At 32.8% G+C, this 144,179-nt stretch overlaps 5 protein-coding genes across 6 annotated transcripts; 3 read left to right on the forward strand and 2 right to left on the reverse strand.

Moving 5' to 3' along the window:
- Nucleotides 1–10,922: 10,922 nt before the first annotated feature.
- LOC139488403 (uncharacterized) lies at nt 10,923–30,816 on the reverse strand. Of its 2 annotated transcripts, none has more exons than XM_071273960.1 (5): nt 30,685–30,816; nt 21,369–21,442; nt 19,443–19,592; nt 18,688–18,948; nt 10,923–15,064 (listed from the first exon to the last, which is right to left on the reverse strand). In XM_071273960.1, the coding sequence occupies exons 1-5, from the start codon at nt 30,693–30,695 to the stop codon at nt 14,928–14,930; spliced, it is 633 nt and encodes a 210-aa protein (XP_071130061.1). In that variant the 5' UTR covers nt 30,696–30,816; the 3' UTR covers nt 10,923–14,927. The 2 variants fall into 2 exon arrangements, with proteins under 2 accessions (XP_071130061.1, XP_071130062.1); XM_071273961.1 differs by lacking the exon at nt 30,685–30,816 and adding an exon at nt 30,272–30,380.
- A 2,694-nt stretch (nt 30,817–33,510) lies between these two features.
- On the reverse strand, nt 33,511–66,267 carry LOC139489975 (tyrosinase-like protein). The gene is made up of 9 exons (XM_071276827.1): nt 66,148–66,267; nt 64,350–64,532; nt 60,685–60,744; nt 57,364–57,588; nt 56,505–56,671; nt 42,198–42,263; nt 38,703–39,068; nt 35,428–35,540; nt 33,511–35,026 (listed from the first exon to the last, which is right to left on the reverse strand). Exons 5-9 carry the CDS (start codon nt 56,511–56,513, stop codon nt 33,511–33,513), a joined length of 2,070 nt encoding a protein of 689 aa, XP_071132928.1. The 5' UTR covers nt 56,514–56,671; nt 57,364–57,588; nt 60,685–60,744; nt 64,350–64,532; nt 66,148–66,267.
- On the forward strand, nt 57,471–82,029 carry LOC139489976 (mucin-3A-like). Its single transcript, XM_071276828.1, has 6 exons — nt 57,471–57,477; nt 70,762–71,022; nt 72,417–72,656; nt 76,053–76,313; nt 79,231–81,938; nt 82,018–82,029. Exons 1-6 carry the CDS (start codon nt 57,471–57,473, stop codon nt 82,027–82,029), a joined length of 3,489 nt encoding a protein of 1,162 aa, XP_071132929.1.
- A 48-nt stretch (nt 82,030–82,077) lies between these two features.
- Nucleotides 82,078–87,741, forward strand: LOC139490328 (uncharacterized). The gene is made up of 4 exons (XM_071277152.1): nt 82,078–83,025; nt 84,509–84,598; nt 85,456–85,528; nt 86,476–87,741. The coding sequence occupies exons 1-4, from the start codon at nt 82,089–82,091 to the stop codon at nt 86,753–86,755; spliced, it is 1,380 nt and encodes a 459-aa protein (XP_071133253.1). The 5' UTR covers nt 82,078–82,088; the 3' UTR covers nt 86,756–87,741.
- Nucleotides 87,742–120,869: 33,128 nt separating this feature from the next.
- On the forward strand, nt 120,870–131,965 carry LOC139488414 (uncharacterized). Its single transcript, XM_071273981.1, has 5 exons — nt 120,870–120,947; nt 124,399–124,521; nt 126,928–127,197; nt 128,891–128,951; nt 131,321–131,965. The coding sequence occupies exons 1-5, from the start codon at nt 120,875–120,877 to the stop codon at nt 131,775–131,777; spliced, it is 984 nt and encodes a 327-aa protein (XP_071130082.1). The 5' UTR covers nt 120,870–120,874; the 3' UTR covers nt 131,778–131,965.
- Nucleotides 131,966–144,179: the final 12,214 nt, after the last annotated feature.

Raw genomic sequence — 144,179 nt, forward strand, 5'->3', positions numbered from 1 at the left:
TTGAACTGATACATTAATGTGTGTACCTCCGACGCATTAACAATTCGTATCATTTCTAATTAGCTGTGAAAAATGATGTGGGAATGCATAACGTCACATGACCTCTCAAAATTTGAGTATAACATATATTATACTCTTGATATATCACTACCCGCAGAAACCATTATTTATCATCATGGATATATGATTATTTTACTTTTACCTCAAAGTTATTTCGCAAAATTCAATCGTTTGGATGCCCTTAAATTGACTGTTATTCCTTCATAATTTGTCTAACTTTGTTAACTACTTGTTAAAATTCATACAACTTCAATCAAGGCAATTTTTGAAACTTACTGGAAAACTACTTCTCTTCTAGCAGGTATTTACCGACCTTAACTACCAATGAGGGTCTCAAACACTAGAAAAACACACATACTCTTGATTGTCTTTTCGAAACTTATCCCATTAAATTCATGATTGTACAATTTATTCTAATATTCTATCGTTTTACCTGCTTAAAAAGTTTGATGTCAGGTACAGCAAAAAACCAACAAATTGCTTGAGATCGAAAATGCCTAAAACAAATAACTAAAAGGTAAACATTTAAGATTTAGCACATGATTTTCACTGATCAACTAATACATATTGATTTTTATTATGTCAAATTCATAGACCTTTAAGGCGTATCTTCATCAAATGGTTTTTTTACCTTTCAGTGTATAACGTTTACCTGACCCTATAAAAGAGGGGCGAAAGATACCAGAGGAACAGTCAAACTCATAAATCGAAAATAAACTGACAACGCCATCGCTAAAAATGAAAAAGACAAACAGACAAACAAAAGTACACAAGAAACAACATAGAAAACTAAAGACTGAGCAACACGAACCCCACCAAAAAATGGGGGTGATCTCAGGTGCTCCGAAAGGGTTTCTAGATCCTCCTCCACATGTGGCATCCGTCGTGTTACACATGTTATTACAAACCCAGTAAATAGTCTGATTCGGTAGGTTATATTCATGAAAAGGTCAGGGGATTGTAGTTACGACGTAAGAAACATATCCAATATCATTTGTGAAACGGTCATTCCTTAACGGCCATCCAACTCGTGATGACGTCCGTAAAATTTAAGAAGGAATGATTTCAACTTCAACACCTGGAACTCTTGGTTAAATAGCTTCATTGTTAGCAGCATCCTTTTATCAAGGTAATCATGATTGGAAATACAGGGGCGGGAATATCGAATCATTTGGGATATATATACTCCGTATGCAGGCGCTACTGGATTGTTTCTTCTTAGAAATGGAAACTTCACAATTGGGAAAATGAAATCATCTCGTTTGTCGGAAAGTTTTGTTTTCAACCGACCCTCATTGTCAATTTCTAGATTAAGTCCAGATATGAGGCAGACTTAACTGTATCTGTTGTATCCTTTAACTCTAGTTCGATGAGATAGATGTGTTCAACATAGTCACCAAATTTTAAATTATTGAATGAGAGAACATCATCTATATAGCGAAAACTAAAGTTAAGGATATTGCTAACTTCTTTTTTTTCATCCTGAGAAGTTCCTGTATATGTCAGCCTAATAAAAGAAAAGGAACAAAGCAGCAAGAAAAGGACACAATTGGTTCCCATTGGAATGCCGACAGTCTGTTAAAAAACACGTCCTCCAAACGTAACAAATATGTTGACAATCAAGAAATCAAGCATCTTGATAATGTCAGTTTCAGAGAATTTTTTGTTTAAATCAGCGTGATCCTTTACAAAGTAGGACTTATTCCTGCCTAGGACAAGATACTGGTATCTACGTGGACCATTATTTTTATGAACCATAGCAATACCAACTCTTTGAATTGTTCTTTTAGATTGGAATGGGGAATACATGTGTAAAGTGTAGAAAGTCAGATGTTTTAATACTATTGCAAGATAAAAGAGTCTTAGATTGTATGTACTCTTAAAGATCATTGGATTTTTTTAGTAACCACATTTGATTCACGCAACTTTTAGAATAGGCAGTTTCACAATAACTTTAAAGTCCGGCTTTGGTTGCTGATGTTAATAATTTAGATAGAGGTTACGTTGAGCACTTGGAAGACCCAGCAATACACAGTTGTTTGTAAGGGCACTTGTGTAGTTACGATTATAAAAAGTACCCAAATAAAAACGATTTTTAGCTTGTAAATGACTCATATTCATTCTTGTCCATTTTAAAGCATTTACTTTCCTTTTTTATCTCGAATTTGTTAAATGAGGGAAAGTTTCGACAAACATTAGTTCTTGTTCCAAATTTAAACTGTTTGTTTTAAGCAAACAAAGAGCCGAAACGCGTACTTCATTTTCCGACAAGAGTCAAAGTATTAATTGGTGTTCATTTTATGGAAAGCCAATCGACGGCAGGATATTTACACACAATGTTCTTCTGATTGACGCAAATCATCTTTAAATGCTGTAACTGATCTACCTATTGTTTTCTAATGATTATTCTCTTTTACAAAAACATTTTAGGAAAAAAATGTACTAAAATATATCCAACTTCAGCGACTTAAACATTTGAAACTTCTGACTTTTGAAAAATTGTCTTCACCAATTGGAACAAACTTAAACCATGTCGCGCTAGGCTAAAACTCTGAATTCAATGCCCATTTACCTAAAACACCAGGCACCTCCAAAAATGTATTCTAAAAGCATACATTAGCAAATTACAACACACACACAAGCATAGCCTAACTGGCCTCAATTAATAAAGCTACAAAAAATGAGGTATTATAAACCTTGCGTGTATCTTGGAAGATTATGCAGCGTTCGGAAATTAAAATACAGAGTGTCTGTAATGCAAAATGTTTTTGTACAACTTTTAATATTTGACTCGGAGCATTGCCGTCGAACACTGTCGGTTTGATTTTTTTTTTTTTTATGATTTATGGGATGGTCATAGTCGTAGTGGGAAAATGTCTTTAAGAAATGTTATGAAAGAAATATAGAAATATGATATTTCGTTTACATATTTCAGTTTGGTTCTGTTTTTCTTTTATATATTTTTTGCATTATTTCTATTCAATTTTGTTTTATACACCATATAATAAGGCATTGCTTTGTTAAAGACCATTTGACATTTGACGTTTAAATTATTTCCTGCTAGTAGTTATTCTCAATTAAGCATGAATTTCGTTAAGAATTACGGTGGCATTGTTATTATAAAAAAAAACTCGATGTGTATTCAATTACATCAGTTTCTAGAGTAGTTTAAAAAAAAAACAGTCATTTGTTTGGATGTCTATAGTTTCAGGAGAAGACTTCTACTTTTTGCACGTCAAATACAATCACATACCTTCAGTCTCGATCAGCATTCTACGTAACCAATCTGGGAAAGCATCAAAGCGACCCCTTTTGAAATTATCTATCAAAGTACAGATTGTTGATTTTAAGGATATTAGTCTGAAGTGTACTGCAGTCATAGTCGTTGTTAACTTCTCGTGGAGGAAACGTTATAATTCTATCATTTTGGTAGGGTTGAATACTGAAAGACCATTCACAAATGCCTTCCCCAGCTGGTCCATAAAAATATTCAATAACTCATTATCATATTCAGGATATAATTCTTTAATACTTACCATATGGTAGAAGGTTTCCCTTTTGTGCATACTGGTATATTCCAATCGTATTCTTCCTTTTTAGGTCCAAAATATGGCTTTCGCGTTTTGTATCGGTTTCGTCTTACGTCGTCAACAAGGGTGTCATATGCTTTAGTTAAGGTGGATCCCTACAGATATAGCAAATTTTTTTTCACCATTGATAAACTTCTCAGCAGCAAACTCGTCGCACTGAAACAAAATTAATATATTTATATATCTTATTGTTTTATAATGAATTACTTATTTTGTTTTGATCGTATTAATAAGAGGGAATAAAGATAAACTAAGGTGGGATAGGAGTATAAACTAAAAATGATAGAATTTGTTCATTCTTTGCAAACGAAGTATATTATTCAAAAATATAGAAAAAAAATTCACCGAAACTTTTTCTCAAGCTACAGGTTGTGACAAAATGTCACATTTTGTATAGATTATACTGGAAAAACACATCATTGTGTGATTAAAAGTTAGATTAAATGTAAAATAAAATACGAGAAGATCGGTTTCAGAAAATGCTTTGAGAGCATCAAAAGAAAACATAGGGTCACCGTACGTCTTTTCCGTTTATAATGCAAATAGAAAAATTTCCAGTAGATTCCTTCAAAAAATACATTATTTTTAGAGTTACCTCCCTTTAAATGCCAATTAAAAAAAATAAAAATAAGCAAAATGATCTTGTAAAAATATTGATATTTATAATTTTAAATCTTATTAACTTATTCTTTTAAAGTGAAAATTTACATTAGTTATCTAAATTCTCCATTTAATTTTGCTAATTTGATTGAAAATCTGGATGTCAGGAGTCGATTTCACAAACAAACGGACGTATATTTATTCAACTAAACCAATAATCAACATATTAAGAGCTATGGCTGCAAGGTTATCTTTGTGTTTGTGCAAATAGAAACCCAAGGGACACGCGTCTGAGAAAACAGTCTCTTTTAATACCCTTCCTTGTTTTGTTGTACAGCAGACATTGGACGTTTTAAGAACAGCATAAGACCACAATAAATTTACTCATAACAAGGAGAGCGTATGGGAACTTACTGCTCATTTTAAGATCCTTGTAGAAACGTTTTTCTAACTTACCCAGAACTTGGTTTACTTTTCTTTAGTATTAAACCAGAATGAAGACGCATTAAATGACGTAATAGGATTGGGTTTGGTATGTGTTTGCACGTTACGAACGTGCTATAAACAGACATGAATTGTGTCTACGGGTACATTCAATTGACACCCGTACTACGCAATAGCACGTCCCTAGTATATGCCAAGTACGGTAAATATGTTCATATTACCTCCATCATGTTATAGTACAATAGTGCAGACCGTTAAAAAAATGCTACTAAGTTTACTCGGTTTACACACAGTTAACATTGTACATTTTTGAGAACGTAACGAAAACGAATTTAGGGAGTTAGGATATAAAGTTAAACATAAAGATCGGTTTCGTTGACTTTTCGACTCGTTAAATATCGATTTTATACAGGTTGCATGTAAAATGTAAAACGATGACGTCCAATATATTTCTTTGGTTTATCTCTGATATATATGAAGTCAAATCGGAAAATCTTCTTTATAATATTGTATGTGCTATTAATATTTGTCTGTTTACATTGACACCGAGGTTACAAACTAATCTGCAATCTTCGAAGGTCAATTACTTGTAGAAGATGCCCTGTCCAAAAGTGTTCATACTTTTAAAATTCCAATACATTTTTTATTTATTCTTGTGTAACTGCTGTCATTCTCCTCTACGTTTGAATCAATATTATGGATATAAATTTTTGTAGAAAATGTCTTATTAAAACATCAAAGCTGATACACAAAGTTGACAAAAGAAGATATATACCTTATTTTTGTCTGGATGTATTCTTTTCGAGATGGATCTATACGCTGACTTAATTTCACGTTTGCTAGCTATTCTTGTTATCCCCAATGCTTTGAAATAATTTTCTTCTCCGTGACATTTTATCACAAGAAAAAAAAGAATAGATTTGAACATAAACATTTTGTCTGTCGATCATTGAGGCAATATATTCTTCCAAATTGTCAAGTGTGTGTTCATTATTGTCACGAAGGTAACGTGAGTGAAACGAAAGTGAAACTAAAATATCTATATAAAACTAAGATCCAAATATATATATATATATATATATAAGTACGTCTGAGTTAGTGACAACTCTACAACAGATGTATCCATCGGATCGCCATCAATGATGGTGATACATGGCTGTGTACATAATGTATATACAACTCGTCTAAACATCAACCCAACAATGTTAGATCTGTAAATTTGCTTTCGCAAATTTTTGGTTCTTCCCTCGCCGGGATTCGAACCCATGCTGCTGTGATATCGTGACACCAAATCGCCTGCACTGCAGCCGTCCCGCTAGACCACACGACCACCTGGGCTCTCAAAAAAAGAGCTTTCGCTGGCCGTGTGTTACCTTTCTTCGTCAGTTTTAATCTAGCGGCGTACTACAGTACATGATATATAAGGCATGAAGATGTTATTGTTACAGATCAGCTAAATTATCTATAGTAAAGGATCCTACAAATTAATGTAATATACAGTCACAGAAAATAATTATATTTATAAGTACGTCTGAGTCAGTGACAACTCTACAACAGATGTATCCATCGGATCGCTATCAATGATGGTGATACATGGCTGTGTACATAATGTATATACAACTCGTCTAAACATCAACCCAACAATGTTAGATCTGTAAATTTGCTTTCGCAAATTTTTGGTTCTTCCCTCGCCGGGATTCGAACCCATGCTACTGTGATATCGTGACACCAAATCGCCTGCACTGCAGCCGTCCCGCTAGACCACACGACCACCTGGGCTCTCAAAAAAAGAGCTTTCGCTGGCCGTGTGTTACCTTTCTTCGTCAGTTTTAATCTAGCGGCGTACTACAGTACATGATATATAAGGCATGAAGATGTTATTGTTACAGATCAGCTAAATTATCTATAGTAAAGGATCCTACAAATTAATGTAATATACAGTCACAGAAAATAATTATATTTATAAGTATGTCTGAGTCAGTGACAACTCTACAACAGATGTATCCATCGGATCGCCATCAATGATGGTGATACATGGCTGTGTACATAATGTATATACAACTCGTCTAAACATCAACCCAACAATGTTAGATCTGTAAATTTGCTTTCGCAAATTTTTGGTTCTTCCCTCGCCGGGATTCGAACCCATGCTACTGTGATATCGTGACACCAAATCGCCTGCACTGCAGCCGTCCCGCTAGACCACACGACCACCTGGGCTCTCAAAAAAAGAGCTTTCGCTGGCCGTGTGTTACCTTTCTTCGTCAGTTTTAATCTAGCGGCGTACTACAGTACATGATATATAAGGCATGAAGATGTTATTGTTACAGATCAGCTAAATTATCTATAGTAAAGGATCCTACAAATTAATGTAATATACAGTCACAGAAAATAATTATATTTATAAGTATGTCTGAGTCAGTGACAACTCTACAACAGATGTATCCATCGGATCGCCATCAATGATGGTGATACATGGCTGTGTACATAATGTATATACAACTCGTCTAAACATCAACCCAACAATGTTAGATCTGTAAATTTGCTTTCGCAAATTTTTGGTTCTTCCCTCGCCGGGATTCGAACCCATGCTACTGTGATATCGTGACACCAAATCGCCTGCACTGCAGCCGTCCCGCTAGACCACACGACCACCTGGGCTCTCAAAAAAAGAGCTTTCGCTGGCCGTGTGTTACCTTTCTTCGTCAGTTTTAATCTAGCGGCGTACTACAGTACATGATATATAGGGCATGAAGATGTTATTGTTACAGATCAGCTAAATTATCTATAGTAAAGGATCCTACAAATTAATGTAATATACAGTCACAGAAAATAATTATATTTATAAGTACGTCTGAGTCAGTGACAACTCTACAACAGATGTATCCATGGGTTCGAATCCCGGCGAGGGAAGAACCAAATATTTGCGAAAGCAAATTTACAGATCTAACATTGTTGGGTTGATGTTTAGACGAGTTGTATATATATAGTCTGTTTAATCATTTTTTTTATGAATGATGACAACCTAAATCTTATATTCTTGAACATTTTAGAAAAAAAGAGAGTTTAAATAAAACCGGTGAATGCCTTCCAGTAAATCTGTCGTCATTGGATTTTACCTCAAAGAGAGAACATATACATGATATAAAATTCATCACAGAAATAAAGGAGTAGAGCCAGGAACCCAAATCAACTGTAATCTTGATTTTAACATGACTTTTTGTATTTATGCATTACAAAAAAGAGAAGGTTTTTTTAAAGACCCTTCTCTAGCAAGGTCTGTTTGTAAAACTTTTTTTATTGTGACATTTTGATTACTCACTGCTAACAATATAACAACCCAATCTAAATTTAAAGTTGAAAACCCGTATAACTATCAGTGTATAACGGTGTTTTTCCTATGTCTTATTTATAAGTTCGACGACATTCAATAACCTGACCTATTTTTTAAACCACGATATCTTGTTTAAAAATCAACAAAAAGACCAATCAAAACTGTCATGATAATGCCTTGTCATACAAGCTAAGTGAGAGGAAAAGCATATAAGTTTGAGGTTTAACGAGCTATAAAACCAGGTTTATTCCACTATTTTCTATATAAGAAAATGCGTTTACCAAGTCAGGAATACGGTTTCAAATTTTCAAATTTGTCACTTTTGAATACTATTTTCATTTTTTTTAGACACGTGCTATTATTTCGAAATTTGAGAGTCTTTTGATTTTAAAGCCAAAGATGAGAAATGTCTATATGTTACCCTCGGAGAACGTATCTGATTTTTTATATGTAGCTTTGAGTTTTTAACTTGCTTTCGGTAACTGTAACTAAGTATTTTGAGACCGATATTCTCTGTCTTCTGTCGTTTGTTGATTATTTTTTGTACTTGTTGCTTACCTCAAAGTTCAAGCTTTTTAAATCTGATCTCTGCTATGTAATGTTACACATCTATTTATGGTGAGTGTTCGCAAACATATTAACATTCTTGTTACACTTCTGTACAAAGCTAGGAGTCTGTAATCAACTCGTTGTCGTTGGTTGTTGTTTTTTTTTACATACGTATTATCATTGTTTTTAACATTGTGGGAATATATCAGCCTGTTGTTTTTCCGACGTATTCGGTATAGTTTCGGTTTGTGCCCTTTGACCTAAAGGACGCTTAACTATGGCAACAGAATACGCATGCTCGAAAATCCTTTCTGTGATTGGACAAAATGCTGTCATGGTGGGTGATTTGGTTGTGTTTGAAAAAACGTCTCGTTAATTATATCGTGATGGAAAGCAAGTGAAAAACTATAAATATTTGAACTAGATCTTACAAAGATTTATATTTTTATTAAAATAATTGTTTCTCCATTAGCTCTTTGCATCCGTGACAGCTGTTTATTCGGGACAATTATATAATGTTTAATGTAAACTTTGTTTTACGAACGAACATGACTTTTAGAACGCACCTACGCATGTGAGATTTCCGCGGGGTTTTGGTGAATGTAAACAGAAAGATACGAGGACCGAGAATACTGAACACAAACAGAGAAAACGTTATTTAAATGGTATCTTGTTCTCTTATATTTAATGCGTTTCCCTCAGTTTTAGTTTGTTACCCCGATTTTGTTTTTTGTCCATGGATTTATGAGTTTGAACAGCGGTATACTACTGTTACCTTTATGTGTGCTTCTGAAGGTTATCGAAATGATAGTTTTAAACATATACTCAAATTTAAATACGTCGGATATCTTTTTTAAAGATAGTTCTTGTTAACATTGTGGTAATATATCAGCCTGTTATTTTTTACATTGTGGTAATATATCAGCCTGTTGTTTTTAACATTGTGGTAATATATCAGCCTGTTTTTTTTATACGACCGCAAAAAACAATTTGGATCATATAATGGTATCATGTCGTCGTATTTGACGTCTGTGTTGTCGTCCGAAGACACATTGGTTTCCGGACAATAACTTTAGTTTAAATGAATTGATCTCTATGAAATTTTTCAATAAGGTTCAATACCACAAAGGGAAGGTTGGGATTGAAATTAGGGATGATGGTACAAACCGTTTAGGAATTAGGGGCCCAAAACAAGCATTTTTTCTAGTTTCAGGATATGTTAATTCCTAAACAGTTGTGACAAAAACACCCAAAATCAATCCCAACCTTCCTTTTATAGTGATAAACCTTGTGTTTAAATTTTATAGATTTCTATTTACTATTACTCAAGTTAGAGTGCGAAACCCAAATGTCTTCGGATGACGACGACGACGACGACTGACGACGACGACGCCAACGTGATACCAATATGCGACCAAAAAAATTTCAATTTTTGCGGTCGTATAAAAAGGAAGGCTGGGATTGAGTTTCGGGTTAATTGCCCCAAACATGTAGGAATTAGGGGACAAAAAAAGGGACAAAAACCAGCATTTTTCTAGTTTCCAGACAATAACTTGTGTTTTAGTATATGGATCTCTCTGAAATTGTACTACCAGATTCCATACTACAAAGGAAATGCTTGGATTGAGTTTTGGGGTTTTTGCTCCAAGGGGGTTTCAAAAATGGGTGAGGGATTCCTATTTTTTTTTCAACTTTTTTAAATTTCGAATTTTTTAAAAATTTTTAAGATTTTCAAGAAGAAATCTTCAATTACATAGTATTGCACAATAGATTTGAAAGGTCTTTGATCACATTTATTTTGTGTCAGAAACCTATATTATGTGCTTGTAGCGTATGCATTACGTGTGTGTAGCGTACAGGTATACGCTAGACAAGCGCTTGAGCTGGATGAAATTTTTTTTCTGCATAAAAATTTCGTGGAGTTATAGCGTTCACCAAGCGTATACCTCTGCATGTCGACGTAAATAAAATGTACTTCAAACTTATACAACGCCTTTAAAGATTGCTTAAGCGTTCCTCTCGCGAGCATGTAACGTATACCGACTTTGTCAATTTTCTCTGTACGTCTGGTGCACGCCGGTCTATACGCCAATGTGTGACGCCGGCATTATCCTTTGGTTTAACTTGGTAATTGTCCCACTGGCAATCGAACCAAATATCTATTTTTGCAACGTGCGTCTGGCGTACACAATTAAATTCCTGTAATCTTTGACGGGTTGTTTACTATCATAAAAATAATTCAACTCGTAATATTGATTATAATGTTTACTTGTTTGTCCTAGTTTGATACTTTGATGCAGGCAGATATGGACGAATTAATCAAACATTCCGAGAAAGGCTAAAGCTCAGATGATAATAAAGTTTTAATGAACATTGAATTATATACACTTAATAGGACAATCATTCAAATTATGCACAATTAAACACATTGAATATAATTATTATATACACATAACTTCAATCATCTTGTGTTTTTCTTTATTCATAAATCTGCCTCATTTAAATAAAAATACATTGAAACATGTGCAGTTTCTCAATTTTCTCTAGTTCAAAAACAGAGGTATATCAACAAATCCATGTCGAATATAAAGCTTAAGTGTTGGTTAGAGAAAGAAACCTAGCAAGGTATTCTTAATTTACAACGCTTTTTTTTCAGTGGTATTAGTCAAAAGTTTTAATTTGGACTGAAGAAGTTGTCGACATTTATTAGAGGAAATTAAATTTAATTGATGAAACTTTTGCAAACCGAATTTTCTTGTGAAGGAATATATATAATAAATGATAAACTAAAACTATATTTTCCTTGCCAGAGTTTTGTTTCACCTGGAAGGATTTTGAAATTTTTAAAAAAAATCATTTATTTATCACAATTACAAAGAACTATTTCAATAGTTATTACAAATTGCATGGCTTTTGAATTTTGTCATTACAAATTGACAGGGCAAAGTTGGAAAAAGAAACTGTGTGAAGTAAAATAGTTGATTTTTTCAATGTTTCTTTTTATCTTTATAATATATCTTTGGAATGTATGTAATAGCGGAATGTCGTATTTATATCTATCATCAATCGTTCTTTAAACGTTGTTTATTCTACATGTATGGAAATTGACAGCACAGCCACCCTGTGTTTAAAATATATATTTACAATGTATGTATATTAAGCACGAAGTTAAAAACAAACAATGTAATTGATATAATGATATTTATAAAATAAATAAATCTTTTTAGTAAACATTTATGTTAATCATGAAATAAATTCTTTAAATGACATCACTTGTACGTTACAATTGATATTTTTCAACTGAGTACCAGTGCTACATTTTTTCATTCAGTGATTTTGATATTTCATTAATTGTAGAGACCAAACAAGACCTTTAGTACTCCTCATATCTCCTTCTTTTCAAATTCATATTCGAGAATCTAATAGATTTTCTATGATTGAAACGTGATTTTTCAAAAAGCGTCATTGTTGGTTAACACCATAATGTCAAACAGTTATAATATTAGAATCAAGGATTTTAATCTAAAATTCTAGACACTAATACCTCAAATATAAGTTGTGTAAATATTCATGTTTTCCATAATATACAAATTTGCATGAAAAGCAATACTTATGAAACAATTACAATAGATTTTAGCAAACATGCTTATATAAACTCATATGCATAACATTTGTACAAAAATAAATAACTGAAAGGCATGTTCGCACAGTTTTTTAAAACTGTGGCAATACCTTTAGATCTGATGTCCTTAAAAACGTAACAATTTAAATGTGTTCATTGTCATGCCATTTAAGAGATTTACGGTTATCTATGTAAATAAAGTTCCCTGTTATTTGTAGGTTAAACGTAACACGTAAGCTCTTCTTAATCATTTATTTGAAAACGTCGGTTTAAAAAAAATATAAATCCAAACAGAAAAATAACAATGGATTCAATTGGACTTGAGAATTCAAAGTTTTTGTGAAAATGAAAACTCATATCTGTCATTTTATACGTCGACAGAACAGGACATAAAGTTGTTAATCACAAATACAAAATACACAAAAAAAAATAACAGCTCGTCATACAACCTTATTTATAAATGTCGGAAAGCTTTAGTCCACAAACTTTGATTTGAAAATTAATTTTTCTATTTGTTTTTGGACGTTTATTTATGTGTTTCTGTTTGAAATGTATTCAAAATCATGGGGAATACTAACAAGAATATCAGGGAGGGATGGAATGGGATAAATGGACATGTATATCAGAGATTGGGACGACAGAGTCAGGGGCAGGAACCGGGGAAAGAGTGGGAAAAAAGGAGATACACTGGGAATTTTTTTTTATCGATTTTCGTCTTGGAATTAGGGGGATTGGGATTAGCGAGAGGGAAAGAATCGAGAATCGGGGAACCCTGTGCATCCCTCATCAGCTAAAAGGGAAAAGCACTCAATTGTATAAACCATCGAACAAAGTATTTATCTAGTTTGTACCTACATCAAAGTACAAGGCGACATTAATGGTCGAATATCAATTTTCACCCTATAATGTGAGAAATTTTATTTTTTCAGCTTTTACCATGCAGGGATATCCATATTTAAAATACTGCTCCCTCCCACACGCAGAAAATCAAACCATGTTCCCTTAAATCAAAACTGTGTGCTAATGCCATGATTTACATACATTTAGATTATTACGTTTAGATGACATCAATACATTTATACATATCTATATTTATGTATATGAGTGCACTACTTTGAATTTTGTGAAGTCATATTTTAATTACATTAGGAAAAATCTAAGATTTGTAGACAACATTAATAACTTAACAAATAAAGTAATCAAGCAATTTAATATCTCCCATAATTAGAATTCTCAATAACCTGTCAAAACTTCAAGCATACAATTAGATTGTTTCAAATGGAAAAGATACCAAATGGAAAGCACTTTTGTGGTCTGTACCTCAAAATTCTGAACATTAAATGTCTATTGCATACATTTGAAGAAAATGGTGAGTACTAAAAATAGAGGCTCTTAAGAGCCTGTGTCGCCCACCTTGGTCTATGTGCATGTTAAACAAAGGAAACAGATGGATTCGTGACAAAATTGAGTTTTGGTGATGGGGATGTGTTTGTAGATCTTACTTTACTGAAAATTTCTTTAAAAATTACCACTTGGGGGCAGCAACCCAACAACCAGTTGTCCAAGTCATCTGAAAATTTCAGGGTAGATAAATATTGACTTGATAACCAAATTAAATCCTCGTCCGATTTGCTCTAAATGCTTTAGTTTCAGAGATAAAAGCCAAAATCTACATTTTACCCCTATGTTCTATTTTTAGCCAGGGTGGCCATCTTGATTGGTTGGCCGGGTCACCGAACACATTTTTTAAACTAGATACCCCAATGATGATTGTGGGCAAAATTGGTTAAATTTGGCCCTGTAGTTTCAGAGGAGAAGATTTTTGTAAAATTTAACGACGATGGACGCCAAGTGATGATAAAAATGAATGGGTGTTTTTTTTATTTCCTTCATAAATATCTCAATTTATGGGACAACAGTGCTTTGAAGAAAAATAGTTTAATGTATTGGATGCAGTTGATTTGTGAATACCCCCTCCCCCAAATGATCTATTTTTAAAAACAGGTTAAAAAAAATACATGTGTTTTATGAGACAAATGGTCAATGTCTTGGATGTTTTTGTTTTATTGATTAATTAAAAAATCATCACTACGGTAACCATTGTTTCAAAACCACATAAATTTGAATTCATTCAAATTCAATTTCATATAAATGGTATTTCGCAAACATGTAAAAACTTTCCTTTGAAAGCACTAGCTTACATAGAAACAAATATCTGATAAAAGTCAGATTTTCTATCCATGCTTTGCTTCAAAATGCTTACTAACAGTACATGTATCAGATTGCAACTTTTACCAACAAAAATAAAAACCTTCTTGCTAAAATTAAAAACAAACGACACAAATATATACATAGAAAAACTAAATATTTACAACTGCGTGTGAATATACAATTAAAATTTACCTTATGGTTTTACAATGCAAACCATTTATCTATAAGGGAGCAATCATTTAACTTCAAGCAGGGTATGAAGTCCTTTAATTTATTTTTTCGACACTGTCAATCAAATTATTTTTTCCAAATATCAACACTATAAGGTATGGGGAAAATCTGGATTCAGAATATATATGTTTTGTCATCTGCTTGACCAGATTTTTTTCTTCATCAAATTGGGGATCAGAATTTTTGTTTAGGAAAATACCATATCCCCCCTTTCCCCCTTGAAGCTAAATAGAGGTTCCCTAAATAGATATTGTCTATCTGATTTTTATCACATGCAATGATGAAGTTATCTGCCACTGATTGCCATATTTCCGGTTTCTTGATAATTGGCTGTTGCCGCTTGAATAATTGGCGGAACAAAGCCATTCGGATCTGCTCGTGGATGAAGTTTCATATCATTGTCTACGTGAATCTCAGGTACACCTGTAAATAAAATTTATATCTATTAATGACGAAATCGGTATGGACTTTGTATGGATAAACATACGACATATACACTTGCATTGCACATGATATTTTAAAGTATATTTCTTATAGCACATTTGAAAAAGAAACTAATATCCAAAATCTAAATACATGGTACATTCAGCATATCAAATAACCCCAAGAATTCAAATTTTGATGAATTCAAATAAAGTTCAATTTTGGACCCTTTAGAACTCAATGTTGACCAATTTGATAAAGGGGGCCAAACATCAAAACCTTAATACATGGTTACCTTCAGCATATCAAAAACCCCTTACATTCAATTTTTGTTGAAATCAAACAAAGTTTAATTTTGGACCCCAATTTGGACCAACTTGAAAACTAGGCCAATAATCAAAAATCTAAGTACATGTTTAGCTTCGGCATATCAAAAAACCTCAAGAAATCAATTTTTGTTGAAATCAAACTAAGTTTAATTTTGGACCCTTTGGACCTTAATGAAGACCAATTTGAAAACAGGACCAACCAAATGCTCCGCAGGGTGCAGCTTTATACGACCGCAGAGGTTGAACCCTGAACGGTTGGGGAAAGTATGGACACAATATTCAAGCTGGATTCAGCTCTAAATTTGGATTGTGATTAAATAGTTGCAACAGCATAAGTTTCTGACACGGAATGAATGTGGTCTAATGAACTTAAAACTTTTGTTTTGCCTTAGAGCAATTCCCTATGCTATTGAATATTGAATATTAATCCTCTCAAAAAAATGTTTGAAGAAATATTCTTTTTATTTATGAAATCTGAAATGAGAAAAATTGTACCTCCCCCCCCCCCCCCAATTTTTTTTTTCACATCCCCCTTTCCCTTATTCCAAAACTGATCTCAATTCAAATTTCTAATGGCCCCTAACAATAACTACTCATTTAAATACATCATAAAATATTAAAATGTAAAAAAGTGCTTGTTATCACTGAATGGTAAAGATTGTTTTAATTTATCAGTTGGTAGTAAAAGTGAATATACATATTGTATATTGTATAAAACAATGATTTAAGTTGATTCAACTACTATTCTGGACAAAGAAAGATAACTCCAATTGAAAATTTCTTGCTATTTCGCAATATTGTGCAATTAGATATTTCTTGCTATTGCGCAAAACTGTGCAATTGAAAATACTTGCCATTGCACAATACTGTGCAATTGAAGATTTCTTGCTATTGCGCAATACTGTGCAATTGAAAAATTCTTGCTACTGCACAATACTGTGCAATTGAAAATTTCTTGCTATTGCTGAATACTGTGCAATTGAAAATTTCTTGCTATTGCATTATACTTGATATGATAATTTTGGATCCTGATTTGGACCAACTTGAAAACTGGGTCCATAATAAAAAATCTAAGTACATGTTTAGATTCAGCATATCAAAGAAGCCCAAGAATTAAATTTTTGTGAAAATCAAACTTAGTTTAATTTTGGACCCTTTGGACTTTAGTGTAGACCAACTTGAAAACGGGACCAAAAATTAAGAATCTACATACACAGTTAGATTTGGCATATCAAAGAACCCCAATTATTCAATTTTTGATGAAATCAAAGAAAGTTTAATTTTGGACCCCGATTTAGACCAACTTGAAAACTGGGCCAATAATAAAAAATCAAAGTACATATTTAGATTCAGCATATCAAAGAACCCCAAGGATACAATTTTTGTAAAAATCAAGCTAAGTTTAATTTTGGACCCTTAGGGCCCCTTATTCCTAAACTGTTGGGATCAAAACTCCCAAAATCAATTCCAACCTTCCTTTTATGGTCATAAACCTTGTGTCAAAATTTTATAGATTAATATTTACTTAGACTAAAGTTATGGTGCGAAAACCATGAAAAATGCTTATTTGGGCCCCTTTTTGGCCCCCAATTCCTAAACTGTTCGGACCTCAATTCTCAAAAGCAATCCCAACCTTCCTTTTGTGGTCATAAACCTTGTGTTTAAATTTCATAGATTTCTATTTGCTTATACTAAAGTTATTGTGCGAAAACCAAGAATAATGCTTATTTGGGCCCTTTTTTTTGGCCCCTAATTCCTAAACTGTAGGAACCAAAACTCCCAAAGTCAATCCCAACCTTCCTTTTGTGGTCATAAACCTTGTGTCAAAATTTCATAGATTTTATTTACTTACACTAAAGTTATAGTGCGAAAACCAAGAAAATGCTTATTTGGGCCCTTTTTGACCCTTAATTCCTAAAATGTTGAAACCAAAACTCCCAAAACCAATCCCAACCTTCCTTATGTGGTCATAAACCTTGTGTTAACATTTCATAGATTTCTATTCACTTTTACTAAAGTTAGAGTGCGAAAACTAAAAGTAGTCGGACGACGACGACGACGACGACGACGACGCAAGACGCAAGACGACGCAGGACGACGACGCCAACGTGATAGCAATATACGACGAAAAATTTAAATTTTTGCGGTCGTATAATAATATTCAAGATAATAACCAAAAACAGCAAAATTTCCTTCAAATTACCAATTCAGGGGCAGCAACCCAACAAAGGGTTGTCCGATTCATCTGAAAATTTCAGGGCAGATAGATCTTGACCTGATAAACAATTTTACTCATGTGAGATTGCTCTAAATGCTTTGGTTTTTTAGTTATAAGCCAAAAACTGCATTTTACCCCTATGTTCTATTTTTAGCCATGGCGGCCATTTTTGTTGGTTGTCCGGGTCACCGGACACATTTTCTAAACTAGATATCCCAATGATGATTGTGGCCAAGTTTGGTTTAATTTGGCCCAGTAGTTTCAGGGGAGAAGATTTCTGATAAAGTTAACGACAACGGACGACGGACGACAGACGACTGACGCAAAGTAATGGGAAAAGCTCATTTGGCCCTTCGGGCCAGGTGAGATAAAAATGGACTATCTTGGATAAAACGATAATTATTTCATATCAGTTGAGAATAAGATTCTCCTATTGGATAAAAAGGGGTCACATGGCATTCATTATTCTTCAGTAATAAATTCCATCGGTCATTAACTTTCTTTTATGCGTTATATTACGTTTTATGATCATGTTAATTTATAACAGAACTGTGTTTTAACAAAGTTTTAACATAACTCGTATGACTATAATTATAAAGGGTTTTTTTTTTTTTTAAGGATTTTTTCATACTAAATACCTGTATTATTGGCGCAAATTAAATGTTTCAATTTTGGCGTAAATGAAATATGGTTTGTGGTGCAAATGAAAGATTTTTTTGGCGCAAATGAAACGCCAATTGGCGCATAAGCAAAGCACCTATTTTGTGTAATTATTTCAAAATATCTAATAATGAACAGTAAATATCAAACTTTATTTATACCTCCTAAAGAGCTTATTATTAAACCACTTACTGTCATGTAATAATGCCCAGGGGTCCAGAACAAAATAATAACGATAATGGTAATAGCGCTTTTATATTCCCGAAACTATAACTATTGTAAAATCAGTTTGACTGACCTTGGAATGACCGACTGCTTTTAATAATTTATATTTCTATTATTTCATGTAATCAACGCATGTTCATAGAATAACCATATCAACAACATGCTTTGTGGTAATATACAACTACACATACCTTCCTTAAAATCCTTTAGACAAGGTGTGTCTTCCCCAGATGTGTTGGTTTCCGTTGTAGACCTAGAACCGTGCATTTGATCATTTTTATCAATTAGTTGATTCTGTTTCATGACCACATACTTGAATGTGAGGACCGCACATGCTACCGCCAGTACAACCGAAAGCGGTAATGTAACATATGCAATATACAACCATACCAATGGATAATGTCCTTCGTTCTGTTCTATTTTGGGAGGCAGTGTCACTGGACAAGCTTTCACTGAAAAAGTTTTCACTGTAAAATTATTGTGTACTTATTAAATATATGTAAATAAACGTCCGACTTTAAAATAGGCAAAGATGGGTGTAACTGGGTTCTTTTTATAAAAACTCTATCGACAATAAATTATTGATCCCAAAAATTATTATCAATACATCTATAGTTGAAATGAGAGCGATATTTTGATAAAAGATATACACTCAGTAGTTTAAATTCTTATGAAGTAGCAATTAAGTATATTTAATAAGTGTATCTGTCAGTCAAAACTATAGTTACATGTAGGAGTTTGAGTTTTAAATTTCAATTTTGTTGAATGACTAATCCCAAATCTGTTAACAATTTATTCATCTCATGTACAAAGTTTTATGCATTCCATAATATAATTGAATGTACTCCAATTTTTCATTAATATTTTTTGTTAAATTATATTTCTTATCTATTGAGATATTATTATATGAATAATTTATAACCCAAAAAACTTCCACATAGATTACCTTGGCAGTATGCGGTACAGTTGTTTATATGTTTGCCTACCAACCAGCAGTCTTCTTCAAAATCGGCACATTGTCTACATATACCTTTCTGTGTTTCGCAAAACTCATGTTGTTTGCATATCTGGTTTTTGCAAGGAACTGCTAAGCTGACTATAAAGAGAGGGGAAAATGACTGTTAGGCCACACCAATTTAATTCCTTGTTCGACGGACCCGCCCGCACCTGTTTTTTTCAAAGCAGAATTTTTTTATTTTTTTTATATTCCCGCTTCCCGCATCCGGAAATGTAATCGTGTCCATTTCCTTAACTTAAATAGTAACTTCTTAAATTACATTGACAGCTAACCACCTCAAGAACATACAATATTTCTTTATACATACATGTAAATTTAAAGCAGTGTAAGGGAGGTAAATTGTCTTAATTGTCCACTAACCAAGAAACATTAACCTGTTGTCCCCCTTTTTTGCCCTTAATTCCTAAAGGGTTTGAGTCATACACTTCCAAAGCCATTCCTAACAATCCCTTTGTGGTATGGAAACTTGTGGTATTATTTCAGATAGATCCGTACACTTAAACACAAGTAATTGACTGAAAACTAGAAAAATGCCTTTTTGGACCTCTTTTTGACCAATCATTCCTACACTGTTAAATAGGACCATAACCCCAAAAAATCAATCATATTAACCTTCCTCAAGTGGTTATGAGCCTTGTGTTAAAATTTTATTGATTTCTTTTGACTTATACTAAAGTTATTATTCGGAAACCATCTGTTTTTCAAAGGACGCTGACAACGACGCCAACGACGACTTGATACGTACCAATATACGACCCCAAAAAAAATATTTTTGCGGTCGTATAAAAATGTCATTATTTTAATATATTTCAACTGCGATTGCAATTTCCGTGCATGTCTAGTTTGGGATGGTTTCTTATAAACATATCAAATATCTAAAACTATTTAAAACAGATTGATACATTTTGATAAACTTTTAAATATATATGTTCCCTGCTGTCAATTTTAACTAATATATTCAATTCATAAATGGATTTATTAATATAGCTGTAGTTGTAATATTAAACATGTTAAACCGTAATAATCTGACGTAATTATTGTGTTGTTTCTTTTTTGGAAAAGAAAAGTTTCATATATGTTAACATAAACTGCATTTGTTCGTGCATGCAAATCAAGTGTACATGTATGTATGGCTTTATTCTTTCTAAACAAGTTTTTTTTAGTTGGGTCGTATAACTGTCTTTAGTTTTCAAAGTAGTGTTTTGGCGCTATCGTTTTTTTTTTTTTTGTGTTTTTTTTTTTTATCATCGTCGTTTTTCTATTTTGCATAATGGTGTTCAGGCTGTTTCTCTTCGATCTATGAATTTTATGTCATACACAAGCATTCATTTTTTTAAATATTTTGTTTGTACAACTCTCCTCTCCCTATGCAGTAGTAAAAACTATGTTTAGCCGCTATTCATTAATCTACATGTATAACGTTAGATTATTTTGTTCTTTGACATATGCATCAACCACTAACAAACAAGATATTATGTGATTGCATTGACATTGCACAGCGAATTCGTTGACCCCTAATTAACAATAACATATTTTTGTTCATTTATTTACTTCTAGTATTTAATGTTTATATCACCAAGATGAAATGACCAGAGTATATTAAATAAAAGAAGAAGATGTGGTATAATTGTAAACGAGACAACTCTCCACAAGAGCCGGAATGACACAGAAATTAACAACTATAGGGCTCGTGACAGACACATACATACAGGTCAGAATGTTGCGGTTTAAACAATTTAGCGGGATCCTAACCCTCCCCTAGCCTAGGACAGTGGTATAACGCTACAACATAAGAACGAACTTTATAGTTTGGTCTAAATTATTAACAAACTACAATAACATATTTACACTTACCAGAGCATTGCTTTAAGCCTATCAACATTAAAACCGTCCAGATTTCGAATTTCATTTTATGTTGGTCGAAAAGGCTAAAAAGATAATTATATCATACATTATATTTTTCATAATAAAACAAATTTCAAAAAGTAAAGTTCTACTAATGAATCAAAAATTTTCCTGACATGTACCTATACTCGAGATGCAACGAAAGGCTCCGAAAGAAAAACTTTATTCGTATGATAATTTGTCCAACATCCGCTTTCAAGTCACCTTATTCTTGTCTCACTATAGTAATACATCAATTAAAAGGTAACCTCTCCTATATGGTCATCTTCGCTGGCTAAGGATGGCGAAGATAGTTTATTACTATATGGTCAAATGTGTGATACCAAAGGCTCCTTATATACTTTGACTATATATAATAACATTAAACAATGAAATGTGTATTTTAAAAGTGTCATGTTGATATGACCTTAAAGTACCTTAAATCAACCAAATAAACTGATACATTTTCCATGCACATTAACATGATTTAAGTGAAGTGAAATCATCTGTGCCGAAACCTTTATTTGGAATATAAATGTTGAACAGTGACCATAATAATGGCATGTGGACTGTTTCATGATACTAGTAATGTGACAAAAAACTACTTGATGACAAAGCTTCAACCAAAAAAGGGATGGACTGCCACACTTATTGCATAAAATTATTTGGTATCGAAAATAATCCGACATTGTGCTATAAGTCTAGGATAAACTGTTATCACAGAGATATGTCTCGCCTTTTTGTAATTTTGATTACGCAAATGTTGAAATCAAAATAGCAATACCATGAATACTTTAACATCTTACACAAGTTAAGAAAATATTCAAAGTAAATGAACCATAACTGAGTTACATGGCTAAACATTCTCCATGTAAATGACATGTGCCAATGCTTATACAACTAGTACTGCACTACTTACCACTTGTTGCTCCCCATAAACTGACCTAATCACAAACTACTACATGTAAAATAAGCAAAAGTTTCAAAGTCAATAGACAATGACTAAGAGGGCGGATCTAAATTATCTCCATGGAAATGAGATATGCCGATGCTTACACAACTGCATACCATATATCATTGACCTACCACTTGTGGTTCCCAAGACACTCAGTCTGACCTAATCACAAACTAATACATGTAAAATAAGCAAACGTTTCGAAGTCAATAGACCATGACTAAGGGGGCGGAGCTAAATTATCTCCATGAAAATGAGATATGCCGATGCTTATGCCCGCGTCACACTGTCCCGATTTTTACGCCGATGGCAACACGATTATGGAAATTTTCAAAACCGGGACTGATCGTATCCAGATCGGGCTATTCGTAGTGCCATCTTTAACCATCGTAGAACCATCGGCCACTTTTTCTAGCCTTCGGGGACAACTTTGGGAAGGGTTCTAAATTTTTTAACATGTTTAAAAATCCCCGAAGGTGCGTCCGATGTTGAGGGTTCGTATTGAGTTCGTATCACCATCCTCACCATCGTAATGTCACCGGGAATGCATCTTTGAACATCGTATTGCATTCGTGTTTCCATCGTTTCCATCGGGCAGTTTTGACATTACGATGTCTACACGAATGAATCACGAAGCTACCCGAAGGTCTTACGATGGCAACACGACTTCGTGAAGACCTCGTAATCCCGTCGTGTTGCCATCGAATAAAAGTACGAAGGCGACAAGATGGAACTACGACGGCAATAAATCCAGCTAAATGTAAGTTAATTTTCGCGTTAAAATACATTTAAAGTGTCATGCGCGATATGCACTGGTCAGTCTAATACGACAGTTAAGAAAGACGTTCACAAAACATGGAGCTCATATCATATGATTGTATGAGAACAAGAAAGGCGACAGCGTTGTTTCTATTAATTCAAATGTAACAAGAAGAGCAGCTATTACAGGCTCAGGATTTACTTTTATAAGTAAAATATTATTTTTTGTCAATTTTTCATATCAAGTAACATAATGAAAATCATAAACGCGCCTCGTACACCAACACTGCAGGTACACGTATATAGGGAAACCAACTTTTTCTTCATTATTCTGATATTTTATGTATCGTCTGAGTTGTTGTCACACGAATGTTTACTCCATAACCATTTTGTTTTCTATATGTCATATTTTGCCGCATTTGTTGCTTTCCCCACATCCTTCCTTTTGTCTATATTATTATGATATTCTCCTGAAAAGAGCTATTATTCAGACTAGTGCACACATTTTACAGTTCAAACAAGGCAATGCCGAGCGTGGCATCCCCTCGTATGTAACATATTGGGGACAAATATGAACACTATATTTGTATATGACACATGCAGAAAATGGTAAATTGAATATGCATATTTGATACATAAACTATTTTTTTAGAAATCAACCAAAACATTCAGTAACTGGAAATACCTTTAATATTGTCTTTAGAACCAGCAGGTAAAAAAATGAGCAACCAATTTCCTGTGTATTATGCTATTTCAAGGAGAAAAAACAAGTCCATCTGCATGACCTTGACCTTTGGCCTTGAACGTAAAAAAATGTCAGATCATTACAAGGAGGAACAATATACCAAATGTGGTTAAAATCTTTTGAAGCATATTGGTTTTAGAGTGTCCACAAGGGTGATATTGCCTTGTATTACAACTGCCACTGTGACCTTGACCTTTGAACTTTAAAGTCAAATATAATATATATTCAATATTGGTCAAACAATTTAAAACGCGTGATGCCTTCGGCATATTATTTAAATGCATCGTAAGCTGTCTTTTAGACATCGTATGGCCATTGCGCCATCATCGTAATCCATCGGGTAGCCTTCGTGATCCATCGTGAAGGCTTCGGTTGAGATATGAAGCTTAAATACCCGTCTTCGATTAACCTTCGTATGTCTATCTTTTGCTATCGTATATAATTTCGGCACCATCGAATAGACTTTGTTATTCATCGTACTTGCTTCGGTCACTTTTTGGTATTTTAACGAGATCGGGACCAACTTCGTACGAACTTAAAATTTTCGCATTCGGGTGTCCATCGTATATAAAAATCGGGACAGTGTGACGCGGGCATTACACAACTACATACCAAATATCATTGACCTACCACTTGTGGTTCCCCATAAACTGACCTAATCACAAACTAATACATGTAAAATAAGAAAAAGTCAATAGACCATGACTAAATACTAATACATTGTTGACGCCGCCGTCGCCGCCGGAAACAGCATACCTATGTCTCGCTTTTTGACTCCATCAAGGCGAGACAAAAATGGAACTGCTTCTGATAAATGTGTTTCCTGGATCCACCGGACGTACCGTGACTGTAACTATGAACAGTTAAAGTAATTCCATATTAGCAAGCACATTTATACTTCACACCCAATTGTGTGCCGTTTTTATTTTCTGCTCCGAGTAAATGGTCGTCTTTTAGGTAGCAGCATTATGCAGGTTATATTTTGTTTAAACTTGTAGTCTAGACATTTACCCTTAATAGTCTAGGGAAGATTTTTGCATATTTTAAACTCTTTAACCTCACCATGGTGGACATGTTGGTTGATCAGTTACGATCAGTAATCTGTTGATCGAACTGGATGAAAATCACAGACCTTATAGTTGACATCTGATAGATCAAGTAGACAAACTTTGCTTTCGATCCATTTAACAGTTACAGAGAAGAAGATTTTTTTTAAGAAAAACATTACAAATGAAGGACAACAGACGAAGGACGGACAGGCGCAAGTTGTTGGCTAAAGCTCACGTTGTTTATACATCTTATCGCGATAAACAATTTTGCAATTCACATTTTTAACTGAATTCCTATATTTTCCACTATAATAGAAAAAGACTGCAAAAAATTGCAATTTCAAGGGAAATAATTCCAAAACAGATTATTAAGAGATGATTTTCTATTTTTTCTGGGCATATATAATATCTTGTTCTGAACCTTTTTTCTGCAGTTTGAACTTTTAACCTCGAATCTTTAGTTCCAGAAACAGATCAAGAGAACGCCAAAAATTTTCATAACGAACAGTTCAGGGGCAATAAAGCCAAAACAGGTTGACAGATGTTTTCAAATTTGGGTAGAATTTATGGTGCTGACCATTTTTACTTATTCGTTTTTTTCTTTAATTGCTATAGGTTATGAGATATTATCGAAAACTGTAGTTTGAACGCTTTGTTCTAGTTCAAAGCATAGGGGCCTTGTGGAATGGTCAACCTGGACAAAAATCACAAACTTTAGAGTTGACATCTTATATATAATAGATGAAACAACAAAATTGAGTGAATTGAGGAGGTTTCAAAGAAGATTTTTTAAGAAAATTTTAGACAACAAACGAATGACGGACAGACAATTGAAGACGGACCGACAGGACAGACAGACGATTGAAGACGAACGGACAGCCGACGGACGGAAAATTGACATTCCTCTTCCGCCTAGTAGGTGAGCAAAAAATTAGTTATGTCGTTTGCACAATCGTTTAACCTACATCATGTACATTGTATCCCCAATAACTTTAAAAATAATATGTGCTTGGACTTTGTATGTAGCATAAACGCTGTCCAACGCTGGGTTTTTCAATCGATACCCTAATACTAAACATTAACACTCTTTCAGTATGATCAGCTTCATAAGTCAATGGTATATCTTTTAAAGGCTTTTCAGCCGGTCTTGATTAAAATACATGAAAACAGGTTAGTGATACCAATATTGGAAATTGACGATTTTGGTTGCAAATAATAATCCTATATTAAGTAAATTGACAGTAAAGTGAATACACAATATGACACTTTTAAAATTGAATAAAACATAAATCAAACGACATTTGGAAGCCAAGATACTTTCTTTTTTGCCTATTGAAAAGTGACAATTATATTTCTTGTTTGAATTGTTTCCCATTCGTTCATGATGTTTACAATGGTTTATGGCTTATTATATGGTTTGGAATTTGCTCATTATTGAAGGTTGAAAAGTGAGATGTGGTTGCAATTACATGTGGATGCACTTGTTTCTATAATATAGTCTCATTTGCAATCATAGTCATACCACAACTCCTATCTTTATATCTATACAATTTACAAGCTATAAATTAACCCAGGCCTGTAAAATCAAGAGTCGAGCAACGACTATGAAAGGTCTAGAATTTCATTCCCTAAATATAGATTTTGATATAGAAGAAGACAAAATAGTAACAAATTATATATCCATGACAACTTTCGAGTAAGTTTATATATATATCAAGAATTGTGGTAGTTCTGGCGAATATTATATATCAAGATGTCTTTGCACCAAATATATTTTGTATGAATAAGAACGAGACAACTATTCAACAAAGACTTAAGGACGTACATGTAGATGTAAGCAAATAACGAGAAAACCAATACTGCAATTCAAACTGTCAAAGGCCCCGACAGAACAAAATTTAAATTGTGTACAAAACAAATAACAATGAACAAATATGCTTAATAACAAAACACAACCAGTGAAAAACAGGCTTCGGATTCTGAGACCAAGATAGAATATGAAAATTTACCCATTCTTAATTGACACACCCGGAGTTTAGTAAAACACATTTTAAAGAATGTCAAATGCATATTAGGTGTTCAATTTTCCATGGAAAAAAGAGGCGAAAGATACCAAAATCACATTCAAATTCATAAGTAGAAGGTATTCAAAATACCATGGCCTAGTATTAAAATTGTTAAACATCTTTTCAAACATGTTTTATTTACTACAAAAACTACCCCTGGGGTAAATAGTCAGTGGCGGATCCAGAGGGGGGCGAAGAGGGCGTACGCCCCCCTTTGCTTGGACTTTTTTTTGTTTTTGTAAAATTATTAATCAGACTAGACGACGTGAACTTTGCCATTTGCCGTGTATTTAATTTTTATGTGACAATTCTTTACTTATAAAGATATTTTTCGCAGGTATATACTAATCGAAAGTCATGTGATTCACTATGGTGGAGGTGACCATCCAGTGCGTCGAAGAAACGTCACTCAGTCATTTTGAAATTCAAATTACTGTCACAAATTGCTTAGGCTGAGCATGACAATCTTAGCTTCTAGAAGGCGACACAGGATGGAGCATTGACTTCTACTTCATTATTCCACCAAACAGTAATTCTCTATATTAGTACACTCTAATGAAAAAAGGTTCCTCAGCAAGATTTTTTATCTACGAAAACGTGTTTTATTTATGTATTATTGTCATTTTGTTTATTTTCTTTGGTTACATCTTCTGATATCAGACTCGGACTTCTCTCGAACTGAATTTGTTAATGTGCGTATTGTTATGCGTTTACTTTTCTGCATTGGCTAGAGGTATAGGGGGAGGGTTGAGATCTCATAAACATGTTTAACCCCGTCGCATTTTTGCGCCTGTCCCAAGTCAGGAGCCTCTGGCCTTTGTTAGTCTTGTATTATTTTAACTTTTAGTTTCTTGTGTACAATTTGGAGTTTAGTATGGCGTTCATTATCCCTGAACTATTATATATATTTGTTTAGGGGCCAGCTGAAGGACGCCTCTGGGTGCGGGAATGTCTCGCTGCATTGAAGACCTGTTGGTGACCTTCTGCTGTTGTCTGCTCTATAGTCGGGTTGTTGTCTCTTTGACACATTCCCCATTTCCATTCTCAATTTTATTAACTCGTAACGCCTCATGATCGGCATCCTATTTTAAAATAACAGCTGAATAATGATCAGCACTCAGTATAAGCTCTAGATAGATTTAAAGTCTCTACGAACCAGTTGATTTGAGGAGGCAATCTGAGATATTTGAGAGATGAAACATTGACTCTGATTTTTGCATTAAACAAAAATTCTGGCCGTATCTGGATTGAAAACAATAATCTTGTCCATTTTTTTGCTATAAGAAACGAAAATCCAACAGAATTATTTAGCCATAAATGAACATGATGAATAAAAACGGGCCTATTTTTGGGGGGGCCGGGGTTTGCATGTCTGGCCAGAATGACTGTTTCGCCGAACTGATATATTGAAAACTTTTTTCAAGACCAGACTGCAACTTGCCTGCTGGAAGTAGCCTTTATGTCTACATTTTCTAACCTCATTCATAAATTCGTTATCATTTCAGATTCATTCGTAGCCTTTGGTTGATTTGGAACCCCTCACTTCCCTTAATTTTGTTGGCTGAAACATATCAACCAAACCTTTGGATAAAAATTGCTTGTTTGTATTTTTTAGCTCGTGTCCGTCGTATTGTAAATTTCATCGAATAGCCCGACTTATATTGTGTTTACAATAAGAAATCTGAGAGGTTATGATAACTTAACTTACAACAAACCAGCGAGAATTTTCCATGTCTTTTTTTACTGAAAAATCCCACATCAAATTTATCAGTAAATAGCTTTAAATCCGTACTATCATTTTATGATAGACAATTAATAGGGAGAATACAGAATCGAAAATGTCCAACCCTTACACTTTTCATGAACTACAAAATATACATGCCCCACGCCAGGAATCGTTTTGAAAGTTCATATTACACTTATTTCATGTTTGTTAGTCAAAAAAAGGTCCCAAAAAAATTTAGCCTCGCTCCGCTCGCCGTTCTTTAAAAACTTCGCCCCCCCCTTTCCAAAATCCTGGATCCGCCCCTGATAGTAGTAAATAAAACATGTTTGAAAAGATGTTTAACAATTTTAATACTAGACCATGGTATTTTGAATACCTTCTACTTTGGAGCATGCATGATAACCATTTTGACTTGTTAGAATAGCTAAGATCTTAAAAATATAACGTCTGTTAGGGATGTGAGTTTTACATAGAAGGGGGTTAATATAACACTGCATGTTTTTCATGCCAGGTATTTAACATGTTTAATACAAGCACCATCACTAAATACATATTAGCTGAATATCTTAGGTTATCTGAAGATGTGAGGGAGTTCAATTCTCCATGGGGGAAAAAAGGGGGGGGGCAAAATATCATAGCTAAACATCTTTCCATACCCTGTACTTATTGAAGCATTTTCAAATATGTTTTATTCAAACGGCTTGAGCTTGACCTATGTTCTTCTGCTGCTATCTTGTTAATTTTTAGAGTACTTACTAAATTCTGTATTTCATTACAAACAGATAAATAATTTTATTATTATTATATATAAATGAATATGAATTATTTGATAATTTCTAAAGTCTCACACACTGTTTAACAGATCTTACATTGTAATCAATTGGATCTGTATGTATAATTGATTAGTACAGATATAATTAAACAGACAGACAGACGGACGGACGGACGGACGGACAGACAGACAGACAGACAGACAGACAGACAGACAGACAGACAGACAGACAGACAGACAGACAGACAGACAGACAGACAGACAGACAGACAGACAGACAGACAGACAGACAGACAGACAGACAGACAGACAGACAGACAGACAGACAGACAGACAGACAGACAGACAGACAGACAGACAGACAGACAGACAGACAGACATGAAAAATAAGAAGATGTGGTATGATTGCCAATGAGACAACTCTCCACAAGAGACCAAATGACACACAAATTTACAACTATAATAAGTCACCGTAGCATTAACAATGAATCAAACAACACCGCTTAGTCAGCTATAAAGGAACCGAACAAAATTTAACAATTTTAAACAATTCAACGAGAAAACTATAACGGCCTCAATGATGTACAAAATAATGATCGAAAAATTAATAATTTTGTGTAACACAGCAACAAACGAAACCCATCGACAGGCACCTGGCATGGGATAGGCAGGCATTGTCAGAATGTGGCCGGGTAAAAATATTTTGAAGGCGCACCAACACTCCCCAAACCTGGAACAGTGGTGTACTATTTGTTTACCCAAATTGTTGTTTTTTAAAGAAATAATGTTATGCGGTTTTACCTATATATACAGTCTACGTCTAGTCTCGACAAAGTCTTCAGCGAAAAGAATGTCTACTGTAGAAAGTTCCAGTAATGTTGTTGTATATAAATAGACATTTTCTTTCCCATTACATTTATTTTTAGCCATTACGTTATCATAATAGGGTGTGCGTAAAAAGATTTGATCAATGACCTTCATAATATACATAAGTATATATAGTCTTATCAGTTTCTTTTATTCTGTTTCAAGTTTTCGGTTTAATCCCAATGGAATGTTATTAGTGCAAATATAATTTTTTATGATGATTTAAAGAATTTAACTAAGGTTAATATTTCTGCACTATAATAATATAGATCAATATACAGATAAATAAAAATGTCGGCATATTAAAAATAAATTGGCCTACAAAGGTAATTTAAAACATTTCTTACTTTGCACGCATTGCTACTTGCAGGAAAGCTAATAAACAATGCTGTTGCTTTCCTCATCTGCAAAATTTTATGCTTCAACATTTGTTTAACACAATATTCCATAACTTGTTCAGCAGAATAATACAACATTATGTAGACAGGGAGGGAAAATGTATGCAAATGACCTTCCGGGTTGGTATGGCAATCTATTTAGGTCACACAGGTAAAACTTTACAGAACTGTTGCATATTACTGTTTATATCTGACATTTAGATTTTCTCTTTTGTACACAATGACACCGTGCCGTACCATGACACACCTCGATGATTATACCCGGTGATTATTATATAGTGATGTTGAATATGTATTGCAGACAGTCTTTGAATTAAAACATACTTTGTAAATTGTAGACTGACTGAGGTTTATTTTTGTGTGGGTTTATTTCTATACGACTGCGAAATATTTTTGGGTTCGTACAATGCTATGATGTCGTCGTCTGCATAGGCGGATCCATGGGGCCTGGTGACCCGCCCCTTTCCCCTTTCGTGGAAAAAAATTGGTTGATTTAATAGTGAGTCACTATTGAAGCATGACTGGAACGCCCCAACACTCTTTATGAAAAGTTCTGGATCCGCCACTGGTTTGCGTCGTCTGCGTCGTCGTCCGAACTGGACACATTTGGTTTCCAGACAATAACTTTAGTATAAGTAAAGTTGAGAATGGAAATAAGGAATGTGTCAAATGGATCTCTTTGATTTTTTTTAAACGGTTTAATACCACAAAATGAAGGTTGGGAATATTTTTAGGGATAGTGGTCCTAGCCGTTTAAAAATGAGTGGCCCACAAGGGGCCAAAACAAGCATTTTTCTAGTTTCAGGATAATTACTTGTGTATATGTATTTCGATTGCTCTGAAATTGTACCACAATGTTTAATACAAGAAGTAGAAGATTGGGATTCATTTTTGGGGGTTATGGCGCCAAAAGTATAGGAATTAAGGGCCAAAAAGGGGCCAAAAAGAACCATTTTTAGAGTTTCCAGACAATAATATATAACTTATTTGTTAGTGCATGAATCTCTCCGACATTGTACCACAAGGTTCCATATCACAAAGGGAAAGCTGAAATTGAGTTTTGGGGTATTGCCACAAACATTTAGGAGTTGAGGGCTAAAAAAGGGCAACAAAACAAGCCTTGTTTCTAGTTTCCAGACAATAACCATTGAAACCATGCTTTTGTCTTCCACTTTAACTTTGACCTCAGTTCAAAGTGTTGCCTAAAGACTGCAAATGCAAGATCTTTAGGGCTTAAGGTATGTTCACTTTCAGTCAGTAGCTGCTCACAATATCGATTCTTAAGGTCTTAGTTGTACATGTACATTTGTACCAAAGGCGTTTGGGGAAAGGACCATATTCTTATTTTCCAAGAAGAAATATTAATGTTTATTTATAAATTATAAAGTAACAAAAATACGTTAGAAAGGGAGGACAACTTCTAAATTTTAAGGAAATTATAATAAGAAGTTTTACTTGTAATGAACATGAAAAGAAAAGAAAAACGGAACGAGCAGAACATCGATCAAATGATACTGTTTACAATTGTTAAATATTCGAGAACAATGACTAAAATTGTATTGTTTTGTTGTTCAAACTGATGTTTATATATCATCTCCTTTTGTGCATATTGTTAATATCAATAAAACGAACTTTGTCGTATACACATTGTCCTGTTTGCTTATGTCATGTTCGCTAATGTTAAAATTATTAGGTTGTATTATCTAAACTGGTAATAAAATAAATGCAGGCGGATCCAGCCATTTTAAAAAGGGGAGGGGGGTCCAACTATATGCTCTCATTCAAATCCATTGATCGTCCCAAAAAATAATGGAATTACTGAAAAACAAAATCAATATCAAAACAGAAACGATTGATGATATTTTGAGGTCAACATACGCTCTTCAAAATCAGAAAATTGTTTGACAATAATTATTTCCCGCACAGCAGAATCTGTCATTTTTTTTAAATAAATTAAACAATGAGAAAACAAGACTTTTCATTAACACCAATTTGCTCAAAGGACAATTAATTACCAACAATCGAAGTGAAGATCCTAAAGAGACATGCAAACTCGAAAAAGTCAAAATCAAACTGACAATGTCATGATAATAAAACGAAAATGTGACAAAGCGACAACAACAAATAAAACATTACATACATATATACATGAAGACTAAGCAAAAGACTCTTTAAAATGTAGTTTAACACCATACTCGACAAGAGACTAAATTAATGTGCGTGTGACTTTGAAGTCAGGAACCCTGTCGAAGAACCATAGATAATAACCGGGTTTATTTTTTTGGAAAGAGGGGGGGGGTCCTTAAAAACCAGTAGTTATCTCAGGTGTATCGACAGGGTTCCTGACTTCCAAGAGACATGGACATTTAGTCTTTGAACAAATATTGTTATAAACTACATTTTGTAGAGACTACATTGATTTTTTTGTAAGATTATACCTTTTCATTCAACATTACATTGTTGAGGCTCATAACTAACACTATGTTCAATAGATAACACACTCAGATAAATTGACAAACTATTTTACTGTTTGAACAACCATATACTAAATAGTATATATACCTTTCGAAAACATGGTTTTATTTTCAAAGTTTGAAGGCAAGAAGAGATGAAACTTACTAGTCTTATATCATTGTTTAATGTCACTTGATAGAAAACATGAGCTCTAAAATGGTATTATATAAATAGTAAAACAAAACCATCAATTAAGGAGAAAAGGAAATGTTGGTAAATATTTCGTTTGAAACCGAATTTCGGTGAAACGACATGTTAGTTTTAAAGCATGCATTTAAAGCTTAAAAATGAGCTATCTGTTAACAAAGTGTTCATTAAATCAGTTTCAGTCAGTAATCTTAATTCCTTGTAGTACATTCTTGGAGACGACCTGTTGACTTTTATAACCCCGGAGCAGTGATGGTAGATCGGCGGGTAAGATCCGGTAATAAGGCATTGGGGCTGGCACAACTTCCCTCTAGAATCAAATACTCTAACATATGCCTTTGTTTCTTTTAGCATAGGCGATTGAAAGGCTATATAGAAAGGTGTCAAGGACATAATCGATCTTTCATCTAATACAATAGTGTCCACGTAATAACCATTGTACGAGAAACCAGTTGTTTCAACAGTAACCGGAAAGGGGGATGGTTCAAATACTTTTCCGATTCCGTTGTGTGCAAAGTCTGTTGGGATCAGATTAGCGTTTGAAATATCATTCATTCCGGACGTTTGGGTTTTTTCAAAAATAATAGTGATCGGGGCAATAGCCCACTTGAAAAGGTTTGAATCTTCTGAGACACCTTTTGAATCATACATAAATGACCGTCCTGTTAATACGTTTACTTGTCCATCATTACCACTTTTATAAAACGAGCTTGCTCTTTTCTTACGCCGACCACCTCCCCCGCCTCCACCACCACCTCCTCCTCCTCCTCCGCCGCCGCCACCACCACCAGCTCCGCCACCACCACCGCCACCATTTCCGCCCCCGCCGCCGCCACCACCTCCTCCGCCAGATCTGGAATCAAATATTGTAGCTTCAAATCGTTCCGCTGGTGGTATGACTAGTGGTGTTTCTTTATAAATCGTTGTTTCAAGCATCATTTCGAAAAATTCACTTCTTGTTCTAGATTGACAACGATTGGTCGTTTTGTTGCATCTCAAATATTCTCTGTTGTTACAGTATGGACAAGACGGTGGTTCGGCATACTCAATTATTTTCGCAAAATAACTGCTATATCCTTCAATATTGCGTTTTGGTGGCCGTAAGTTGTCCATTATTCTATTTGGTTGGTGAAATCGATTTGTTGTTTGGGGATAATCTGTATATGGGTTTATTCCCAAACGTGACTGTCGTTTCCTAAAGACTTCCCACAAGTAATCGATATAACAATGATGCAAGAAAAAGATTGGATCTTGGGGACTAGTAGATGTTCCACTCATTTGACCACCTATCCATACATGTACGCTGTCATGATGTCTCTCCAGATTTTCTATGTTCCTAGTTGCAGTAGGACTTAAGATTTCTCTATTGTAACGCTTTTGGAATACGCTACGCAGCGCGGTGGCATTAATGAGTGAACTTCGTATGGCTCCAATATTTCGCTGCAAAAATCCTCCTCCTGGTGTTGTCCAGTTTGCGAATGGTCCATAAATAACGCGTCCAACCCCATTTCCAACAAACATGCTTGTAAAAAATACTGAATCTGTCGGGTCGTCCATTTCATGTTCTAAATTTGAAGCCCAGTAAGGCATGGTCACTCTTCTATTTTTCTCTTTTAACGCATTCTCAAACCTGTAAATGTAAAATATGTTTAAAGTGAACAAAAATAAGTATTATTACGTTGAATGCTTGCAGTATTGTAAATTATCGTCAATGTCCGTTTGAATAAATACATATTAAATATTAATTGACTATTCTTTTTTTAAATCTTCTTCTCATTTACATTAATTTTTTTTGTAATCAATGAATGTGTATTGCTGTGTATGAATAGAGAATGAATTTCATTTTATTTAGTAAGATTTAAAAAATGTTCATTCAACTAAAACAAAAATCATCAATTATTATTCATAAAACACCAGACTGAATTCTTTTTTTTTTTCTTCTTCTTGTTGAAACTTATGTATAAGTTAATTGTCAATTTCTGCGTAATTGAAATGTTCTTAGCCAGTGAGGCTTGATAATTCAGTACTTACAGTTCGAGATAGTATCTATGCCAACTTACAAAGTTTGGACCTCGGTGAGCTGATGGCAGTGCTAGTGTTTGGTGCATTAAGGCGAATACATCATACTTGTTTGGTGAGACAGACTGTAAATAAATAATTAGTACATGATTGATATCTGATATCATAAAAGTAACACCCCCCTCCCCCCCCCCAAAAAAAAAAAACACACAATATGATCACTTAGTCTTCTTCCGACCAGCAGTAAAATGTTTGCCAAAGTGAGGCGTCCGTTTGACTGTGCGGGATGTATCAAGTTTGCAGCCACGTTCGGTCAGAATTGGACGTTAAAATCGGTGCCTCGTGCCACGCTCTGTACACGTTAATAACCCTTGCAATAACTCTTCTTGGGTCCGTAGATGACCTGTTGCAAGGCAATATACCTGTCCCTATCTAATATAGTACCCTCATTTTCCAGTGGCAGTCCACATTTCCCCGACCATCATCCCGGATGACGTCTATTACAAGACCTACCTATTGTATTTATTAGTATTATTAACTTGTTCTCGTCCTGAACATGCATGAAATATTTGCCACTGGATGTTAAGCAACCAACAATCAAGCATAATAGCACTGCAAGCTAAGGTCTTCAAAATATTTGGAAATCCAAAGTTAGATAATTTGAAATAGACATGCTACGAAAAGGTATATTCACGACGCTGAGGTTGACAAATTACACTTTAAATTGGAGGACTGTGTCGAAACACAAAAGAGATTACCTGTGTATACATTGAATATTCTTTAAAAACTGCATTGATACTTTTAGAGGCAATTCCGCCGTATGGAACGAATATTCAGAAACATTTTTACCATAAGAAATATAAGAAATAGATATTAATAAATTCCATAATATTTTTAAGAAACTCTAATGCAAAAGATTGGGGGGGGGGGGGGGGGAGCGGTCATGTAAATGCAAAGGAGACACGGGGTACATGCGTGTGTAAATATTTCGGGCGAGCCCTTGCAAAATTGATAGAAGTTGCAAATAATCTTAAGTATTATTATCTGCTTTACAAATACCTGCTCGTGAATATATGTAACGGTCATTTTTATATAGGTATGATGTTGCATTCTAGTTTAGAAAATTTATACTCCCGGTCACATAGCTTCGAGGGCATGACTTTTCTTCCTTTATTTCCTTCCAACTTTGTCTTAATCTAAACAGTTTCAGCTCAATTTGTATTTTCTTTATAAGGTGTTTGTGATTGATTGATTATTGGTTGCATAAAGTTCAGAGGCAAATATTTAATAGATAAAGGAAGATGTGGTGTGAGTACCAATGAGACAACTCTCAATGCCTGTTTAGAACGATAAGAGGTTTGTGTAAAATATGACTCACTACTCATCAGTTGAACATTCCCGAGTTTCAAAAGCATTACACAATGACTTTACATTTACACCTTAACACCACCTTATGCAGATATTTTGTATTTTACAAATGCCTGGTAAGTTTGGTTGAAATTCGCCAACCGTTTCATAAGAAAATGACAATAGGAAAATTAACACCGATGGCCGATGGGTCTTTCCTCTATATAAGCTAAAAATGCTAGGGGTTTCCTAAAATAATAATTATGGCGTTTTTATATAGATGTGTACTAACCAGTTGGGGTTTTTTTTAGGGAGAGGGAGGGGGATAGGATTAGATTTGAAAAAGGCATCAACTAAGAGCTAAACAACGAGCAGAAAGAAGAAAATGTAAAAAAAAAATGAATTTGCGTATATCAGAGTGGCGGGTATATGTCGAACACGATATAAGGCGCTTCAAAACTTTCAGAGTCAATGGAAGCTTAAGCTGGGGTCACACATTCACGATTTTTACTGCCGTCCTTGACAGGACCATTCCCGATTAAAATTTGTCAAAAGTCTGATCAAGATCCTGTGAATCGTGGATGGAAATTTGATTTGTATCTTTCGCCAGGTAAAATTCGACCGAGTCTGTCACGACTGCGTCCCGATTCTACCGAATGTAATCCGACAGAGATCAGATAGTGACAAGACAGTGAACCGACGCTGACGGAAGTTATCCGTTCAAAAACTGTCGGCATAATCGGGATGATCAAGTACTGTCGGAACGTAATCCTATCACGGTCCTCTCTATCGCATTGCAAACGGCTTTGTCTGGTCTCAGTCGTATTGTATTCTGTTCTTGTCGGGACTTCTCCAGATCATTCCCGTTCCACAGGACACCTTCCCGAATACACAGAACATTGTTAGGAATTCGATCCGATACAGCAGAATCTGTCACGACATAGGCACGATCGTAATCCGACTAGACAAAATCGGCTGAGTTTCCCCGAATGTTACGGGAGGAATCTGTTACGAACTAAAACGACTGCGTTCAGACAATAATAGGACATTCCAGATAATTGAGGATACTAATCCGACTTTTTCACTTTTCGTGTCGTATCGCTGTCTGATCTCAAACGGGAGCAATAATCGGCAATGTGTGACCCCCGCATTATGGAGACACCCGAGAGAAGAAATCAATCAGACAATAGAGCGTTGTGTGGGGTTAATAAAGCCATACATTAAACTTTTTCATGAACTGTAATACAACAATACAATTATTATCTAACTGGCTTACTATGTATATATAATCAATCTAGAATCGAATGAACTTGTATAACTCTCAGCCCCCCTTTTTCTGTCCCACCCACTATTGCACGCGTACAACTTTCAAGTCGTATGATAGTCAACAATATCACAAAAGCAAATGTCATAATATTAGGATGTTACGTAAATGTGATTTGAATTCCCCAAGACGCACATGATTTAATTTTTATCTATAATCAATGTTTTGACACCGTCCCCAAATTTAAAGTGTAATTTGTCAACCTCAGCGACGAGAATATACCTTTTCGTAACATGTCTAATAAGATGTAATATCGGGTTGCACAATCAAATGAATATACTAGATTTTTACATCGTTCCCAGTGTGAGAAGCTTCTGAGAAAATGGAATATATCGGTTTGAATTGAAATTAAAAAAATGCATTCGCCTATGTTGGGTTTTTTTGTGTATTATTTTTTGTCTGTTTGTCTTTTTCTTTTTTAGCCATGTCTTTGAATGTTTATTTTCAATTTATGAGTTTTAATGTCCCTCTGGTATCTTTCGCCCCTCTTGAATGGTTTGGTAAAGACGTTGCATGTTAACCAATTTAAGTTCCAGGCGATACTGTTTTCAAAAGACCACCTTTCTTACTTCTACAAAGTGATAGTATATTTTACAAAGATGTTCAAAACACTTACCCGATCACGTTTCAAAGCGTTTATTGCATTAAAAAAGGCTCGGAGTTCGTAGCTACTCAGTGTGCGTATTTCTCTTCTGCGTCGCTTAGGTGCTTGTCGCTTCAATCTCCGATGAGATTTCATCCCAAGGGAATCAAACCATTTCAAAGCAGTTTCATCTAAAGTAAGAAAAGTCCTGGCTCCGTAAGTTGTATTAAGAAATGCTTGAAGACAGTCAGTTTGAATGGCATATTCATTTGATGCTGTCATAAAGTGTTCATGTCTAGAGTAACAATCTTGTAGCATTGGTGGTATTATATCTTCTTGTATTAGACCAAATGCTGCTGACACAAGAATACCCAAACCAGCAATTACTTGTAGCATATTCTGAAAAAATATATCAAATATTTGTTTATATGTTTAAATTTTGTTGCGTAATTGTGACAGTTCAATTAATGGTGCCTGATTTTCATTGCGATGAAAAGTAAAATCACAAAAATTCAAACTTCGAGGAAAATTCAAAAAAGGAAAGTCCCTATTGAGGCTAATCAAATGGCAAAATCCGAAGCTCACACACATCAAACGAATGGATGAAAAATGACATGCGTTTCTTTGTATCATATTTATAATCCCTGTATATAGAACATTAATAAATGTTTGCACATAAAAACAAAGAGTGTATGAGACAACAATTCAACGACACGTGTTTGTGTCATCTTAAGCTCATACTTTAGCTTCTACACGGATTGGTGTCTACACTACATTTTCATATGTAAAACTCTTTATGCTGCCGGTCAAGATATCAACCATTTTACGGCCGACACTCGGCTAACCGAGAGAGTGGTCGGTTAATCTATATTGAGTATGCGGCTATATCGGCGGTTGGTCTGTTAATCGGGTTGGCTAAAAGTCTGTTAATCAGGTGTTATCGAGAAAATCATTGAAAGTTCAGCATGTTTCATTGTATAACTTTCTAAATATATTTTCATCATAAAAAGTATTCATGTCTAACAAAACAATTCAATGTACTGAATTCAGTGGTGTAATTATTATTTTTCTAGCTTCGATGTTCGATCTATAAAATGAAAAGGCGGGTTACTCATCAATAAATTTATACACATAAAATGTACACAAAATGACACATTGGTTAAATTAACTTGCATTCAATATTTTGAGCATCGAAAAAAGAAAGGCATTATGTTTGTTAACCATATTGATATCATTGTGTGAAAAATCTACACGAAAATCTGTATTTTGGTGACATAAATCAATCTTTATTTAAAACCTGGTCTGTTAATGGGTCGGATGTATAAAACCCGGTCTGTTAATTGGTCTGTTAAGAGTTATGAATGGCAATAAAAGTATAATTTTATTGCTATATGGGGTGTTATCGGATAAACTATACGAAAACAACACATGAGCATTGAAACATTACATATACGGAAACAACACATAAAATTGAATTTTTTTTTAAATGGTTTCAAAAAGTGTAATATTAAAGTAATATTAATTTCATCCAAGAATGATCGCATATATCATGTAGATTCTGTTTAATTGTCATGAATGACACAAATTTGTCATCTACATCGGTAACCAGTATATAAATCAGAGATAAACGTCGTAATGTAACTAAACATCAGTAAGTAAAATATATTGGGATGACAAAATATGAAAAATAAAGAAAGAATAATGAGTAAGATAAATAAAATGTAGAAAAAAATGACATAACAATTTAAAGAATACAGAAATAAACAATACCCCCAATCCGGACCCTCATGGTATACACGAGAATCTGGATGGAAACGCAGAATATAGAATAATATATAAGGACAGTAGAGAGTGATACATTGCTAAAAACAAGAGAAAAATAATACTTGTTTAAGAATACACACATGAAACACCGATGGCTGTTGAAACAGTAACGGATTGCAATGTACTTATATTGGTGACAAATTCTAGAAGTTTACATGCGGACAATTATGGTGGCAGGTTAATGCCATTTTGCGTTTTAGCGCTTTAGCGTTTTCGCCTTACATATTCTATATGGCAAAAACGCGATGCGAAGTCGAAAACGCGAAAACGCGAAACCGTTCTCGTTTTCGACTTCGCGATTTCGCGTTTTCGCCCTATAGAATATGAAAGGTGAAATCGCGAAAACGCGAAAACGCGAAATGGACTTCACCGGCCACCATAGACAACTGTAGTTCTCCTCTGCACTTATGTAGAAAGAAACTAAACTGAATAAAATGAATTGAAACTTAAAATAACCAAATGTATCGCTCCTTTCCGTTTACTTCTTTAGAGTGATTTGTAAACAACATATGATTGAGTAATAGAAGAAAATAACCAATTGGATGATGCTGACGAATTAGGGTTTAACGTCCAGTGACAAATATCATGTTCATATGTGAACGAGAACACGTTATATGTACCCTGTGCTGTATTATAAAGACACTTTCAGTTGGAATTGAGAACGTGCTACTTCGAACAGACACAAAAATTAAGGCTGATTGAAAACGTCAATAAAAAATTCATGCATATTCCAGAGGCCAATCCATATCACGCTATATTGATGTGACACACCCTTCAATAAAATGCAAAGAAAGTCCAAATAAAAATGCTCTTTCTAGGATACCGTGGCACCGTATTGTCATTTTTGTTTACTCAGGAACAAGGGGAAACTATAAAGGTATCAAAATTATTGTCGTGGCTAAATAACTCTTAACTGACACAATTTTAATTGTCCAACCCATTAACAGACTTTATTCCCATAATTTTCACTAAAACGTGGTATTATTCACGTTATTTTACAATTATGAAATATTTACTAATGTCAATTTATTTTTTAGAACAACAGTACTATTTTTTGTCCTTTAAATGGTATCTAAATTTGTTTGTTTCGCCTTTTATTAAAAAAATTGCTATGCGTATAAGCATAAATACTACATACTTGCGCGACGCCTTTTAGTTTTACTGAAAACTGCGCAGACTAAGAAATGTTTTTACAAGTGCAAAATGTTCTATGATAGATATCATTTTGTCAGACACTTTTTTTTTTTGATTTGGTTCTTATAAAATGCCAAAAATCTGTATATTTAATAGAGTTTAACATTAAATTAAGCGTTTTACTCTTAACAGACGTATAACCAACCCGATTAACAGACCAATCGTCCATATAGCCGCATACTCAATATAGATTAACCGACCAATCTCTCGGTTAGCCGAGTGTCGACCGTGCATTTTCTCCAGTATTTTTTTAGTTACTCAATCATGATTCTTAAGTTTTTTAACCAAATGTTTGTTTCGTTTAGAAAATTGATGGAAAATACAAGAAAAATTATTAAATGATTTAGAAATATTCAATTTCAGTTCTTTTAAATATTAATACGATGATAAAACCTGTTATCTTGAATAAACATGTAGTTATTGAAGAATTAAGAACGAAAAAAATTAATAACGCTAGACTTTAACGCCACTTGAAGTAAAGACCTAATTACAGTAAAAAGAAAAACTTACAAACTGCATCTTGCATCCTGAATCCACAAACAATATTCGGAAGAATTGAGTAAAGAGAGTGTTTACCTGTAATTAATGAATTGTTTTTATAACAATCTCTTCAGTGTTACAGTGAGACATACAAATAAATTACATATCTAAGAACATGATTTAAGATATATTAATTGTAAGAAAGAGGGAACTTTGTTCTGAACTTTTCATAACTTAACCTTATTAATTGTTAAAATGTTATATTAGATAATGTTTATCTTGTTATAGGAACAGCATTTTTCTAGCAGCAACTAATCATATAAACCAACTTGACACCAGCTCGTCATCAACACAAGGATGTCCGGTCTTGTACATCGTATTCATACCACATTTACTTGTAGGGTTCATGGAGCATGTTGTTGGGTTTTTTCTAAATCTTTTTATCATATTCACACATGGTGTACTTAGTGCCGGAGAGTGTCACCAACTCAGCTACAATGTACGACTGAACGCCTCGGTACTGGCATGAAAATACGGATATTGTTTGTATAAAACTTAGAAAATGTTTTTAAAATTGATAAATCATGTATCTTCCTCGTGCATAGCTCTGGTGCTTTTATGTTTTGTCCTTTTTAGCTCACCTGGCCCGAAGGGCCAAGTGAGCTTTTCTCATCACTTGGCGTCCGTCGTCCGTCGTCCGTCGTCCGTCGTCCGTCGTCCGTCGTCGTCGTCCGTCGTTAACTTTTACAAAAATCTTCTCCTCTGAAACTACTGGACCAAATTAAACCAAACTTGGCCACAATCATTATTGGGGTATCTAGTTTAAAAATTGTGTCCGGTGACCCGCCCAACCAACCAAGATGGCCGCCATGGCTAAAAATAGAACATAGGGGTAAAATGCAGTTTTTGGCTTATAACTCAAAAACCAAAGCATTTAGAGCAAATCTGACATGGGGTAAAAATGTTTATCAGGTCAAGATCTATCTGCCCTGAAATTTTCAGATGAATCGGACAACCCGTTGATAGGTTGCTGCCCCTGAATTGGTAATTTTGAGAAAATTTTGCTGTTTTTGGTTATTATCTTGAATATTATTATAGATAGAGATAAACTGTGAACAGCAAAAATGTTCAACAAAGTAAGATCTACAAATAAGTCAACATGACCAAAATGGTCTGTTGACCCCTTTAGAAGTTATTGCCCTTTAAAGTCAATTTTTAACCATTTTTCGTAAATCTTAATTATCTTTTACAAAAATCTTCTCCTCTGAAACTACTGGACCAAATTAAACCAAACTTGGCCACAATCCTCATTGGGGTATCTAGTTTAAAAATTGTGTTTGGTGATCCGGCCAACCAACCAAGATGGCCGCCATGGCTAAAAATAGAACATACGGGTAAAACGCAGTTTTTGGCTTATCACTCAAAAACCGAAGCATTTAGAGCAAATCTGACATGTAGTAAAATTGTTTATCAGGTCAAGATCTATCTGCCCTGAAATTTTGAGATGAATTGGACAACTCGTTGATAGGTTGCTGCCCCTGATTGGTAATTTTAAGGAAATTTTGCTGTTTTTGGTTATTATCTTGAATATTATTATAGATAGAGATAAACTGTAAACAGCAAAAATGTTCAGCTAAGTAAGATCTACAAATAAGTCAACATGACCAAAATGGTCTGTTGACCCCTTTAGGAGTTATTGCCCTTTATAGTCAATTTTTAACCATTTTTCGTAAATCTTAGTTATCTTTTACAAAAATCTTCTCCTCTAAAACTACTGGACCAAATTAAACCAAACTTGGCCACAATCCTCATTGGGGTATCTAGTTTAAAAATTGTGTCCGGTGACCCGGCCAACCAATCAAGATGGCCGCCATGGCTAAAAATAGAACATAGGGGTAAAATGCAGTTTTTGGCTTATCACTCAAAAACTAAAACATTTAGAGCAAATCTGACATGTGGTAAAATTGCTTATCAGGTCAAGATCTATCTGCAACAACAAAAGAAAGAGAGTTTTTAACGACCTCAGCTGGCTATACAACCCTTGCACAATCAACTGAATTTTGCAGAAATCATTAATAGGAAAGATTGCCCTTATATGATAATTTTTTATTACCTTTTTGGTTTTTTTGGCAAAGTGGGGGGGGGGAGGGGGGGGGTTGCGCAACAACAAAACTTCTTCACAACTTTCTCATTACTTTGCATTTCTTGTTAGATAAATTTTACAAAAATTCTCCCCTGAAACAACTGTTGAATTTAAACAAACTTGGTTTAAATCACCACTAGGATATCCAGGGACCACTGTGTATGATGACCCTGCCTGCCCACATGGCTGAAATAAAACATAGGTTTCAAATGCACTTTTTAGTATCTAAACGACAGTACAACAGTTGCGTTTATCATGCAACAATTGTAAATAAAAATATCAGGTGAGCGACACAGGGTCCTTGGACCCTCTAGTTTGTTTCACTGTTCATATGATTTTTTTTATTTTCAAATAGTTTGACATCAAACATCGCTGTTCGAAGAAACTTTAACTATCAAAATGCTCATATACTGCTGCAGTAATATTTCTACCATAGGTGTACGAGAAATCTAAAATACCATCGATGTTAGCAATATAGTCAGTGGTTATATTTTAGAAATATGCCATTTTTCTTTGTTCGTAAGGAGGTTTTGATTGATGACAGATATTGATAGTTTCTGCTAAAAATTATGAACAGTTACATGTATTTCCATGGTAATCCAGAGCATTAGATATCGTATAGACAATGGTGTGTTGAAGATCGTAAACTATGTTAACTCAAAATCGAAGGATTTATTATCACTTCCGGAGCACTTGAGACCACCCCCCTTTTTGTTCCAAAAAATGTTTTGGTTTATGTTGTAGTTAGTTTTCCATGTTGTGTGTTGAAGAGTGTTGTTTGTCTTTTCCGGTTTCGTTTTTTATAGTTTTTATTTCAATCATGGTATCTATGATGAGTTTATTTACTACCACTGGGTCGATGCCCTGCTGGCGGAGTTTGTATCACCAGCCTAGTAGTCTGCACTTCTGTGTTGACATGCAAAGCATTGATATGGTCATAATTATAAATCAACGGTTTACAAAACTTTAAAGTTTTGAAATACCATGGCTTTTCTGCCTCAAAAATAGATTACCTTAGCTGTAATTAGCAAAACTTTATGGAATTGTTGGTCTTCCTTGCTCTCATGCGTCGTACTTTATCTGGTCTTGTTTAAACTTTTTTTTTATTCGAGCGTCACTGATGAGTCTTTAATAGACAAAACGCGCGCCTGGTGCAAATACAAAACAATTCTGGTATCTATGATAAATTTATGTATTATCAACGAATTGCACTAACAATGACCAACAACGACCAACAAGATGGGTGTTAATGCGAAGAAGGTTTTACTATCACTCCCGGAGCATCATATACCATCCCCGTTTTTGTTCCATTTATTTATGTCTTGGTTTATGTTGTAGTTAGTGTTCCATGTTGTGTTCTGTAGAGTGCTGTTTGTCTTTTCCAGCGTCGATTTGTTTATAGTTTTTATTTCGCAATGGCGCTACATGTAAAATTGAGAATGGAAATGGGGAATGTGCCAAAGAGACAACAACCCGACCATAGAATAAAAACAACATCAGAAGGTCACCAACAGGTCTTCAATGTAGCGAGAAATTCCCGCACCCGGAGGCGTCCTTCAGCTGGCCCCTAAACAAGAAACTAAAATTTAAAAAATACAAGACTAACAAAGGCCAGAGGCTCCTGACTTGGGACAGGCGCAAAAATGCGGCGGGGTTAAACATGTTTATGAGATCTCAACCCTCCCCCTATACCTCTAGCCAATGTAGAAAAGTAAATGCATAACAATACGCACATACAAAATTCAGTTCAAGAGAAGTCCGAGTCTGATGTCAGAAGATATAACCAAAGAAAATTAACAAAATGGCAATAATACATAAATAACAACAGACTACTAGCCCGTTAGGGGTTTAGTATCATACCATCATAACATATATGAGAAGAACATAACCCGTGTCATGCCAACAACTGGTTTTTGAATAAATGTGTTTAGTTCCGATGCAAAGACCCTATAAGTGAATCAATATTAACGCCAAAATAAGCAATCTTTAGTGACCTGACAACAGTATCGTAACTATATCCCTTCTTGATAAGTCTATTTAAAGGTTTTATTAGTTTCTGAGGTGAATACTGACATTTTTGTGCTTTATAAAGAATATTTCCATAAAAAAATGGATGTGAAATACCTGAACGTATAAGAAGTCTGCATGTTGAGCTATATTTACGAATGATGTCCTTATACCGATGATAAAAATTAGTAAATGTTTTGACTAGTTTGTGATATCGAAAACCCTGGTGTAATAATTTTTCAGTAATACATAAATTTCTCTCGTTAAAATCTAAAACATTTTTACATACACGAGCGAATCGTAAAAGTTGAGATATATAAACACCGTAAGATGGTGACAATGGAACGTCACCATCTAAAAATGGATAATTAACGATAGGAAATGAAAAATCATCTCTTTTATCATAATATTTAGTATTAAGCTTTCCGTTAGTGATATAGATATCAAGATCGAGGAAAGGGCAGTGGTCATTGTTAGTATTAGCTTTATTTAAAGTAAGTTCAACAGGATAAATTTCTTTAGTATACATACTGAAGTCGTCATTATTGAGAGCCAACATGTCATCCAAATATCTAAAAGTATTATTAAATTTGTTTATGAGATGTTGTTTCGATGGGTCTTTGCTGATTTTTGTCATAAATTGTAACTCATAGCAATACAAAAACAGGTCCGCAATAAGTGGTGCACAGTTAGTCCCCATTGGAATTCCAATAACCTGACGATATACGGAATCTCCAAAGCGAACAAAAATGTTATCTAGTAAAAATTCAAGGGCATATACAGTATCAAAGCATGTCCTATTGACATAGTTTTTTTGTTTATTGCTACTAAAAAATGACCTAAAAGAGTTTGAACATATATATTCACATTCTGACTTTTTAAATACCCATTTAATTAGGTGGGTGAATTTTTTCTTAATGAGAATGTGAGGCAATGTGCCGGTATACAGGGTAGAAAAATCAAAACTTTGAACAGATTCAAAATCACCAATATAAGCATGCAATTTATCAAGTACTTCCAACGAGTTCTTGACACTCCAAAAGTAATTAATTCCACTATTTTCGAAGGCCTTATTTGAACAATTTATTATCAGGTTTTTGATTGTACCAAGTGTACTGGTAAGAAGAATAGACAATTTAGTAGTGGAACAATGGCTTGAAGACGAAATAAATCTATATTTGTAAGGTTTTTTGTGTAGCTTCGGAAGCCAATACATAGTAGGGACTTTCATTGTATTCGGTTCTGCTTGTAAAGCGGTAGCTAAAAGTTTATGTTTGTTACAGATGTCGATTTCTGAAAATGGAGTCAGTTGGAATGTTGGTGAATTGGTAATTTCTTTTTGCAGAACCTCAATGTAAAATTTACGTCAAACAATAATAATATTATTAGCAGCTTTATCGGCCGGGACAAAAACAAATTCCTTGGCTAGTTCTTTTAGTTTATGTTTGATACGAGAAATAGGTTTATTGTGGTTATTGTTAATAGTAAAATGTTCTTTAAAATGTTGAAAACGTATATCAACTATGTTCATTACTGAATTAAAGAGAGAGTCCAAAGATTTGTTGTCAGCTTTTCCCCGTTTTTATCCATTTCAAACAGTAAGTACGGAGTGAGTCGTGGATGATATTACGACACTCATTCCAATTAATAACTGACGGGGGACGATATTTAGGTCCTTTACTGAGGAATGATTTTAACTCTCAGTCTTGAACGATGTTAAGATCTCCTGTTATAACATGGGAAATTGGTCCATAAATGTATGCGGAATTACTACAATTACATGAAGTAGGTGCATTTTCACTGATATTAGCATCTTTACACAATTGGTTATAATTAAACACACATTTCCGGGTAGATTTCTTGTAAATATAACAAAAAAGAGGGAGCTCAGTATTGTCAAAATATCCAGAAATTTGTTCTTTAAATATACCGGCAATATTTACAAAATCAAAACCTTTATTGACATAATTTATTTTAATAAAAATGTTTTTTATGATCTTCAGGACGATCAATTTTTGGAAATAGTTTAGAATAACAATATGCCATAATAATTTGAACTATTTCATACTTTGGACTGTTATATGAAATTGTGTTGCAATCCTCCAAAATTTTATTTAACCTATTAACCGGTAATGAACAGAGCCTGCATGTTGAGCTATATTTACGAATGATGTCCTTATACCGATGATAAAATTTAGTAAATGTTTTGACTAGTTTGTGATATCGAAAACCCTGGTGTAATAATTTTTCAGTAATACATACATTTCTCTCGTTAAAATCTAAAACATTGTTACATACACGAGCGAATCGTACAAGTTGAGATATATAAACACCGTAAGATAGTGACAAGGGAACGTCACCATCTAAAAATGGATAATTAACGATAGGAAATGAAAAATCATCTCTTTTATCATAAATTTTAGTATTCAGCTTTCCATTAGTGATATAGATATCGAGGAAAGGGCAGTGGTCATTGTTAGTATTAGCTTTATTTAAAGTAAGTTCAACAGGATAAATTTCTTTAATATACATACTGAAGTCGTCATTATTGAGAGCCAAAATATCATCCAAATAATGTATCTGTTTTATACAAGTTATGCCTTTCAATTGTCCCTTTTTAGCTCACCTGGCCGAAAGGCCAAGTGAGCTTTTCTCATCACTTGGCGTCCCGGCGTCCGTCGTCGTCCGTCGTCGTCGTCCTCGTCCGTCGTCGTCCTGCGTTAACTTTTACAAAAATCTTCTCCTCTGAAACTACTGGGCCAAATTTAACCAAACTTGGCCACAATCATCATTGGTATCTAGTTTAAAAAATGTGTCCGGTGACCCGGCAAACCAACCAAGATGGCCGCCATGGCTATAAATAGAACATAGGGGTAAAATGCAGTTTTTGGCTTATAACTCAAAAACCAAAGCATTTAGAGCAAATCTGACATGAGGTAATATTGTTCATCAGGTGAAGATCTATTTGCCCTGAAATTTTCAGATGAATCGGACATTTCGTTGTTGGGTTGCTGCCCCTGAAATGGTATTTTTTTGGAAATTTTGCTGTTTTTGGTTATTATCTTGAATATTATTATAGATAGAGATAAACTGTAAACAGCAATAATGTTCAGCAAAGTAAGATCTACAAATAAGTTAACATGACCAAAATGGTCAGTTGACCACTTTAGGAGTTATTGCCCTTTATAGTAAATTTTTAACCATTTTTCGTAAATCTTAGTAATCTTTTAGAAAAATCTTCCCCTCTGAAACTACTGGGCCAAATTTAACCAATCTTGGCCATAATCATCATTAGGGTATCTAGTTAAAAAATTGTGTCCGGTGACCCGGCCAACCAACCAAGATGGCCGCCATGGCTAAAAATAGAACATAGGGGTAAAATGCAGTTTTTGGCTTATAACTCAAAAACCAAAGCATTTAGAGCAAATCTGACGTGGGTAAAATTGTTCATCAGGTGAAGATCTATCTGCCCTGAAACTTTCAGATGAATCAGACATTCCGTTGTTGGGTTGCTGCCCCTGAAATGGTAATTTTAAGGAAATTTTGCTGGTTTTTTTTTATTATCTTGAATATTATTATAGATAGAGATAAACTGTAAACAGCAATAATGTTCAAAAAAGTAAGATCTACAAATAAGTCAACATTTCCAAAATGGTCAGTTGACCACTTTAGTAGTTATTGCCCTTTATAGTAAATTTTTAACCATTTTTCGTAAATCTTAGTAATCTTTTAGAAAAATCTTCTCCTCTGAAACTACTGGGCCAAATTTAACCAAACTTGGCCACAATCATTATTGGGGTTTCTAGTTTACAAAATGTGTCTGGTGCCCCGCCCAACCAACCAAGATGGCCGCCATGGCTAAAAATAGAACATAGGGGTAAAATGCAGTTTTTGGCTTATAACTCAAAAACCAAAGCATTTAGAGCAAATCTGACGTGGGTAAAATTGTTCATCAGGTCAAGATCTATCTGCCCTGACCTGAAATTTTCAGATGAATCAGACATTCCGTTGTTGGGTTGCTGCCCCTGAAATGGTAATTTTAAGGAAATTTTGCTGTTTTTTGGTTATTATCTTGAATATTATTATAGATAGAGATAAACTGTAAACAGCAATAATGTTCAGCAAAGTAAGATCTACAAATAAGTCAACATGACCAAAATGGTCAGTTGACCACTTTAGTAGTTATTGCCCTTTATAGTAAATTTTTAACCATTTTTCGTAAATCTTAGTAATCTTTTAGAAAAATCTTCTCCTCTGAAACTACTGGGCCAAATTTAACCAAACTTAGTCATAATCATCATTGGGGTATCTAGTTAAAAAAATGTGTCCGGTAACTCGGCCAACAAACCAAGATTGCCGCCATGGCTAAAATAGAACATGGGGGTAAAATGCAGTTTTTGGCTTATAACTCAAAAACCAAAGCATAAAGAGCAATCTGACAGGAAGTATAATTGTTGATCAGGTCACGATCTATCTACCCTGGAATTTTCAGATGAATCGGATAATCGGTTGTTAGTTTGCTGCCCCTGAATTGGTAATTTTGAGGAAATTTTGCTGTTTTTTTTGTTATTATCTTGAATATTATTATAGATAGAGATAAACTGTAAACAGCAATAATGTACAACAAAGTAAGAACTAAAAATAAGTCAGTATGACCAAAATAGTCAATTGACCCCTAAGGAGTTATTGCCCTTCATAGTCAATTTTTAACAATTTTCTTAAAATTTGAAGATTTTCGATAACATTTTTCACAGAAAGTACTGTTATAGATAGAGATAATTGTAAGCAGCAAGAATGTTTAGTAAAGTAAGATCTACAAACACATCACCATCACCAAAACACAATTTTGTCATGAATCCATCTGTGTCCATTGTTTAATATTCTCATAGACCAAGGTGAGCGACACAGGCTCTTAAGAGCCTCTAGTTTATCATTTAAATGTCAATTGCACGCTTTGTTGATGATTTTTTTCTACTACGAAAAAATATGTCGGGACTTCTGAAAGTTATAATTATTGTCTAATTTGCAAGAGCATCTGTTGGGACTTGCTGTCTTACATCTGTGTTTATTGCCTCTATTTTATGACTACTTTATTTGAAAAGAAAAGAAAACGTGATCATTAAGTTTTTTCCAATGACATTGAATCGGAAAAACCGAAATGTTTTGTATGTTATAGATAAATGAAAATTTTCAATTGAAATTATATATATTTATATACGTTACGTAATACACTTGCAAATATTCATGAATGACACTACATTAAATTTACCTATCATAATGAATCTGTAATCGTGTTTTGTTTGCATATGAAATATTAAAGAGTTCGGCCGTTTGGAGTGAATGAACTTTGTAAAGGAAAGAATCAAAACAAGCAGCTGTTTTGTATATTTACATCGTACAATTGTAGACTTTTAAAAAATTATTATAAATCTGATGTAACTAACTTTTGACAACGTGTAATTAAACAATGTCAACAATGTGCAAAATAAGGGGAAGGTAATTTTGAGGTTAAAATACGTTTTTTTTTTCAAAAATAGACAAGTGCCCTATAGTTACCGTCGGTAGCTATATGATTTTGCTAGTTGGTGAAGACCGAACGATGACCAGCTTTTTTTATATCCTTGCATTTTGATATTTGATATGTATTGTACTGTTGGTAGTCAAACCACATATCATTTTTGTGTATATAATTTTAAATAATAATTATCAAAGATATGCCAGCAACGGCAAAGGACAAAAACATAAAAACTACGTGTTTAAGGGCATGCGATACAGTTTTTATCCCACTTAGAATTTTGATGAATATTTTTGCTTATAAGCTTTTTTCCACCTAGTAAATTGAAATATTTAATTAAAAATATATATAGCTTCATGTGCTACTTTTAGAGATAGACTTGGTCGAAATATTATACATTTACTTAAAATTTTGGTTTCTCGGACATTTCTCTTATTTTTTGGTTTCAAAAGATAAACGCAAGCATATTTTTGTAAAAGAACTTGTGATAACTTCTTTACATAAGAATGCTATTAGTTTGTGTAACATTTCTTTCGTTGGAAATAATGATTTTTTATGAAATTTTAATGATTTTAGAAGAAAAAAACTTCATATCTTGATGCATATTTCTCTAATCTAAAATAAATACGCCGGTGAGTTTTTTCATAAAAACTTGCACAACAAATCTTCATACATAACCAAGCCAAATATCATTATCAAAAAGAGATGCCCTGTACTCGTTTTCGAGCTAATCGTTAAAATCTGTCGAAAAATGCATCTTTTCCCGATATGTCTCAGTTTGACGTTGCAAAAAATACATTTTATGTGAGCAACGTCATTATCTCCCCTGTAACTGTATCGTAAGACATAAGACAACAACTGATTTGGGGTATTAGGGTATTGAACAGGTCTTTGGTTGGTCTTTTCTCCCTTTTAAACTAAATCAGTGAAATAAAAAAAAAAATGCATAGAAAAACGTTCAATACACAGCAGTAAATAGAAAAAAAACATAGTTGATCGTAGATGGATTAAGGTCCTTTTTTCAAATTTTCGGTTTTGAGCGTTCCCGATTAAGGTAAATCCAGGAAAGCGCTTCAGACGCGTGCTATTTTTAACGTGTTGTTATCATTTTTTATCACTGCTTTGTGTGGCAATTAACCTAATTGCTTTTCCGGGTTAACCTTTATTATGAAATCTTAAACTCCAAAATTTGAAAGCCATTGATCAGAGACTTCCTATACTAGACAATCCCTGCAATGATATATAAAATTAAATGATCGAAAACTTATCTTAAGGATATACGTCATATGTCACCGAAGAGACATTGATTGTCGAAATGCGTATCTGGTGTAGAACGATTGGTACCGTTTATGTTATTATTTTAATAAATTATGAAAAAATTACTTTATTGAGTTTTCACAGAGCACCGACAATTATGCAAGCAGAGTAAAACATTTTTGTTCATTTATATATATTTCGGAGTTTAGTATGACGTCCATAATCACTGAACTAGTACATATTTTTGTTCAGGGCCTAGATGAAGCTCGACTCTGGGTGCGGGATGTTCTCGCTTTATTGAAGACTCATTGGTGGCATTCGTCTGTTTTCTGCTCTTTGGTAGGGTTGTTGTCTCTTTGACACATTCACCATTTCCATTTTCAATTTTATCTGAACTTATTTAAATTATTTAACATTTTCACACAGCCCAACTTTGAAATATTAAGACAAATGTGCGCATAAGATTTTTATAATCTTTACATTCTAGAAATAATTGAAGTGTTTCGCCAAAAATGAAAAGTAATGCAATTTCTAAATAATATGTGTAGTAAGGGGTGACCATTTTACGTTCGAGGGGAAGGGGATAGACAGATTTGACATTTCAACTGATATGTAAAAAATGTAGCCTTATGTTTGTCAGGAACAGATAATATTGATAGACTACATGTATATATGCCTGAAACATTCAATACTGGAGTTTTCACAAACAGTTGTGTTAAACATATATTTTATTGTTATAAAAGCTAATATAATTGAATTACGATATTTTTATTTTCTAGGTAATGAAGCATACAAAATATATACATGCATACAATGTTATACTAGCGAGTGATAAATGATGGATAACATATAATAACGTCATGTTTTCTATAAAAAGCATTAATAATTTCATTTTGTATTTCTAGAAGTACAAATGATATTAAGGTAAACACAATATGTACATGTATAAAATCTTATTAAATAGTGTGTGATTAATGAGGATTACAATGTAGTTTATAACGTCTACAACTATCACAATGTCAGAACTCAAACAATACAAAGTAAGCAAATCTTAATACATAATGTCTATATATACATGCAAGAATTAAATCAGCACTTTAGGTTGAGTTAATGTTAGTAGTTTATCACAGAAAGCCTGCACATCCAAGAATACAGCTTTGAAATGGAACGTTCACCAATCATTCAGAAAGAATCGAAAAGTTAGTAAATGTGATGATGAAAACATATGTACTATATACATGTATGATCCAATAGAATAACCCTTTAGTGGAAAATGTTAATGATTTATTCATCGCCTATGTGTTTAGGTCACCCTTCCCTCCCATCTCTTTGTGTCACCAACAGGGAATTTCCGAACTCTAATTACTTTGCCTTCATAATATGGCTCCTGTTTTGTCAAGTTTACGATAATTATAAAGGAAGAACATTCAAACATTTAAATTTAGTTGCTTACATCCATGTTCTGTGGTCTCATTGACAATCCCACCGCATCTTTTCTCTATACATTTGTACAGTCATGTACATCAGAGGCGTATTGTATGATTTATGTGAAAATTAAGTGTGTCCTCATATTCACCAAAGACCAAGCACCTGCATGTAAATTTATCTTATAATTCTTATGCAAACTTAATATACTAGCATGTGTTTATCTTGTTTAGCATATCAAACCTTTCTTGGTCGTTTTATTTATCATTCATTCAATTTTATGTAATTATTCATTCATTCACCCCTGGGTTTAACTGGCAATGTAAATCATTTTCCAAACTTCAGTTCTAAGCAAACTGATGACGCGTCCGGTTTGTAGTGTATAATACATGAATACGAAACCAAGTCTTGCCAGAATTTTGGTACCTCGTATTGAGAGAGTCTTACGCTCACTTGAAGTTGAACAGCCTTGGAAAATTCGTGGAGACAATGGGTGACTAATTGCAACATAAATTGCTTTCCCTAGTTATGGTACAAGTATCCTACCTTATTCCCGCTCCGCCCTCTTTCATGTACTTTTCGACTGCTTTATTGTTGAATTTGATCTATTCCTCAATTTAACATTAAAAATTTGCCATTGAACTTTAAGCAAAGAGGACCATCTGGTAGCATAAAGAGAAATGATTACAATTAATCATGTTTCTCCTATAAGAGCCGTTTTATATGTTTTAAAATACATATCCCAAATACATTTACATGCACAAAGGCGCATTACATAGATATTCTGAAAAAAGTGAATTACATGCAGTCCTACAAAATTTCCTCTTACTGATTCTGGTATTCTTTTATTAGCTGGTCATGTTAGTGACATGCAGCCATGCAATATATATTTACCCTTACTGAATCTGATATTCTTTTATGAATTCGTCACGTTAATTACATGCAGCCATGCAATATTTACCCTTACTGAATCTGATATTCTTTTATGAGCTTGTCACATTAATTACATGCAGCCATGCAATATTTACCCTTACTGAATCTGATATTCTTTTATGAGCTTGTCACATAAATTACATGCAGCCATGCAATATTTACCCTTACTGAATCTAATATTCTTTTATGAGCTTGTCACGTTAATTACATGCAGCCATGCAATATTTACCCTTACTGAATCTGATATTCTTTTATGAGCTTGTCACATAAATTACATGCATTGCAGCCATGCAATATTTACCCTTACTGAATCTAATATTCTTTTATGAGCTTGTCACGTTAATTACATGCAGCCATGCAATATTTACCCTTACTGAATCTGATATTCTTTTATGAGCTTGTCATATTAATTACATGCAGCCATGCAATATTTACCCTTACTGATTCTGATATTCTTTTATGAGCTTGTCACATTAATTACATGCAGCCATGCAATATTTACCCTTACTGAATCTGATATTCTTTTATGAGCTTGTCACATTAATTACATGCAGCCATGCAATATATACCCTTACTGATTCTGATATTCTTTTATGAGCTTGTCACATTAATTACATGCAGCCGTGCAATATTTACCCTTACTGATTCTGATATTCTTTTATGAGCTTGTCACATTAATTACATGCAGCCATGCAATATTTACCCTTACTGATTCTGATATTCTTTTATGAGCTTGTCACATTAATTACATGCAGCCATGCAATATTTACCCTTACTGATTCTGATATTCTTTTATGAGCTTGTGACATTAATTACATGCAGCCATGCAATATTTACCCTCACTGATTCTGATATTCTTTTATGAGCTTGTCACATTAATTACATGCAGCCATGCAATATTTACCCTTACTGATTCTGATATTCTTTTATGAGCTTGTCACATTAATTACATGCAGCCATGCAATAGTTACCCTTACTGAATCTGATATATTTTTATGAGCTCGTCATGTTATTTCATTGACTGGTTAAAGTTCCATTTCACCACAAAGCTGTATACCTGTATCATGACATTTTATGTTGTTGTAGGATCAACTCTACATCCACTTAAACACAACGAAGGATCGTCCTTCCTTGCATTGGGTATCTGATTGTGGTGGTCAAATCCACATTTGCCGTCAATACGTATCTCCTCTAACTTTTCTTCGTGACTATTTGCTTCTTGTTCTAATTGTTAAAAAAAAACACAAAAACATTATACTATTGAAAATTCAAATTATATGACAACCCTAAAGACGTAAATAAGACAGCTATATGGAGCATATATTTTGTTATTCAAGGAAGTCAAGATCAGAGAATCTCCAGGAGAATCCTCACTTTATTTATCATCATTATTCCTCTCATCTCTATTCCGGATGTGTGGCATCAACATTAATGCTCGTTAACCCATTTTATATCGATCGGATGCGGCAATTTCGCTTGTTTGCGTGTTCAAAATGGCTGCATCCGACCGCTACATATTTTACCCAATGAACAAACTCATTTATCAAGTGACGTGTATATCCTATCTCATCTTTGAACTTTTTGCTGAAAGTTTAATTTTAGTTTGTGAGGAGAACGTTTTAGGAAAGTCAAATATTCCAGATCGCGATTCGAGCTCGAAGGATCTTTTTACCACATTTCAAAAACTTCAAGTACTACAATTGTTCTGATATGAATTTTTGTACATTTTAACGTTTCAATAGTCATGATTATATGCCCCCATTCCCCATCATATAATGTATTAGACAGATAGAAAGACAGACAGAGCTTTCAAAAAATATTATTTGATGCTATTTAAATCAAATGAAAGCAAACGCCATTTAATTGCTAGGTGCATTTATGCTATGTAATCAATTTAGACTTTAAATTTGCCTTACCTTTTTGATCACACATTAACGGCTGTTTCATATTCATCTCAAGGTTTTCGTCTACCGCAGGAATTACTTTGCCATTTTGTTTTTGAATGGCATATATCTTCTGAAAAATGTCAGGTAACAGTTGGAACTTGCAGAGAAGACAAAATGCTACGCCAGTCACGATAATGCAAGTTAGAATTGATTCAATCAAGAGATGGTGCTCTTCTGGCAACCATCTGGAACCATCTGAAATATCCAATTGATATAATACATACGTGTAAGAATCGACAGGGTGATTCAAATACTCTGGACATGCTGTTAATCTGGATCTTTCAAACAGTATTTATCTCAAACTAGTTAGTTTATATTTCACAAATTTTGCCTTTGAAATTTTGGCCAAAATTATCGACACAAGCTACAATAGGTCGATGTTATAATAGTTGCTCAAAAAAGAAACACGGCCTAAGAGAACCAGGCTCAAGCTAGCAGCCACTCGCTATCAGCCACTACGCTAGTAGCCAGTTTTCGAATATGTCTATGAACCCAAAAGTTGCATAAGAATCAAACGTACTCAAAATGTTTTTATTAATATATAAACACTATTATATTAATTTTTAATATAATTTTATAATTAAGCAGTCTAAGTTACTATTCAATGAATTTAAAATGTCTGGTCCTTTTCAATAATTTAAAGACAATAATAAACGATGTCAATATATACCAAACAGGGTGCTGCACGCTTTTACTTTTAATAGTCAACAGTTTTGATTGTATATAGAATCGAAAATAGTTATAAAATTATTTAAAATGCTTGTACAATTGCTTGTCAGATGGAATTTACTCTGCCATCAGATTTTTTGTGTGTGATATTTTGTCAAATAGCTTTCCATATTCTCGGCATCCTGTCAAATAGTTCTTAAGTTATAATTATTGTTCTTCATTACAAGAATAGAAAGTTGCGCTTGTGCTTTAATATTTATTTACTTAGACAAATCTGTTTTCACAAAACTTCTGTATCTATAGCAGAGGACACCGCTTACTTTTGATTAGCCAAAAGCTTTGTTTTTTGTACACAAAGTATGCATATGGTGGGCAAGGAAATTATTTAATATTAGCTATTCAAAAACAAAGAAAAATGTGCTATACCTCAACTTGGAATTCTGGTCAATTAGATCATAAGTCCAAAGCTTCCGTTTGCACCTAGTGTGCATGAGAAAAAGTATTGCTGTAGAGAATTTTTTATTAACATTTCCGTAAGGGTGGGGTAGGGTGTCCAACACCGAATTTGGAGCAAATTCAAAAAAAATCTGAGCCGAACAACACCCTGGATTTTTTTCTCCAGTAGACCTTAGCTACTCAGCTTCACTTTGCACCTAGTGGCGAAAAAACTGTTGCCGTACGGAATTTTTTATTAAAATTTTAGTAAGGGTGGGGTAGGGTTTCCAAACCCAACTTTGGACCAAATTTAATAAAAAAAATCTAAGCCGAACAACACCCTGGATTTTTTCTCAAGTAGATCTAAGCAACTCAGCCTCACTTTGCACCTAGTTGCGGAAAAGGTATTGCCGTGTGGAATTTTTTATCAACATGTTCGTAAGGGTGGGGTAGGGTGTCCGATCCCAACTTTGGACCAAATTTGATGAAAAATCTAAGCCGAACAACACCCTGGATTTTTTCTCAAGTAGACCTTATCTTTTCAGCTTCACTTTGCACATAGTGGCGGAAAAGTATTGCCGATCGTAATTTTTGATCAACATTTCCGTAAGGGTGGGGGTAGTGCGTGCGACCCCACTTTGGACCAAATTTAAAAACAATCTAAGCCGAACAACACCCTAGATTTTTTCTCCAGTAGACCTTAGCTACTCAGCTTCACTTTGCATCTAGTGGCGAAAAAAGTATTGCCGTACGGAATTTTTTATTAACATTTCCGTAAGGATGCGGTAGGGTGTCCGACCCAAACTTTGGACCAAATTGTTTTCAAATCGAGCCGAACGACACCCTACCCCACCCTTTCGGAAATGTTAATAAAAAATGTTCTACGGCAATACTGTTTTCGCCACTAAGTGCAATCTGAAGCTGATTAGCTAAGGTCTACTTGAGAAAAAATCCAGGGTGTTGCTCGGCTTAGTTTTGTTTTTAAATTAGGTCCAAAATTGGGGTCGGACACCCTACCCCACCCTTACAGAAATGTTAATATAAAATGTTCTACGGCAATATTATTTTCGCCACTAGGTGCAATCGGAAGCTGAATAGATAAGGTCTACTTGAGAAAAAATCCAGGTGTTGTTCGGCTTAGTTTTTTTTTAAATCAGGTCCAAAGTTGAGGTCGGACACCCTACCCCACCCTTACGGAATGTTAATAAAAAATGTTCTACTGCAATACTTTTACTCATACTAGGTGCAAACAGAAGCTTTGGACCTAGTGCCTACTTGACCAAAATTCAACGTCTGAGTATAACACGGATTTTTTTGATTTTTTCTTAATAGATATTAATTAATTTCCTTGCCCACCATACTTTGTGTACCAAAAATAAACCTTTCGTCTAATCAAAAGTAAGCCATATCCAGTGCTCCAGAAATAGAATGTTTCGTTAAAACAGATTTGACTCATTAAAAAAATAATTAATGCACGAGTGCAACTTTCTTTTCTTGTCATGCAGAACAATAATAACTTTTCAGTAACTATTTGACAGGATGCCGAGAATATCGAAAGCTATTTGACTCAATTTCACAAAATTAATTTATGATTCAATGTCAATTCCCTGTTACAAGCAATTTTGTAAGCATTTCAATAATTTTATTACATATATACGATTCTATGTACACTGAAAACTGTTGACTATTAAAATTAAAAGCGGGGAGCACGCTGTTTGGTATATTGACATCAATTACTATTGTCTTAAATTGATGAATAGGACTAGATATTTTTTAAATCATCGAATAGTTCTCCGACTGCTTTATTATATATTAAAAACTGATAATATATTGGTTATATATCAATAAAAACATTTTGAGTACGTTTGAATCTTATGCAACTTTTTGGGTTCATAGACATATCCATATCCAAAAACTGGCTGCTAGCGTAGTGGCTGATAGCGAGTGGCTGCTAGCTTGAGCTTGGGCTTTAGATAACCTCTATCGCCCACCTGGCATATTAATGCAATGCTTTAAGATTATATGTGTTGAATGGATCCTTTAAAACTTCTGAACTGTTGAACAGTTTAATAAATTACACAAATTGCAACTTGGCATTAATTTTTGAATGCATTGCAATAAATTAGTAGAAACAATTTCAATGAAGTCACTGTTGATAGATGGCAATTCAATTATATATTTACTAACCTGAAGCTGAACAGTTTAGAATTGTTCTATCAGTTTCCGAAATATTTTTCTTCAATGTGTCTGCAAAAAACATTTCTTACAATTAGAAAAATTGCCATAAAAAAGGTTGGTTTTTGCTTTTATATTGTTTTATACATGTAAAGAACTATTAAAAGTTTAAACCGAAAAGGTTCTTAAACTCTCATATCTTTTTATTTTACAAAATTTGATTTGATCTAGATTGTTCTGGGTCGATACCTCTGCTGGTGGACTATCAGTCCCCGAGGGTATCATCCGCTCAGTAGTCAGCATTTCGGTACTGACATGATATAACAAACTTTACTAAAATTTGTCCGTTTATAAATTTATAAATTATTTAGAAACTAAGGTTTCAACTCCCTCAGGCAAAGTTGGCTTTAGATGAATTTGGCTATATATTTTAGGTATTTTTGACATACAGCTCTTCAACGGTTTCGGTACTTATACATCTTCGGATTTCAAATGTTTGGCTTTGAGCGTTCCTGATGAAGGTATATCCAGAAAAGCGCTTCGGACGCAAGAAATTAATAACGTGTTGTTTTCAATATTTTATAATTTTTAAAGAGCTACATACTTTTATTTTATTTGTCATACATGTACACTGCTGTCTTAGTCTTAGTTGTGAAGATTGATTCGGAGTACAAAATATTTAAAAACGAATAAACTTGAATAGCATTCTCTTGATTTGTGTTGAATGTTGTTACAGAAGGTAACAATTGAAAGCGAAGCTACACAGTACTAATACCAAGAAGAAAAAAAAATCATCCAACTATATAAATCGACCATAATGCTATATTTCTGAATATGATCAGTTAATAGATTAAAACCTAAAGACTGTATATTCCAAATAAAAAAAAAAACTGCCACAACCTGATATACAACTCGTCTAAACATCAACCCAACAATGTTAGATCTGTAAATTTGCTTTCGCAAATTTTTGGTTCTTCCCTCGCCGGGATTCGAACCCATGCTACTGTGATATCGTGACACCAAATCGCCTGCACTGCAGCCGTTCCGCTAGACCACACGACCACCTGGGCTCTTAAAAATAGAGCTTTCGCTGGCCGTGTGTTACCTTTCCACGTCAGTTTTAATCTAGCGGCGTACTGCAGTACATGATATATAAGGCATGAAGATGTTATTGTTACAGATCAGCTAAATTATCTATAGTAAAGGATCCTACAAATTAATGTAAGATACAGTCACAGAAAATATATAAATATATATATATATATATGGGTGTCATTCGGGTGTCATTCGGTTTAACGATGATCGTGAAAGAATATCTAACGGTGGTCAAGTATTGCGAGACGATCGTGAAAGCTCTGGTAACGGATCGTGAAAGAAATTTAATCGAGAAGACATATGAAAGGTCATTAAATAGTGTAATTTGATTAATTACACAGACAAATTTACAACAAAATAAAACTGTCTGTCAAAATGGTTCAACATTATGATCAGTATGTGAGAAAATCCAGTTTTAAAAGTACATAGTTTTCACAAAACAACAAAAGGCAGATTGCTTCTCGACATTTCAATGACATAAAAAATGTAAACAAACATGATTTTTTCACAAATTCGATTCAAATTAACTACTTTTATAAGAATAAGGGCATTCTATTTAAATGAATCAAAATGGTTCTCATAGTTATTTTGTATAACATAATCTGAAACTTGTTAAAAAAAGAAATATTTACATAAAATTGATTTTTCGGATCGTGAAAGATCACGTACCGCTTTTTGAAGATCGTGAAAAGGGATCATGAAAGATGACGTTCAAATTATTCTTCAATTTATGATAATTGGTATTTGCTATTGGTATTGAGAAAAACTAGTTGGCCAAGATCCTCAATAAATTTAAGCATTTCAAAGAATTAAAATTTTCACGTGACTTCGACTTTGCCCCACTTCAAGGATGGAGATTTAGTTTTGTGGTCAAGTCCGTATCGCTAATTCGTTAAGCTTTAGTATATCTGTCTGTTGTTATGATTGTAAGTTGTACATTTTCGGCTTCTGCAAGGTTTCAAATAACATTGACCTCAGTATCATGCATCATTTGGCAATGTTCGTTTTATGTTGATTGGACTTTTGCTTATATACATTGTACCTGTATGCTATAGCGCCTTGGTATTTGGCGTACGGTGTACATGTCTGTCTGAATGTTTCATAGATAACGTCAAATGTATTTGATATGTGGAATGATATTAAGATGTCTGGGTTCATATACTTTCGACCTTATGTTCCGAATTAATTGGCCAAACAAAACTTTTACATTTGTCAGTTTCTAAGGTACTGTAAGTATCGGAACACCTATATTTGGTGTACATGATATTTGTAGAGACCTGTTTGGCATGGTTCATCTGACCTTGGTCTATTTTTATGAATCATTTACAATCTTAAGCGTATTTGACACTTGTAGTAAAATCCTTAATTTTACAGACTTTCAACAAATATACTATCATACGTAAAGCAGACGAGACATTTCAGCATTTGCGCTCTAGTATTATTTAGTCTGTATTATATAGTTATTAAATTGGAAATCAATCAACATCTGCTACGTTTTTATATAAAGATACATAGAACTTAAGAAAGTACTGTTGCACAAAATGTTAGTTATCGTTCAATCTCAAATTGTTCAGAAAGATGCTTTTTTGCTATAAGTTTTTGGTTGATGGTTATCATTTTGGTTTAAACGATGCATACCCATATCATTGGCTTAATAGTGGCGGTCTGCCTGAAATGAACTGGACCCATTCTCAGAGCTGAATTTTAAACAGGTTTTTAGTTAATGTTTTTTACTTTCGAGGTAAAGTGTTGAATTATATAAAAAAAAAATTAGCTATAAAGTTCCTTCTTATAAAAAGTGACAGGCTTCAACCAGTTGCAGGTATATCAAATGGTAAAAGAAATATTGATTTCTCGTTACTAGTATTAAGTCGGGTCACGCATTATCTTTCACGATCAAAATAATGCGTTGCCTGATCTTTCAAGATCAATTTTGATGAAAATTCAACAAAATTCAAGGTTTTCATAAACAGATTAACACTTTTAAGGGAAGAGCATACTTCTATTTTACTAAACTATCAGATACATAAAAGATAAAATTTCAAATATATCATGATATATTGAAATATGACCATTATAGATAAAAATAGTGTGTTTTTAAATTTAATTTCATAGACATGCATTGCGCCTTTTGTGTTATTTCATAAAGTACTCAATATTTTCTTTATCTTTTAACCATTTTGACAGACATAATTTTTTGTTCGGATTTGTTCCGCGTTTTAAAAATTAAGCGATTTTCACAAATTCTGAACTAGAATTTACATTGAAATTCTTTCACAATCCGGTATCAGAGCTTTCACGATCGTCTCGTAATACTTGACCACCGTTAGATATTCTTTCACGATCATTTCTCTCGTTAAACCGAATGACACCCGTGCATATGAGGCTTTTCTCATTGTTGAAACTGTACGGTTGACTATGATTGCTTACACCCACTTCATGTTAACTTTGATGATTAGTTGTCTTATTGGCATTCATACTATATCCCCTTATTTTTTTAAGTATTGGCTGTTTACTATAGACAGTAGTAAAATCTATGTGTATGTGTATACATATGCAATTTGTTGAATTTAAATGCGTACCCAAACAAAACTCAGAACAGTTTGAAATGTGTCTGTTGTTTTTAAAACAGTCCTCTTCAAAGTCGATACAACTTCTACATCTCTGAGACTGCTCCTCGCAAAACTGCAATCCTTGTTGGCACATGTCCGAGAAACATGAAAATGATGCCATTTTTTCACCGTGTATAGTTTAAACACTGAAATCTATAAAGAAAATATTTATATGATATTTAATAAAGAAAATGTAACAGGATAAGTATTCGGTGGAATTGATTGCTTGTATGATAAAACAAGCTGATTGTTTTTTAATTATTTTCTGTTTTTAATTTATAAAGCAATGGATTGGTAAATAAAATATATGAAACCAAACATGATAATTTTATGAATTTTCCTTATTATGTGTTGACCAAGTGTTGTTACTTTGACGCCGATCGATCATCTAAGATGGCCGCCGGCGGGACCCTATGGGAAATACATACACTTATCTTCTTTTAGAGAACCGCTGAATGGAATGAAAGCAAACATGGCATGAATGTTCTTTCCAATGTGCTGACTAAGTGTTGTAGCTTTTTTTTTATGGTGATCCATCAATCCAGATGGCCGTAAGAGGTGGACTTAGTTTTGTTACTTTGAAGCCGATTCATCATTAAAGATGTCCTTCAGCGGGGGATTTAGTTTGAAGTAGGACTAAGGGGAATACATACAATCGCCTTCTTTTAGAGAATCACTGAATGGAATGAAACCAAACATGGCATAACATGTTCTTTATGAGGTGCCTACCGGGTGTTGTTACATTGAGGCCGATCCATCATCCAAGATGGCCGCCAGCGGGGGGACTTAGTTTAACATAGGACCCTAAGGGAAATACATACAAATGTCTTTTTTTGAAGAATCACTAAATGGAATGAAACCAAACATGACATATATGTTTTTTTCGCTTTTTCATTGGGTGCTTATGAAGTGTTACAACTTTGTTGCTGAATAACTGTTCAAGATGCCAATAAAAATTGTTTATTAAATTACGGGATCAATATTAAACCAAATTTGGCCGCACTAATTTATGGGGTATTTGTTAAGATTTTATCTATTTTTACCTGATAACGAAAGAAGAGACACACAGGCTCTTGGGATTCTCTAGTTTATTATTGGTGATTTGGTTTTGTACACTTTTCAGATGTCTAAATACAATATTATATATACATCTTCAAATCTTCAAGTTGTATAGTTTACACTTCTCCATTAAACCTAGGGCATGATATATTAGTATTTTATAAGTATGTATTAGTATTTTATTAGTGTTTTATTAGTATTTTATTAGTATATTACAAATGTAGTATATCAGTCCCTGATTAAACCTAATAAAAGTATGTTGAAATGTTAAAACCCGAAATCACCTTCCATTTGTTTAACAATCTAAAAATAAGAACTGGATTGCAGTATTTATAAATAATTAAATAAGAAAGTCCCTTCACTAAATTTAGAAATTTACTCAGGGTTTTCACAGGTATATAATAGATTAATTGACGTCAATGTATATTTATGTTGACAGCAAATAACTGCAAAGTAAATAAAACAAATAAACAAATTCACTCATTTATTAATGGAAATTAAAAACAAATTCAATATATATAATTATATTAATTAACATTAAATTTTCTTTATTGTATAAATTAATATTTGTAAGTAACGGAATTGAAGTACCTGTAACAAAATGAAAATACAAAGTATCAATTATTTGTACAGTTTATTTACATAATAATGAAATAGAAATGAAACAGTGAATTGATTAATAATTAATAAAACTGCAATTTATACTTACGATATTGGGTTTTAGCGCTCCGAATTCTGGATTGGAAATGAAAAGTTTGTAGATTACATAAGCCTGAAAGTTAACTCAATCAAAATGTTACACGTCTACCCGATATTGGCGAATAACTTGGCACTGTGCCAAAATGAATTAATCTTACTAAGAATAGAGAAAATTGTAACTCGTACTGTATTTCTGTTCTATCACTGATAGGGGTCGAAATCAAAGTATAGTAGTAAAATGCATGCATAGTAGTAACAACTTCAATGGGAGGGGATGTATAATTGACAAAAAGGGACCCCCTATAAAAAAAAAGGAAAAGCAAATATAACAAACAAACAAAAATGATTAAACATTAAAATGGTTAAAATATGGAAGAATAAAATTAAAAATTGCTTATTGTAAAATTTGCAAAATCTTGGTTGAGATGGCTTTTAATAAATATAGATGTGGATTACTAGTATCTACATGTACTACAAATATGTTAAATATGCTACCTTTCAGAATTTCTAAACATGCACATTATCACATTTTTTGACATTTTTTATAACAATAAGACTCATCGCATAAAGCGGTTATCCTTCCATGAAGAAGGTTTTTTATGTGTAATTTCACTACAAGCAAACACATTGTCTAGTCAAAATAAGATAAGATAACGATAATGGATTTTCCTCGTAGTTCAGTATTTTCTGTGATTTTACTTTAAGTTTTGTGTGCATATTATTTTTGTTATTTGTTTTGAACTTTCTGTCAGTAATGGCGAGTACTCTCAGATCTGTACTTCGTGTCTTTTTGATGAAGGGATGTACAAGTATCCGGCCACGTAAACTCTGTGTTTTTGTTAGATATACATGTATTCCTATTTGTATTCATCTTATGAGTTAAGCCTTTTTCAAATGATTTTATTGTTCGTTCTTATTTTGTACTGTAACACCACTGTTTCAAGTTCAGGGATTGTTGGGATCCCGCTAACATGTTTAACCCCGCCACTTTCTGTATGTATGTGCCTGTCCCATGACAGGTGCCTGTGTTTCAGTAGGTGTTGTTTGTTGCTCTGTTACATATTTGCTTTTCGTTTATTTTTTGTGCATTTATTAGGCCGTAAGTTTTCTCGTTTGAATTGTTTTACATTGTCATTTCGGGGTCTTTTATTGCTGATTATGCGGTATGGGCTTTGCTTATGTCGAAGGCCGTACGATGACCTATAGTTGTTGATTTCTGTGTCATTTCTTGTGGAGAGTTGTCTCGTTTGCAATCATACCACATCTTTCTTCTTTTTACATTAAACTACAGATAATTTTAAACAAATTTCCACAACTAAATGTTAACATTGTAATTTGAAAGTTCTGAAGAAGCAACTGGTAATTCTTATTCTCTATATTTGATTGACATTTCATATTTTGAGTTGCTGTGTCCTTTCAAAATAACAGCAGATGTTGTGTTCTGTTTGTTGTAACAACTGCGATACACATAGTAGTCAATATTCTATTTTCTTTTGAGACCATTAAGCTAAAAATCACACAAGACACATGTTTTTCAATGAACATAGCAAAACAGAAATGTTCCTATATATAGTGTTAAAAAAGTGGAATATTTTAGAAGCAGTTTCATATTATTTCAAACGAATAATTTATTGAAATTGATCCCAGTTTAAATTATCCATATTAAGGATACTTACCATCTTCGCTAGCCAATGGTTGGGAAGAGGAGTCGAATGGATCGTAACCCGTGATATACATTGGCTAGAGGAGATGGGTACTTACAGATGTAGTGCTCCCGTTCAAGGAGTGTCTGTTTGTGTTGATGCATAAATACACTAAAACATCATGTATGAATTTAAATATTATAATTGTATATGTTTATCATTTTGGTACCATTTTAAAGATAATCAATGTATGTAATATGATTGTTTATCTTTAGAAATGACCTTTAAGTTTATCACTGATATGAGGCACCTGATAGATTATTCAATTGTTTAAATTATAACTGTCACAATACAATATTGTTCGTATTTGCATTTTTGTTTTCACAAACTAAGCCACCATGCACCCGTAAACAAATAAGTGTGAGAAAAACAAATAGAATACAATATCAGAAATATTCAATTTTGTCATTATTGACGGACGAAAAAGTTGATGTCCTTACAATGATACAATTGAGTAAGATTACGTATTAGATAATTTATCATTGTCTATAGATATTTAGGTTATCAAATATCGAAAATTATATGATAATCTGTCAACATATTTCTATCCAATTATCAAATAATATAATATTTATTAAGATAATCTAGTTTCATCTAATAATGAAATTGAAAATGAAGTATGTTCAGTTTTGGCGTTCAGGAATAATTGTACTTTTTGTTCATGTATTACGAACTCATGGTATGTTGTTATTGTAAAAGCAAGTAAGAAAGATAAAGTAAACAACGTTAAAAGATTAACGAATAGCCTATCTGCACAAAGAATAGAGAAGAAAAATAATGCAACAATAATTGATTTCACGGCGCGACATTTTTCAGGGGTTTTTTTTATTCATTTTTCAAAATTAAATAACACTAATCATGAAAAAGCACATAATTTATTCATTATTAAACTATAATTAATATTAATAAAATAGGCATTATTTCACACGTTTACTGTATATCTTTTTTTCCTCTTTCAACCATGACGTTAATAGTATGTCTGTTATTCAAAGGAAATCAATGGTCGCTACAGTCCCTTTAACAAATTTTTTTTTCACGCATAGTTTGGTAACTAGGTCCTCCGTACGACGTACACTCTTTAATCGGCACTGTGTCACATATTGACGTTTAACGTACCATTTATCTATGTATATGCTTTCGAATGGCATATAAGTTTTATCTGTAATCAGGGGATGGAGGGTCTCAGAGGTCCTTTCAAAAATCTGATGTATAAACTTTTAAATTTTCACACACGTGACCTCCGTTACCAGAATATATCCGTTCAAAAAGACTGTGTATAAGTTGGAGAACCAATAGTTTATCCTGCGAAAATCAATTTTGTAATATAGTATTTTCTTTGAATAATTATGTTTTTGCGTAATTTTTCTGTTCTATCAAAATACTAATTTGGTCAACTTTGTATCGTGATGGCGACACATTCTATAAGAAATTATCTATTTTAAACATACACATACTCAAGCGGTCATTTCTACGACAATTATCTTTAAATCCAAATACGGGTTTATACATAGTAAAACATAGTATATCGTTTTTACCATGGGTCGTCTCCATCTTTTTGTGGTATGAGTGAGCACATGTGCTACGTGTAGTATAGTTGGTTTAAGTTGCACCAGAAATACATACTCACACTGGGATAGTTTTAATAATCTTGATTTGTAGCCTCAATCCTATTATACATTTGTTCGAATACCCATAGCAAATATATGAAAGCTTGAAATGGTGATCCATCCCAGCTAATGCGTGTAATATTTTCCGCTGGACGACTAATAATCATATTCGCTTTCAACACTATCAAGAGATTATGGATATAGTCATCCCTTATGTAACGATTATTATAATAGTCGGTCTTTTCCCCTTAGCTCCTTTATCGTGGAATATTATCATACTAAGCCTATTGTTATGTACAAAATGTAGTTGATATTTGAAATTGCAACTTTTTGGCACCTTTGTTTAAAGAAGGTCATCTGCCTTTTTTACACGGTTGAGTAAAAAAAGAAAATATTTAAATTTATTTCTTTAGAATTTTTTAGTTTTTATTGATTATTTGCTTCTTCATATCATAAATGATTTCTCTTTTCTTTTCCTTTTGGTGGGAATTAGAAAACAATTGTGTTATTATATGGCTTGTCTTTGTAAGATCTTAAATGGAATAGAGACAACAACAAAATACGAACCAACACACGGAAAATAAAGAAAAATAAAACAAACCCGAGAAATATCTACTTTTATATCGATATGACGATAGATTCTAGACCACAATTTTTAAAACAGATTCGTTGAATACTTTGCATCTTTTACGTCAAATACAGGCAAACAATTCAAATAAATAGTCATCTAATTAATTTCCAAAATGTTTGTGAAAATTATTTTAATGTTTCGAACGTGAACTTTTATTCATTCTGTATATAGTAAATTTTCAGTAGGACATGGAAAGAAAGTAGCATATCATATCCCACAGCTAGAACGATATTCCTATGTTTGCTACAGATAAACTAAAGTTTTTGCACCAGGACGTCGGATTTTGCTGGTTAGAGAGATGATTTACAACTGTTTGGGGCGAGAGGGGAGGACGAGCACTCAAAAACATGTTGAACCCAGTTTTATTCTTTTGAGTTTTTTCCTAAAATAAGAGCATATTATCTACCGGTTGTCGTTGGTTGAATTGACGAGTTTTTATTTATTTCACATTTTGTCATTATGGAGCCATGTGCGTATAAAAACGGTATTGGTTTTACTCATTGCTGAAAGCTGTACGATTGTATAGATATTTGAACCATGATACTCCTTTGCTCCCTGGTGGATATTTGTCTCATTGTCAATCACCACGTCCTATTTTATGCAATGTTTTCTGCAATTCCTGCAATAAATTTGAATGCTATTTTTCAAATATGATTATAATTAATGTATGAATCATATTACAGGGCAACAATGTAATATTATTCAAGGAGGAACAGAACAGATACTGACTTGTTCATCGAATACAGCGATATGGATAATGCAAGCTTGGTGGAGGAACAGCGCTTTTAAAGTGTGTGATAAACAGCACATTCAATATGACCGTCAATTTACCTTACATAGCTTAAGTACAAAAGCTACTGAATTATGCAATGGACGTGCATCTTGCAAAATCCGAAATCCAAATCCACCATCTCATTTTGTTGCCATTTATTATACATGTAAAGGTATTTTTTAATTAAAACATAATCTTAAACTATAATTAGATTTATATAAAGGGGTGAAGAATAAAATAAAGATTTACATGATATACATCTGCATTCAATAAAAATCTTGATGTAAAGAGGGGTCTAAATACAGCACAAACAATATTTTTCAAAAGAGCAAAAGGGTGAAAAAGTATATTTTAACAAAACGCAATTGACTAGTAGGTCAACAACGGATGTTCCTAAACACTGCTGACTGCCACGTTGATTGTCAAATACACAGATCACCAGATATAATAAAATGAATCTTAATTATTAATTTAATACCAAACTAAAAACGACAAACTTGCGGGAAAGATGACAGACCGCAAACAAGAGGTGCAAAAATTGGTACACCATATCCTGATTTTGACAGTTAATGTCTTTTCAGTTTTGTAAGGAATCGGTATTTGGAATGCCATATAGTTTACCTTAATTTAGGATAGACTCTTGAATTTTGAAGAGTCGAAATAGGATGAACGAATTATATTAACCCGAAGGTATATATGACGATGATTTTCAAAACTATTCATTAAGGTACCAAATCTTCAACTTGAATATGATGTTAGTTGTCGCCATAAACGACAATACCATGACCTGATATTATTTTTCATACTCTTATAAATAATTGGGGTTTTTATATGTGTCAAGTATGTGTCACCGGGGAAACTGGGTGACTTGTCGGGTCGTGTAACAAGAGCCTGACTGAATGGCCTCTTGTTACTGAAACTGTGTGATGCACCTAATCACACAACGAACGATTGCTCTGAATAGCAATGAGAACTCTGAATACTGGTGAAACCTAACTTTTGAGACTCTGGAACTAGCAATGAATAAACCAATAATTCAGCATGGAATACGAATACTTTTATTACAGATGGACTGTGTTCAGTGTAAAGTCCTGAGTCCAAATCTTGCTTATCAAAACTATAAGCAAGTATTTATACACAATTGAATTGACAAGTTTAGACATAACAATTAACAATTAATTTGAGTGATATTGTTCACTGACAAAGATTAAACTATTTTTAGAACTTGAAGAAGAGATATTAAATGATAATCTCATTATGACAATTTTAAAAGAACATACATTATGAATAAGGTAAAATGTCACTAATTAGCTAACAGATTGAAACATGTCACTCAATGTCCAAACTTAGAATTAAATTGCATATCAAAGCATGTTGATTTTAAGTCCTGGATATGAAATGTAAATAGAAACAAAATTATAAAATAAAATGAATTATAAAACACAGAGAATTAAAGTCTTAAATATCAAAATTGAGAATTTTAAATTAAAGTCCAAAATAATAAACGAAGCTGCTTTTTGCACTGTCACATATGCTTTAATATACAATCTCAATTTTTTTTTTTAGAAACTGCATGCATAGCAATAGAAATTCATCAAACAAAGAAATTAGTATGTGCATCAAAAACAATAATTGTAATAGACCAAGCTTGGTCAGATAATGGCAGATGCGGTAATTCTCCTCCATTATCATCAAGCTCTAAGTTAACTGCCGCTGTGGTGACATATTGTAAAGGAAAATCTATATGTGCAGTGCCTATAAAGAGAGGAATTAAGAAATACGTCAACATAAAGTTTCATTGTTCAGGTTTGTTTTAATTGTCAACCATATTTTTAAGTAAACCATCATTATAGTTTATGATTTATAACTTTGAAACCATACTACAAAATGATCTGGTATCGTCTGTATCAAAAAGGTAAAGTTAGCTACACAAAGAAACAAGTGATCAGAATGCTAGAGGTTCTTATTGACAGCATATTTGTTGAATTTCGAGGTAGACTTTTTAAACAAGTTGTCAGCATTCTACAAGGAACAAACTGTGCGCCGTCTCTTTGCCGACCTCTTCTTGTTTTAATATGAATCGGAGTGTCTTTATACACGTGTTAAAAATAAGTAGATCAAATAAACCGGGTCATTCAATTTCACATTCATACTCATTGATGATGTTCTTTTTATTAAATATCCAAACTTTTATGATTAGGTTTCATTAATATATCACCAGAACTAAAAAACAAATAAAGAACAGCAGGACACGGCTTCGTCTGCATCATTTTTAGACTTGTACAGTCATCCCAGTACCAGACTCTATGACAAACGAGACGATTTTGAATTTGAAGTTATCAATTTCCTCCACTTTAGTAGCATTATACCAACTTCACTTGCATATGAGAAATACATTTCCAAACTTTTGTGGTAATCAAGAGCTCGTACTTAAACTTTGTAAAACGTCACGAGTTTCTGAGCAGAAAGTTTATGAACCATGGTTATGTCCTGGCCTATTCTAAAAAAAAATCATCGGAAGGTACCGAGACCTTGTTGATAAATATTCCATTTCAACTTCACAAATAACACACGATGGCCTTAAACTATAGGTTCCGTGTGCTGACATTTGTTTATCATCTTAAAAGCGTGTAACTGTATTTTTTTATTTGTTTTTATGAATATTAATTTTACTGTTTAGTCTGTATTTACACATGTACATCCCGTCATTGTGGTATTATGCTATGGTAAGTTGTTCTATTCTTGTCTTTATTTTTGTTAATGTATTTTTAATTGTCTATATGCCTTATTGTGTTGCTTTGTTACATATGAAGTAGCTCTATTCCTATACATTATGAAATTGAAGAAATAAATGCTAAATTTAAGTCAAACCTTAGATTTTAATTTGTATTTTAGCAATAAATTTTAAAATAAATAAATGACCACAAATAAACCAAATCACTTAAAATTCGGATACTGAACGAGGCCAACTATTTCAATGAAAGGTGCCAAAGTGTGTTTGTTAGTATCACTATCTGTTTGCAATATAAATTGTATGCAACATGATATTTCAGTGAATGTCTACGAATGTTTGTGTCATGCTATGTTTTGTTGAAATTGAACATCTAGAGTGTTAATGAGAAAAAGTCGAAGCGTTCAATTTGGCCATTGTTGCAAATGAAATACACCTAATTCATGCATTGGAGAGGATTTTTTTTTTTACAATATATCCTTTCATATTCCTTATCGAAATACTTGTAACATTAGAAAATGCAAATATTATAATTTAATATATATTAAATTGATTAAGATTTAGAGGGGACAATAACATCAAAGGGTACTTCTGCGCAGACTTCAAAGATTGCAACATCCATTTCGACGACACTATTTCCAAATGGAAATGAGCAGAAAAGTACAAGATTCGACAGTTATTCAAAACAAAGTATAACATCTGCTCAAACAGAAAACTTTTACAAATTGATAACTACGGACTCACGTATTGATGTACAAAACAGTGGTAAGTAATTTGATGTCATATTACATTTTATTAGGTTAACCGAGCAGTTACTGTAAAATGTAGTGCAAATAGTTATTGATAATTGAAAGGTTAACGATTGCATTTTAGAATGACACTAGGATTTTCAATTAACTGCATGTGTCAGACAAAGTTCTATCGAAGTATAAACAAAGGGGCACCAAATCAATCACGTCCAAGTTATTGTAGATATGTTATTCATATACAGATTTTACGAATACAATCATTTTAAAATGCAAATTATTTGTATCCACCACACTTTTAAACTTTTTTGGATTCGTGCGTCACTGATTAGTCTTTTGTAGACGAAACGCTCGTCTGGCGTATATACTTAATTTAGTCCTCGTATCTATGATGAGTTTATTTACCTAGTCAAATTTCAATAGTTTCCGATCTTCTTTTTAGATCATCATGTTAGATATAATGTCTCTTGTCTCTTGGCAAATGCGATTGCTTAAATTATGAACATATATTCGGTTTGGTTTGTTAACCTGTCATTTCCTGATGGTGATATACTGTCAGTCTCTTCATGTGGAGTTCACATTTCTCATTGTAATCCCTATGCATATGTGTTCATTCAATGACCGTACTAGGTGCCTTACTCAAGTTGTTCGAATCATGATATTGTAAATGGTTTATGAAAAGAATTTTAACTTGTATAACAAGTATCGAGATTATTGAAAAAGACAGTCTTTGTGGTAAACTGATGAGTAAACAACAAACGAAAAATGGAAAGTAAAACTTTGTTAAAATATCATCGGTCCATAAAGAACATGTTACATGTAACGATTATAAATGCGAAATGAAGTCACAATAACTATAATGTTAATGATAATATGAAGTAAAGTATATTATAGGGTTATTGCATGAATATTGGGGAATATTGTCCCGAGTAGAACTTTATATTGCACGAGCTTGCGAGTGCAATATATGTTCTACGAGGGACAATATTCCCCAATATTCATGCAATAACCCTTTTATTGTATAGCAATATAATATTTGAAAGTAAAAAATTGTTTAAACTAAGATTTTGTCGTTGATGACGTCATCAATTTTGAAGATTTATTGCACTAGTGCAATATTGGAATTTATTGCACGCTAACTTTTGGTTACTTTCTGTGGGAAATATTATATTGCTATACAATAAAAGAAGTTATTTTCTTATTGTAAAACATTTATAACAAATCAAAGGTACAGTGTTGCAGATTCTGCAGCTGATTCGTTGTTAGCATTCAACAATTTACACCATTATGGAAATTTTTCCTGTATGATACACAATCGATCAATGATGTGTGACTTTTAGATCAAAATCATTTAATATACATTTTACACAATCAAAACATGTTTTAGATAGCTGACTTGGTAAATGTACTAAAATCTGAATATTTAAAAGCTAAAGGATTATTCGATACACTGCAGCGTTAGAGTCCTATATTACAAAAAAAAATCAACAGAATAGCTAAATCTATGATCTCCTTTGCTTGAGGAATTTCTAACAGTTTAATTACCATAAAACAAGGATATGAATCGGAAATAATAATTCGAAAATTGAAATCAAAAATCAAACACAACCGTATGATAAATGTTTGTATCCCTTATTACAATTAAAATTCAACCCAAAACCACAACAATAACATGTTTATGATATTTAGACTAATTTTATTAAACTGCTATTTATTTTGAAACAGAAATGTGTGTAGACATTCCAGGAAATTCAACAAAGGACATTTCTTGTCCTCAGAATACAGAATTTCGGTTTAAAGTCGGATGGATTGGGAGTAATGAAAACATGTGCGAACCAGAGCTTCTAATTACAGAGAAGACCAAATCTGGTATTCGACAAATTAACAAGACAATATTTCAAGACTTTTTCTGTAAAACAATACCATGCGAACTATACAACAGAGGAAAGGTAGTACAACATATTGCAGTGTTTTTCATATGTAAAGGTAATTCAGATAAACACGACTTTTAAAAAGAATTAATGCTACCGTTGATTCATCGATTATCTTAGTAGTCGGAACATACAGTGATTACCATGTCTGTTCTACCTACAACACAGTTAATTTAAAGTCCCATATTTATCAATCTTGATATATGCCCGTCAAAAGGGTGTATACTCATCTGGTTTTCTAATTTTTGTTTGACAGTAAGAAATTTCTGTAGCTTTTCAGCAGTTCTTTAACTACAAAGTGCTTTATTTTTAAAAAATAAACCATGTGACACATTTTCATTACCTATTAGAGGTTCCCCGATTTGCTACCGTACAATCGATATTATGTGTACTCGATTATACTTTCAACAAACCGTTGCAAGTAACCGTTGCGACAAACGGTTTGTAATTAAGATTTATTTCCCCTGAAATTGCACTGGCAAATAAATGCTAAACATAAAGCACATTGAATTTCATAGTTTATCGAATGTTTGCCTGTTGTATTTTGATATAGGTTAAGCATAAATAAGATGGCATTTGTATGGGTAGGCTCTTAGAAAACATAATATAATAAGAGCTATGTTAACATATAACATTGACCTAATTGAAAAGGTTTAATGTAAAAGGTAAATACAAATCCTGTTTACTCATTCGCGTGCCCACACTTACAACAGCATATGCAAGAATAATTTGCAGTGTTCGAATATAAACACGAAATAATATCGGTAATCTCCTAACTTCTGTTAAAATAATTAATAAACGGAATTTTTTCCATTTTGTTGGAATTTCATATTGCACGTTATTTAATTATTCAAAATCGTTATCTATAATACCATTCTTTTATTTTTCTGCAATTTGCCAATTTTACGAATAAGGATTAAAAAAAAAAGATACACTTATAGAATATTCATTTAACACAAGTGTCAGTACAATTGTAGCACTATAATTGTATGACAGTCAAGAAACGGTTTTTTTCCATTGGCAGCCAAATAGTTAATAATGATTTTTCAATATTTTCTAATCTTCTTTCGAGAATTCATTTTTATAAAAGAAAATATCGAAGAATTCCCTTTTCTCACTCAAATGAAATCTCAGCTCCCTCATTCTCTCAGGAAAAAAATATTTTCTACTACAATGATCGAAGTAGATTACTTGAATAATAAAAACTAGTTTCAAAATCATGCATACACTAATAATAATACGAAAACTGCGTCAAGATATATCATGTATTAGGTCTTTTCACAATAACAAATTCTACTCTTTCTACTCTTATATGCTTTCAACATATCAAACGAAAAATCTTTGAAAATTTAAATTTATGTAAGCTGTCTTCTGATATGATATTTTTTGGCTAAATTCGACAAGTTTGAGTGCAACCGTACTGTGTATTATAATGGACTTTGATAGTTTTAATTTTCAGAATTAACCGTTGACACTTAATTGGATACATCAATACAAACTCTTTCTACAATCTGCTGTCTAGATAAGACATAACTTATTGTAATAAAATACTTCAAAACAGAAAATAATTCATCAGATTTTTTTTATTCTAGACACTAGATTCATACATTGTCTGTATTCTAGTACACACATTTAAGTTCGCAATCACTTCTAAAAGTTATTTAACCTACAATTTGGAAGGGCAATATATTTAAATATAGGACTACCCTTTCCCTTCCCAATAAAATATCGAAGAATGCAACTTTTACCATATCAATCATCTTTTATGATAGAAAATGTTTTAAAAAAAGAGACTTTCAACCTGTTAGTTAAAAAACGATATTTTTTAAGGAAATTATATGTGCCGCTTGTTTTTGAGGGATATTTTTGTTTTTGCAGTACGTACATTCATTCTCTTTATACATGTAATAGTCATTGTATATGAGCGTGTACTGTAATATTCGATAAAATGTAAGTACACATTATTGTTTTTGCCAATAATGGCACGAGCCTTTGCGGGAACGGTATTCTTGGCAATGCCATCTCTGACTTCTACGCTTATTGTGCTCTTCTCTGGTTTTCGGTTGGGTTCGTATTTATCAATCTGTAGTTTTCTGTGCAGTGACGTATGTACTATTGTTTGAATATCCGTTGTCTTTTCTTTGTACACTTGTTTTTGTATTCTTTTTCGTTTAACTGGGTATTTCAATTATCTACTTGCTTTTTCGAAACCTTTCTTTTCAAAGTCAGTCGAAACGAATTTAAAATTAATTAAAATAATCAGATATCTCGACAAAATCATCACGAAACACTTTTGAAAATCAGGATTAATTAAGAAATTCAAAAACAGAGTGTCCCTAAGCTACGATATTCTGAAAACAACTAGTGTATTTTGGCGATTAAAAACCCCTGAAGACAAACAAAACTTAAATGGTAATTTTTTTGAAAAAAAAAACATAACTAAGTCTTGTAACTTGTATATGAGGTTAGCGTTACACAATTGGAAGCCGAAATAGTTATCTCTGTCTTCTGGTATTTAGATGCAGCCTTACAGATTGTCTTTAATTAAGAAAAAAATCCTGGTCGCCATCAATACTTTTCGTACATGTTTTATAGTAGTACTGGTTGAATATGATCGCACATAGTTTCATGTATTGTATATTCTTTTATCCATAAGTGATTGCAAATTTCAAATAATTTTCAAATCATCACATGCAGAGTCAGTTTGTCTTTACCTCATATTTAGTACACATAAATATTCAATTTTATAACAATTCATCAATCAAATCTATAAGTCTGCACATTTACAAAACAGAAGTCATGTTAGTTAGAAGTCTTATTTTACACCACGTAATGAGATAAGGGTAAAATTAAGGATGCTTTAATCCTCTTCTTGTTTTGCTATAAACATGATAAACAGTTAATATTTTTCAGGTAAATACGAGATCTCATAGTGTTTTGTTGTTTTTACGTGTGATATTATGATTTTTCAGAAATTCGGAACACTCTGTCGACTTTTCAGACTACAGGACAATCTCATTTATATTCGAACAATGAATTGGAAGTATCAACAAACACACAGACTAAAACAAGCAAAACAATGCCTTTTAAAAAAACAGATATGACTTCAACAGAACAAGTTATGATTTCAACAGAAAAAGACATGCCAACAACAGAAAAAAATGTGTTATCACCTGAAGCAAGCATTCCCACAACAAAACACGTTATACTTTCAACGGAAACAGATATGCCAATTACCGAACAAGTTATCCTATCTACAGAAACAGACATGCTTACAACATATCAAGTTATGACTACAACAAAAGAAGACATGCTTACAACAGTACAAGTTATGCCTACAACAAAAACAGACATGCTTACAACAGAACAAGTTATGACTACAACAAAAGCAGACATGCTTACAACAGAACAAGTTATACCTTCAACAAAAGCAGACATGCCTACAACAGAACAAGTTATGCCTACAACAAAAGCAGACATGCCTACAACAGAACAAGTTATGCCTACAACAAAAGCAGACATGCCTACAAACGAACAAAATATGCAAACAACAAAACCAGACATGCCTACAACAGAACAAGTTATGCCTACAACAAAAGCAGACATTCTTACAACAGAACAAGTTAGTTTTTCAAAAGAAACAAACATGCACACAACCGAACAAATTATGCCTACAACAAAAGCAGACATGCCTACAACAGAACAAGTTATGCCTACAACAAAAGCAGACATGCCTTCAACAGAACAAGTTAGTTTTTCAAAAGAAACAAACATGCACACAACCGAACAAATTATGCTTACAACAAAAGCAGACATGGACACAACCGAACAAATTATGCCTACAACAAAAGCAGACATGCTAACAACAGAACAGGTTATGCCTACAACAAAAGAAGACATGCCTACAACAAAAGCAGACATGCTAACAACCGAACAAATTATGCCTACAACAAAAGCAGATATGCCTACAACAGAACAAGTTAGTCTTTCAAAAGAAACAGACATGCATACAACCGAACAAATTATGCCTACAAAAAAAGCAGACATACCTACAACAAAACAAGTTATGCCTTCAACAAAAGAAGACATGCTTACAACAAAACAAGTTATGCCTACAACAAAAGCAAACATGCTTACAACAGAACAAATTATGCCTACAACAAAAGCAGACATGCCTATAACAGAAAAAGTTATGCCTACAGCAAAAGCAGACATGCTTACAACAGAACAAGCTAGTTTTTCAAGTAAAACAGACATGCATACAACCGAACAAATTATGCCTACAAAAAAAGCAGACATGCCTACAACAAAACAAGTTATGCCTTCAACAAAGGAAGACATGCTTACAACAAGACAAATTATGCCTACAACAAAAGCAGACATGCCTACAACAAAACAAGTTGTGTCTACAACAAAAGCAGACATTCTTACAACAGAACAAGTTATGATAACAAGAATAGCAGACATACCTACAACAGAACAAGTTATGCCTACAACAAAAGCAGACATACTAACAACGAACCAAGTTATGCTTACAACAAAAGCAGACATGCTAACAACAGATCAAGATATTCTTTCAAAAGAAACAGACATGCATACAACCGAACAAGTGATGCTTACAACAGAACACGTGATGCTTAAAACAGAACAAGTTATGCCTACAACAAAAGCAGACATGCCTACAACCGAACAAACTATGCAAACAACAAAAGCAGACATGCCTACAACAGAACAAGTTATGCCTACAACAAAATCAGACATGCCTACAACAGAACAAGTTAGTTTTTCAAAAGAAACAAACATGCACACAATCGAACAAATTATGCCTACAACAAAAGCAGACATGCCTTCAACAGAACAAGTTAGTTTTTCAAAAGAAACAAACATGCATACAACCGAACAAATTATGCCTACAACAAAAGCAGACATGCACACAACAGAACAAGTTATGCCTACAACAAAAGCAGACATGCCTTCAACAGAACAAGTTAGTTTTTCAAAAGAACCAAACATGCACACAACCGAACAAATTATGCCTACACCAAAAGCAGACATGCACACAACAGAACAAGTTATGCCTACAACAAAAGCAGACATGCCTTCAACAGAACAAGTTAGTTTTTCAAAAGAAACAAACATGCACACAACCGAAAACATTATGCCTACAACAAAAGCAGACATGCACACAACACAACAAGTTATGCCTACAACAAAAGCAGACATGCTAACAACAGAACGAGTTATGCCTACAACAAAAGCAGACATGCTAACAACCGAACAAATTATGCCTACAACAAAAGCAGACATGCCTACAACAGAACAAGTTAGTCTTTCAAGAGAAACAGACATGCATACAACCGAACAAATTATGCCTACAAAAAAAGCAGACATGCCTACAACAAAAACAGACATGCCTACAATAGAACAAGTTAGTCTTTCAAAAGAAACAGACATGCATACAACCGAACAAATTATGCCTACAAAAAAAGTAGACATGCCTACAATAAAACAAGTTATGCCTTCAACAAAAGAAGACATGCTTACAACAAGACAAATTATGCCTACAACAAAAGCAGACATGCCTACAACAGGACAAGTTATGCCTACAACAAAAGCAGACATACTTACAACGGACCAAGTTATGCTTACAACAAAAGCAGACATGCTAACAACAGATCAAGTTATTCTTTCAAAAGAAACAGACATGTATACAATAGAAAAAATTATGCCTACAACAAAAGCAGATATCCTAACAACAGAACAAGTCATGACTACAACAAAAGCAGACATTCTTACAACAGAACAAGTTATGTCTACAACAAAAGCAGACATGCTTACAACAGAACATGTAATTCTGTCAAAAGACAGAACAGAACAAGTAACTCTTTCAAAAGATACAACTGAACAAGTTATCAATTCTACCAAATATGTTATACTTTCAACAGAATCACACATACCTACACCCGAACAAGTTACGTTATCTTCAGAAGCAGACATGTCTTCAACAGACCGAGAGATGCCTTCAACAGAAATAAACATGCATACAAGAGAACTAGTCATGATTTCAACAAAGATAGACATGTCTACAACAGACCTAGTGATGCGTTCCACAGAAACAGACATATCCACGACCGAACTAGTTAAAATTTCAACAAAAACAGAAATTCCTAAAACTTCACAAGTTATAATTTCAACTGACACAGACATGCTTTCAACAGAGACAGACATGAATTCAAAAGAAAAACGTGCTATCCTTTCAACAGAAACATACATGTTTTCAACAGAATCAGACATTATTTCTTCAACAGAACAAGTTATGATTTCAACAGAAACAGACATTTCTTCTACAGAAAAAGTTAAGCCTTCTATAGAAACAGATATGCCTTCATCAGAAAAAGTAATGCTTTCAAAGGAAACAGTCATGCCGTCAACCGAACAAGTTATCCCCTCGACCGGAGCAGACATTCTTTCAACAGAAACGTCTTCAATAGAATATGTTATGCTTTCAACAGAATCCGACATACCTTCAACCGAACAAGTAATGCTGAATACAGAAGCATACATGTCTTCAACAGAACAAGTGATGCTTTTAACAGAAACAGACACACCTTCAACAAAACAAGTTATAATTTCAACTGAAACAGACACGCTTTCAACAGAATATCTTGTAAAACCTATTAGAAGCAGTTTCAAGTCGACATCAGCTGCAACTGATTATCATGAATATGTGACACTTCCGAAATTAACTACAGCTTTTCCTGAAGAAGGTATTTGATTTATATAATATTTTCTTACAAAAGAGTATAAACACAGCTGGTGTTCCAATTTAAAGAAAATATGTGTAATTCTGGGTATATAACGATGTATATTCGAATGTTAAAAACTTCAATCACATGAACTAAAAACAAAGGTATACCCGAACAGTTTAAATGTTACGTTGTCCATATTAATTATTGAACGGGAAAAACAACGAAAGTAAAAAGGATATGTGTATACATTTAACATGTATATATGACGTTCTCTTTTGTTAATGTATTTTGAAAACTTAATGTTATATTATTTTACTGTCTGATCTTCATATTGAAATGAAAATTATCTGAAACTTTATACATACATGTAGATATAACTTAAAATTTCTGATATTTTCAACAACCATTAAATTAAATGTATGTCAGCAATACTACTTTCATTTTTTAGATAAAGAACGAATAACAAAATGGTGATAATACAAAGCTATCTGTCAGGATTCCCTATTAAAGTTTTCCGTTATGATTTCCTGGAGGATTACCCTTTACAAAAAAAGTCATTGTAGTAAAGGTTCCTGATAGCACAGTTGAAATTGTTTCTTTTTAAGTTTTACTGACGCCTTACTCAGGATTTGGTTGACTGTTATATCTTTGTCATATACAACCACATATATGTACTCTTTAACGTAACACCAGTCACGTCGTCATTTGCATGATTGTAGTTTTACTGATTGCGACTTATCATCATAAATGTTCTTGCATGAGAAAAGGGCGAAAAACATTAGTGTTTTCGTTCATTTTAGGTGCAGTTCGTGTTACGAAATCTCTTTTAACATAAATGGGTTTTTTTTTCACACGATATAGTCAGTTAAATTTTTTAACATGTGCTGTTTTTTATGGGTTTTTTTTACCTTTTATTGTCGTCTTTTTCTCCCTTATCATACACAATTATCAAACGATAATTCCTTTTTGTTATTTTGATAAAAATGAAAACGTTCTTTTTTTCTTCCTTTTTTAAAATGTTTTAATGGTTACAAGTTACAGTAGAAATAATATAACAAGTAAGGTCTGAATGTTTCGACGACTCCTCTGAAAAAATTTGACAACTGGAAGAAATTGAGTTTTCAGAACTGTTCCCACCTCAACATACCTTGGCATTTTTGGAAAAACGCACATCGATGTTAAGTCAAGATACAGTATGTGTTATGATGAATGCTTGTTTTACGCCAACAACATGTTTACAGATGACGTTGAAAAAAAGAAGATACTGTTTTCTATTTCAATATATCAATAATTAAAGAAGGGAGATATCAAATATTAACCAATTAGACGATACAAAATCACAGAAAACATCTAGGGGTGAATAAACTATCTGAAACGGCAAATAAATGTCAATAAATTCATTTCTTCGAATTTAAGATGAAGTTATGAATAAATTAAAGAACGCAGCGTCAACAGCTTAAGTTTTGCTGTCTAAAAGATTGTTTTAGCTTTTATTTATTAGGAATAACTATAACCACAGCAGTTGAAACAACATCAAAAACACCACTTGATGCAACTTTGGCTGAGGCTGGAAAGACTTCATTATCAATACGTACGTAGATGTAGAGTGTAATATAGTTTGTTTCCTTGCATTTTGAGTGTAATGTGATGTATTTTGTGAATTATCTTATTTTAATGCTTTTAGTGTCGAGGGTACCGTATTTGATTTAAGAAAGTTATCAAACACGTGTCGTTCACTTTTAAGTCGGTATCCTATGTTTATACCAATATGTCAATTCTTCATACAAGATCAACATTATAAAATCACTAGCATGCTTGATTGACTTAAAAATGTATAAAAGTACACCTTTTTAAAACCTTAATTTTGATTGGAAGAACAGTCATTAATCACAAAGCTCATTAAAGATACCAGGCTTTTGATTTGCTAGGCGTTACGAGCATTTTGAATGCCACCAGTTGGGAAGGCCAATTTAAATACGAAGTTGAATGGCATCAAAGCTTCAATCAATGAATACTTAAATATTCCAATAATGACTATATATGGTCTTAATTGAAATAAATGGTATTAGATAAAACATTGATTTACAAAACCGGTATTGTGCAGTCTGTAATACATTTTGGGTAAATAGATATCTGTTGAATGCAGTATCGACATCTAGAAACACACATAATGTTCAATTAATTCATAATGAGTACAAAATGTAATTATAAGTGATCGTAACGTTTAACTGCCTCTATATACATAAGCCAGAGCCTAGGAAAGCTCTTGATAAAATCAATATCAGATAACAACGACTTGATAGAATCAAATTATAAAAATGTGCTTTCCCTCTAAATTTCGTAATCAGTGGACCAAATATAGAAAGAATGATCTGAACTTATTCATAAAATCTACTAGTAATTTAGAATAACATCTCTGATCTTTAAAAACTAAACTCTTCTTTGCAGAAGTGGTTTCAGTTGCGTATTCTGGAGCAGCGTTGCTGTTTTTCACTGTTTTGATAGTGTTTTTCATAAAAAGGTAAATATAGTGTAAACACATATAATTGTAGTGTTACATTTGAAGCACAAAAAAGGCATGTGACTGGCAGTCTTGAAATATTCTCAGATGTGTTATGGGCATCCACTCAAGTTGTTTTTTTGGCAAATATTGTATATTATAGAAATGAACATATCAAACTATGCATGAGAAGATGATTATAATGACAATGTAAGGGATTATGATAACTTAAGGATGTACACCTCTGAGGAGCCAAACATTTCTAGAATTAAACTTTTTTTCTTAACCTGATTTTTGGGTTTATAAGACTGTAACAAAATAATTGGTGAAGAAAAAATCATATGGTGGGTGCACTACTTTTTTTGCAACGGCCCTTTGAAAACGCCCAATTTTGATGATTTCCAATTTTTCATCGATTTTTACCTATTTTTTGGCTATTATCGTGAAAAAAAATCACAGTTCCACAATTTAACTTTTTTTCACCATACTTTCTATACAGATGGAGTGGACCAATCTGAATTAATTTACTTAAAAAAAACTATAGGTAGGTGTTAATATAAGAACGTTTTATCATATTTTGACGCTTTTTTTGTGTAAAATTTACGATGCTGTCAATTTTGTATTTTTGTATTTTTTTCACAGTTTTAAGAAAAAAATGCATATTATTTCAACTTTTTTGTTATAAATGATTGAAAAATTACATATCTGAGAAATTTGAAAAGACCAAAATGATATGGGATGAACATGATTCTTGTAAAATCATTGTTTGTATCCCTCACCCATTTTTGTCAAAATTTTGGCTAAAAATACACTCTTGATTGGTCGTAAAACTTGAAAACTGGATTACTCAAAAACCATTCATTGTAAATACACAATTTTTTCACAGAGTTATGTTTTATTATAATATTTTTAAAATTCATTGATATTTTCCACTTGTTTCACATAACAGTGTATAACGATTATTTCAGATCTTGTCGAATGTCTAGGATGAAAAACAATACTGAAGAAACTAGTTTGCATTTAGGGATGACAGAAAAGATAACTGACTACAGATTCGAAAACATTAATGAAACGAAATTTCACAAAAATAAAACGAAATACCAAAATGTTCATATAGAAAGATCCTATACACTACGTAATTCAAGCAAAGAACCTTCATATTCGAAAGACAGTCACGAAAAGTCTGCCAATTCACAAGGAATCGAAGTATACGTCAAATTTAAGATTCCAAGAGCAAATATATACTAGTACATTTAAATTCGAAGTAAGAATTTAGAGTAAAATACTTGCAATTTCATTTTATAAATGTAATGTTATTCAAGAGGTTCCATTACTTATATCAGCATGAAACCATTACAGCTCTAGGGAAATAGACTATAAACGGTTACTGACATTGAGTAAGAGTAGAAACCGCTACGAATTGTACAAAAGGCAATATGCATAATTCATATTTTGTAATATGCTGTCTTTTGACAAAATTTATAGTGATTATTCCTATTTTATGCTTTTTCTGTAATATATATTGCAAAAGAACGATTTCAATGTGACATCACAATTATATGACAGCAACCAACCAATGCAAGTATCTCAAAATATTAGGACAAACATCAACAAACCAATACATCAACTGTCTAAATGTTTTTAGACATCAACAAACCAATACACGTACCTCAAAATAAATTAAGACAACAACCACACAACACGAGTATCTCAACATGATAAGAAGGTTTGTTAAGTTGTACAGTTTTGCTTAACCGGTTACTCGGATAATCGTTTGACCGATTAACCGGTTAACCGATATTTCAAATTTATGTTATCTATAGAACCCTACAAATGTTCATATTTAGAATACAATGAATTGAAGTTTGTTCTTTGGCATTTTAAGACTGGTCTGTTTTAAACCGTTGGCAACACTAATTATAAGACAATGACCAACCAATATAAGTATCTCAAAATATTAGGACAAACATCACCAACCAATACAAGTATCTCAAAACATAATAAGACAACAACCAACCAACATAAATATGTCAAAATATGACAACCAACCAACAAATGTCTAAAAAAAAAATAGTTAAGGATGGACAAATTTTATTATTAAAAAGATTGATGATGATCGGATATCAAATAAACAAATGAGATTTAGTAGTTGATTTTTGATAACTGACTTAAGTTGCTCAACGGAAATTAGAAATCAATGAAAACTGCTAAACTTTGAACACCTCCATTGACATTTTTTTCTACAGATAATATCGCCTTGTATGATAGTATTAATAATAATAAAATATTATTTACATGTATGTGTATTTTCTTTTTTGTCATTGTAAATTATAAAAGGGATAAGAAACTAATTAAGGCAATCAAAAACTAACACCAGAGAACTTTTATTAGTTATACAGTAGCAGTAAAACTATTATTGTTTTAATCTAAAAGGATGAAAATCCAGCAGCAATGCCAAAAAGAGACCTGTGGTTCTTCAGAGCCTGTGTCGCTTAGCTAATAAAATGATGACTTATTTCCAAAATCAAAATATAATTCAGTATTCAAATCTCCTTTTTGTTTGTCTTGTGTTGCTGATAAATTTTTTCTGCTTAAAGTTCACATTTGTTTCTCCCTGTAAATTAGATTTTGCCAAAAATGCATTAACTTGTAAACATCGTCATGCAAGGGCATTATCTCCGATAAGAAGTGAAGTGACAATTTCGGCAATGCTGACTTTTTTGTAGATCTTGTCGTGCATATTATTTTTAGGATTTATTTCAAGACTGTAAAGAGTACACATAACTATAAAAGGTGGCTGACTTCTATAAAGAGTCACTTGATGGCTTCGGATGAATTGACCTACATTTCTTTGGTTTTGGTCCTCATTTCTGCTTTTCCATTGTATTTTAGAATTATCTACTATTGTTTTTTTTTTCTTCCAAAAATGGGAATCTCACTATAAAAGGACAATTTATACGAGTTTAAATAGAAGAACAGAAAAAGAGTTTACAAAACTAACCAGGGTTCTTTTTTAAAAAAAAAACCTCTATGAACTCCAAGATAGAACACTGACAAAACGAACACGTTTGCTTATATATTATCATAGAAATAATGTTTAGGGTTTTTATTGTAGATTAGTATTAATATATACATGTATTAGTATTAAGACTCGTCAATAACACAGAAACATTGTTTAAAAGCCATAGCAATAACGAAGACGAAGGGCACTGAAAACCAACAACTGAAAAATTAAAAAGGGTCAATCTTTCTGTTTTCAGCTATAATTTACATTAGGATACAAAATCCTTCTTTCATCGAGTTAGATTAACATTTCATTTCATGTTAAGTTTCATAAAAATTATGTTCTAGTGATGTTTCTTGTCAGCACAGAAACGTTGACTATATACAAATATTTCTGAGAAATAGCAAGACCCAATAAATATCCAGTCTCAAATTAGAGGAAAAGGCTACATAATTATTCTATAGGAATGTGGAGATAGAGACGGAAAGATTTCACATACTTTCGAAAGCGTAATAAGATTCACACGATGCTGTGTTGCTAAACAATACAAGAACCGTATCTACGTAATTATCCCGAACCTCATAAATATGATATGTTTCAAAATTTTGAAAAATATGAAGCTTCAATTGAACGATGTCAGCGGCTAGAAAAAAGTCTAGATAAACTTGTCACAAAACCGGGAAAAAATTACTGTGTTATAACAATGGTTAGAGGCCACACCCTTAATCGTATGCTGCATTTGATATGACACATCTAGTATTTGAAGAGGGATAACACGGCGGTTGTCCATAGTTAAAGACTTAAGAAGAACTGCTTATTCATGCGGAGCACATGTTGATGATGTGATTCGTGTTGCTCAATATTTTATTTTCTATGTTGTGAATTGTTTACACTGTTCGTCATTTTTAAGGGTGTTGTATTTTATTGGAGTTAAATTTCAAGCAATGTTCTCAAACTGAAAATTCAAAAAAACAACACTTAGTATAACTTTGAAGACTTAAACGCAGACACTAATAAGTACAAATTACACACTTAGATTAAAAAACAAATAGTCTTAAGCTTATGTTTCAAATGAGCACACAAAATAATAGTAAAGCAACGTTTGCAATCTATATAATAAAAGTATCACATATAGAAAAGGTCAAATTGATAATATTTTGTCACATATGGTCACTGAAAAGTTCCAGTTGTCGTAACAACCATACGACCTCTTTTCTCCGATTGGATGGAAATCACCAAAGGATACTAAACTCTGAAAATAAATAATGTTTGTGACTTCGTAAATTTTATTGTGAATGACTCTGTGTGTTATTATACCTAGCATTATGGAATCACATGTAATAGTTTGATTTCGATGTTTTCCCAAAAATGGCAGGTACGGTGATTAACCCTGACAAATGTTGCCTCCATCGAACAACCCTATTATTCCCCGGTGAATAACCCTTGTCGTACCAAGGAACTTCCCTGTCGTACCCTTATGATTCCGAAGGCAATAAACCTTTACTCGGGTTGACAATTGTGGACCCGCCTCAGCGGGTCATAATTGTGTAATGGTTTCTTTGTTTATACACAGCATGCATTATACGTCAGTCATCATTTTTACCCCGAAATATGATCATTATCTAAGATAATATTTTCTGCTCTACTGCAAAACGCGGAAACATATATTGAACGAACATTATTTGATAAGGTAAATAAATAACTTTAGTATCGGACTGATTTGGTAAATATTTATAAAAATCATCGACTAGATAAAATTATATCATTTTCCATATTTATAATAGCTTGGACAGGATGAATTATGGATTATATCTCCATTATTTTGGATTGTTGAATATTTTAAGTCCGGTCTGTTGTTTCTTGATTGGTTCGTACATTTGTATCTTGTAATTCACATATTTTGTTTTTTATTTGATTTCAATTTAATACTAACTACATTAAAACCCAACAATTTACGACGTTACATATGGTCTTAACTATTATATTTATGAATTTGACATATTTCTCCTTACAAATGTACGTTATCAGTTTTGCATAAGCTCATTCTAGATACATCTTGTTATTTTTAACAGGGAATGTCAGTTATTCAACTAAATTCCGTCACGTTTATTTTTCTGTTCAAAATCTCGTCCGTAGTAGTACTATACATTTATAATGCTTTTCTTGTCTCTTTTGAATTTGGCGTTTCTGTCAGATTGTAATTAGCTTATACCGTCTCATGTAATTTAGAGCTATTCATCTAAGTTGAAAATTTGTTCACTTTCGGTGACATTATGATGAACTCGTGTACTTGTGTGTGGTTTTATTGTTGATTTGTTGTATCAATGACGCATATCTATGCATGTCCTTTTTTTATTCGTCTTAGTTTACGTATCTGCTTTTTGGTAATAAATAAAATGATTCTCAGTTTCTAATAAGTTTGCTCTTATTTTCTACTATTGTGTCTCATTTTTGCAGGGAAAGATTTGAAACTTGCTACTCGTCATTCTTTTTCGGTTCTTGTATACAGCCAGAACTAATGTGTGATGGGTACAAGAATTGTGTTCTTGGCATAGACGAAAAAGGGTGTGGTAAGTAGAAGTCATTCATTGACAAGTATCTTTGATCAGTTTTCCAACATATCACATTGTTTTAAAGTAATTAAAAGACTATATACTGCGGTGGCCATCAGTATTACAAGGTTACGTAGAGAAACACAGATATTTATAGTCATTACCAAGTTGTTTTTTAGGTAATTGTACCGATTTTTAAAAAAAAATATAATATATATTAATTGTTTTTTGAAATTCAGTAAATTTGCTTTTCTGTAATTTCAGTAGACTACAGATATAGTTACGATACTGTTGTCAGGTCATTAAAGATTGCATATTTTGGCTTTAATATTGATTCACTTATAGGGTCTTTGCATCGGAACTAAACACATTTTTTTTTTAAAAACAGTTGTTGACATGACACTGTTTATGTTCTTCTCATATATTTTATGATAGTATGATACTAAACCCCTAACGGGAGGGATTGTGCCTGATATTCATATGATGAAGACATAATCTTTCAATCAGTTTAATTGATGTCTGGAGCTGGCATATCAGTTAACTGCTGTTGTTATTTGTGTATTATTGTCATTCTATTTATTTTCTCTTTTGTTACATCTTCTGACATCGGACTCGGACTTCTCTTGAAATGAATTTTAATGTGCGTATTGTTATGCGTTTACTTTTCTACATTGGCTAGAGGTATAGGGGGAGGGGGAGATCTCATAAACATGTTTAACCCCGCCGCAATTTTGCGCCTGTCCCAAGTCAGGAGCCTCTGGCCTTTGTTAGTCTTGTATGATTTTTAATTTTAGTTTCTTGTGTATAATTCGGTGTTTAGTATGACGTCCATTATCACTGTACTAGTATACATATTTTTAAGGGGCCAACTAAAGGACACCTACGGGTGCGGGAGTTTCTCGCTACATTGAAGACCCATTGGTGGCCTTCGGCTGTTGTCTGCTCTATGGTCGGATTGTTGTCGCTTTGACACATTTCCCATTTCCTTTCTCAATTTTACAGTACTGAATAATTAAAAGTTTTCGTAAAGAACTTAAATCATCATATATGTAGAAAAGTTCGATTAATTAGTTTAAAATAATATTGTTATTAATCTTCTTACTACAAAACATTGGAATTTGACAAGAGAAAACTTCAATCTCTATGTCAATGACATTTTTAAGATATAATATTTGGAGCGAATTTTCTTTCTTTCAAACTGTCAATTCCGCCATAATACAAACTACAAACTACCTGAACTTTCAAATATGAATAATTTACCTTATATGCATGTTTCAGATGAATCATCTAGTTTGATTGGATAACAACGCTTGCACGTCATACTTAAATTAACCTTCATATCGGTGCTTTGCTTTTATTCCGAATGGCAATGTTTTTAGCCACTAACAATATTTCATTGGCGTAAAGATAAAACATTTCATTAGCGCTAATAGTAAAAAGTGAATACAGAAAAATAGTATAAAAAGTGATTGTATTAAAAAAAAATTAGATTATGGCTTTAAAACACAGTTTTAGATTGCAGACTAGTTTCCTCTGTTTAAAAACAAGGAGATTTGGAATGATTGCTTATGAAATCTACCAAAATTGAAATGAAGTGGATGAAAGCAATTATAAACAACCATACGGCAATCAAAAATGAGAAAACCGTATATTGTATAGTCGGCTATGGACGAAAAACGACATGAAATATATGAAACAATCTAATTGAACTCATGGCGTTTTGTCTCAGAATTGACAATGACCATCTTGACAACTCCAAATTATCCCATAAAGTGTACCATTCATGATGACACGTGCCATCACAATAAAATGGACCATTCATGATGACACGTGACATCACAATAAATTGCACATGTTTATTAAAGAAATAAATGATAGCCCCGCTAAAATTTGTATACAGCTTATTTCGTTTGCACTGGTGTTTTCTTAAGTTTCAATAAAAGCCAGTTTATTTTGTATATCATCTTTTTTGGAAACATATTAAAATGTTGCTGGTTGCTGGTTGCTGGTTTCTATTTTTTTATAATCAAAAGTGCCTGTACTGAAACGTTTTGTTGAATATTTTATAACTAACATACTATTCCCTTTATGGTAACATACATGAAGATGACTACTGCACAAATCCTCCAGTGAAAATGGAAAGTTATTTTCAAAGTGGCATCTTGTGGAAAGGAGTAATGATTCGAAAAGACTTATGTCCAAGACATAAAACACTGCACATCAGCAAATTTGGTTACCAGATGCAAACATACATTCCTGTGGGAAAAGATGGATATAAAAAATATTTTTTAACGGATATAAATAGTTTGCCTAAACCAAGTAAGGAATATGACAGTTGTTATCCAATCGTTTGATGTGTTTTAGCTTTTGATTTTTGCCATTTGTTTAGGGACTTTCCGTTTTGAATTTAGTATGACGTCCATTATCACTGTACTAGTATACATATTTTTAAGGGGCCAACTAAAGGACACCTACGGGTGCGGGAGTTTCTCGCTACATTGAAGACCCATTGGTGGCCTTCGGCTGTTGTCTGCTCTATGGTCGGATTGTTGTCGCTTTGACACATTTCCCATTTCCTTTCTCAATTTTACAGTACTGAATAATTAAAAGTTTTCGTAAAGAACTTAAATCATCATATATGTAGAAAAGTTCGATTAATTAGTTTAAAATAATATTGTTATTAATCTTCTTACTACAAAACATTGGAATTTGACAAGAGAAAACTTCAATCTCTATGTCAATGACATTTTTAAGATATAATATTTGGAGCGAATTTTCTTTCTTTCAAACTGTCAATTCCGCCATAATACAAACTACAAACTACCTGAACTTTCAAATATGAATAATTTACCTTATATGCATGTTTCAGATGAATCATCTAGTTTGATTGGATAACAACGCTTGCACGTCATACTTAAATTAACCTTCATATCGGTGCTTTGCTTTTATTCCGAATGGCAATGTTTTTAGCCACTAACAATATTTCATTGGCGTAAAGATAAAACATTTCATTAGCGCTAATAGTAAAAAGTGAATACAGAAAAATAGTATAAAAAGTGATTGTATTAAAAAAAAATTAGATTATGGCTTTAAAACACAGTTTTAGATTGCAGACTAGTTTCCTCTGTTTAAAAACAAGGAGATTTGGAATGATTGCTTATGAAATCTACCAAAATTGAAATGAAGTGGATGAAAGCAATTATAAACAACCATACGGCAATCAAAAATGAGAAAACCGTATATTGTATAGTCGGCTATGGACGAAAAACGACATGAAATATATGAAACAATCTAATTGAACTCATGGCGTTTTGTCTCAGAATTGACAATGACCATCTTGACAACTCCAAATTATCCCATAAAGTGTACCATTCATGATGACACGTGCCATCACAATAAAATGGACCATTCATGATGACACGTGACATCACAATAAATTGCACATGTTTATTAAAGAAATAAATGATAGCCCCGCTAAAATTTGTATACAGCTTATTTCGTTTGCACTGGTGTTTTCTTAAGTTTCAATAAAAGCCAGTTTATTTTGTATATCATCTTTTTTGGAAACATATTAAAATGTTGCTGGTTGCTGGTTGCTGGTTTCTATTTTTTTATAATCAAAAGTGCCTGTACTGAAACGTTTTGTTGAATATTTTATAACTAACATACTATTCCCTTTATGGTAACATACATGAAGATGACTACTGCACAAATCCTCCAGTGAAAATGGAAAGTTATTTTCAAAGTGGCATCTTGTGGAAAGGAGTAATGATTCGAAAAGACTTATGTCCAAGACATAAAACACTGCACATCAGCAAATTTGGTTACCAGATGCAAACATACATTCCTGTGGGAAAAGATGGATATAAAAAATATTTTTTAACGGATATAAATAGTTTGCCTAAACCAAGTAAGGAATATGACAGTTGTTATCCAATCGTTTGATGTGTTTTAGCTTTTGATTTTTGCCATTTGTTTAGGGACTTTCCGTTTTGAATTTCCCCCGATATTTAATTATTTTACTTTTTGCTAATTTTTACAATACTAACAACTTTATTTTATCTTATAAAGATAGAAACGCCGAACCAACAAGACAAACACCAATGTCCTTTAGGTACAAAATTAACGTACAAGAACACAAATTACATGTACAATAGTAGAACACCACAATCGACAACGAGAGTAATTATGCCATCACTCAACCATAGAACAGATACAACTCATCCTGCAACATCTACTTCGACACAAAAAAAGACATGCACAAGTATCATCAAAATATAGTTTGGGGAAAAATAACACTTTGCTACGCTTACTACAAACAACAGAGAACATAAAACAGTAGGTAAAAGCAATTGCAATAGTACTGAAAAGAGGCAGAAGATTTCAAACAGGCAATTATTATATACTAATATTCATTTGAGAAAAACAAAGACGGCCACGGCAGATACGATTTTGACTCTACATGCAAACAATTATCGGATACCTACACATGTGATGCATATCAACAAGACATTTATGAAACACGATTCAAATACTTATTACCCAAAACGTAAATCCATAGGTAGGTAAATTTACTTTGGTCTATTGGATACAAGTATTGTTTATTTCGTTTCATTAACAACCTCCACTTCATGAAATATTAGTATTCATATGCAATGACTGAGATGATCTAGTGTCCACAAAAAGGACAAAACCCATACCATACATTAAGTAATGAAAGGCCGATAAAGGACACAACGCGAAACAATCTAAAAGAGAAAACGAACACCCGGATTTATATAACAACAATAAACGAAAAGAAATATATGATAAACATCAACAAACAACGGCACCTGTTTTACTAGAAATTTCCACAAATCTCAGTCGATTATATTCTGTGGTTATTTGTCGTATAATAATCTCTTAATGATTCAGCCAAAAACTTAATTTTCAAATTGTACAAAATATACTCGAAAATATTATTTTGTAACCTTCCTCGTAGTGGAAGAAACTTACCGAACGTCTGTGGAAAACCATGAGAGACGATGAATATGTAGGTTAAAAGTGATAAAATGGACTGATTTATATTCATAAGACATATTTAGTTCAATCCATAATAGCATTTTGAATGCAGAATAAATTTTCATTTCAGTAGCACCTATTGCTAGAAGTGTGTCTAGCGTGATGGTTGTTATTTTTCTTGTTCTTTTATTTGTAGCTCTAAGGTAGGACTTCCTAAATTATACATTTGTGTTGACCAATATAAAAAAAAACAATATAAATTACAGACTGTGGAGACACCATTTAGTACAGATATTAATAAACAGTCAAATAATTTCAACATGATTAAAACATCATAGGTAACTAAAAAAAATACTTTTTTTCCGAACTGAAGTGTTCAGATTATAAAGTCAACCCCTACCCTCTTGATTATTTATAAGTAGAACTTAAATGTTTATGTTAAAGCCAAATCTAATCACACCTCATCCTATCTCGTCAGCACTAGCATGGAAACTATCCAAATGCCGTTAGAAGAATGTAAGAATGTAAAGCATATAATAATTATGTACTTCTATAAACAAATGCATATCTAAAATAAAGTATCTATATAGCCTACTTTTAATTACATTCACATCTCTGGTGTATAGTTGTCTCAAAGGCAACACTATCACATCTCATTGGTTAATATAGATCAATTAGCAATATAAACATGATAACGCATTTACCATGTAAACGACTTATTCTGATCAATGGACTTTAAATTTATATAGAATGGTTTATTAAAATAATTTTAAAAAAACACAGAATATCTTTCTCAATTATCTTACTTTAGCTCATAATGCTTTTGTTTGTTTATACATTTCTGGAATTCTAATGTTTAGATATTAGCGCTTCCAATGACGATCAATCCAGTAAAGCGATTGTGTCACTCAAACTGTATCAAGTGTTTATATATTTACTTTTCAGACGGCACATGAAAAAAACAGAAATCAGTAAAAGTAAAGATAGGACAACAAAGTCATCTTCAAAAACATGATCTCTAGAGGGTTCAAACTCTTCTGAAGGCTACAATAACATTCCATTATACAGTTCTGTTCACAATCTAACAAAAAATGAACTAAGTGAAACAATTCCTCAGTCTCAATCTATTACAAACGTTGGTTATATGGATGTCAGTGAATTCGGTGTGCAGAATGAGGATTATGATCACATCGAAAGGGCTGGGCGAAGAGAAGATGTCGATATGGTGTATTCTTTGACAACGTATCAGAAAACAGAAGACGATAAAGATATTTCTGGTAACTTCAGTGAATCTCTGCGCAGTTAACAGGAAAACTCTATTTACCATTGATCTTATAAACAATAAAAACAGATTTATTTTAATATTTTCTTCTTTTTCCATACGAATCAATCATTTGATAGCTTTCGCTATCTTTCACAGACATACAGCATAACTGATAAAAAAAACATCAAGCAAACCTACAAAGATATCCTACCAAAATAACGCTAAAATAAAGGCCAACTAATGTTTTTTGTTTTATTCTATCCTTTATCTTCCTGGTTAGTGACTGTCTATAATGACAGAGTAGTAGATGACAAACAAGTTTTTTTCAGAACTGAAGTGTTCAGATTATAAAGTCAACCCCTACCATCTTGATTATTTATAAGTAGAACTTAAATGTTTATGTCAAAGCCAAATCTAATCACACCTCAATCTATCTCGTCAGCACTAGCATGGAAACTATCCAAATGCCGTTAGAAGAATGTAAAGCATATAATGATTATGTACTTCTATAAACAAATGCATATCTAAAATAAAGTATCTATATAGCCTACTTTTAATTACATTCACATCTCTGGTGTATAGTTGTCTCAAAGGCAACACTATCACATCTTATTGGATAATATAGATCAATTAGCAATATAAACATGATAACGCATTTACCATGTAAACGACTTATTCTGATCAATGGACTTTAAATTTATATAGAATGGTTTATTAAAATAATTTTAAAAAAACACAGAATATCTTTCTCAATTATCTTACTTTAGCTCATAATGCTTTTGTTTGTTTATACATTTCTGGAATTCTAATGTTTAGATATGAGCGCTTCGAATGACGATCAATCCAGTAAAGCGATTGTGTCACTCAAACTGTATCAAGTGTTTATATATTTACTTTTCAGACGGCACATGAAAAAAACAGAAATCAGTAAAAGTAAAGATAGGACAACAACGTCATCTTCAAAAACATGATCTCTAGAGGGTTCAAACTCTTCTGAAGGCTACAATAACATTCCATTATACAGTTCTGTGCACAATCTAACAAAAAATGAACTAAGTGAAATAATTCCTCAGTCTCAATCTATTACAAACGTTGGTTATATGGATGTCAGTGAATTCGGTGTGCAGAATGAGGATTATGATCACATCGAAAGGGCTGGGCGAAGAGAAGATGTCGATACGGGGTTTTCTTTGACAACGTATCAGAAAACAGAAAACGATAACGATATGTCTGGTAACTTCAGTGAATCTCTGCGCAGTTAACAGGAAAACTCTATTTACCATTGATCTTATAAACAATAAAAACAGATTTATTTTAATATTTTCTTCTTTTTCCATACGAATCAATCATTTGATAGCTTTCGCTATCTTTCACAGACATACAACATAACTGATAAAAAAAACATCAAGCAAACCTACAAAGATATCCTACCAAAATAACGCTAAAATAAAGGCCAACTAATGTTTTTTGTTTTATTCTATCCTTTATCTTCCTGGTTAGTGACTGTCTATAATGACAGAGTAGTAGATGACAAACAAGTTTTTTTTCAGAACTGAAGTGTTCAGATTATAAAGTCAACCCCTACCCTCTTGATTATTTATAAGTAGAACTTAAATGTTTATGTTAAAGCCAAATCTGCACCTCATCCTATCTCGTCAGCACTAGCATGGAAACTATCCAAATGCCGTTAGAAGAATGTAAAGCATATAATGATTATGTACTTCTATAAACAAATAAAATTGAGAATGGAAATGGGGAATGTGTCAAAGAGACAACAACCCGACCAAATAAAAAACAACAACAGCAGAGGGTCACCAACAGGTCTTCAATGTAGCGAGAAATTCCCGCACCCGGAGGCGTCCTTCAGCTGGCCCCTAAACAAATATATACTAGTCCAGTGATAATGAACGCCATACTAATTTCCAAATTGTACCCAAGAAACTAAAATTAAAATAATACAAGACTAACAAAGGCCAGAGGCTCCTGACTTGGGACAGGCGCAAAAATGCGGCGGGGTTAAACATGTTTGTGAGATCTCAACCCTCCCCCTATACCTTTAACCAATGTAGTAAAGTAAACGCATAACAATACGCACATTAAAATTCAGTTCAAATGACATCCAAGTCTGATGTCAGAAGATGTAACCAAAGAAAATAAACAAAATGACAATAATACATAAATAACAACAGACTACTAGCAGTTAACTGACATGCCAGCTCCAGACTTCAATTAAACTGACTGAAAGATTATGATTTCATCATATGAACATCAGGCACAATCCGTCCCGTTAGGGGTTTAGTATCATACCATCATAACATATATGAGAAGAACATAACCCGTGTCATGCCAACAACTGTATTTTAGAATAAATGTGTTTAGTTCCGATGCAAAGACCTTATCAGTGACTCAATATTAACGCCAAAATATGCAATCTTTAATGACTTGACAACAGTATCGTAATTATATCCCTTCTTAATAAGTCTATTCAAAGGTTTTGTAAGTTTCTGAGGTGAATACTGACACCTTTGTGCTTTATAAAGAATATTACCATAAAAAATTGGATGTGAAATACCTGAACGTATTAGAAGTCTGCATGTTGAGCTATATTTACGAATGATGTCTTTATACCGATGATAAAATTTAGTAAATGTTTTGACTAGTTTGTGATATCGAAAACCATGGTGTAATAATTTTTCAGTAGATTATGTACTTCTATAAACATGATAAAATGCATATCTAAAATAAAGTATCTATATAGCCTACTTTTAATTACATTCACATCTCTGGTGTATAGTTGTCTCAAAGGCAACACTATCACATCTCATTGGTTAATATAGATCAATTAGCAATATAAACATGATAACGCATTTACCATGTAAACGACTTATTCTGATCAATGGACTTTAAATTTATATAGAATGGTTTATTAAAATAATTTAAAAAAAACACAGAATATCTTTCTCAATTATCTTACTTTAGCTCATAATGCTTTTGTTTGTTTATACATTTCTGGAATTCTAATGTTTAGATATGAGCGCTTCCAATGACGATCAATCCAGTAAAGCGATTGTGTCACTCAAACTGTATCAAGTGTTTATATATTTACTTTTCAGACGGCACATGAAAAAAAGAGGAATCAGTAAAAGTAAAGATAGGACAACAAAGTCATCTTCAAAAACATGATCTCTAGAGGGTTCAAACTCTTCTGAAGGCTACAATAACATTCCATTATACAGTTCTGTTCACAATCTAACAAAAAATGAACTAAGTGAAACAATTCCTCAGTCTCAATCTATTACAAACGTTGGCTATATGGATGTCAGTGAATTCGGTGTGCAGAATGAGATTATGATCACATCGAAAGGGCTGGGCGAAGAGAAGATGTCGATATGGTGTATTCTTTGACAACGTATCAGAAAACAGCAGACGATAACGATATTTCTGGTAACTTCAGTGAATCTCTGCGCAGTTAACAGGAAAACTCTATTTACCATTGATCTTATAAACAATAAAAACAGATTTATTTTAATATTTTCTTCTTTTTCCATACGAATCAATCATTTGATAGCTTTCGCTATCTTTCACAGACATACAGCATAACTGATAAAAAAAACATCAAGCAAACCTACAAAGATATCCTACCAAAATAACGCTAAAATAAAGGCCAACTAATGTTTTTTGTTTTATTCTATCCTTTATCTTCCTGGTTAGTGACTGTCTATAATGACAGAGTAGTAGATGACAAACAAGTTTTTTTCCGAACTGAAGTGTTCAGATTATAAAGTCAACCCCTACCATCTTGATTATTTATAAGTAGAACTTAAATGTTTATGTCAAAGCCAAATCTAATCACACCTCAATCTATCTCGTCAGCACTAGCATGGAAACTATCCAAATGCCGTTAGAAGAATGTAAAGCATATAATGATTATGTACTTCTATAAACAAATGCATATCTAAAATAAAGTATCTATATAGCCTACTTTTCATTACATTCACATCTCTGGTGTATAGTTGTCTCAAAGGCAACACTATCACATCTCATTGGTTAATATAGATCAATTAGCAATATAAACATGATAACGCATTTACCATGTAAACGACTTATTCTGATCAATGGACTTTAAATTTATATAGAATGGTTTATTAAAATAATTTTAAAAAAACACAGAATATCTTTCTCAATTATCTTACTTTAGCTCATAATGCTTTTGTTTGTTTATACATTTCTGGAATTCTAATGTTTAGATATGAGCGCTTCCAATGACGATCAATCCAGTAAAGCGATTGTGTCACTCAAACTGTATCAAGTGTTTATATATTTACTTTTCAGACGGCACATGAAAAAAAGAGGAATCAGTAAAAGTAAAGATAGGACAACAAAGTCATCTTCAAAAACATGATCTCTAGAGGGTTCAAACTCTTCTGAAGGCTACAATAACATTCCATTATACAGTTCTGTGCACAATCTAACAAAAAATGAACTAAGTGAAATAATTCCTCAGTCTCAATCTATTACAAACGTTGGTTATATGGATGTCAGTGAATTCGGTGTGCAGAATGAGGATTATGATCACATCGAAAGGGCTGGGCGAAGAGAAGATGTCGATATGGTGTATTCTTTGACAACGTATCAGAAAACAGCAGACGATAACGATATTTCTGGTAACTTCAGTGAATCTCTGCGCAGTTAACAGGAAAACTCTATTTACCATTGATCTTATAAACAATAAAAACAGATTTATTTTAATATTTTCTTCTTTTTCCATACGAATCAATCATTTGATAGCTTTCGCTATCTTTCACAGACATACAGCATAACTGATAAAAAAAAACATCAAGCAAACCTACAAAGATATCCTACCAAAATAACGCTAAAATAAAGGCCAACTAATGTTTTTTGTTTTATTCTATCCTTTATCTTCCTGGTTAGTGACTGTCTATAATGACAGAGTAGTAGATGACAAACAAGTTTTTTTCAGAACTGAAGTGTTCAGATTATAAAGTCAACCCCTACCCTCTTGATTATTTATAAGTAGAACTTAAATGTTTATGTCAAAGCCAAATCTAATCACACCTCAATCTATCTCGTCAGCACTAGCATGGAAACTATCCAAATGCCGTTAGAAGAATGTAAAGCATATAATGATTATGTACTTCTATAAACAAATGCATATCTAAAATAAAGTATCTATATAGCCTACTTTTAATTACATTCACATCTCTGGTGTATAGTTGTCTCAAAGGCAACACTATCACATCTCATTGGTTAATATAGATCAATTAGCAATATAAACATGATAACGCATTTACCATGTAAACGACTTATTCTGATCAATGGACTTTAAATTTATATAGAATGGTTTATTAAAATAATTTTAAAAAAACACAGAATATCTTTCTCAATTATCTTACTTTAGCTCATAATGCTTTTGTTTGTTTATACATTTCTGGAATTCTAATGTTTAGATATGAGCGCTTCCAATGACGATCAATCCAGTAAAGCGATTGTGTCACTCAAACTGTATCAAGTGTTTATATATTTACTTTTCAGACGGCACATGAAAAAAACAGAAATCAGTAAAAGTAAAGATAGGACAACAAAGTCATCTTCAAAAACATGATCTCTAGAGGGTTCAAACTCTTCTGAAGGCTACAATAACATTCCATTATACAGTTCTGTTCACAATCTAACAAAAAATGAACTAAGTGAAACAATTCCTCAGTCTCAATCTATTACAAACGTTGGCTATATGGATGTCAGTGAATTCGGTGTGCAGAATGAGGATTATGATCACATCGAAAGGGCTGGGCGAAGAGAAGATGTCGATATGGTGTATTCTTTGACAACGTATCAGAAAACAGCAGACGATAACGATATTTCTGGTAACTTCAGTGAATCTCTGCGCAGTTAACAGGAAAACTCTATTTACCATTGATCTTATAAACAATAAAAACAGATTTATTTTAATATTTTCTTCTTTTTCCATACGAATCAATCATTTGATAGCTTTCGCTATCTTTCACAGACATACAGCATAACTGATAAAAAAAAACATCAAGCAAACCTACAAAGATATCCTACCAAAATAACGCTAAAATAAAGGCCAACTAATGTTTTTTGTTTTATTCTATCCTTTATCTTCCTGGTTAGTGACTGTCTATAATGACAGAGTAGTAGATGACAAACAAGTTTTTTTCCGAACTGAAGTGTTCAGATTATTAAGTCAACCCCTACCCTCGATTATTTATAAGTAGAACTTAAATGTTTATGTTAAAGCCAAATCTAATCACACCTCATCCTATCTCGTCAACACTAGCATGGAAACTATCCAAATGCCGTTAGAAGAATGTAAAGCATATAATGATTATGTACCTCTATAAAGAAATAAAATTGAGAATGGAAATGGGGAATGTGTCCAAGAGACAACAACCCGACCAAATAAAAAACAACAACAGCAGAGGGTCACCAACAGGTCTTCAATGTAGCGAGAAATTCCCGCACCCGGAGGCGTCCTTCAGCTGGCCCCTAAACAAATATATACTAGTCCAGTGATAATGAACGCCATACTAATTTCCAAATTGTACCCAAGAAACTAAAATTAAAATAATACAAGACTAACAAAGGCCAGAGGCTCCTGACTTGGGACAGGCGCAAAAATGCGGCGGGGTTAAACATGTTTGTGAGATCTCAACCCTCCCCCTATACCTCTAACCAATGTAGTAAAGTAAACGCATAACAATACGCACATTAAAATTCAGTTCAAGAGAAATCCGAGTCTGATGTCAGAAGATGTAACCAAAGAAAATAAACAAAATGACAATAATACATAAATAACAACAGACTACTAGCAGTTAACTGACATGCCAGCTCCAGACTTCAATTAAACTGACTGAAAGATTATGATTTCATCATATGAACATCAGGCACAATCCTTCCCGTTAGGGGTTTAGTATCATACCATCATAACATATATGAGAAGAACATAACCCGTGTCATGCCAACAACTGTATTTTAGAATAAATGTGTTTAGTTCCGATGCAAAGACCTTATCAGTGACTCAATATTAACGCCAAAATATGCAATCTTTAATGACTTGACAACAGTATCGTAATTATATCCCTTCTTAATAAGTCTATTCAAAGGTTTTGTAAGTTTCTGAGGTGAATACTGACACCTTTGTGCTTTATAAAGAATATTACCATAAAAAATTGGATGTGAAATACCTGAACGTATTAGAAGTCTGCATGTTGAGCTATATTTACGAATGATGTCTTTATACCGATGATAAAATTTAGTAAATGTTTTGACTAGTTTGTGATATCGAAAACCATGGTGTAATAATTTTTCAGTAGATTATGTACTTCTATAAACATGATAAAATGCATATCTAAAATAAAGTATCTATATAGCCTACTTTTAATTACATTCACATCTCTGGTGTATAGTTGTCTCAAAGGCAACACTTTCACATCTCGTTGGTTAATATAGATCAATTAGCAATATAAACATGATAACGCATTTACCATGTAAACGACTTATTCTGATCAATGGACTTTAAATTTATATAGAATGGTTTATTAAAATAATTTTAAAAAAACACAGAATATCTTTCTCAATTATCTTACTTTAGCTCATAATGCTTTTGTTTGTTTATACATTTCTAGAATTCTAATGTTTAGATATGAGCGCTTCTAATGACGATCAATCCAGTAAAGCGATTGTGTCACTCAAACTGTATCAAGTGTTTATATATTTACTTTTCAGACGGCACATGAAAAAAAGAGAAATCAGTAAAAGTAAAGATAGGACAACAAAGTCATCTTCAAAAACATGATCTCTAGAGGGTTCAAACTCTTCTGAAGGCTACAATAACATTCCATTATACAGTTCTGTTCACAATCTAACAAAAAATGAACTAAGTGAAACAATTCCTCAGTCTCAATCTATTACAAACGTTGGTTATATGGATGTCAGTGAATTCGGTGTGCAGAATGAGGATTATGATCTCATCGAAAGGGCTGGGCGAAGAGAAGATGTCGATATGGTGTATTCTTTGACAACGTATCAGAAAACAGAAGACGATAACGATATGTCTGGTAACTTCAGTGAATCTCTGCGCAGTTAACAGGAAAACTCTATTTACCATTGATCTTATAAACAATAAAAACAGATTTATTTTAATATTTTCTTCTTTTTCCATACGAATCAATCATTTGATAGCTTTCGCTATCTTTCACAGACATACAGCATAACTGATAAAAAAAACATCAAGCAAACCTACAAAGATATCCTACCAAAATAACGCTAAAATAAAGGCCAACTAATGTTTTTTGTTTTATTCTATCCTTTATCTTCCTGGTTAGTGACTGTCTATAATGACAGAGTAGTAGATGACAAACAAGTTTTTTTTCAGAACTGAAGTATTCAGATTATAATGTCAACCCCTACCCTCTTGATTATTTATAAGTAGAACTTAAATGTTTATGTTAAAGCCAAATCTAATCACACCTCATCCTATCTCGTCAGCACTAGTATGGAAACTATCCAAATGCCGTTAGAAGAATGTAAAGCATATAATAATTATGTACTTCTATAAACAAATGCATATCTAAAATAAAGTATCTATATAGCCTACTTTTAATTACATTCACATCTCTGGTGTATAGTTGTCTCAAAGGCAACACTATCACATCTCATTGGTTAATATAGATCAATTAGCAATATAAACATGATAACGCATTTACCATGTAAACGACTTATTCTGATCAATGGACTTTCAATTTATATAGAATGGTTTATTAAAATAATTTTAAAAAAACACAGAATATCTTTCTCAATTATCTTACTTTAGCTCATAATGCTTTTGTTTGTTTATACATTTCTGGAATTCTAATGTTTAGATATGAGCGCTTCCAATGACGATCAATCCAGTAAAGCGATTGTGTCACTCAAACTGTATCAAGTGTTTATATATTTACTTTTCAGACGGCACATGAAAAAAAGAGAAATCAGTAAAAGTAAAGATAGGACAACAAAGTCATCTTCAAAAACATGATCTCTAGAGGGTTCAAACTCTTCTGAAGGCTACAATAACATTCCATTATACAGTTCTGTTCACAATCTAACAAAAAATGAACTAAGTGAAACAATTCCTCAGTCTCAATCTATTACAAACGTTGGTTATATGGATGTCAGTGAATTCGGTGTGCAGAATGAGGATTATGATCACATCGAAAGGGCTGGGCGAAGAGAAGATGTCGATATGGTGTATTCTTTGACAACGTATCAGAAAACAGAAGACGATAACGATATTTCTGGTAACTTCAGGGAATCTCTGCCCAGTTAACAGGAAAACTCTATTTACCATTGATCTTATAAACAATAAAAACAGATTCATTTTAATATTTTCTTCTTTTTCCATACGAATCAATCATTTGATAGCTTTCGCTATCTTTCACAGACATACAGCATAACTGATAAAAAAAACATCAAGTAAACCTACAAAGATATCCTACCAAAATAACGCTAAAATAAAGGCCAACTAATGTTTTTTGTTTTATTCTATCCTTTATCTTCCTGGTTAGTGACTGTCTATAATGACAGAGTAGTAGATGACAAACAAGTTTTTTTTCAGAACTGAAGTGTTCAGATTATAATGTCAACCCCTACCCTCTTGATTATTTATAAGTAGAACTTAAATGTTTATGTTAAAGCCAAATCTAATCACACCTCATCCTATCTCGTCAGCACTAGTATGGAAACTATCCAAATGCCGTTAGAAGAATGTAAAGCATATAATAATTATGTACTTCTATAAACAAATGCATATCTAAAATAAAGTATCTATATAGCCTACTTTTAATTACATTCACATCTCTGGTGTATAGTTGTCTCAAAGGCAACACTATCACATCTCATTGGTTAATATAGATCAATTAGCAATATAAACATGATAACGCATTTACCATGTAAACGACTTATTCTGATCAATGGACTTTCAATTTATATAGAATGGTTTATTAAAATAATTTTAAAAAAACACAGAATATCTTTCTCAATTATCTTACTTTAGCTCATAATGCTTTTGTTTGTTTATACATTTCTGGAATTCTAATGTTTAGATATGAGCGCTTCCAATGACGATCAATCCAGTAAAGCGATTGTGTCACTCAAACTGTATCAAGTGTTTATATATTTACTTTTCAGACGGCACATGAAAAAAAGAGAAATCAGTAAAAGTAAAGATAGGACAACAAAGTCATCTTCAAAAACATGATCTCTAGAGGGTTCAAACTCTTCTGAAGGCTACAATAACATTCCATTATACAGTTCTGTTCACAATCTAACAAAAAATGAACTAAGTGAAACAATTCCTCAGTCTCAATCTATTACAAACGTTGGTTATATGGATGTCAGTGAATTCGGTGTGCAGAATGAGGATTATGATCACATCGAAAGGGCTGGGCGAAGAGAAGATGTCGATATGGTGTATTCTTTGACAACGTATCAGAAAACAGAAGACGATAACGATATTTCTGGTAACTTCAGTGAATCTCTGCTCAGTTAACAGGAAAACTCTATTTACCATTGATCTTATAAACAATAAAAACAGATTTATTTTAATATTTTCTTCTTTTTCCATACGAATCAATCATTTGATAGCTTTCGCTATCTTTCACAGACATACAGCATAACTGATAAAAAAAACATCAAGCAAACCTACAAAGATATCCTACCAAAATAACGCTAAAATAAAGGCCAACTAATGTTTTTTGTTTTATTCTATCCTTTATCTTCTTGGTTAGTGACTGTCTATAATGACAGAGTAGTAGATGAAAAACAAGTTTTTTTTCAGAACTGAAGTGTTCAGATTATAATGTCAACCCCTACCCTCTTGATTATTTATAAGTAGAACTTAAATGTTTATGTTAAAGCCAAATCTAATCACACCTCATCCTATCTCGTCAGCACTAGTATGGAAACTATCCAAATGCCGTTAGAAGAATGTAAAGCATATAATAATTATGTACTTCTATAAACAAATGCATATCTAAAATAAAGTATCTATATAGCCTACTTTTAATTACATTCACATCTCTGGTGTATAGTTGTCTCAAAGGCAACACTATCACATCTCATTGGTTAATATAGATCAATTAGCAATATAAACATGATAACGCATTTACCATGTAAACGACTTATTCTGATCAATGGACTTTAAATTTATATAGAATGGTTTATTAAAATAATTTTAAAAAAACACAGAATATCTTTCTCAATTATCTTACTTTAGCTCATAATGCTTTTGTTTGTTTATACATTTCTGGAATTCTAATGTTTAGATATGAGCGCTTCCAATGACGATCAATCCAGTAAAGCGATTGTGTCACTCAAACTGTATCAAGTGTTTATATATTTACTTTTCAGACGGCACATGAAAAAAAGAGAAATCAGTAAAAGTAAAGATAGGACAACAAAGTCATCTTCAAAAACATGATCTCTAGAGGGTTCAAACTCTTCTGAAGGCTACAATAACATTCCATTATACAGTTCTGTTCACAATCTAACAAAAAATGAACTAAGTGAAACAATTCCTCAGTCTCAATCTATTACAAACGTTGGTTATATGGATGTCAGTGAATTCGGTGTGCAGAATGAGGATTATGATCACATCGAAAGGGCTGGGCGAAGAGAAGATGTCGATATGGTGTATTCTTTGACAACGTATCAGAAAACAGAAGACGATAACGATATTTCTGGTAACTTCAGTGAATCTCTGCTCAGTTAACAGGAAAACTCTATTTACCATTGATCTTATAAACAATAAAAACAGATTTATTTTAATATTTTCTTCTTTTTCCATACGAATCAATCATTTGATAGCTTTCGCTATCTTTCACAGACATACAGCATAACTGATAAAAAAAACATCAAGCAAACCTACAAAGATATCCTACCAAAATAACGCTAAAATAAAGGCCAACTAATGTTTTTTGTTTTATTCTATCCTTTATCTTCTTGGTTAGTGACTGTCTATAATGACAGAGTAGTAGATGAAAAACAAGTTTTTTTTCAGAACTGAAGTGTTCAGATTATAATGTCAACCCCTACCCTCTTGATTATTTATAAGTAGAACTTAAATGTTTATGTTAAAGCCAAATCTAATCACACCTCATCCTATCTCGTCAGCACTAGTATGGAAACTATCCAAATGCCGTTAGAAGAATGTAAAGCATATAATAATTATGTACTTCTATAAACAAATGCATATCTAAAATAAAGTATCTATATAGCCTACTTTTAATTACATTCACATCTCTGGTGTATAGTTGTCTCAAAGGCAACACTATCACATCTCATTGGTTAATATAGATCAATTAGCAATATAAACATGATAACGCATTTACCATGTAAACGACTTATTCTGATCAATGGACTTTAAATTTATATAGAATGGTTTATTAAAATAATTTTAAAAAAACACAGAATATCTTTCTCAATTATCTTACTTTAGCTCATAATGCTTTTGTTTGTTTATACATTTCTGGAATTATAATGTTTAGATATGAGCGCTTCCAATGACGATCAATCCAGTAAAGCGATTGTGTCACTCAAACTGTATCAAGTGTTTATGTATTTACTTTTCAGACGGCACATGAAAAAAAGAGAAATCAGTAAAAGTAAAGATAGGACAACAAATTCATCTTCAAAAACATTATCTCTAGAGGGTTCAAACTCTTCTGAAGGCTACAATAACATTCCATTATACAGTTCTGTTCACAATCTAACAAAAAACGAACTTAGTGAAACAATTCCTCAGTCTCAATCTATTACAAACGTTGGTTATATGGATGTCAGTGAATTCGGTGTGCAGAATGAGGATTATGATCACATCGAAAGGGCTGGGCGAAGAGAAGATGTCGATATGGTGTATTCTTTGACAACGTATCAGAAAACAGAAGACGATAACGATATGTCTGGTAACTTCAGGGAATCTCTGCGCAGTTAACAGGAAAACTCTATTTACCATTGATCTTATAAACAATAAAAACAGATTTATTTTAATATTTTCTTCTTTTTCCATACAAATCAATCATTTGATAGCTTTCGCTATCTTTCACAGACATACAGCATAACTGATAAAAAAACATCAAGCAAACCTACAAAGATATCCTACCAAAATAACGCTAAAATAAAGGCCAACTAATGTTTTTTGTTTTATTCTATCCTTTATCTTCCTGGTTAGTGACTGTCTATAATGACAGAGTAGTAGATGACAAACAAGTTTTTTTCCGAACTGAAGTGTTCAGATTATAAAGTCAACCCCTACCCTCTTGATTATTTATAAGTAGAACTTAAATGTTTATGTTAAAGCCAAATCTAATCACACCTCAATCTATCTCGTCAGCACTAGCATGGAAACTATCCAAATGCCGTTAGAAGAATGTAAAGCATACAATGATTATGTACTTCTATAAACAAATGCATATCTAAAATAAGGTATCTATATAGACTACTTTTAATTACATTCACATCTCTGGTGTATAGTTGTCTCAAAGGCAACACTATCACATCTCATTGGTTAATATAGATCAATTAGCAATATACGCATTTACCATGTAAACGACTTATTCTGATCAATGGACTTTAAATTTATATAGAATGGTTTATTAAAATAATTTAAAAAAAACACAGAATATCTTTCTCAATTATCTTACTTTAGCTCATAATGCTTTTGTTTGTTTATACATTTCTGGAATTATAATAAAATTGAGAATGGAAATGGGGAATGTGTCAAAGAGACAACAACCCGACCAAATAAAAAACAACAGCAGAGGGTCACCAACAGGTCTTCAATGTAGCGAGAAATTCCCGCACCCGTAGGCGTCCTTCAGCTGGCCCCTAAACAAATATATACTAGTCCAGTGATAATGAACGCCATACTAATTTCCAAATTGTACACAAGAAACTAAAATTAAAATAATACAAGACTAACAAAGGCCAGAGGCTCCTGACTTGGGACAGGCGCAAAAATGCGGCGGGGTTAAACATGTTTGTGAGATATCAACCCTCCCCCTATACCTCTAACCAATGTAGTAAAGTAAACGCATAACAATACGCACATTAAAATTCAGTTCAAGAGAAATCCGAGTCTGATGTCAGAAGATGTAACCAAAGAAAATAAACAAAATGACAATAATACATAAATAACAACAGACTACTAGCAGTTAACTGACATGCCAGCTCCAGACTTCAATTAAACTGACTGAAAGATTATGATTTCATCATATGAACATCAGGCACAATCCTTCCCGTTAGGGGTTTAGTATCATACCATCATAACATATATGAGAAGAACATAACCCGTGTCATGCCAACAACTGTTTTTAGAATAAATGTGTTTAGTTCCGATGCAAAGACCTTATCAGTGACTCAATATTAACGCCAAAATATGCAATCTTTAATGACTTGACAACAGTATCGTAATTATATCCCTTCTTAATAAGTCTATTCAAAGGTTTTGTAAGTTTCTGAGGTGAATACTGACACCTTTGTGCTTTATAAAGAATATTACCATAAAAAATTGGATGTGAAATACCTGAACGTATTAGAAGTCTGCATGTAGAGCTATATTTACGAATGATGTCTTTATACCGATGATAAAATTTAGTAAATGTTTTGACTAGTTTGTGATATCGAAAACCCTGGTGTAATAATTTTTCAGTAATACATAAATTTCTCTCGTTAAAATCGAAAACGTTGTTACATACACGAGCGAATCGTACAAGTTGAGATATATAAACACCGTAAGATGGTGACAAAGGAACGTCACCATCTAAAAACGGATAATTAACGATAGGAAATGAAAAATCATCCCTTTTATCATAAATTTTAGTATTCAGCTTTCCATTAGTGATATAGATATCAAGATCGAGAAAAGGGCAGTGGTCATTGTTAGTATTAGCTTTATTTAAAGTAAGTTCAACAGGATAAATTTCATTAATATACATACTGAAGTCGTCATTATTGAGAGCCAAAATATCATCCAAATATCTAAAAGTATTATTAAATTTGTTTATCAGATGTTGTTTCGATGGGTCTTTGCTTATTTTTGTCATAAATTGTAACTCATAACAATACAAAAACAGGTCCGCAATAAGTGGTGCACAGTTAGTCCCCATTGGAATTCCGATAATCTGACGATATACGGAATCTCCAAAGCGAACAAAAATGTTATCTAGTAAAAATTCAAGGGCATATATAGTATCAAAGCATGTCCAATTAACATAGTTTTTTTGTTTATTGCTACTAAAAAATGACCTAAAAGAGTTTGAACATATATATTCACATTCTGATTTTTTGAATGCCCATTTAATTAGGTGTGTGAATTTTTTCTTAATGAGAATGTGAGGCAATGTGGTATACAGAGTAGAAAAATCAAAACTTTGAACAGATTCAAAATCACCAATATAAGCATGCAATTTATGAAGTACTTCCAATGAGTTCTTGACACTCCAAAAGTAATTTATTCCACTATTTTCGAAGGCCTTATTTGAACAATTTATTATCAGGTTTTTAATTGTACCAAGTGTGCTGGTAAGAAGAATAGACACTTTAGTAGTTGAACAATGGCTTGAAGACGAAATAAATCTATATTTGTAAGGGGTTTTGTGTAGCTTCGGAAGCCAATACATAGTTGGGACTTTCATTGTATTTGGCTCTGCTTGTAAAGCGGTGGCTAAAAGTTTATGTTTGTTACAGATTTCGTTTTCTGAAAATGGAGTCAGTTGGAATGTTTGTGAATTGGTGATTTTCTTTTTCAGAACCTCAATGTAAAATTTACGTCAAACAATAATAATATTATTAGCAGCTTTATCTGCCGGGACAAAAACAAATTCCTTGGCTAGTTCTTTTAGTTTATGTTTGATACGAGAAATAGGTTTATTGTGGTTATTGTTTATAGTAAAATGTTCTTTAAAATGTTGAATACGTATATCAACTATCTTCATTACTGAATTAAAAATGAGTCCAAAGATTTTTTGTCAGCTTTTTCCCGTTTTATCCATTTCATACAGTAAGTATGGAGTGAGTCGTGGATGATATTACGACACTCATTCCAATTAATAATTGACGGGGGACGATATTTAGGTCCTTTACTGAGGAATGATTTTAACTCTCGGTCTTGAACGATGTTAAGATCTCCTGTTATAACATGGGAAATGGGTCCATAAATATATTCGGAATTACTGCAATTACATGAAGTAGGTGTATTTTCACTGATATTAACATCTTTACACAATTGACTATAATTAAACACAAATTTCCGGGTAGATTTCTTGTAAATATAACAAATAAGAGGTAGCTCAGTATTGTCAAAATATCCAGGAATTTGTTCTTTAACATAATGGTCGTTAAATATACCGGCAATATTTACAAACTCAAAGCCTTTATTGACATACTTAATTTTAATAAAATGTTTTTTATGATCTTCAGGGCGATCAATTTTGGGAAATAATTTACAATAACAATATGCCATAATAATTTGAACAATTTCATACTTAGGACTGCTATATGAAATTGTGTTGCAATCCTCCAAAATTTTATTTAACTTATTAAACGGTAACGAACAGAGTTTTGTTAACAGATAATGTCTGCCGTTGTTTTTTGAAATAGAAATTAGGTCCGAAATATTGGTATGATTGGCCCGAAATTTTCTTTGATTGCGATTTGTTCTACGACCGTGAGAACGTTTTTTACGAACAGTTTTAGATACTATATCCAAAATGTTAACGGAATAGGTTCTAGATATATTACCAATTCCCATGATATTGTCATTTAGACCGAGAGGGTAAACTGTCTGTAATTTTTTAATCCAATTTAATTCAATTATTTTCCGTGATCGTACAAACTTTGAATGTAATGTTTAGATATGAGCGCTTCCAATGACGATCAATCCAGTAAAGCGATTGTGTCACTCAAACTGTATCAAGTGTTTATATATTTACTTTTCAGACGGCACATGAAAAAAAGAGAAATCAGTAAAAGTAAAGATAGGACAACAAAGTCATCTTCAAAAACATGATCTCTAGAGGGTTCAAACTCTTCTGAAGGCTACAATAACATTCCATTATACAGTTCTGTTCACAATCTAACAAAAAATGAACTAAGTGAAACAATTCCTCAGTCTCAATCTATTACAAACGTTGGTTATATGGATGTCAGTGAATTCGGTGTGCAGAATGAGGATTATGATCACATCGAAAGGGCTGGGCGAAGGGAAGATGTCGATATGGTGTATTCTTTGACAACGTGTCAGAAAACAGAAGACGATAACGATATGTCTGGTAACTTCAGTGAATCTCTGCGCAGTTAACAGGAAAACTCTATTTACCATTGATCTTATAAACAATAAAAACAGATTTATTTTAATATTTTCTTCTTTTTCCATACGAATCAATCATTTGATAGCTTTCGCTATCTTTCACAGACATACAGCATAACTGATAAAAAAAACATCAAGCAAACCTACAAAGATATCATACCAAAATAACGCTAAAATAAAGGCCAACTAATGTTTTTTGTTTTATTCTATCCTTTATCTTCCTGGTTAGTGACTGTCTATAATGACAGAGTAGTAGATGACAAACAAGTTTTTTTCCGAACTGAAGTGTTCAGATTATAAAGTCAACCCCTACCCTCTTGATTATTTATAAGTAGAACTTAAATGTTTATGTTAAAGCCAAATCTAATCACACCTCAATCTATCTCGTCAGCACTAGCATGGAAACTATCCAAATGCCGTTAGAAGAATGTAAAGCATACAATGATTATGTACTTCTATAAACAAATGCATATCTAAAATAAAGTATCTATATAGACTACTTTTAATTACATTCACATCTCTGGTGTATAGTTGTCTCAAAGGCAACACTATCACACCTCATTGGTTAATATAGATCAATTAGCAATATAAACATGATAACGCATTTACCATGTAAACGACTTATTCTGATCAATGGACTTTAAATTCATATAGAATGGTTTATTAAAATAATTTAAAAAAAACACAGAATATCTTTCTCAATTATCTTACTTTAGCTCATAATGCTTTTGTTTGTTTATACATTTCTGGAATTCTAATGTTTAGATATGAGCGCTTCCAATGACGATCAATCCAGTAAAGCGATTGTGTCACTCAAACTGTATCAAGTGTTTATGTATTTACTTTTCAGACGGCACATGAAAAAAAGAGGAATCAGTAAAAGTAAAGATAGGACAACAAAGTCATCTTCAAAAACATGATCTCTAGAGGGTTCAAACTCTTCTGAAGGCTACAATAACATTCCATTATACAGTTCTGTTCACAATCTAACAAAAAATGAACTAAGTGAAACAATTCCTCAGTCTCAATCTATTACAAACGTTGGTTATATGGATGTCAGTGAATTCGGTGTGCAGAATGAGGATTATAATCACATCGAAAGGGCTAGGCGAAGAGAAGATGTCGATATGGTGTATTCTTTGACAACGTATCAGAAAACAGAAGACGATACCGATATGTCTGGTAACTTCAGTGAATCTCTGCGCAGTTAACAGGAAAACTCTATTTACCATTGATCTTATAAACAATAAAAACAGATTTATTTTAATATTTTCTTCTTTTTCCATACGAATCAATCATTTGATAGCTTTCGCTATCTTTCACAGACATACAGCATAACTGATAAAAAAAAACATCAAGCAAACCTACAAAGATATCCTACCAAAATAACGCTAAAATAAAGGCCAACTAATGTTTTTTTGTTTTATTCTATCCTTTATCTTCCTGGTTAGTGACTGTCTATAATGACAGAGTAGTAGATGACAAACAAGTTTTTTTCGAACTGAAGTGTTCAGATTATAAAGTCAACCCCTACCCTCTTGATTATTTATAAGTAGAACTTAAATGTTTATGTTAAAGCCAAATCTAATCACACCTCATCCTATCTCGTCAGCACTAGCATGGAAACTATCCAAATGCCGTATGAAGAATGTAAAGCATATAATAATTATGTACTTCTATAAACAAATGCATATCTAAAATAAAGTATCTATATAGCCTACTTTTAATTACATTCACATCTCTGGTGTATAGTTGTCTCAAAGGCAACACTATCACACCTCATTGGTTAATATAGATCAATTAGCAATATAAACATGATAACGTATTTACCATGTAAACGACTTATTCTGATCAATGGACTTTAAATTTATATAGAATGGTTTATTAAAATAATTTTAAAAAAACACAGAATATCTTTCTCAATTATCTTACTTTAGCTCATACTGCTTTTGTTTGTTTATACATTTCTGGAATTCTAATGTTTAGATATGAGCGCTTCCAATGACGATCAATCCAGTAAAGCGATTGTGTCACTCAAACTGTATCAAGTGTTTATATATTTACTTTTCAGACGGCACATGAAAAAAAGAGAAATCAGTAAAAGTAAAGATAGGACAACAAAGTCATCTTCAAAAACATGATCTCTAGAGGGTTCAAACTCTTCTGAAGGCTACAATAACATTCCATTATACAGTTCTGTTCACAATCTAACAAAAAATGAACTAAGTGAAACAATTCCTCAGTCTCAATCTATTACAAACGTTGGTTATATGGATTTCAGTGAATTCGGTGTGCAGAATGAGGATTATGATCACATCGAAAGGGCTGGGCGAAGAGAAGATGTCGATATGGTGTATTCTTTGACAACGTATCAGAAAACAGAAGACGATAACGATATTTCTGGTAACTTCAGTGAATCTCTGCGCAGTTAACAGGAAAACTCTATTTACCATTGATCTTATAAACAATAAAAACAGATTTATTTTAATATTTTCTTCTTTTTCCATACGAATCAATCATTTGATAGCTTTCGCTATCTTTCACAGACATACAGCATAACTGATAAAAAAAAAACATCAAGCAAACCTACAAAGATATCCTACCAACATAACGCTAAAATAACGGCCAACTAATGGTTTTTGTTTTATTCTATCCTTTATCTTCCTGGTTAGTGACTGTCTATAATGACAGAGTAGTAGATGACAAACAAGTGAAACTGCTCGCTACTGCTGATTTATGATACCCCGCCGAAATACTTCGGTAAACAGGAAGTTGTTGAGTGGTGAATTTAAAACCGCATCACACGGTATAGCTGACTTATATAAACCCTAAAACCAAATTTCAGAAATCCTTGTATTGTCGTTCCTGAGAAAAATGTGACGGAAAATTATAAACTTTGCTATCATGTGTAAAATGATACAAGTGTTCAGTTAAGAGGAGTTTTTTAAGTTATGAATCTGAAAACGCATCACACGGTATAGCTAACTTATATAAACACTGAAACCAAATTTCAGAATCCTTGTATTGTAGTTCCTGAGGAAAATGTGACGAAAATATCAATGAGACGGACTGTTGGACTGACGGATTGACGGAAAGATGGACAGACAGAGGTAAAACATTATACCCCCACTTTTCTAAAGCAGGGGTATTATTATTTACTTTTATGATATTTCTACGAATATAGATTTGTACAACAAGCAATTTCTGTATACATTGGCCCTTTTTGTGGGGCAATTATTTTATGATTATCATTGTTATTGAAATTATTGAGTAGGTGGTAATTAAAAATAGAATAAAATTAATCTATACGATAAACGGTACTTTATTCTTCCAATACAGGATATGAAAATGATCTTTATGGATTAATAATTCAATAATTCATATGTTAGATAGTCTAACAAAAACATGAACTTCATAACTAAATTCACTTAACATTTTAAATACATTTTTCGTACCATTTAGAACCCGCAGTTTGACAACTATTCATGGCTGCTGCTATTGTACAAAGGGTTGTTTTTTCTTAATACCACTCTAGATCTGATACGTGAATCATATTTCATTTGCTTTTCATTTGTTTATTTGTTGCATCACTATTCGGAAATATGAAATCAAAGGGTGTCTCCTTTTTGTTCTGTTTTTCTATGTGTTACTTCATGGTCAAAAATAAGGATGTGAGTAGTCTCTTTTGAATCTCTTGTACTGAAGCTTTCTTTTATTATTATATCTTTGATAATGTATGTATTATGTATTTTTTTCTATGGTGGATGGTGTTTCCCCTGTTGGTTACGAGTTACCGAAATATACAGTAAATTTCGAAAACACCTACTGTATTACATTTTATCCACCACTTATCAATCATATGTGTTATCTAATAGGAAGAATATGATTAGATTACTACATTTGTTTATATTATTATTATAAACAAATGGAATTGCAACCGGCTACATTCAACATAAATAGCATTACTACCATGGACACAAGGACGTATTTTAGATTCGGTGCATTATACATTTTGATAATTCTTAATTCTGCTTCTATTAACGATTTTATCGTCACTATTTATTTTTATAATTTTCCGACACATCAAAACTCTTGAAAATTGTGTCATATCAAACTAGCTCCGGTATCAACTATATTGCACACATGAACTATTCGGATTCGCCCCTGACATACCGCACTATTATTCATTACAAAATTATCTCTCCGAATACAGAAACAAGTTTATAGGTCAAACACGCAACAGATTGTAGAAAACCAACGGATGGGAACTTTTTCTACTTTGCAATATGTTATTTTGAAAGAAAAAAAATGACTAACCTCTATTTGCAAGCGATGTCTGAACCGACTCAGTAATTCATCATCACTGGAAAATGGTTGCAATTAAATAAACAGACTACTGTATATACATTATGACAAGTTCCAAAAAACTGTAAAACATTGAACAGAAAAAACAATGATTCTCTATCAGCACCAACATCTCGACATAACAATATGAACCCGATAATATAATAGGGCACCCCATTTTATTCCGGCTTTTAAGTTTTGAAATATTCGATTTAACAAAACAAAATAGTAGATACAATGTACATACAACTTATATTAGTGTGTATTGGTAACGACGTAAACATAAAAAAAAACATATGAAAAATGTCCCTTAAACATGTATTAGAATTAAAATCGCCCGAGGTTGTCGTGTACCTTAATGATTATTGTATAAATAGCAGTCTGTTTAATTTCTTTGCAGTCTTGCTGACATATTTCATCTTTTTACTCGTATGTTCATAAATCTGACTCTTTTGTTTTTGCTGCTTTATCGTAATTATTGTCAAATAAACTAATTCTGTCTGTTTTTGGTGATCACCTTGTTTAATCAATATAACGGAACCATAAGCATCTGTCATGCAAGTGGGAAGTTTTGTCAGTCATATAACCAGATTCATCCTAACATTATCTTCCGTGCGGCAAATGACTGTTCTAAGTCAGGCATATGATAGTTGATACTTTAAATCGCAAAGGCGTTTTTGAGACAGTATTGCGTCGAGGTTGTACGAGTCCATTGACAATGGCACTTCCGTATCTTCATCGGAGTCAATGACCTATGCACAAATTGAATTGATGGTTGTTTATAGTTATCAAAGGTACCAGGATTATAATTAAGTACGCCAGCGGCGAGTTTCGTCTACATAATAGTTATCGAAGGTACCAGGATTATAATTTAGTATGCCAGACGCGCGTTTCGTCTACATAATACTCATCAGTGACGCTTATATCAAAATATTTATAAAGCCAAACAAGTACAAAGTTGAAGAGCATTGAGGATCCAAAATTCCAAAAAGATGTGCCAAATATGGCTTAGATAATCTATGCCTGGGATAAGAAAATCCTTAGTTTTTCGAAAAATTCAAAAGTTTTGTAAACAGGAATTATATAAAAATGACCACATTACCGATATTCATTTCAACATCGAATTGTTGACTACTGGGCTGGTGATACCCTCGGGGTTATCTAAGAAATTTTTTTCTGTAACAAATCAATTCGAAAATTAGTGTTATATTCATTCGTCAATATTTTAAGTACAATATAAGTTATGACATGTATATGTAACACACAGTATTTGCGTGAAACAGAGTTATCGTACCCGATAATGAAATTGAATTTACTTAGTGACTCTACTGCTAAAAAAAACCTTCACTATCAATGACGTGATTCAAACGATTGTAATGTTATCTTCATTTTTAATTTTTTATGTGTGATATGTCAATCGTTAAAGATACATATATTATGTCAACTTTAAGTAAAATACATTTTTTAAACTTTGATAAATAAAAATTCTTAATTTCATAATAATTTTCAGTGCATTGTTTTCCCTCGAAATTGCCTTAATCTTGACGAGAACAAGTTGCCATATACTTATGAGTAACACTTTAGTATATTATTGTAATTTTTTTTTATAAAAATGAATCACGTGTCCCTTAAAAATATTATTGTTATTTAAGGAATCATTTTTCTGTTAAAACTGGAACGTGGACATATTACTTAACTAACATGGTTTGATAAGGGATAAAAATAACTCTAGTATCGGTCCTGTTAAACTGTTTTAAAACAAATTATTTGATTAGATAAAGGTAACCATTTTTTCAGTCATCATTGCTTGAACAGGATGAATTGTGGATTGTATCTTCATTTTTTGGGATTGCTAAATATTTTAAATTCAGTCGGTTGTCTTTTATTTGGTGCGTATCATTACAATTCATATCATTTTATAAATCAATATATTTGAGTTATGCTGCTATGTGCTTTTGGTCCGGTAAAATTTGAGACGAATTTCATACGAATTATGTCCACGCTTAAATAAACTGTTACACTTTTTTGGAACAACATTTTTCAATCGTAATAGTTTTTAGAATATGTCTTCATCGTTCATTTTGTACCAGTTAGTTTTGCAAAGGTACATTCATTGTTGTTATTTTATTAGTGCTTAGTTATATTTGTCTTAGAAATGTTTTTCATTCAATTTAACAAATGAAATGTCTTTTCTTATGATTAAATTAGATTAATCTTTCAGGTGATTTTCAATCTTTTAACACGCATGTTCAAGAACAGTGTTCTGAATTACAATACTTTGGTGTTTTGAATTTAAACACTTGAGTGTTCTAAATTGGAACACATAAGTTTTCTAATACTGTGACAGGGAGTAAACTAATATTTCATAGCTTTGGTCTCAACAAGACAATAGTTATAATGATTATCAACATATAAAATGGACGACAAATGTCTATTAAGTGCTTCCACATAAGCAAATTAAAGTTGACAAAAAATATACCTGTAATCATGTTTCAGGGGCATTTTGTAAAACCTTGAAATCTTCTCAATCTTTTTATGTATATCCTTTTCACGATACGTTACAACAGACGGTTTCTAGATATTTAGAACAATGTTTAAAAAGTAAAATCACAAAAATACTGAACTTAAAGGAAAAACTTATCGGAAAGTCCATAATCAATGCAAAATCAAATAACAAAACACATCAAAAACGAATGGACAAGAACTGTCGTATTCCAGACTTGGTAACGTTCCAAAAGTATTAAGTAGTGTGGTAAAGTTGTCACATATTCCAATGCATAAAACCCAATATTGATGTGATAGCATGATTTTACTGAGTATTAGCAATAACTTTATATAACCCACAAAAGGATTAAAGGAACCACCACAAATATCAACCAATACAAATGGCCACCAAGCCAACACAAATGGCCACAAAGACCATCCAACAATTTCGGGCATCACCGTACAAAAGTTTAAAATATATAAACCTATTTTGTCCAGTGTATAATATAAGGATGTTTTGCACTTTTGTTTTATTTTGCATTCTCCTTTCTCGTGTGTCTCTCTTAGTTATTATGACCATGTTGTAAGATGTTTTATAAGTGCATTGGCCCCTTACTTAAGTGTTATATGGCACAATTTTAAAATCAGGATATTTCATTTTTAGCCATGGCGTTGTCAGTTTATGTTAGATTTATGAGTTTGACTGTCCCTTTGGTATCTTTCGTCCCAATTTTTAAGCTATGAACATTTAGTTTTTAGTCCCATAAACTCTGAGCATGATTTCTCCATACATGCATGTATACGGTACAACATATCATTGTTTGTGTTTTGTTTTATTATTGATATATTATATAAAACCTTTATAATTGAAATAAGTGCACTGTCTGATTTCAGTTTTATCATGTTAATTGATGTATGTGTTTTATCATGTTGATATTGTACTGTTACACTACTGTCCCAGGTTATGGGAGGGTTGGGATCCCGCTAATATTCTTAACCCCGCTAAATTCTATATGTATGTGCCTGTCCCAAGTCAGAAGACTGTTATTCAGTGATTGTCGTTTGTTGATGTGTAACATATTTGTTTTTCGTTCATTTTTTGTACATAAACTAGGCTGTTAGTTTTCTCGTTTGAATTGTTTAACTTTTGTCATTTCGGGACCTTTTATAGCTGACTTTGAGGTATGGGCTTTGATCACTCTTGATGGCTTCACGATGGCCAATAGTTGTTAATTTCTGTGTCATATGTTCTCTTGTGAAGAGTTGTCTCATTAAAAAGCACAACACATCTTCTTTTGTTATATTATATATATGTATTTTTTAACAAGTTCAAGGAAAAGGAGAACACCAAGTACATCAATAAAAATCCGCCACTTTAAAATATATGTTCAAAATCTCGTCAGCGGTAATACCTGTTCCCTTATGGTCCGTTTTCTTCTGTTGACAGAAACAGAATTTGATGTTTCTGTTTCTGTAAAATTAATCGCTTATATCCTCCCCCTCCGATATAAAGATTGTCATAAAGGAAAAACATTAATCCACTTTCAATGAAATTACGACGATCTTAATCTATTTTACTAGCTTGTATTGTTGGGTTGCTGTCTCGTTGATGTTTATGTATTCATGTCCTTTTGATTCGTTCACATATACATATTATCCTATTCAAAGCACATAAACAGATGATATTTAAATCAAACCAATCTTGTCTAGCATTCATTTATCTAGTATGATATTGGCATGTCAAACTCAACATTCAATGATCAGCTATTGTTATTACTATAATTATATTGATTTTTTGGGAGGCAACTTTCCTTGTATGAAACTTGCGCCCTTTGAATGAGCGGCTACGATAGGAACGAAGCTTTTAAAGCCTTTAATGCTCAATGATAGATTTTTTTAATTTTTATTTTTCGATCTTTGATTTCTAGTGTGACGGTATCTTTAATACATTGTAGTTGTTTGTTTTACCATAATTGTTTTGGCATAGAAGTCGATTTCTTTGTACAATTATTGATTACTGTTTGGATTACTGTTGTTCAGTATGGGGAAACTGTAACAAGTTTTTAGTTGACAATTTACTAAAATTGCAAAAAAGTGCAGCTAGAATTATTTTAAACGAACACGATATTCGTAAACCATCTATTGAACTATTTAAGGAATCTGGAATTATTCCTGTTACTAAGAGAATATTTTACCACAAATCATTATTAATGTATAAATCAAAACACCAACTGGCACCAAAATATTTATCCAATCTTATTGTGCCTACAAGTAGTAAACAATCGTACAATACTCGACTATCATCGGATAATTTTATTGTCCCTAAATCAAATACAGAATTATACAAATCAAGTTTTTCTTTTAGTGGTCCAAAAGAGTGGAATTCACTGTCCAGTCAAATTAAAAAATCAAAAAGTATATCTGCATTCAAAAACTCTTACAAGTCATTTTATTTTTAAAAGTGTTAAATTTATAAGTTAAGCCACAATGTATACCATAGGTGTTTTTGTTGTTGTTGTTGTTATATTACTTTATATACGTCTATTGTTTACATGTGTGTAATAGTAGATTAATTTTTTTATTCATATTGTTAACACTGTATGTAGAGAGCCTTATTGAAAATTGGTTTAATCCAAATGAGTTACTCTCTTTAAATAAAGATATTATTATTATTATTATTATTATTATTATTATTATTATTATTATTATTATTATTATGAGATGGTGTTAAGGTTGTTTGTTTTTATTATCATGTTTTCGTCAACGTCTACTTATTCGACTTTTATATATAAAAACATATCATGATTTTTTTAAATAATGTGCTGCTATTTTTCTTTTGTTTGTGTTTCTCTGTAGGGATAGATTGTAAAACTTGCTACATGTACAAATTCGGATTTCGCGATCCAACGTGCATACCACAAGAATTTATGTGCGATGGACACAAGGATTGCTTTCTTGGCCTAGACGAAAAGGGATGTGGTAAGTGAGTGTCATTTTACTTTTTGTTGATTCTTCTAACATATCACATTTTTTTTATTATAAAAAACTGGAGACTCATGCACGGATTCAGATATTTTTTAAAAACGGTGTTCCCAGCCCAGGATAAAAGGGGGGTTGAAACCAATTTATTTTAAATTTGCATTTATTGTCAAAAAAGCGCCAACCCCTCGTACCCCATCCCTTTGAATCAATCTTTGATAGTAAAGGGTCTAAGTATCACTAGGTAACTACATATATTATACATATAAAACTATTTTTGATCTGTATAATTCTAAATTAATATCTTTTGTGTTGAAGGACAGCTGTGGTACTAACGAATACGGTCTATGTCAGTTTAAGCATATCACAAGAAAAACAAAGATCATGTATCCAAGGTGGTTCGGTTTGGTTTGCATATTTTATCCTAAGTTCATTACGATATAGACCATGCATACAAGACATGATTCAAGACACAGTAGGTTGTCTTTAGTTAACTTATTTAGAGATTCGATACTCTAACCCATTAAAACAAGAAGTTATTTCGTTTGATTTGAGTAATGTTTATGAATTCCTTATAGTCCGCCTTATACATAGTTCCAGTTCAAAAGTTTTTTAAAAGTTTAACTAACGCCTAAATGTGTTCACTAATGCTAACATATCTTATATATTATGATGTATCGTGAAATTTGATAGAGGCTTAGGTATCATGTACACCCCAATATGTCTTTCAATATTATCAGAGATTAATATGGTTTCACCCGCAAACAATTGTCAAGCAAATTGATGGACCCGAGCGCTTAAAACCCAGGTTCATCTCACACATTTCTCTTGCAAAATGACCTCAGCAAGTTGAATATTATATCAGTAAATAATGAATTGTTTCATTTAATAAACTGATCAATTATACCAGGATTGAAACTTTGTGTTTGCGCCAGACGCGCGTTTCGTCTACAAAAGATTCATCAGTGACACTCGAATCCCAAAAAAATATAAAGGCCAAATAAAGTACGAAGGTGAAAAGAAATGAGGACCAAAATCTTTCTTAAAGTTTTGACAAATGCAACATGGATCGTTTAAACAAACTTTTAATGAATCTTGTTAAGGTTTATGGAGCTTCGATTATTTAGACCCTGAATTTCATGATTTATTGTTACAAGTTTAATTAATAGGAAAGATAGAATAACAAAAATACCGAACTTCGAGGAAAATTGAAAATGGGAAGTTTCTAATCAAACGGCAACATCAAAATCTCAAATACACCAACCTAAAAAAAAAATAACTGTCATATTCCTGACTTGGTACCAGCATTATCTTATGTCATGTGTACTATTGTTTGACTGTCTGTTTGTCTTTTTCATTTTTAGCCACGGCGTTGTTAGTTTATTTTCGATTTATGAGTTTGACTGTCCCTCTGGTATCCTTCTTCCCTCTCTTACGTAGACAATGGTTGATTAAACTTTGTTTTCCATTTATAACTCTTTGTGAAAAATTATCTTCCCGAACACCGAAACAATCTTATAGGTAAAATATAGAAAACCATAACAGGTAGGGCACAGCATACTAAAGGATGTGGAATCTTTTCCTCGAGGAGATACATCATTACACTTTTACAGAAACAGTTCGACTAGTCTTAACTGGGGTAGAGGTACCTCCACATGATTTCTCGACTTCATTAATCATCAAAACTGGACAACTGCGTGTCGTAGAGACACAAAGTATTCACAAAGTTAAAAGGTAAAAGATTACGGTCAGTGAGACTTGTTGTAATTTGTTTGTGTCATGTTTTAAGGGAACAGTGTTTTGGTCGAGTTTTTTTTTTATAGTTTTTTCATATTTCATGGCAATTTGGTGTTGTTTGAAATATGCCTAAACAAATATTATTCAGGAATTAACATTTGAATCCAATTCAACTTTTAATTCCATCTGCTGTGACCATGCCTTTTATCAAAATCAGTCTTCCAAAACCTATTGTTGATTATTAAACCACGTTTGACTTAAAATCGCCATTTTGTTTTCCTCAAATATTAACAGAAAACATCCAGCAAATTTAAAAATGTTCCCAAAATTAAATTATTAATAGCTAGTGTAACAATGGCCTTTGAGTTTGTGATCTCCAAACGAGGTGTTGCTTGAACTTTAAATCTTGCTAAATAAATGTTGACTTTCTTATGACCGGACGGCATTCATATTATAATCCAATTTCGACTTTGTCGTACTATCCTGACTACAAAGCAAGTATTGGAAATTGCTTTTGTCATCAAGCTATGAATTTGTTATGCTTTGACATAAAAGCTCAGTAATAAAAAAAAGTTGGACTTGATATTCTTAATGAAAATTTTATAATTTCAAATATTATCTTATCCAGTATAACGCAATACATTGAAAATAAATATTATTTCTTTTCAGAACCTGAAGAATCGTCTGCATATCTAAGATCAACTATTGTCCAAAGAACAGAAAAGACACTGACCTTCACTTTCGAAAGCACCACGAACTCAGATGTTTTCAATATTCTAACTTCCATTACTAAATCCAGTGATCCATCTGTTACAGCATATCAGTACCAATCTAAAACTGTCATCAATAATTCGTCCGTTCAAGTCTCAAACAATTCTTTAGCACATCATCATGAAACCACTGGTTTGACAAATAAAAGTCATTTAACGGCGATAATAGGTATGTATACAATATATTGCAAGTGGTTCTCAATAAATGGTATTTTAAATTGAACGAATAATTCAAGCGCTTAGTAAATGCAAGATTCATTTGCAACACTTAAATTGCTACTTAAATATTTCTGAGAATTGCAGAAAAAAATAATTTTAAAGATTGAAGTGGTGTAATTTATGCTTATATATAGAAATAGTAAGATGTGGTGTGAGTGCCAATGAGACAACACTCCATCCAAATAGCAACTTATAAAATTAATCCATTATAGGTCAATGTACAGCCTTCAACACGGAGCCTTGGCGTATGCTTACAAAAGTTCTAAATGATAAGCAACTATATAAATCTACTGTTTTACAATAAAATGCCTTGAATTTAATATTTCATTCGTTTGATGTGTTTTATCTTTTGATTTTTCCTCGGAGTTCAGTATTTTTTCTGATTTTACTTTTTTAAATGTTTATAAATATTTCGAAGCTCTATACTATAATTTGAGTAAAAGCACATATATTAGATGCGAACAATCCTAAAGTACAGCATACCTAAAGCAATTTTCTAATAAAACCTTTAGAAATAGATGTTAACATTTAATTATACCAACTTGGCCATATTTACCTTATCTAAAAAGGCTTGTTTAATTTCTCCTAGTTTAGCAGCCAAACTGAATAAAAGTTGAATTGTGAAACATACAACAAATTAAAATAAGTTGAAGTTTACTGTACCTGTAATGTTATTAAAAAAAAACAAAAAAACAATACAGATAATTATTAACAGTATTCCGATAAAATAAACAAAAACAGGAATTTGATTTATTATAAATTTAAACCTTTAATGGGCTTTAATCAGAAAATGATCCTGATATAGTAAAATAGCATTTGATTTTAAAAACTGGACCGAAATATTGGCTCTTAGGAATAAAATCTGTTTTAACTCAAATGTAAAATACTGATTGAAACTGTAAATAAAAAAAGAATAGATCTTCGCTAAAATATTACACTGTTTACATTCATACCCACAATCAAAAAACATATTTCTACCTTTTCGTTGTACTGATGTGTCACCTAACATCTTGTCAATAACACATGTATTTTTTATTTTTTTTTAATATTTACCAAATTATAAAAAAGTTCTTTCATCACTACAATTATCGTATAAATGAAATACTGCAAAATGAAGTCATGCATCAATTATAAACATTTAATTAACACTGAAAATAAAACTATTTTTTGAATAAAACCAATCAAGAGATTATTTGAGCCTTGAGCAATTTTACAATATTCTCTTACATATACGTATAACTCCACTAAATAAAAAATATCCAAGAAAGAGACGTTTCGAAAGGTATAGTGTTACACAGATACACTTAAAGCAGCATGGAGAAAATACCGTTTATACTACTCAATGTGATATATTTCATTCTTCCAGCTAATACAATTTTCAAAATAATTTTTCATTATAAATGGACCGTACATAAAATTATTATAGATAACAGGCTGAAAATTTTGTAAGCAACACGCGCGTTTTGCCAACAAAAGAGATATCAGTTACTAATCTAATAAAAAAAAATAGAAAGACAAAATAAAGTCAATAGTCGGAGAACATCGAAGACCCTTCATTCCGAATTTAGTTTCCAAAAAAACACAGTTAATGTGATATTTTCCTTTAGTAGAAAATCCTAAGTATTCAATATTTTCAATTGTAGCAATCGTAGTGAGTATTATCGTCATCCTTTGTATATGTGGGTCAGCATATTTATACAAAAGGTATGTACCTTTTTACATCTATATGAGTATGTATGAAATGCTGTTATGAAAAAAAGAGCTTAAACGAAATATTTAAAGAGAGTATTTTTTTCAAGAATATTTTCCTCAATATTGACACAGATGGGTGACTTAAGGGATGATTTCAACTTTCCAATTATTAATTTCCAATTAATATACAGTAACATAACCTCTACCCTGCCGTATGGAGTAAACATATCCCAATCAATACATTGATATGCTCGTGCATGTTCACACAGGACGGACTTCATAAGACGTTTGACATTTATTTATCCCGCTTTCGCGCATTTTGTTGTTACTTTTTAATACCTGAGGGTCCGTTGGGTCATTTCGTGCCGCGTTTTTTGTCTCTTTATTTCGTTTGTGACTTGAATTATATATGTTTGGTAAATTTCACATAATAAATCATATATCTATATTTATATAGATATATAAGTTCATGTGGTGGTATGCGTGCCAATGAGACAACTCTCCATCCAAGTCACAATTTGTAAAAGTAAATAAATTCATCATTGATACAAGGATTGAAATTTTGTATTCACGCCAGACGCGCGTTTCGTCTACAAAAGACTCATAAGCGACGCTCGAATCCCCAAACAGTCAAAAAGGCCAAATAAAGTACAAAGTTCAGGAGCATCGATGATAAAAATTCAAAACATGTTGTGCCAAATACAGCTCAGGTTATTTATTCCCTAGGTAGAAAAGCCTTAGTATTTCAAATACTTAAAAGTTTAGTAAACAGTTAATTATAAATATGACATGACCATATCAATGATAATTTATGTCAGCACAGAAGTGCCGACTACTGTGCTGATGTTACCCTCGGGGAATTAAACCATTATAGGTCAAAGTACGATCTTCAACACGGACCCTTGGCTCAGAACGAACAGCAAGATATAAAGGGCCATAAAATGACTAGTGTGAAACCATTCAAAATAGCATTATATATCTTAATCTATGTATAAAATCAGAAACGATAAAAACTTATATAAAAAAACAAGAAATAAATATCAATAAACGACAACCACAGACCACCAGGTTCCTGACTTAGGACAAGTGCAAACAAATGCAGCGGGCTTAAACGTTTTAATAGGTACCGACCTTCACCCGTACCTGAAACAATAAAGTAACTTCACAACATAGAAATCTACACTATAATTTAGCAATTGAAATTGCTTAACTCGATCAAAGAACATTTTAACACAAACATATATCTTTATATGCCATTAAAGTTAAGTTATTCGTAGACGTCTACGGTTTATTTGGTTAGTTTAAACATATTTATTTATAGTGGATTGGGAAACAAGTTTTGCAACTTATATTAATCACTTTCCACTTTGCGGGTGTGAGTGCTGCCTTGTAGCGGCATTAGCCTGCTCTTTTTCGAAATCTACAAGAGTGTCTTTAACATGCAAGAGATATGACTCTCTCTTAACACGGGTCAGCCATTTATCGTCCCCTTTCGACGGACTATCATCGTTTCCTCGAGACCATACTCGCAAATGGTGTCAAGGGAGAGCCGAAAATTCAGTTCCTGAAATATATTTAGTTGATGTTGTTTGTTTCCATGTGTGTTTACTGTTTGGTGTTACATGATCTTGCCTTATATAAGTTATTTTATTTTGAAATTCAATATGTAGGTAAAAGTTGAGATGAATATGAGCTTCTGCATGTTTATCATTTTAAGTGAAAAGCAACTTTATGTAGAGGAATATTTGTTAATACTCACGTTTTGAATCAGAGGAACATCTGCCATGATGATCGATCAATACAAACAAAAACACCATGATACAAATATATCAGATGAAAAAAGCTGATCTCATCAGATGGGTACAATTAGAAATACGTCCATCTAACATAAACAAAAAGTTGATGCGGAACGGTACTTATACACCCTCACAACAGAAAGAGACTAAGTACAGACATGAGAGAAATGCAGTTACATGCAGAAAGTTCAAAGTCAAATTCAACTAATAAAACAATCATGTATATAAGACAAAAGTAGCTAGTAGTTCACATCAAACATCCAATTGATTCAGTGTAAAAACGGCATTAATAGTCAAGAAGTTTTGTAACGCAGGTCTAATTTTGAAAATTCAAATTTCACTATTAAACAGCAGTAGTCTAGTGTTGCCTTAGTTTTTTAAGGCATCACAAGAAACCGTTAATAGAAGGGCTTTCGGATCGTATTCATCTTGATTAACTTCGAAATACTTTAATCGATATTGATAAATAAATATAGCATACTGCTGTTTGAATCTCTAATTACCAAAATATTGACTGTATGACTATATGATTCCAATTTAGCACAACGTTGAGGTTTTTTAAAAATTCTATTGTTACAATTGTAGGAAATATAAAACAACATTGAATGCAAATTCTGAATATTTAACGCCAATGTCTATGCAAGATAGGCCTGAACAGGAAGATGAAATTTATGAATCAGTGAATGATGTACTTGTCACACGCCATGAAAATCCTACGATTGTCAATATTGAAATGAGCAAACAAAAGGACGCTGAAAAGTCAAGACCTGACCGCGATTGTAATGCTTTTAAAAAATTGCGAAAAAGTTCATCACTAAAATACGAAGATTTCGATAAAGACGGGTACTTGAAATCAAATTTTGCCAACCAATTACAGGAAACTTCAAAGTATGAAAATTCAGAAATCGATCCAATGATAGACTCTGAATCAAAAAGAAATTCCGGAGACAGCCTTGGGTCAAAGTTATACGAGTCCATCGATGAATACAATATTAATTCCTCATCTCAGACAGAGTCTACGACTTATGTAGAAATCGAATGAATGGTTGTTCGTGTTATATCTAAAAGTGTTTCTTTTTCTTTAACAAAACTTCTTAAATTAGGAAAAATATCATCAATCTTAAAAATATAGACTTTTGAGTGTAATATTCCTTTGTGTTTTTATTGATTGCATGTGTGCACGTAAAATATATATGCGATTACAGTTGTATAACCTGCACAGTATTTGTTTGAGACAAAGTTATCATACCCGATAATGAAGTTAAATTTACTTAGTGACTATACTACTCGAAATAAAATGTTAACTGTAACTAAGTAAACGTTTTTCACATTTGTTATGTTATTTTAGTTATAACATTGTATGTACGATATGACCGTATTATGATAACTATATATTTGAAAATTGACTTTTCTGCAACAATATAGATAAATACTTATATTCATGTCAAATTGGCTATGAAAACTCATTACTAAGGTAGTATGGGTGTCTTATGCGCCATCTTGGATTTGAAAAGTAGAACACAATAGTCTTTATTTCAAATGAAGTCAGTAAAATTAGATGCAGAAGAGTATTGTGAATTTTCATATTAAATAGAGAAAGATGAGCATGATGTAAGATTGGTCTTATAACTTCGGTGTTAAGTTGTCAAAATCAGAAACGTAAGAAAATGAAATTCACATGCGTATATGATAAAAGAAAATTTACGCACAACAAGGAGTTATTTGTGTAAATTACGCTTGCAAATGAGATCTTTAAATATGAAAGTTTTCGTGTAATATGAATCACAACAGGTGACATATATCGATAGTTGATAAAAGAGGGGCAAAGATACTTGAGTGACATCCAATTTCATTGATCGAAAAAAAATGACAACGCCATGGATAAAAAAGAAAACAGACAAACATACAAATAATAGTACACAAGACGTCACAACATAGAAAACTAAACACCCTATCAGAAACCGAGGGTAATCTCTGGTGCACCAAATGGGTAGGCAGATCCTGGTTCACATGATGCACCAGACGTGTGTTGCTCATGTTAACCCGGTAAATAAGTAAGTGAAAAGTATTTTGAAAATTTAAAAATTTGAAGGACAAGCTTTTGAAATAAAAACACTGAAAAGTTCAAACATAATCATTTGAACAGTTGTTGTCCATTCGTTTGATTTGTTTTATCATTTGATTTTGCTATTAGATAAAGTACTTTCCGTTTTGAATTTTCCTCGGAGTTCAGTATTTTTGTGATTCTACTTTTGAAAACCCGGAATTTGTAAATATACCCAGAAACATTAAACACATTCATCTAGCTCAAATTGCCTCAAAATTTTATAACCTTATTTTCTTGATATATTATTTACTTATCAACGGGTTTTTTTCAAAATCATTTAAGCACCAACTACGAAGTTGATAATATCCCTAGGAGCTAAATTTCAAAGAGCAGTGGTGTCCACTTAGGGATAAATAATAAACGGATTGTTCTTCCAAAAATTTTCTTGGTAAACAAGAGCAATTTTATTTTAAAGCAACGGTAAGTTTTATATAATAGTACAAAAGACACAACATAAAAAATTAAGACTAAGAAACACGAACTCCACCAAAACCTTGGGTAATCTCAGGTGCTCCGATAGGGTAAGCAGATCCTGCTCCACATGTGGCACCCGTCGTGTTGCTCATGTTATTACAAACCCGGTAAATAGTCTTATTCGGTAGGTCACTTTCGTGGTTCTAAGAAAAGACTGAGCAATCTCGTTAGGAAAACTCTATACACTTCGTGTTAACGTATCTGATTGATGTAGAACCATAATGTCACAGAAGGATACTTGTTCATACTTATGAATTTATCTTCTGTGGGTTAATTACTATCGACAGCAGTATAGATTTTATAAGATTATTACGAATACGTCCCAATTATTAAATTTGATTGATGGCATGATTGATATTTTTACACACATGTCTTTCCCTATAAGTGTCCGAATCCGTGTTTTAAAACAAAATATGTAAGGCGTTCATTCTAACCATATTTAGTTTTTATAAAACAACTGAGCAATTAGTTATAATGTCGACATATAATCCAATTACTCGTTTGGGGAGAAATCCACACTCTACTCGAGTTGAACAAGCAACATTCAATCAATTAATAAATCATTATCCAATGAATTCCATCCTTATTTCGCACTTAGTTATTTCAAGGTGGGTTTTTTTTACATTACTAGCCAACTTCCGTACAGACCTATTTCTTTAATTTTCGATCTTACCTCCACCCGAAAAAAAGTTTAAATGGTATATATTTATCTGATTGTTTTAATAAGGTAAATGCTGTTTCTAAAATGTAAAAATACGAGTAATTTTTCTTTGCATGTATAATTAAAATTTAGATATCCTTGTCTAGATTTTATACTTCATTTTTATTCCCGATTTTACGCCCCTTAAAAACCAATGACACTCTGATCTTACTGTCCATTTTGCTATATCTACCCTTACTTTAAGTGTGGTTGGCTTGATGACCTAAGAACAGTAAATAAACTAAAAGTGTTGGTGAACTCTGGGTACTTTAGGTTACCTAGGGATAGATATAAAAATGCTCACATGTATCTTAAGTCGCCGTCATAGTTAAAAGTAAACTCACAAAAATACTCCGAGGAAAATTCAAAAAGGAAAGACCCTTATCAAATGGCAAAATCAAAAGCTCAAACAAATCACACGAATGGATAACAATTGTCATATTCCTGACTTGTTACAGGCATTTCTCTATGTAGAAAATGGTGGATTAAACCTGGTTTTAAAGTAGCTAAAACTCTCACTTGTATGACAGTTACATCATATTCCATTATATTGACACAATGCATGAACAAAACAAACAGAAATAATAGGTAAAAATGTTAGAAATAGGGGTACAGAAGTCAACATTGTGTTATAATTTTAATCCATATAAAACAAACAAATAGTTAAACTCGAGTATATAAGAAAACGCACGCTTAGTAAGCATTTAAGTGCGCATAAGATTTGCTCGCAAATCTAACTGTTCAATTTTATTTCCTCGGGTGTGCTATTAACTATTAAACCAAGTGAGTGATTTTAATTCGCCATGAGTAAATCTAATTTTTAATATGTCTTTTTAAACCTATATTCTCAGTGCATTTTTATTCTAACTTTTTGTATGAAAAGGTTTTATTATTGAACATGTACAAGGTTTGACGAAAACAGCTTGCCATATATTTATGATTATCACCCTGTAATCTTCTCCTTCTTTTTACATATAAATCATGTGGCCACTTAAATATGATCCTTATTTAAGACAACCTTTTTTTCTGTTATGATGATGTGGAACGCGGAAATCATTGTTGAACAATTAAAAATTGTTTGATAAGGGATAAACATAACTGTAGTATCGGTCTGATTTGCTAGTTTATTTGAAAATAAATCATCGACTACAAATAAAGGTATATGTCATTGTGCCTAATCCAAATAGCTTTAATTCGGATTGGTGGACTTTTCTCGGGTTTGTATCTTAAACTGTACAATATTTTCTAAATTGGTATATTAAAACAACTGTGTGATACGCTTTTGGTCAGCTTCAATTTAATACGGTCTAAATCGATGCTTCAATAAAACCTGGTATTTTTTTAACAAATAGTTTTATCTATAATTATTTAGAATACTTACATAAGATAAAATTGAGAAAGGAATGTTTCATCATAATATGTTATTCTGATTGGCTACACTGCAATCTCACGTTATTCCTTAGTCAATTTCAATACACAATAAAAAAAATTACCATTCATGATGACACGAGGTCCCATAATAAAGTGCACATGTAAATTTAATAAAACTTGATAAAAATCGTGTTTTCATGATCCTAGCTATAAATTGTAATTATAAGTATTGATTGCTTCTTTTTGTAACTTCATAGGGTTGTAAAAGTGTTGACCGTGCGCACCTTTTTAGAATGAAGCGAATTCGCTCTTCATACAAAATGTACTTCGGTCATCGCTTTTACACCCCAATAAAGTTTTAAAAAGAAGCATTCAATTCTCAAATTAAGAACAATTTCTTTATCCTCCATGTACTCCACAAGATACAATAATTGGCAATTCTATCAACCATTATCGGTAGATTACTAGACGACTTTTATATTTGTTATTCTAATATATATACAGACGAAAATAATATTAAAATTACTTGATAATTTATTTTTTTTCAAATTTCCACTTTTTTTCCGAAGACACCTTTTTGTCAAACGGAATGTTGATTTTTACATTTTTCCGTGTTTCTTACAATTGAATTTCTTTTTCTTTAATTGTTTTATTGATTTGATGATCGGGGTGACTGACCTCTATCACAGGACATGATCTTCATGTCTAGTACATGAGATGTAAATGTCAGAGCTGTTAATATAAACTCCAGTGTTGTACTTATAATGTCCATCGCAGGAGGTATATAGTCCAGCGCTGATTTTTGCATCTCAAGCGCTTTACTTTGAATAAACATCCCTTGATTTAATATTCTACAGAGCGTGTCTTTATAAACCGCTACATACAGCGCTCATAGTGTAGACTTCACATTTGGAATGACATATCCATACATTACAAACATCAGTGCATCCACTGCAATAAACACAATCAGCAAAGTTTAAGGAACAATGTTTTATAAAAGAGGGACGAAAGATACCAAAGGGACAGTCAAACTCATAAATCTAAAACAAACTGACAACGCCATGGCTAAAAATGAAAAAGACAAACAGAAAAACAATAGTACACATGACACAACATAGAAAACTAAAGAATAAACAACACGAACCCCACCAAAAACTAGGGGTGATCTCAGGTGCTCCGGAAGGGTAAGCAGATCCTGCTCCACATGTGGCACCCGTCGTGTTGCTTATGTGATTACAAATCCGGTAAATAGCCGAAAACACGGAATTGTGAATTGACGAACAAAGCCATAAAATAAAATCAATTTAATAAATCTTACAAAATATTCAAACTCTTACTATTGTAAGATAGCCTGACAATCAGACTGAACCAAAAAAAAAAACAATACAAACACTTAAACATCCTCCGGGCAAAATTTGCCATTTCAAAAAATCGTGATGTGTTGTATCTGTCATTTTATTATCCTTATAATGTGTCTATTTAGAATCTATTTGGTTTATTTGCAGGTCCGTAGCTCCCTATACGCTAACTCAAAGTTGCGTGCACATCTATTCGGCATGCAAAATAAAAATTTATAGATTGAATGTCAAAGGAAACACCTATGTTGTCACTTTTTTAATTGATGAAATATCATTAAATAACGGCATTTGGTTTCAAAATAAAAGTTTTATTGGAGATTATGACAAAATCGGACAGTAACTTGTATCTTTTACAAGATTTGAATTTGTAATACTCAGTCTAAGACATGTAGTTTTTGGAGCACATTTTACAGTGTACGGTTCATCAGTTTGGAATAAGATGTACCAATCGGCATTAGAATTATCAGAACACTATGATATCGTTGAATATATTCCGAGGCAATGTGGTCGACAGACTACCAGAGCCAATCACCCTGCAAACACGCCAAAACAGTCTCATTATTTTTTGCGTTTATAGACCATATGATAAGGGAACTGGAGAGTGGAGTCACGTCTAGTATTATCAGAAAATCGTTTCTTTGCGCTGTATCTGCTTCATCGTGTTGTAAGAATTATAACAAACGAACAAACTGAACATTGTCTGAGACAGTACGAAACTGTACTGGCATGTAATTTTGACGAATTCAAATGGGAGGTCGCTCGATGCCGAACACGTACGCTGCATGGTTTATAACATCTCGCGAATGCTACCATGGAGATCTATCAGTGTACTACGTATGTTGAAAACAAATGAACTATCAACAATGAACAACGACAGTTATTAGCATTTATGCATATTCATCGGGATTTCAATGTGAATATTGACAATTAAAGTTATAGAGAAGTTTGTTTCTGTCTAGACCCGAAGAGCAGATTTTGGACAATTTTGAGTAAATTCTGTATCACAAATATGTGTTGTTTATGTATTACTCTATTCAGAAGATTTATTGATAGTTTTACATTCATTTTTTATAAGTCCTATATCTACATATAGCTCCTCTTTTAACCGTCTTATGACCGAAAACCGAAAAAAAAAATCTGCATGAAAGGGTGCCAAAAAAATTTCGCATCGCTCCGCTCGGCAGTAGTTGCTTGCACATCGTTTCTTTCTAGCTACGCCCCTGATTTGTCAAATCCTTAGTTTATATCGCCACTTTTGATTTAAAGCTGTTCATCCAAGATGAATTGTTGTCCACTTTAGATGACATCATAGCGACCTTGTTTATTGTTCCTAGTTGGTATTGTTTGATTGCTGTCTCGTGGATGTTTGCAAATTTATGTCCTTTTAGTTCAATGGAATATATTTACATGAACAGACAGGATGATAAAAACATTTCAATCTTGCATAGTAAAAATGATACTTGCATGTCATAAACAATGGTCTGGACAACTAGCAACTAACTCTCTATCCAAGGTTAGTATTTTTTGTTCGTTCTTTGATTTTCTGTGATGTTAATTTTGCAGTTATTTGGGTTTTGTTTTCCATTACATTTCACTTATCCAGCTGATTTACATAGTTGGTTTATTCTCTCAATAGTTAGATCTTATCTTTGCGTCTTTAAAAGTGTCATTTCCTTGTAGAGAGAGGTCGTAAAACTTGTCGCATATCGGGATTTTTGGTCCTTGTATACCACAAGAACTTATGTGTGATGGATTCACTGATTGTTTATATGGGGCAGACGAAAGAGCGTGTGGTAAGTAGGCGTCATTCTAAGTTTTATCAGTTATTCCAACATATCGCAAAGTTTTGTAATAAAACTGGGTACTGTGATTACTTCCAGTGTCATAAGTATCCTTACATACACCAATTGTAATTCTTTGTTGTCTTTGTTTTTTTAATTGTCATCATTGAATATTCAACACAGAGAAAAAGCCTGCTGACTGAGTTTTCAAACATTTAATTACGATATAAAAGTATACTAGTTTTTGAAAAGTGCCTCTAGTTTAATTGTTTGAGTTTTATTATTTTTTAAATGATTTCATGTTCTCTCCTATTTATGGGAGCAAAGTTGACTAGCACGGCAATCTTTTTAAACAGACGAAATATCATATTCTAGTCAAAAGGCGTAATGATTCGGATTGTACAATTTAAAGTTTGAAAAATCACCGGATTTTTTAAAAACTATACGAGAAATAGGTTAAACAACTCTTAAGAATCTTTTTTCTAGGAACATACTTATCTACCTCAAATTTGAGGTCAGATTCAGTATGAAAGTAAGAATGGAAATGGGAAATGTGTAAAAGAGACGACGACACGAACAAAGAGTATATATCATTATCTTTAATGGGTTAAGGTGGTACCTAACACTACAGGGATATAACTCTGTAAAATCAGCTAAACGTTTTAATTACGTTGTGTTGTAAAGGGAATATTAAGCTTCTCAATGATCAAAATTGGAGTTTGTCAAATTGCTATATAACCAGTGTAATTTTTCTGACAAAACGGTTGGTTCAAATTATTTGAAATTAAAATATTTTTGTCAAAGGGACATAGTATATACTTTGTCAAAATTTTATGAAATTTAAACGAGCCAAATTAATTTTAGTGAAAGTGTTGGGTACCACCTTAATTTGCTGTGATATTAAACTACAATTGTAACATAGTTTCTTTTTTATGTTTCTTATATTTTATTGTTTCCAGGGGATATAATAAACACTGTAAAGTGATATATTACGTAGGTCAAGTGACATGTCCATTATAGAGAGTTATTGAAATTGATGATTATTGGTATGATAATCAAAGACACTGTGTGAGGAATATTATTAAACAATCATTCAATTATTCAACGATATCTAACTTTTGCAACAACAGAGTTGTTTATTTCACATTTTTGTAAGACAGACGATTTGAACATTTTATTCACACTCTGTGAACATGGTACGAAGACGAATATTGGAGGCTCAAAGATTGTAGATTATGTGTTCATCAGGGTTACCTTATACATTTATTGGACGTCAAATGGGCTACCACTTTACTGTAGTTAGCAGGCTTGTACGGAAACACATCAAAACCAATAACGTTAAAGACTTGCCAAGATCCGGTAGACCATTGGTAACAATTGGTAACGCCAGGTTAGACGAATACCATTCGCAACAAGTACTGTTCTTAAAAGAGAATGGTTACCTCATAGACAGCTGTCAACCAGAACCTTGAGGAACCGGTTGAAATCAGCAGGACTGGAGCCAAGAAGTGTAATAAGACGTCCCATGTTAACTGACCGACATCAACAACTGCGTTTGGCATGGTGCTTAGCTCGTCGTGGGTGGAATTTGAGAAACTGGCGCAAGATCCATTGGTCAGACGAGAGCCGGTTTCTTCTGCATGTCACAGATAGAAGATTGAGAGTTTGGAGACATAAAAAACAGCATATACGCCAAGGAACATCAACGCAACTGTCCCTTACGGTGGAGGCTATGTGATGGTATGGGGATGCATTTCTCATGACTTAAAATTGGACTTGGTCACTATACGAGGAAACTTTAATGGTGATCAATACATCAGAGACGTTCTTCGGCCAGTAGCTGTACCTCATTTTGATAACCACCCATTAGCTGCAAGACCTGTGTTTATTGATGAAAACGCTAGGCCGCATCGTTCAAGGCCAGTAACCGCATTTCTGCAAGGCGAAGCAGTAACTGCTCTTCAATGGCCTGCCATGAGCCCGAATTTAAATCCAAAATAGCATATTTTGGCACTTTAGGCCGTCGGGTACAGGCAACCGAACCACATGTACAAAATTTACGTCAGTTGGAAGCAGGGTTGCACCGGGAATGGCGGCAAATACCACAGCAGGAAATCCGACGACTAACTGGAGGGATAGATGAGACGTAGGGTTGAGGCCTGCATCCAATCACGTGGTGGTTTCACCCGATATTGAATACTGAACAATGGATAACGTTAACAGATTTATAATGGACGTTTTCTAAGTGAAATTACATTAGTATCTTGCATAACGAACTCAGAAGGCCCTTACTTAAAATGGACATGTTTTAGTGTTTAAACTGAACAAGTGGTTTTGTGACAATCTATTCATTAAATTATCATTTGTGTTGCGATTTGTTGTGTATTTCTTAAAGCTAATTACAGTCTGCATGACTAATTATGGCACCAATTGTCCCAGGATTCCATGTCCCTTATCGTAATACTTGTCAATTCGAAAAAAAACGTGAGGGTGCTTAACTGTTTTCTTTGTGTATAGTTAGGCTTCCTCGGCCTGATAAAAACGAGATGAAAGCCTACTGTGTTGTTAAATCGTCCAAATATTGATGTTTTCTTGCAAACGATGCTGTACTGATCCCAATGCTGCATAGATTTCTGTTTACAATAAAAACAATCAAACGAACGATCTCGGATCTCTAAAGTATTATCTTTATTGTCGTCGAATTAACTTTTCGATTACAAAAGATTCTACTAATTAATAATGGATAACCCTTTTATAAATTAAGAACAAATACAGTTTCTGGTCACTTTATTTTGGGGATCATTCGATGATTATCCTTGAAATAACCGGCGATATAAATTACAAGTCTGTCCTTGTATAGACATTTACAACTGACATTTTGCGTTGCATTGTCCGTTTTCAATCATTTTATTTCAAATCACATGGATAAAGAAGGAGGTATTGCAGATAGGAGCCATTATTTAACCCTTGAATTTTCAAAAATAGTAAAATTACTCAAGCCTTCCAAATTATGTCAGTTTTATTGATAAATGAACTGTTTAATATGATCTGAACACTTGAGTGCACAAAGACTGTGTATATGTTTATTGAGAGCATATTATTCAAAATTAATAATTAAAAAAAAAGATAAATACGATTCGAATGTTTTTGTTTAATTGTCATTTAATATTCCTTTAAACATGTACATGTAGGATATATGAACAAGAGCATTTTCAAAGGCTGACACTGTAAGCTAATCTTAGTAAATCTTCACCGAGTTGACATCCCTAGTTATAACATTTCATCCAAATCGGATTAATCATTTTATCTAATATTAGGAAAAACAAGATACGATTACAAAATTTTTTAGATTTTATTATCGTAAAAATAAGAAATTCCAACAAGCTACTTTCCTCATAAATAGCATTACTACTATGGAAACAAGAACGTATTTAAGTTCGTTATATTGCAAATATTGATAAATCTTATGTCTGCTCCTATATATGGTATGTTCTTGTCTTTCAACTGTAACAAATGGACTTTATTGTCGCTTGGTTGAGAAAAACTTCACTGTTTTTCATACGATGATATTTATAGTTTTCTGATACATTTCAAATTTTTTTTAAATGTAAGCGATATACCAAACTTATCTTCGGTATCAACATTTTGTCAAAAAGTAGACTCTCTGGAAGGATTTGTCTCCCCAAACACCGAAACAAATGTATGGGTTAACCACAGAAACCGTAATAGGTAGGGTAGAGGAAACCAAAGGATGGGAAATCTTTTTCTGGTGGCGATACGTCATTAAATTCTGACATAAACAATTCAACTAGTCTTTATGATAGGTAACTCCACGAAATATCTAAACCAACTCCATGTATCATCAAAACTGTAAAACTGTATGTCGTAGATCTTCACCAAGAAGAAAAGAGACTTATTCTTGTTTATAACTTGTATTAAAGGAATCAGTGTTTTTGGTCGGATACTTGTTTTTTATGCTATGCACATTTCATTGTAATCTAGTGTAGTTACGAAATATGGTCCGAGACCACTGTTATTTCGTAGTGCATTTCTTTAAGACAATAAATGAAAATTGAAAACGTCTCACCTGCGCTTTCACCATAATATTTTTACAGTGTGTTTTACTACTTTTGAGACAAATTTTAGCACAATTATAGACAACTTTATCAGCTCTAACTCAAAATATGAACAATTTTACGTTAAGGGGATCTCGAAATCTTTTGACAGCTTCCGAACTGATAATTTTCAATCTTTTTCAGCTAAACAAAATCACTACTTTACTTTAAAATTCATGACCCAATTTTTTTACAGTGTCATTGCACCCCGCCCCCCCCCCCCCCTACTTGCTATGTGAGGCATAAAACAAAGAGAAATAAATTTGGAAGGGGTATACAAAATTGGAAAGTAACACACTGGGGACTATATTCGTGGACAACGAAAAGACAACAAAAATCAAAGGACGATAACTGTAGTATCGGACCATATGCTGCAAAAGATATTATAAGAGGAACCATCATTCAATCCTAATTTCAGGCTATCGATTACATTTGCTGTAACTTTGTGACTCTAATTACAAAAGCGGCCTTCCCCAAACCTGTGGGATTATTAAACAACGTTGATACAAATTGGGTATTTTATTTCCACCTTAAATCAGTCTTCCAATAGTTGCTGTGACCTTTACTTTTGACATGATAACATCATGGGATCTTTCTTAATTTGTGGGGTTAAATCAATTTTATGTTCGCATCAAGTTAAACAAAAAGCAAAATGTTCTTCCTCATCTTATTGGGATTATTTCAACAGTGGCGGATCCAGAACTTTTCATAAGGGAGGGGGGGCTCGCTGACTGACCTAAGGGGGGCCCACTCCAGTCATGCTTCAGTGATTCCCTATATAAGCAACCAAATTTTTCCCACGAGAGGGGACCGGGCCCCCCCCCCCCCCTGGATCCGCCTATGGGAAATATCGAACAAAGTTGGTTTCGACACATTAACATTGTGTTAAAAACAATGACATCCGGGAACCACATGTGTCGGTCTATTAATAGCTGTGAAGATGTTGACCTTTTGACAAACACATCAATCGAGGTTCTTACCACCGGGAAGTGGACTGTGAAGTCACGTTTTATGCAATTTATACATATGATACAAACGAAAATATCCAGCAACAATAAATGTTCCCAGAATTAAAGTTAATGATAATGACCTTTTACTTTATCACCTTCAAATAAGTTAATGTTTGAGATTAGAGATTTTGCTCGTAAACTTAACAGCCAGACGGCTTTCATCATACTATGAGCTAATTTTGACTTCGTCGTATCTTGACTAAAAAAAGCAAATGTCGGAACATGTTTCGGACTTACATCTATGACAGTTATGTTTTAGCATAAAAGCTCTGTAAGGAATAATCAAAATTCAAGATGTCATATGTCGGATATTGCAAATCTTATAGGGCCTATGTGTGGGATCTCAATACAGTAACAGTCTAATTTACTTCTACTACGAGCTGCATGTGACAGCTTTAACTTTTTAATTCACTCATGAGTATTTTATAGACGAACCACGCGTCTGACTTATTCAATTTAAGCATGGGATCTTTGGTGAATTTATATAAATACTGTTCAAATCCCGAATAAATTGATCAATAGATCTTT

Source organism: Mytilus edulis, chromosome 9, assembly GCF_963676685.1.
Source record: "Mytilus edulis chromosome 9, xbMytEdul2.2, whole genome shotgun sequence".
In the NCBI taxonomy this organism is placed as follows: domain Eukaryota; kingdom Metazoa; phylum Mollusca; class Bivalvia; order Mytilida; family Mytilidae; genus Mytilus; species Mytilus edulis.

What these genes read in the sequence shown, in the direction of transcription:
- LOC139488403 (XM_071273960.1), bottom strand. An exon ending in AGGCTTAAAGCAATGCTCTG is followed by an intron (nt 19,593 to 21,368) that starts GTAAGTGTAAAT and finishes CTCTCTTTATAG; the next exon opens with TCAGCTTAGCAGTTCCTTGC. An exon ending in TCTAAAGGATTTTAAGGAAG is followed by an intron (nt 15,065 to 18,687) that starts GTATGTGTAGTT and finishes TTTTATTTACAG; the next exon opens with GTGTACCTGAGATTCACGTA.
- LOC139489975 (XM_071276827.1), bottom strand. An exon ending in CAGGATGCAAGATGCAGTTT is followed by an intron (nt 39,069 to 42,197) that starts GTAAGTTTTTCT and finishes ATATTTTTTCAG; the next exon opens with AATATGCTACAAGTAATTGC. An exon ending in CATAGATACTATCTCGAACT is followed by an intron (nt 35,027 to 35,427) that starts GTAAGTACTGAA and finishes TTACATTTACAG; the next exon opens with GTTTGAGAATGCGTTAAAAG.
- LOC139489976 (XM_071276828.1), top strand. An exon ending in CATTTATTATACATGTAAAG is followed by an intron (nt 71,023 to 72,416) that starts GTATTTTTTAAT and finishes TTTTTTTTTTAG; the next exon opens with AAACTGCATGCATAGCAATA. An exon ending in AGTGTTTTTCATATGTAAAG is followed by an intron (nt 76,314 to 79,230) that starts GTAATTCAGATA and finishes ATGATTTTTCAG; the next exon opens with AAATTCGGAACACTCTGTCG.
- LOC139490328 (XM_071277152.1), top strand. Translation starts at nt 82,089, where the DNA reads ATGCTTACAACAGAACATGTAATTCTGTCAAAAGACAGAACAGAACAA. An exon ending in TACAGCTTTTCCTGAAGAAG is followed by an intron (nt 83,026 to 84,508) that starts GTATTTGATTTA and finishes TTTATTTATTAG; the next exon opens with GAATAACTATAACCACAGCA. An exon ending in ATAGTGTTTTTCATAAAAAG is followed by an intron (nt 85,529 to 86,475) that starts GTAAATATAGTG and finishes CGATTATTTCAG; the next exon opens with ATCTTGTCGAATGTCTAGGA.
- LOC139488414 (XM_071273981.1), top strand. Translation starts at nt 120,875, where the DNA reads ATGAATTGTGGATTGTATCTTCATTTTTTGGGATTGCTAAATATTTTA. An exon ending in AGTCGGTTGTCTTTTATTTG is followed by an intron (nt 120,948 to 124,398) that starts GTGCGTATCATT and finishes GTTTCTCTGTAG; the next exon opens with GGATAGATTGTAAAACTTGC. An exon ending in TCATTTAACGGCGATAATAG is followed by an intron (nt 127,198 to 128,890) that starts GTATGTATACAA and finishes TTTCAATTGTAG; the next exon opens with CAATCGTAGTGAGTATTATC.